The 144,179-nt window shown below is 34.3% G+C and overlaps 1 pseudogene across 1 annotated transcript; it reads left to right on the top strand.

Moving 5' to 3' along the window:
* Positions 1–131,698: 131,698 nt before the first annotated feature.
* On the top strand, positions 131,699–132,564 carry LOC309805417 (poly(A) polymerase alpha-like; annotated as a pseudogene). The gene has a single exon. The product of its transcript is annotated as a poly(A) polymerase alpha-like (transcript).
* Positions 132,565–144,179: the final 11,615 nt, after the last annotated feature.

The raw sequence follows: 144,179 nt of genomic DNA, 5'->3' as shown, positions 1-144,179 counted from the left end.
TTTGTTCAAGCCCATGCCTTCACTCATTCTCCTGGGGTAGTCTTCAAAAATGCTACGTTCTAGTCTACTGTAACTAGCAAATTCCTCTAGCAGTTCAAAATTTTATTTCAGCTTGTAAGTCTAGTTTCCGTGTCCCTCTTTGTTTTTCAATATTTGTTGTTGATCTTATTTTTAATATCAGAAAATGATTAAAATATTTTTGTATAATGTGTTTTTCTACTTATTTTTATGGTGAGAGTTTTTGTTTTGTTTGCTTGGTTTTTGGGTTTTTTTTAGCATACTGTTTCTGTTTTCCAGAAACAGAAATTTCACTATTAATTTTCTACTATAGAATATTGAAATAAATTATAAAATATAAGTAAGGGTCAAAATGTCCTCAAATATTTACTGGAATATATATATAGATAGATAGATATAGATATAGATATAGATAGATATAGATATAGATATATAGTGCCAGAGTTCATCTTATAATGCCTCTGCCAGATAATTTTCTTTCATTTGTTTAGATACCATGAGAGACCTCCTGTCCCATGGCAGAATATAAGTGTTTCAATTGTTTTCCATATATTAAGGCTTAATCTTTGTCCCAGTAAGTTGTTCCTTTGAGCCTTTTACTGTCTGTTTTCATATATATGAAATTCCTTCAAATGTGAAGTCAGCTTTCATGCCCACAATCCTATTCTGGCAAAACAAGTCATAGACATGTATGTGTCTCTTTTCTTGAGTCAGAAACATTAGCAGCAAATCACAAAAATTATGAGGTATTGTTTTGAGTTTATCACCAAATCTTTCTTGGAGACCAGGGACAATGACAAAATTGTTGACTCAAAGAATACTGTAAAAAGCAATGATCAGCATTCTAGAATCATGCTTTAAACATTTTAAAAACACTTTAAAATAGATCTTACGAAATAGTGCCTCTTAAGAAAAACTCAGTTAAAAAGAACACACGAGTCTTGTATATTTTGCTAAGATAAGCAAACCAAGGCTCAGAAGGAGCAATGAGATTGAGGAACTCCTTGATAATGGATGTTCTGCAAGGAAAACTCCTGCAGATAGAAATAAAGAATTGTCAGTAGGAGACTCAAGACTGATCTTAACTGACATTTTAGAGCACAGAAAAAGCTGATTTCTAGAATAACCTTAAGAAAGGCATAGAAACACAAAATAATACATACATGTTTCTATGAACAGAAGAGAATAATAAAAAAAGGCTGTGTCATTTAAACTGTATGTAATATATATATTTAGACATTCATAAAGCAAAATTAGTCCTGCATGTAAAGGGGGGCAAAGATGAAGAAAAAAAAAAAAAAAAAACAAGGAAAATGTTTTAAAAGGTAGAGTTTTCTGTGACTTTAATATTCAGACTCAGCCTTGCCTGTGGATATTTATGGAGTATGTGTTGGCCGTCATTCAAGGTCCTGCTCTTAGTTCCCCTAGGATCAATTCACTTCAAAATAAATTTAAAAGATGGTTCCAACAGTATTTTAAAACATCTATCAATATAGAAGTTGAGGGTTTCCCTGGTGGCGCAGTGGTTGGGAGTCCGCCTGCCGATGCAGGGGACACGGGTTCCCGGTCCGGGAAGATCCCACATGCCACAGAGCGGCTGGGCCTGTGGGCCATGGCCGATGGGCCTGCACATCTGGAGCCTGTGCGCTGCGACGGGAGAGGCCGCAGCAGTGAGAGGCCCGCGTACCGCCAAAAAAAAATATATATATATATATATATATATATATATATATATATATATATATATATATATATCTTATATATATAAGTTGAATTTTTCAGATGTCTTATAAGATGCTGAGTATGGTACAGTACACTTAGAGTGATTTTGTTTTTATCATCTCTTGTACTTATTTTCATTAATTTACAAAAATATTTATATAGAATACATTCTTCAAGCACCAGATGCATACTTAATTTTTCTCTCTCCCCCTCCCACCTATGTAATAAAGATAAGCTATCCTATAAAATGGCAAACATATTTTAAAGCTCATTGTGAGAAAATAAACGCATATACAATTTAATGGATTGATCTGCAGCCATATTCCCAAAGCTTTTTTCTTTTTTAATTCAGCTTGTAATCAAAGAATATATGTCCCTTGAAATTACCTTCTCTTTAATGACATCTGCAATATCTAAAATAATCCTCTAATCCTTTCTGGTTTAAATTGCTGTAAAGGAATATAACATTAAAGATCAGATAAAATCATCAAGGATCAAAATTATGGGTTTCGTATTGAACTATTCATACTATAATGTAAATGAGACTTCATTATTGCTATAGACTTTATCTCCTAGCTACTACATCTCTTTATTCTAATTTTCCTTTTTTAGTCCCTCTAGAAGACAGTATTTCAGCATGGGTTTATACGTCATTAAATGAGCATTTGTGACTGACAGTATCTACTAATTATTTTATTTATCAATTAAAATAAATTAATTAGCAGGTTGTTTTGATAGTCCATGTTCATTTATTAGCCAGTCTATGTTTCCTTGTAAGTTGATATCAAGTGAGAACTTAGTATTAGAGATCCCATGATCATATAAGTTTAGGGAAATTTTCTTTCTTCCTTGGAGATTCATCATGCATTTTTTTTTTTACATTAAGACAATGAGAACCTTTATCATAAAGATATATATATATATATATATATATATATATATATATATATATTTAAAAACTTGTTTAATCCACTGTTTCCTTAATTTATTTGCAATGAAAAACAGATTACTTAGTCCTCTAAAGTTTCCAAACAATCTTGGGAAATGTTGACACATTATAACTAACAAAAACATAAATTTAAGAAACTATTCATTAAATTAATACCTGTATATAATGAATAAAGTGCATATATGTAAATATATATACATTTATAAATATAGATATTTTAATTAGTGTGTTATGAGTTAATTCATATGTATAGTGGATTAAGGCACCAGGAAAGAGAAGTATTTGTACACAGAAGAGAAAGGAAGACAGCAAATATGGATAAATCTGTAAGGTGAAAACTTACTTTAGCTAAAGTTTTTAGGTAATCCATTTTCACATGAAAGACAATGTTCTACGGCTAAAAGTGAAATATTAAATATATATATGTTGAATATATATATATATATATGTATATATGTATATATACAGGGTATAGGGTAACTTGAGTTTATCAAGCTGCATATAATGGAGCTAGTACACAGGTAGAGAGGTGTTGAAGACACCAAAGAAAGGACAATTCTCAGGCAATGTTCTTGGTAAGGAAGGGTGTGATCAGATTTACAATGCAGGTGGAGGTTCTGGGAAGGAAGAATGTAATTGTTAATGTAGATTGATTTATAAAACTGGTGGTGGAAACCTGCAGAAATTTTCATTTGTGCTTCTGTTTTTTTCTATGAGTGGGAGTTAAATTAATTGACTTCATTAAGGGGATTAGGGAAGGTGGAAACTCGTAGAGTTCTGAGGAGACTCTGGTAGATTTTAGATCATTCTTGTATATGATGAAGAAGTAAGTTGTCTAGAGAATAGTGAGCCCATAGAGCAAAAATGGGGTCCCAAGCAAGGTTTCCACCATGAATAATAAAGATTTTAATCGGTTCCCTTGTTTTATTTTTGCTACTGCTCTTTGCAATTTTGGTGAAAGCTTATGCCTCTTTCACTTGAAGGGTGGACTCTTCTGTAAGTGTTTCTGGTTTCTGTTTCTGTTTTACTTATAAGATGCTGATCAAATTTGTCCTTTGAAATGAAATAACTTTATACTTACTTAGAAATTGAGTTGAAGTGGGTTGTTTACCGAATTCTCCCACAGTTTTAAATATCGACTAGGAAAATTTCTATTTTCTGAATAAGCATGTCTATTCATAACGGATATTTATAAATTTAAAAGTTTGTGGGGGCTTCCCTGGTGGCGTAGTGGTTGGGAGTCCGTCTGCCGATGCAGGGGACACGGGTTCATGCCCCGGTCCGGGAGGGTCCCACGTGCCGCGGAGCGGCTGGGCCCGTGAGCCATGGTGGCTGAGCCTGCGCGTCCAGAGCTTCTGCTCCACGACGGGAGGGCCCAAAACAGTGAGAGGCCCGTGTACAGAAAAAAAAAAAAAGTTTGTGGGCTTGAAATTAACTTCACAGGCCAGTTTTATTAACACTTGGTGCAAAAAAGGAATCAGCCACCTCGAAATTGGTAAAAATCTACCTGAGCACGGCCAGAAAGCATTTGAAGAAATAACTATAATTCAAGTATCTTTGAAATTTTTAAGAGTTATTACTGTATTTATGCATTCACATCCACTATAAAGGTAGTCAACTGAAAGGAAGTTTCCTTTAATCTTTAAAATGTGTCAGATAATTTTGAATAGTCTGAACTTAAGCTATTTTGGTAAAAATGGGTTTTGGGTCAAAAACTTTCAGAATTTTCTTGACAGTAACGATTGACCCCAATAATCATGCAAAGTTAATTCCTTGATAAATCTGCTACCAAAGTAGTTTTGCCAGGTAAAATAGAGGATCCACTGCTAAATTTGCATTTCAGATAAGTAATGAATGAAATTTTACTTTTCAGATAAGTAATGAATGCATAAATATGTCTCATACCATATTTGGACCATATTTATACTAAAGCAAGATACACTGTTTACCTGAAATGCAAATTTAACTGAGTATCTTGTATTTTTTTTTTTTTTTTTTTTTTTTTGGGGTATGCGGGCCTCTCACTGTTGTGGCCTCTCCCGTTGCGGAGCACAGGCTCCGGATGCGCAGGCCCAGCGGCCATGGCTCACGGGCCCAGCCGCTCCGCGGCATATGGGATCCTCCCAGACCGGGGCACGAACCCGTATCCCCTGCATCGGCAGGCGGACTCTCAACCACTGCGCCACCAGGGAGGCCCAGTATCTTGTATTTTTATTGTGGTAAATTTGTGAACATTTTCCAGAGCTGTACACATTATACTATAGAAAATTTGTAATTGGATTTCAATAGATAAGCTTACTTGTGCATGCACACGCACACACACACACACACATTGCAACTGTTCTTTTATGTGAATAGTCAATTTACTCACTCTGAGTTCTATGCAGCAAACACTGCCAATACCCCTCCTACACACACCCTCAACATACCCCACTGCATGACAAAAGCTTTTTCCTTCAAGCGCTCAGGATTCTCTGCCAAAGGGCTTTATATATGATCATAGTAAGCTTCTTAGTACAGTGTAAGCCACAGATGTATATATTTGAGTGTGCATGAGAGAGAGTGTTTTTATGTTAGTGATGGCCTTGGGGAGAGTCCTTAATCAATGATGGACAGAGAGTTGGTAGATCAGTAACACAGCCTCCTTGGTCCAGTTGTCCATAGTGGCCACTGCACCCACTATTGTGTTTTTCTCCCCTTCTTTTACTGATCTAACTATTTATCCCCTACCTAAGCGATGTTCTCTGAACTTCCAAGAATGAATAACCTTACTCAAAGGTTTGCTCTCAAATCCTTATCTCAGGATTTTTTCTGTGAAAACCTATACAAAATATTATGTTTTAAAAATCCTTATGGTTAGTTTTGAACTCCGCCACTGAACAGTCTTCCAGAATAATGGCTCCCATCTTGCTTGAGATCCAGTACCTCGGAAACCTGTTAAAGGACAAGATTTCTGTTCTTGTGTTAGATTTGCTGAATTATAACCAATGTAGGTGGGACTCAGAACAGAAACTCATATGCAGGGCTTCCCTGGTGGCGCAGTGGTTAAGAGTCCGCCTGCAGATGCAGGGGACACGGGTTCATGCCCCGGTCTGGGAAGATCCCACATGCCGCGGAGCGGCTGGGCCCATGAGCCATGGCCGCTGAGCCTGCACGTCCGGAGCCTGTGCTCCGCAACGGGAGAGGCCACAACAGTGAGAGGCCCACATACAGAAAAAAAAAAAAAAAAAAAAAGAAAGAAACTCATATGCATAAGATCCCCTCCTGGCTCTAAATAACTACTATGTGGTTAACCCAGCATCAGGATTTATAGCCACTGTTCTAAGACCTGTTGTCATTGGGATGAAAGAGTTTCTATTTATATTTCTGTTAATTAGCTTGTGCAGAATGTAACCTAACAGTGGGAAATCACTGGTCTCAAGAACAGGATTCTAGCTTTGGCTCTGACACTTGCTGTGCAATCTCATGTAAATGTATAAACTCCTTAGGGCTATATTTTCTTATGTATAAAATTTATAGTGTACTCACGCTGTACAATTTCCCTAAGTCACTATTTTATTTAAACTGTCTTTATTCTCAAATTTTCCATTTGTATTATAATCATAGCTGGGTGGGTTTAAGGGACAGAGAAAATGAATAATTAATCATCCCTCCTTTCTGAATAGACAATGTGTGTTCTAAGTATTTTATGTTAATCAGAGATCTAACCTTAGGAAAAATTACCATCCATTTGATTATACTTTCTATTCTGAATTGTTCCTCAATCCTGCCATGATTTTTCTTTTTTCTTAAATATATATGTGTGTGTGTGTAATATGTAGTGTGAGTTGATTACATTATTTAATCTCATCAATTATGGCTAATATTATGCACATAAAATCATCAATAACAATAAGACCTACTGACACCTTGTATTATTTATATTTTGATACTTCTATTTGAAGCTAATCCTTCACAATCACATTTTCATTCTTATTAATATTGATTTACATTCATATGGATATCAAAATAGTTTTTTTCAGTTTGTGTTCATCTGCTTTTCTGATGCTTTTACTTATAAGGTAAGACCAAAGAAAATAGAAGAAGTGTCATATGCCTCTTACGTTTAACAAATTCTAACAGGCACTCCAGTAAATGTAATATGCTCTTTCAGCTTGCAAATTATTTTAGAAAATAATTAAATCTTTAGTGCCAAATTCTTCCCCAGCTGTGCATCATTGAAATTATCATTATCAAGGGAACTCTATGTAATGTGCTTGCTTATTACAGAAGTATGTAAATCAGATTACAGGTAGAAGATTTTAAAATATTTCTATATTATAATTTATTAAATAAATTTTAATTTAATTACAATTTATTTAAATATGACAGAGGCAGTTCTTTACAATATTTCAAGAGCAGTAAAAGAAAACAAATATAACTTTCTTTGTATTTATTGAAAATATTCGAGTTCTTTAAAAATTCAAAATTGTTAAAGGATGTGTCCTTACCATCAATCTGATGTTAAAATTAAAAATGTGTAGAAATTAAATAAATCATTTAAAAGCAGTTTTCTCCCTTTTTTTCAACAGGTCTCTGTAGGGATTTACATTCTGAAAAAACATACTACATTTTGTAAAAAAGAAAATCTGTGACTTAATAAAGCATCAAACAAAATTGTTAGAAAACATGATTCTTAGTAACTCTGAGCTTTATTTCTTTTTTCTCAATTGATTTTGTACATTGCTTTGAAGTGCCATGTAATTGTATGCTAATTTTAGTCATCGTTATTCAGCAGTGTGATTTTTAATTCCCATCGTGCAAAACTGAGAGCAAATTCATATAGGACAAGCATAAGATTACGAGTATCTCAGGATGGCTCTAATATTTTTCACACATGGGAAGAGCAAGTTCAGTTTTATCAACTTTTCTGTGACTTTCTGACCTTAAGCATATCAGGTAAAGCCAGCATCTTCTGATTCATGATTTATTTTGCCATCTGCCAGCCTACGATACCGCTCCCCTCCAGCCCAAAGGAGTATTAAGCATTTCTTTTCTTGAGAAACATGAACTATAAGTCTATTACACAGATGAGAAAAGTAAGGTCTAGGAAAGCTGAGGTGTTTCCTCAGTGTTAAAAAAGAGTATCAATTTACAGAATTAAGGAAAGGATTGGAATTATGTATATCCTTTCTATTATTTTTTCCAGTGTTATCAGTAAAATAGAAGGAGTTTAAGATTTTACAAAGTTCCTTGGGAATAAAGTCTATTTAAGCAGTAATGTGAGTGCATGTTTGTGCTCAGTAATTAAACCCACCGTGAACTTTAGGAAACAGATATTACAGCATCATTTTCCAGGAAGCTGCTTCACAGAGCATAATGGTCCCCGAATCAGAATACAGATAACTTGGGTTCTGTTCTTAACTCCTTTTTTATTAATAAAGTAAGCTTTGTAATTTAATAATGCCCTACCTACACCACAAAGTGGCTTTGCCCGTCAGAACAAATCATATGCTTGGGACTCTATGGAAAGTTTTGAATTATTTATTTAAATTTTTATATTAATTGCACTTTACAATTTTTACTTTGTAGTGTTTTTAGCTTTTTGTTTGTTTCATCTAATTAGATGTTGAGATGATAACAACTAAAAGCTTATTCCAATGCTGAAAGAAATGAGCACTTTTCCAGTTGATACCAGAAGAAGTTCCAGAAACCTCACAGCTCTACAAGAAAACGTTATGCATCTTTCATTTTGTTGTATTGTACATATAAATTAGTCCTTTTCCTGAACAGATTTTAGGGATCATTACTGCATTAATCAGAGGAGGAAGAAGAGAAGAACAAGAAGCAGAAGGATGTGATGGCACATAGGTACATTAGACACTTCAACTCTGAAAACTGTCTTAGTATGTGAACTTGATGTTCCCGAGCATGTGTGAGTAAAGAACGTACAGTGAAGTTCAAAAGCAGAGGACTAGGCGTTTGTTAAAACACTATCCCTGCAAATGTATAGCATTGCCAAAATGTGGAGTATTTTAAATAAAGAGTTTAAGCATTATCCAAAATGAATTTATGAGAGTGACATCATAGAACAGATTATTTGATGTAATGTACATGAGATAATTGTGTTGACTAAAAAGGTGGAAGAAGGAATGGGAAAGAAAGAATTGAATCATCTAACATATACATGAATTCATGAATCAATGTGTGCATAATGGAAGAAAGAAAAAAGTTTCTTTCTTCTAGAGTATTTACTTTCTAGCGTATTACTAATTATCAGGAGAGTTGTAAGCAACACTGAAGACTTTAAATAGACAAGAAACCTGAAAACATTCCCTAACACAGGTTGAGGTGCGTGAGAACACGGTAATGAATTTTAAAAAGTATATAAGCTTTGGCTCTCATGGTCGGCCAGTAACACTCTGATGTAACCCTAGGTTAAATCATACTCTCTCCTGTGGGCTTGAAAGAGTGATGAAAAGAAATAGTTTCACTTCAGCTCTCCAAGAGAAGTGGTTTGCATTTTGCTTCTTTAGTGTATGGTCTAATGATGGGCTGGGAGAACGGAGAGAGCTTTACCGCTAAATCACTTTAGTGAGTTTTGTTTTCTAGCTGCCACAGAATAAATATGAGGAAGAGAGTCATGCTCCAAGCTACTCTATCACAGACTTTCTTGAATTCGCAACAGGCTATAGATTACCTTAATCTCTACTAAACTGGCAGAGAAGCAATATATTATCAATCATATCTTATCAAAGATATTATTATTATTTCTATAAACCTTGCTTTTGTATATATCTTATCCCATTCTTTGAGATAACTAATTGTGTGCAAAACACGTGTTCTTACCAAGTTGATTAAGTGTAGCAATTTATAGCATTGTATTCTAGTTCCTGATCATCTGTAATCCAATTTAACATCACATTTTAAGAAATCGCCTGGGAAAAAATATTTTAATTAGTTCTATGTATGTATGTGTGTTTGTTTGTAAATAAAACTAAAGAAATAGCTCTATCAATATTATACATTCTGTTTGATTAGAAAGGCTTGGACCCATGGTGATTTTTGAAAACTCTGAAATTCTAGGAAAACCAAAGGATTTTTTTCCCCTCACATAGTAATCAATGATATTTTTAATGGATTGTGGTCAATTAGCCTGACTTTATTGCTTTTTATTTAAAATTATCATGGCTCATTACTAGAAGTGGAGACATATAAGGTAATTAAATCAATAAAATTGTATTTAAGTCCTGCCTTTGGAGATAGAGTATTTCTAAACCCGTATAAAATTGTCTTTATTTCAATTTGTCTTAGATGAACTGCTCAGAGGAAATGCTTTGGCCTGAGACTTCAGTTCCAAAATATTGCCCTCATCCATCCATTCCATATTTGTAAAATATGAGATAAGATATCATATCACAAATCCTTTGAAGATTAATTGAGATTATTTACATACAGGAGATGGTGATGATACCCTACATTAAATTCCAATAAATGAATAATTATTGTATGAAATATCTGAATATTAACTCATAAGTGATTGAAGTAAGTGTAGACTTATTCTTACTTTCACATTAAGTTTTATGCAAGTGTTAAAGGTGCTGAAGGACTAAAATGTTTCCACTGACCACAGCAGGATTCTTGGCCCTTAAATCTTCCTTCTTACCACTCTTGCTAAACCAAGTTTGACCAACTAGCTGATGCTAAAACCACAGCCTTGGTCTAGCAGACCCTGTACAAGGAACACCCCAATTCTCTGCTCCTTTTGAAATCTGAACAATTAAAAGTGCATTTTAGCTAAGCTGCCTCAGTCTACCATATATGTGCTTTGGGTTTTCTGAACTATCATTTTGAACTCTTCTTATGCTGTGATATTTCTAACAAAGTTTTGAATGAATCACTTCCACAGATGTTAGAGTCCACTTTTGTCACATTTCCCAGGACAGCATTCTTCTAATTATCTAGTTGTAATTTTTCTGGGGTAACAGACTTGAGAAACTCAAGTAACATCAGAAAGACCCATAACTCCTTTACTATATGGCCAGCCAACCACATACTTCTGAAAAATGTAGTGAGGAAAAGTGAATCTATTATTTTAGATGTTGATAGATTGAAACTCCTTGACTCCTTAGTCATTCTCTGAATGATAGAGATACCCTTCATATATACAGACACTGCTCTATCCCTGGAATAGTGGTTCTCAAATGCTAGCACACATCTAAATCAGCTGGAGTGATTCTCAACATCCCCAGAGCTTGTGGTTCAGCATTTCTAGGGTTGAACCTGAGAATTTACATTCATAACAAGTCACCAAGTGATGTTGAAGCCATTGTTGCAGGGAACATATTCACAACAACTGCCCTCAAGTACATTTTACTCCAGAGGAATGCTGAGCTAAACTAGAGGAATTTTAGAATTTACTCCTTTCTGTATTTTTACTTCACTACATTATTGGGGGTATTATGGACAAACAAAAGCGTGTACATATTTAATGTAAACATCTGGATGAATTTGAAGATAAGTATACACCTTACCATCAACACAATCTACGTCATAAACATCCATCACTTCCAAAAGTTTCTTCCCACCCTCTTTATTTCTTCCTCCTTCTTCTTCTCCTTCTATCCCTCCTCCTCCGCCTTTCTCTTCATTTTTTTTTTTACTGTCAACAACAGAAAACTATATTCAATATCCTGTGATAAACCATAATGGAAAAGAATATAAAAAATAACTTATACATGTGTATAACTTATTTTGCTGTACAGCAGAAAGTAACGCAACATTGTAAGTCAACTGTACTTCAATTTTTTTAAAACGTTAAAAAAGAGTTTATTCTAAGAAAGCTTTAAGATTATATATATATATATATATATATATATATATATGTATGTATAAACATCTTTATTGGAGTATAATTGCTTTACAATGAGTTGTTAGATTCTGCTTTATAACAAAGTGAATCAGTTATACATATACATATGTTCCCATATCTCTTCCCTCTTTTGTCTCCCTCCCTCCCACCCTACTTATCCCACCTCTGTAGGTGGTCACAAAGCACAGAGCTGATCTCCCTGTGCAATGCGGCTGCTTCCCACTAGCTATCTATTTTACGTTGGTTGTATATATATGTCCATGCCACTCTCACTTTGTCACAGCTTACCCTTCCCACTCCCCATATCCTCAAGTCCATTCTGTAGTAGGTCTGTGTCTTTATTCCTGTCTTGCCCCTAGGTTCTTCATGACCTTTTTTGTTTTTAGATTCAATATATATGTGTTAGCATACGGTGGTTATTTTTCTTCTTCTGACTTACTTAACTCTATATGACAAACTCTAGGTCCATCCACCTCACTACAAATAAATCAATTTTGTTTCTTTTCAGGGCTGAGTAATATTCCATTGTATATATGTGTCACATCTTCTTTATCCATTCATCTGTTGATTGTCACTTAGGTTGCTTCCATACCCTGGCTATTGTAAATAGAGATGCAATGAGCATTGTGGTACATGACTCTTTTTGAACTATGTTTTCCTCAGGGTATATTCCCAGTAGTGGGATTGCTGGATCATATGGCAGTTCTATTTTTAGTTTTTTAAGGAACATCCATACTGTTCTCCATAGTCACAGTATCAACTTACATTCCCACCAAGAGTGCAAGAGGGTTCACTTTTCTCCTCACCTCCTCCAGCATTTATTCTTTGTTGATTTTTTGATGATGGCTATTCTAACCGGTGTGACATGATATCTCACTGTAGTTTTGATTTGCATTTCTCTAATGATTAATGATGCTGAGCATTCTTTCCTGTGTTTGTTAGCAATTTGTATAACTTCTTTGGAGAAATGTCTATTTAGGACTTCTGCCCATTTTTGGATTGGGTTGTTTGTTTTTCTGATTTTGAGCTGCATGAGCTGCTTGTAAATTTTGGAGATTAATCCTTTGTCATTTGCTTCATTTGCAAATATTTTCTCCAGTTCTGAAGGTTGTCTTTTGGTCTTGTTTATGGTTTCCTTTGCTGTGCAAAAGTTTTAAGGTTCATTAGATCCCATTTGTTTACCTTCATTTTTATTTCCATTTCTCTAGGAGGTGGGTCCAAAAGAATCTTGCTGTGATTTATGTCATAGAGTGTTCTGCCTATGTTTTCCTCTAAGAGTTTGATAATATCTGGCCTTACATTTAGTTCTTTAATCCATTTTGAGTTTATTTTTGTATATGGTGTTAGGGAGTGTTCTAATTTCATTCTTTTACATGTAGCTGTCCAGTTTTCCCAGCACCACTTATTGAAGTGGCTGTCTTTTCTCCATTGTATATTCTTGCCTCCTTTATCAAAGATAAGGTGACAATATGTGCGTGGGTTTATCTCTGGGCTTTCTATCCTGTTCCATTGATCTATATTTCTGTTTTTGTGCCAGAACCATACTCTCTTGATTACTGTAGCTTTGTAGTATAGTCTGAAGTCAGGGAGCCTGCTTCCTCCAGCTCCGTTTTTCTTTCTCAAGATTGATTTTGCTATTCGGGGTCTTTTGCGTTTCCACACAAATTGTGATTTTTTTTTTTGTTCTAGTTCTGTGAAAAATGCCAGTGGTAGTTTGGTACGGATTGCACTGAATCTGTAGATTGCTTTGGGTAATAGAGTCATTTTCACAATGTTGATTCTTCCAGTCCAAGAACATGGTATATCTCTCCATCTATTTTTGTCATCTTTAATTTCTTTCATCAGTGTCTTATAATTTTCTGCATATAGGTCTTTTGTCTCCTTAGGTAGGTTTATTCCTAGATATTTTATTCATTTTGTTGCAATGATAAATGTGAGTGTTTTCTTGATTTCACTTACAGATTTTTCATCATTAGTGTATATGAAGGTTAGAGATTTTTGTGCATTAATTTTGTATCTAGCTACTTTACAAAATTCATTGATTAGCTCTAGTAATTTTCTGGTAGGATTTTTAGGACTCTATGAATAGTATCATGTCATCTGCAAACAGTGACAGCTTTACTTCTTTTCGGATTTGAATTCATTTATTTCTTTTTCTTCTCTGATTGCTGTGGCTAAAACTTCCAAAATTATGTTGAATAATAGTGCTGAGAGTGGGCAACCTTGTCTTCTTCCTGACCTTAGTGGAAATGCTTTCAGTTTTACACCATTAAGGATGACGTTGGCTGTGGGTTTGTCATATATGGCCTTTATTGTGTTGAGGAAATTTCCCTCTATGACTACATTCTGCAGGGTTTTTAGCATAAATGGATGTTGAATTTCGTCATAAGCTTTCTCTGTGTCGATTGAGATGATCATATGGTTTTTCTCCTTCAATTTGTTAATATGGTAGATCACATTGATTGATTTGCATATATTGAAGAATCCTTGCATTCCTGGGATAAACCCCACTTGATCATGGTGTATGATCCTTTTAATGTGTTGTTGGATTCTGTTTGCTAGTATTCTGTTGAGGGTTTTTGCATCTATGTTCATCAGTGATATTGGCCTGTAGTTTTCTTTCTTTGTGACATCCTTGCCTGGTTTTGGTTTCAGGGTGATTGTGGCCTTGTAGAATGAGTTTGGGAGTATCCCTCACTGTGCTTTATTTTGGAAGAGTTTGAAAAGGATCAGTGTTAGCTCTTCTCTAAATGTTTGATAGAATTCACCTGTGAAGCCATCTGGTCCTGGGCTTTTGTTTATTGGAAGAATTTTAATCACAGTTTCAACTTCAGTGCTTTTGATTGTTCTGTTCATATTTTCTATTTCTTCCTGGTTCAGTCTCAGAAGGTTGTGCATTTGTAAGAATTTGTCCATTTCTTCCAGGTTGTCCATTTTATTGGCATAGAGTTGCTTGTAGTAATCTCTCATGATCCTTTGTATTCCTGCAGTGTCAGTTGTTACTTCTCCTTTATTTCTAATTCTATTGATTTAAGTCTTATCCCTTTTTTTCTTGATGAGTCTGGCTAATGTTTATCAATTTTGTTTATCTTCTCAAAGAACCAGATTTTAGTTTTACTGATCTTTCCTATCATTACCTTCATTTCTTTTTCATTTATTTCTGATCTGATCTTTATGGTTTCTTTCCTTCTGCTAACTTTGGGGTTTTTTTGTTCTTCTCTCTCTATTTGCTTTAGGTGTAAGGTTAGGGTGTTTAGTTGAGATGTTTCTTGTTTCTTAATGTAGGATTATATTTCTATCAACTTCCCCCTTACAACTGCTTTTGCTGCATCCTATAGGTTTTGGGTTGTCGTGTTTTCATTGCCATTTGTTTCTAGGTATTTTTTGTTTTCCTCTTTGATGTCTTCAGTGATCTCTTAGTTATTAAGTAGTGTATTGTTTAGCCTCCATGTGCTTGTACTTTTTACAAATTTTTTTTCCTATAATTGATATCTTATCTCATAGCCTTGTGGTCAGAATAGATGCTTGATATGATGTCAATTTTCTTAAATTTACCAAGGCTTGATTTGTGATCCATGATATGATCTATCCTTGAGAATGTTTGATGAGCATGTGAGAAGAATGTGTATTTTGTTGTTTTTGTATGGAATGTTCTATAAATATTAATTAAGTCCATCTTGTATAATGTCTCATTTAAAGCTTAGTTTCCTTATTTATTTTCATTTTGGATGATCTGTCCATTGGTGAAAGTGGGATGTTAAAGTCCTCTACTATGATTGTGTTACTGTTGATTTCTCCTTTTATGTCTGTTAGTATTTGACTTATGTACTGAGGTGCTCCTATGTTGGGTTCATAAATATTTACAATTTTTATATTTTCTTCTTGGATTGATCCCTTGATCATTATGTAGTGTCCTTCTTTGTCTCTTTTAATGGTCTTTATTTTAAAGTCTATTTTGTCTGATATGAGAATTGCTACTCAAGCTTTTTTTTTATTTCCATTTGCATGCAATATAATTTTCCATCCCTTCACTTTCAGTCTGTATGTGTCCCTAGGTCTGAAGAGGGTCTCTTGTAGACAGCATATACATGGGTTTTGTTTTTGTATCCATTCAGGCAGTCTATGTCTTTTTGTTGGAGCATTTAATGTATTTACATTTAAGGTAATTATCGATATGTATGTTTTTATTCCATTTTCTTAATTGTTTTGGGTTTGTTATTGTAGGTCTTTTCCTTCTGTTGTGTTTCCCGCCTAGAGAAGTTCCTTTAGCATTTGTTGTATAGCTGGTTTGGTGGTGCTGAATTCTCTTAGGTTTTGCTTGTCTGTGAATGTTTTCATTTCTCCATCAAATTTGAATGAGATCCTTGCTCGGTAGAGTAATCTTGGCTATATGTTTTTCTCCTTCATCACTTTAAATATGTCTTGCCACTCCCTTTTGGCTTGCAGAGTTTCTGCTGAAAGATAAGCTGTTAACCTGATGGGATTTCCCTTGTGTGTTTTTGTTGTTTTTCCCTTGCTGCTTTTAATATGTTTTCTTTGTGTTTAATTTTTGACAGTTTGATTAATATATGTCTTGGCGTGTTTCTCCTTGGATTTATCCTGTAGACTCTCTGTGCTTCCTGGACTTGATTAAGTAATTCCTTTCACATATTAGGGAGGTTTTCAACTATAATATCTTCCAATATTTTCTTAGTCCCTATCTTTTTCTCTTCTTCTTCTGAGACCCCTATAATTGAATGTTGGTGTGTTTAATGTTGTCTCAGATGTCTCTGAGACTGTCCTCAGTTCTTTTCATTCTTTTTTCTTTATTCTGCTCTGCAGTAGTTATTTCCACTATTTTATCTTCCAGATCACTTATCCGTTATTCTGCCTAGTGATTCTGCTATTGATCCCTTCTAGAGAATTTTTAATGTTATTTATTGTGTTGTTCATCACTGTTTCTTTGCTCTTTAGTTCTTCTAGGTCCTTGTTAAACATTTATATTCTCTATTCTATTTCCAAGATTTTGGATCATCTTTACTATCATTACTCTGAATTCTTTTTCAGGTAAACTGCCTATTTCCTCTTCATTTGTTAGGTCTGATGTGTTTTTACCTTGCTCCTTCATCTGCTGTGTGTTTTTCTGTCTTTTCATTTTGCTTAACTTACTGTGTTTGGGGTCTCCTTTCTGCAGTCTGCACGTTCTTAGTTCCTGTTGCTTTTGGTGTTTGTCCCCAGTGGCCAAGGTTGGTTCAGTGAGTTGTGTAGGCTTCCTGGTGGAGGGGACTAGTGCCTGTGTTCTGGTGAATGAGGTTGGATCTCGTCTTTCTGGTGGGCAGGACCATATCTGGTGGTGTGTTTTGGGGTGTCTGTGGCCTTATTATGACTTTAGGCAGTCTGTCTACTAATGGATGGGGTTGTGTTCCTGTCTTGGAAAGTTATCTGACCTAGCGTGTCCAGCACTGTAGCTTGCTGGTCGTTGAGTGAAGCTGGGTGTTGATGTTGAGATGGAGATCTCTGGGAGATTTTCACCATTTGATATTACATGCAGCTGGGAGGTCTCTTGTGAACCAGTGTCCTGAATTTGGCTCTCCCACCTCAGAGGCACAGCCCTGATGCCTGGCTGGAGCACCAAGAGCCTTTCATCCACATGGCTCAGAATAAAAGGGAGAAAATATAGAAAGAAAGAAGATAAAATAAAATAAAGTAAAATAAAATAGTTATTAAAATAAAAATTTTAAGAAAATTATTAAGATAAAAATTTTAAAGAGTAAAAAACAAAAGGATGGACAGAACCGAAGGACAAATGGTGAAAGCAAAGCTATACAGACAAAATCACACACAGAAGCATATACATACATGCTGACAAAAAGAGTAAAAGAGAGAAAAAAAAAATATATATATATAGTTGCTCCCAAAGTCCACCTCCTCAGTTTGTGATGATTTGTTGTCTATTCATGTATTCCACAGATGCAGGGTACATCAAGTTGATTGTGGAGATTTATTTCACTGCTCCTGAGGCTGTTGGGAGAGATTTCTCTTTCTCTTCTTTGTTCACACAGCTCCCAGGGGTTTAGCTTTGGATTTGGCCCTGCCTCTGCATGTAAGTCACCGGAGGGCGTCTGTTCTTTGCTCAGACAGGACGGGGTTAAAGGAGCTGCTGCTTCCGGGGCTCTGGCTCACTCAGGCCGGGGGGAGGGAGAGAGGGGTATGGATGCAGGGCGAGCCTGCGGCGGCAGAGGCCGTTGTGACATTGCACGAGCCTGAGGCGCCCCGTGCGTTCTCCCGGGGAAATTGTCCCTGGAGCCCGGGACCCTGGCAGTGGAGGGCTGCAAAGGCTCTCAGAAGCGGGGTGTGGAGAGTGACCTATGCTCGCACACAGGCTTCTTGGTGGTGGCAGCAGCAGCCTTAGCATCTCATGCCCGTCTCTGGGGTCTGCGCTTTCAGCCGCAGCTCGTGCCCGCCTCTGGAGCTCCTTTAAGCAGTGCTCTGAATCCCCTCTCCTCTAGCACCAGGAAACAAAGCGGGAAGCAAAAGTCTCTTGCCCCTTTGGCAGCTCTAGACTTTTTCCCGGACTCCCTCCCGGTCAGCCGTGGTGCACTAACCCCCTGCAGGCTGTGTTCACACCGCCAACCCCAGTCCTCTCCCTGAGATCTGACAGAAACCCGAGCCTCAGCTCCCAGCCCCGCCCACCCCGGAGGGTGAGCAGACAAGCCTCTTGGGTGGGTGAGTGCCGGTTGGCACCGATCCTCTGTGCGGGAATCTCTCAGCTTTGCCCTCCGCACCCCTGTGGCTGTGCTCTCCTCTGTGGATCCGAAGCTTCCCCCCTCCCATGCCCTGTCCCCGCCCACGAAGGGGCTTCTAATGTGTGGAAACCTTTCCTCCTTCACGGCTCCCTCCCACTGGTGCAGGTCCCGTCCCTATTGTTTTGTCTCTGTTTATTCTTTTTTATTTTGCCCTACCCAGGTACGTGGGGAGTTTCTTGAATTTTGGGAGGTCTGAGGTCTTCTGTCAGCGTTTGGTAGGTATTCTATAGAAGTTGTTCCACATGTAGATATATTTCTGATGTATTTGTGGGGAGGAAGGTGATCTCCACGTCTTACTCTTTTGCCACCTTGAAGCTCCTCTCCTTCCTCTCCTTCTTCTTCCACTTAATAAAAGATCCTCTCTCTTAGTAAATTTTTAAGTATACAATATAATAAAATTTAAACTATAGGCATTATGATGCACAGTAGATCTCTAGGACTTATTCTTTCTGCATAAGTGAAACTTTGTACCTTTTTGCTGTTTTTTCAGGAAACTTAGTTCAATGAAAAATGTGCATTATGCTCCCATTCTACATTGAGGCAATAGTTAAAAGAACAATACTTATACAGGTTATCTGTGCATCCCAAGAAGGATGAAACAAATATTTTCAGTAGATTAATTACTTAATTACCTACCTTACTATAAAATCGTGAAGACAGTTTTTAAATTATTTGATAATAATTGTTTTTTGATGTGGTTTTACATAAAAGTGTCTTAATTTTATGTATAAGCTTATTGTTTTGCTAGAAAGCCCACTACATTTTTCAAAATCAAAATCAGGTAAATGCTGGCAGTTTTCAAAATAAACCATGTTATTTTCAGAGAGCAAACTAATGCTGATTTTATCATGTAAAAGTAAAGCATGTTGAATAAATTAGCTTTTTAAAAATAATCAAACCCTAAAATAAGTAAGTAGTATATCAGATGTGGAGTTATTTTCTTGATATTTAAATCATTTCTGGGTCCCTTAAGATAATTTGTGTTATCATGCGTTTTTGTGTACCTGCTCTTTTAAATACCTCTTTGAAAATGAATTTACTTTATTTTATATGCAATATGCAGACACAGCTCTCATTAGCTAATTGAGGCTAAGTTTCTCTCACCTTGAGTATGCAGCTACATATTCTAAGTGAAAAGGTAGTCATGCATTTTGCATGATCTTGAGGAACTGTTGCCAATTCCTTACACAACCTGCTTTATTCTTAAGGATGAATAAATAGCCTTTATTCTCATGAACATTTTATAAGACAAGCATCTACAAGTACATTATTTATTTAAGTTCTCTTGCCCTGTTATACACAATATGAATATTCTATCTCCTAATGGATTTCATCTCAACCTTTCTGTCAGGGTATGCATGGAAGTTCTCAAACTATTCAACAGTGAAAATCAGCACAATACTTTTTTCTCAAAATATTATAAATGGACTGCTCTCCAAGGCCTTCTCATTTTACAGATTAAAAGAAACACACACACACACACACACACACACAATCTGCAGAGAGTTTAAGTTAAGGATTTACTCAAGCACACAGCATTGTAATAGTTATACCAGACCCTAATGCTCCTGCCCCAGGCTTTTTCCCACTTCATTCCACAGTCTACAATGGAACTAATTATTTTTTACCTAAAAAAATACATGTAGTAGTTCTGTTAATTGGCAACAAACAAACAACAAAGCTTGAGCATTTTTTGCCACTCTATCCTGCAGAATGTACTAATACATGTGATGATGTTAATGATGTACAAATTGTCAGCACACAAATTATCACAAAGAGAAGTTGTAAATACATGAAAGTTTGAATAGACCAAGCACAGTACAATTTAAACTTCAAAGAGAACAATCATTGCTCTATATTACAAATATATTTAAAAGAAATTGTGTCATTACTTTACGAGTATATCCAAAGAGAACATTGTATCAATCAGATTCAACAGACTTTTTTTCATGTGATCTATTATTTATTAAGCAAAGATGAAGTTCCTTGTCTCATTTAATTCTTACATCTGTCCTACACAGTATTTACTATTAATACTTTTTCATGTAAGAATAAAGTAAATGTAAGTCTCTCTATACCCCATAGGTAGTAAAGTCTGTAGGTAAAATTGGTACCTAGGTGTGCCTGCCTCAGAGCCACATTTAATTATTGTTGTTGCTATTATTATTATTATTTCAAGCAAGTGTTTCCAGAGTGGGTTTCTGAATTTGTAGAAGTGATTAGAGGAATTAAACTTCAGAATGCAGAGTACATTTAACAACTTCTTCTATCCTGTCAAGACACATTTGTTTTTAAATTTCATTTATTTTTTGGCTGCGTTGGTTCTTCGTTGCTGCATGTGGGTTTTCTCTATTTGCAGTGAGTGGGGGCTACTCTTTCTTGCGATGCATGGACTTCTCATTGTGCTGGTTTCTCTTGTTGCAGAGCACAGGCTCTAGGCATGCAGGCGTCAGTAGTTGCAGCACGTGATGTCAGTAGTTGTGGCACATGGGCTTAGTTGCTCCGTGGCATGTGGGATCTTCCCGGGCCAGGGATAGAACCCGTGTCCCCTGCATTGGCAGGTGGATTTCAAGACACAATCCACCTAGACATGTTTAATATTTGAAAAGCAAATTCATGTCAAAAATTATTTTTGTACATTATGTGTTTTTTCTAGAAGTTCCAATATTCATGTAACCTGGTGTATAAATCTACATTCATTATGGTACATCAGTAGCAATGCCTCTTTTGAATGGCAGGCTTGATGTCTGTTTATCTTTAATATTAAGAATCATTGCAGTTTATCTGGGCAGTGTATGATGGAAATAAATGGAGACAAACCTAGTGAGAACAAGCAAAGTCTATTTGTTCAGAGCTTGCTATAGCAAGGGAGTTGGCCACCACTATTTACATTTGTCAGAGACACAAAATGGGAAGAGGAATTGGAGAATTTTATTGTGGAAAAAAAGGGAAGGCTTCAGGTGTGCCCTGATTGGAGGCTGTTAGCATGGGGAAAAGGGAGGCTTGTTAACTAGAAGTGGGGAAGCTTATGTGATGGGTTGGGGGAACACATTTGGCTTTCTCTGGTTGGTCCTAAATTGCAAGTGGGGGTAGGGAGTAGATTAGAGAGGCTGGCAGTTATTGACCAAGTCTTGAGCATTTGGGGCTGATTGATGCTCATTAGATTTATTTTGAAAATTCAAATTCACCCCTCCATGTCTCTTCAGCTCTCTTTTGTATCTGGTCATCATTTTCTCCTTTTTGTTAACCTCATTCTTTGTAAGTATTTCTAAGTTCCTTTTTCTGGTTCACTAATTCCTTCTCCAGCTCTATCAACCTTGCTGCTTAATCTGCCCATTGAGTTTTCATGTCAATCACTATATTTTTGTATTGGTAAAATTTCTATTTGGCAAGTTTTCTTGTTTTATTTTTTACTTTTCATGGTATTATTCTCTTTCCTCTTAATTTTAATCTTTCTTTTGTCATGTCACACATTTTAACAAACCAACTTATAGTTTATATCAACCTGTTCTAATATCCAAATTCCTAGGTTAGTGAGTCTCTTCTTTTGAACTTTATTATATTTTTCTGGTAGATTATTTCTTTTAAGATTTCATAACTTTTATTATAATCTCCTCATTAGCTAAATTGATTCTGTTTGGTTCCTGCTGGCATTCTCTTTCTGTTTGAAATATGGATATATTCCTGAAGATCAATTTTGGCATTTACTTTGGTTCCAAATGCTTCACTGAACGATGACTAGTTGTATGTCCATTTCTGTTATTGTTAGTTTAATTTCATCTTATACCCAGTGATAAGAAAATATTTCCTATAAATCAACTTTATTTTTCATGGCACAGGCTGGTTTTTGAAGTTTCACAATTAGCCCTTATTTGGAATACCAAGCCCTTCTGGCAATCCAACTTAGGCTAGGCTCTCAATTCCAACTCCCTCCTTGGTGTTGGTAGAAGACCATATCTCCTTTCCTGTGCAGCCATGAAATACAGTTCTGCAGCCTTCAGAGACTATATTTGGCTATGATATCTTCCTGGCTATCTTAATAACTGGATATGTGTTAGGTGGATTTATTGTTCTGCCTGTATATTATTTTCTCCATTTTTATCAGTTATTGGTTGTTTTCCTTATGTTTAGTTTATTTATAATTATGTGTGTGCACATATGTGTGTGATTCACTCAGTTACCACTACAGATATGTCCACATCAATCTGTGACTAATTTCACTTAAATACTTTATCTAAATCCCAGATCCCTTTCTGCACTGACTTTGTGTTTAAGCCTAATTCAGTGTTGAAAGTCATATGTTATATTTCCCTTCCTCTGGTTTGCACTTTGGCTTATATTGTACTTGTGTTTATATTAATTTATTATTTCTTATGAAATAGAGGGCCAGTTCTCATCAAGTATTTGGGCCTTCTTTCCATACTGTAAGTTTCTGCTGGGAATTGGCTGTGTAGGCAATGACTACATTTCCAAAACATCGTGACATATAAGTGAGGTCAAGGGATAGAATATGAGACAATATAATGTGACAGAAATTATGCATTTTTTTCTTGATTGACTAAATAAAATATTCTTTGTAATACTCCATTTATCTCTTCCCTTATTTACTCACTGGATGTAGAGATTTGTTATGATTCAGATAAAAGTAGATTCATAACACAGAAGAACCTGGGTTCCTGAATATTCACATGGAATACTTTGGGTTAGAAACTTCTCCATGAAGCTTTGTGAGAGAAACATATTTGTATATTAAAATATTAAGAATCCAAGGCTTATATTGCAGATTTTTATACAACTTTAAATATTTTAAATTATTTGACCCTGTGATGACAGTTCCAAATTTTTAGTTCTCATGGGATTTTGGAGAATAAACAAGAAGTGTCACATTTCATGTCATTGACTATCTGTATTAATTCTCTAGTTCTATTATCCTGATTCTTCTTTTCCTGTATTTTTGTTAATGTTGATTATTTTCCACCACTGACTTATCTACTTCCTACATAAAGTGTGTCTCAAGACTCAGGGCCTGGGGCTTCCCTGGTGGCGCAGTGGTTGAGAGTCCGCCTGCCGATGCAGGGGACACGGGTTCGTGCCCCGATCCCGGAAGATCCCACATGCCGCGGAGCGGCTGGGCCCGCGAGCCATGGCCGCGGAGCCTGTGTGTCCGGAGCCTGTGCTCCGCAACGGGAGAGGCCACAGCAGTGAGAGGCCCGCGTACAGCAAAAAAAAAAAAAAAAAAAAAAAAAAAAAAAAAAAAAAAAAAAGACTCAGGGCCTTGGCTCTTAGATCATTCTATTACTTTTTCATGAGAGTAACTAGCATTAGAGATGTTGCTTCTAAACTGGTTGTTTCAAAATTTAACTCTCTATTTTCAACTATTAATATTTTCAACTAAATAATTCAATTTGAATGTTGCAAATTTACACAGTTAGAAAACTTTCTTAAAATCAACATTTAGTATTTTACTCACCAAGTCACTTTGCTTTAGAAATCCCCAGTTCTCTCAGGAATACCATAACTATTGTAATAACTCAGGCTAGCAAACTCAAATTTAACATTTAAAAATATTCAATTAGAATATAAAAATATTAATTCCATAATAATACTATGGTTTCAATCTGAGATTCAATCTCCATTATCACTTTAGTGGTTCAAATAAATTCCAAATTCAATACATACAAAGTGAATTCACCCTTTGAATCATTGTTCCTCCCCTCTGTATTCTATTAATATGAATAGAGACATGGTATGACCAGTTTCCAAGTTGGAAGCCAAGGAGTCACAATGAACATTTTTTCGCATTAATATGGAAAATCCAATCAATCATTGGAACTCTACATTCTATTTTTGAGTGTCTTTTGAATCTACCCACTTGACTCCATCCCCATCTGTGCAATGAACTTTATCACTATATTCATCATGCAGTATTGTAACGTTCATTTAATGGGTGAATTCTTTGTGACTGTGTAAGTTTTTTAGGGTAAAGGCCACGACTACTATCAAAAAAATTCTATCACCAGAACTTATCACATTGTCTCAAATACAATAGATCAGTAACTGTTTGTTAAAATAATGCTGTTCACCAGTGCTACGCTTTTTAAGGGCTACCTCTGTTTTGGAGGAGTGTTCTAGGAGATACTAGGGTCTACAGACATCCATTAACACATCCTAGGAAAGCCATATTGGCCATGTAATTTATCAGTGAAATTGAACATGAGTGCCACTGTCACACTCTAACAGAGTCTGTAAGAGGAGTGTGTGACAGAATTTTCTCTCTGTCTCCATATTGGACATGTTCCAGATAGAAGCTGCTTCATCAGCTTGAAAGTGGAGAAAAACAATACGGGGCAGATCCATGGTGAAATGGAGCATGGGAGAAATAAATTGTCATAAGCCATTGTAATTTAGGGGATCCTTTGTAACCTTGCCATGGCTAGTCTAAGCTGACAGACACTGGCTAATCTGTTAACTATTTCTTCTCACTTTGATCTTATTCTATTCCCATTCTAGTTTAATCTCTCTCTCTCTTTCTCTCTCTAAACATACATATATACACACACACAAAGTTTAATGCCTTCTGTTATAGTCTATACACTCTGTATCAGAATAGTGTTTTATCCTATATATTTATAAAATAAAATATATAGGATAAAATGTAACTAATGATATTGATGTACAATTATTAAAATATAAGAAACATTTATTTTATATATTTGTACATTACATATATGTACATATATATAGGCATACATACATATATATACATAATCTATACATGTAATTCTTTGGTGTGACATTGTCACCAACAAGAATGATAAATGTTTCTCTTATATTACTTGCAGATATCATTACATGAAAATTATAGTAGTTATTAGACCTGCCATCAAATCTTATTATTACATACAGATTACCACTAAGGATTTTACCTATGTTCTTACTTAAAAGAAAATGCTATTTCTCAGTTAGAGGTCAGTAAAACCAAGGAAAAGCATTTTTCTCACCCAAGTTTGAAGGAACTTTGAGTTCTATCTATCATACCCAAGCAGATCTGTGACCTAAAAATAAATTACTCATGATATAATAGAAATTACACTATCAAGGAAAGCACAATGTAGAGGCCATAACCATAACTTTGAGATTCTTTTTAGAATAGGAATCCGAAAAGACTGGTTGTGATTTATTTTTCTTTATAATTATGCAGAAATTATAAAATTTCCATTATATAAAACCATTTTTAATAATATTAAAAAGAATAAGGACAAACTATCTTAAAACTCATTAAAACAATTTCTTCAGAACTTTTGAAACATTGCTAAATTAAGATGATAAAGTAGGTTTAATATTTAAAACTTAAGAAAAAAATAAACATAGGGAATGAACATAACATTAATTTTTAAAAGTGGGCATATGTTCCTGAGACAGATTCAGTGCTGAGCTCCTGTCTATTTCACAGCAGCATATTATTCATCAGCTCTTGAAAGCACTAACCCTGCCATGGACTTATCACATCTAATATATTAAGGATATTGAATTGAGTCTGTATTCAGCTTGAGAGCACACAGGTGTACATGCATGGACAGTGGGTAATGTGCAGGAAATAAATTCAAAAATGCTCCCTTTACTATATGTACTTTAAAGTATTAAAATCTCACTCAGTTTTCTTTCACATACATATGGGAATGAAAAGCTTATGTTTCATATACAGTGAAATCTATTATTCTTTGATGATTTATCTTAAAATGGTTTACCATAATCTTCTACCCTGATACATTGTTATTTTCATTTTATATTTCAAAAATTTCCACTGTTCACCATTGAGTATGATGCTAGCTCGAGGTTTGTCATTTATTATGTTGAGGTATGTTCCCTCTATGTCCAATTTCTGGAGAAATTTTATCATTAATGGGTATGGAATTTTTTCAAAAGCTTTTCCTTCATCTATTGAGATGATCATATTTTTTTTACTCTTCAATTTTGCTGATGTGGTGTATCACACTGATTGATTTGAGGATACTGAAAAATCCTTGCATCACTGGGATAAATCTCACTTGATCCTGGTATATGATGCTCAGTGTATTATTGTATTTGGATTGCTAGTATTTTGTTTCAGGATTTTTGAATCTATGTTCATTAGTGATAATGGCAGGTAATTTTCTTTTTTTGTGGTATCTTTGTCTGGCTTTCATATCAAGGAGATGGTGGCCTCATAGAATGAGTCTGGGAGTATTTCTTTCTCTGCAAATTTTTGGAATAGACTCATAAGGATGAATGTTAACTCTTCTCTAAATATTTGATAGATTTCACCTGTGAGACATCTGGTCCTGGACTTTTGTTTGTTGGGAGGTTCTTTTTTTTTTTTTTTCTTATCACACTTTCAATTTCATTAACTGTGATTGGTCTGTTTATATTTTCTATTTCTTCCTGGTTCAGTCTGAAAGGTTGCACCTTTCTAAAAGTTTGTCCATTTCTTCCAGGTTGTCCATTTTCTTGACATATAGTTGCTTGTAGTAGTCTCTTATGATCCTCTGTATTTCTTTTATGTCTGTTGTAACTTTTCTTTTTTCATTTCTAATTTTATTGCTTTGAGCCCTTTCCCGTTTTCTCTCTCTCTCTCTTTTTTTTTTTTTTTACAGTATGCGGGCCTCTCACTGCTGTGGCCTCTCCTGCTGTGGAGCACAGGCTCCGGACATGCAGGCTCAGCGGCCATGGCTTACGGGCCTAGCCGTTCCACAGCATGTAGGATCTTCCCCGACTGGGTCATGAACCTGTGTCCCCTCCATTGGCAGGCAGACTGTCAACCACTGCGCCACCAGGGAAGCTCTCCCTTTTTCTCTTGATGAGTCTGGCTAAAGGTATATCAATTTTTTCTTTTCAAAGAAATAGCTTTTAGTTTCATTGATCTTTTCTATTGTTTTCTTGGACTCTATGCCATTTATTTCTGCTCTGATCTTTATGATTTCTTTCCTTCTGCTAACTTTGGGTTTTGTTTGTTCTTCTTTCTCTAGTTGCTTTAGGTGTAAGGTGAGGTTGTTTATTTGTGATTTTTCTTATTTTCTGAGGTAAGATTGTATTGCTATAAGCTTCCCTCTTAGAACTACTTTTGCTGCATCCCATAGGTTTTGGATCATTTTGCTTTCATTTTCATTTGTCTCTAGGTATTTTTTGATTTCCTCTTTTATTTCTTCAGTGACCCATTCATTTTTAGTAGAAATAAAACCAAAAATAAACAAATGAGACCTAAACTCTAAAGCTTTTGCACAGCAAATGAAATGACAAACAAAATGAAAAGAGAACCCAGATAATGGGGGAAAATATTAGCAAATGATGTGACTAACAAGGGATGTCTCTGAAATTTACAAAAAGCCTCATGCGTCTCAATATCCAAAGAACAAACAATCCAATCAAAAAATGGACAGAAGACCTAAATAGACATTTCTTCAAAGAAGACATACAGATGGCCAAGAGGCACATGAAAAGATGCTCAACATAGCTAATTATTAGAGAAATGCAAATCAAAACTCCAATGAGATAGCACCTCACACCAGTCAGAATGGCCATCATCAAAAAACTTATGAACAATAAATACTGGAGAAGGTTTGGAGAAGGTAGGAACCCTCCTACCCTGTTGGTGGGAATGTAAATTGGTACAGCCACTGTGGAGAACAGTATAGAGGTTCTTTAAAAATCTAAAAATAGTGCTGCCATATGATCCTGCAATCTCACTCTTGGGCATATACATAGAGGAAAACATGGTTCAAAAGGATACATGCACCCCAATGTTCATTGCAGCACTGTTTACAATAGCCAAGACATGGAAGCAACCTAAATGCCCACAGACAGACGAATGGATAAAGAAGATGGGGTACATATATACAATGGAATATTACTCACCCATTAAGAAGAATTAAATAATGTCATTTGTAGCAACATGGGTGGACAAGGAGATTATCATACTAAATGAAGTAAGACATACAGAGATGGACAAATATCATATCACTTATACAGAGAATCTTAAAAAAAAATCATACAAATGAACTCATTTACAAAACAGAAACAGACTCATGGACTTAGAGAATAAACTTATTGTTACCAGTGGGGTAAGGGTGGGAGGGAGGGATAGATTGGAAGTTTGGGATTGACATGTACACACTGATGTATTTAAAATAGATAACAAACAAGGACCTACTGTTAAAAAAGGAATTCCAAAAAGCAAGCATGATAGGAAATTTATTCTTAAATAAACTAAGCCAACTGCAATCTGAGAAACTAAAACTGAATTTAAGTTTGTATATATGTATTTCTAAACACTAAATATATGTATATGTGTATATATATATTTATATGAATATATATGTATATACACATGTATATGTCTACAATGCCAATGCATGATTTTGTATGTTGTATATTATGTATATATATGTATTATATATATTAAATATATATAGTTTTTTTGTGTGTATCTATGTATTAGATTAAAAGTATTTAAGTTTAAGTGGCAACTGTGCTCTTAGAAACAGACTTGAACTTGGAGACTCATTAGGGAGAATGTTGAAGTTCTTCATAATTTTTCCTTGTATTTATTTTACATTTTTTTTACTTTGAATGTCATACTTTACAAAATATGATAGCATCACTGTAAATTGCACCACTTTTTCTTATACCTCTAATGAAGAAAACATATTAACAGTTAAAATATGACACAATGTTTTTCTTCGATTATCTTTCCAGTCCATCATTGTTGCGAATTGCACGGATATGAAAGCTCTTGCAATTTCCTATGCCCTCAGTTGCATTTCACATCATGTGACAAGCAATCCTTTTGTAACCCAGCTTCATTTATATGTTTGTAGTTTCCATTCATAGGTTCCACAAAACACTCAATTTATACTTTGCAGTGAAATAAGAAATTACACTTTCCTCCAACGATAAATATTTTTTCAATATTGTCAAATTTATGCCACTGTTTATTTCCAATGTAATGATCCTCTCTTCTAGTTTCCTTCTAGAGATATATAAAAGTCGCTTTTGTTTTCAAACTATATTGTAATCTTTTGAATACATTTAGAGTTAATTAATTCCAAACATGTAGTGTCAATAATGTAAATGAATTAACTGTAAATACGACTACTTGGACAGCTATGACCCCATCTCTATATGACCAGGAAATGACATGTTTGTCATGATTGCTTCATGGCTAACAGCAAAGATAGTTCCATGAAAGTTCAACTTCCTTAAGAATCTGAGAGCCTACTTTTCTTTTTTTTCTTTTTTTTCTTTTTTTTTTAAAAATTAATTTATTTATTTTTGGCTGTGTTGGGGCTTCGTTTCTGTGTGAGGGCTTTCTCTAGTTGCGGCAAGCGGGGACCACTCTTCATTGCGGTGCGCGGGCCTCTCACTGTGGCGGCCTCTCTTGTTGCGGAGCACAGGCTCCAGACGCGCAGGCTCAGCAGCTGTGGTGCACGGGCTTAGTTGCTCCGCAGCATGTGGGATCTTCCCAGACCAGGGCTCAAACCCGTGTCCCCTGCATTGGCAGGCAGATTGAGAGCCTACTTTTAAAAGAGAAACAAAACATCCTTCTGAGACTATGCCAAACAGAGAGTTAGGGTTATTACCACTTTTAATGTTTCCTTAGTTAGATGCTAAGTTGAAACACAAGTACCCAAATGGGAAAATTGTATATCTGTTTTTAGTACATACCTATTATCCTTTGACAGTAGCACATTTTGGAATAGGAAATTAACAAAACAAATCTATAGAAAATGGCTAAAATGATCCCTCTGACCATTCAGATAGCATTCAAAATATTGCATATCAAAAGCAGTTCCAGTTGCTATAGTTCCTACTGATTATTTAACTACTTAAAGGAGGAATGTTTGAACCAATAATCCTTAAACGAAACAGGAGTGTTAGCTTTTATAGTTGTCTTTTAAAAAGCCTAACAAGAAAATAAATGCATTTAAGAGTTTAAAATAGAATATGTGTGTTCTATAATCTAATTAAGCAGCAACTCTCCACCTTTATTCATTTGGAATTTGTAAGCTGTTTACATCCCCAAAATACTCTAGAAACAGGAAGTTTAGAGCTCAGTAGGGGAAGAATGGATCCCCTGAGGAAAGGATTTCTACCAGAAAGTGTAATGGGGCTATTAAGGCAGAAATAGTAGGTCTCTACTAGACCTTAACAAATACTGCAAAATGTTTACTCAATTCTCTGCTGATGAATAATTTTTATTTTCTTATTTCTTCCTATTATACACAATCATTTTTGGGTACTTGTGGGTTTTTGTTTGTTTGTGCTTTTTTTTTTTTTGTATTATTTCCAAAAGTAAAGTTGCTATGTCAATGAGAGTTAGGGTTTTTTAATGGATTTTTAAGGGTTTTTATGAATATTAGCAAAATTCTTTTCACAAATGGTGAAATATTTTCTCATCATTTCAAAAGTGTGTTCCCATGGGTTATGTTATTTTTATTTGTTAGGGTTCAGTGTAAGATGATATAGTAAAAAGGTTTCAAAATGTCATAGCTTAACTGAGGGTGAGTTATTTTTTTCTCATACGAGAGGTGAACAGAGAGTGCAGGGTTGATGGGGTGGTGCTTTGTTTCCACAAATATGACCTCATCTTCAAGTTTAAGACACTGTTCCATTCCCATCCATTTCCCAGGCATCAGGAAGAAAGAGGAAGTAAACAGGAAAACATAAACCTATGAAATCATGATCCATAGGCATCACTTTTTCTTGCTTTTAATTGTCCAGATATTAGTTATATTGTCACACAGAGCAGTAAGGGGTGCTGTGTCCATGCACTGAGCTAAAACTGATGGGGCATAATCTTAAACACATTCTAATTCAAATGTTTACTATTTCTCATACAGGTTTTAAATAGCTCTTTACTTATAAAAAGTCCTTACCATATATCTTTGGATGAATTGTTTTATAACTTGTTTTATATGGTTTTGTTCATGTATTCTTCCTGCAATGGAAGATTTTGCTGTTAATACTATAATTTAGTTATACATTATATGTATGTATTTATGAATGTATTTAGTCTTTGTGCATGTCTTTAGAATTCATGCTTAGAAATTCTACATCTTCTTCAATGTGCTAAAGATGTTCAATTACTTCCCTTTTAGAATTTCTGTGTGTTGAAACTTTTGCATTTAAATATTTGACTCATAGGATTAGTTTTTATCAATTAAAAAGTTAAAGACATAGTTTTTTTTCTTTTAAAATACTAATCCATTTGACTTAACAAGACACAAAAACTGCCCATGTTGATATAAATTGCTAAATAGATATATCTTAATAGATAGATTGATAGATAGAAGATAGATCAATAGATAGATAAATAATACATAGAGATTAATTTTTAAATCTATTGTTATAACAAAAAGATGTAACACAAATTACCTTTTTAAAATTGAGTTTTTCATATGGTTGTTATTCCACATGAATTTTAGATTCAGATTACTAAATTCAAATTAACAAAAGTACAATTTAGTTTGTGTTTCTGTTTCCTAAGTATACATTTAACATAGGAGGAAGGATGATATTTATTATTAACAGACCTTTCTACTTAGGAAAATACCATGTCCACCATTTATTCTTGGCTTCTTTTATATCTTACAGTAGAACTATTCTTGCAAAGTAAGGCCTCTAAGTTATTAAGTGGGGAATTTTAATATTGAAATAAAAGGAATTCCAGAAAGTGATAGAGTAATATACAAATTGACATTAGTTAATATTATTCTAATCTATGTGTCTACAGATTTAAAAGTGCAATTTTTTCCTATTGTTTCTATGTTGTTATTCTCAGTAAATAATCAACTGATCAAAGCCACTAACAGTATTTCTGTGGAATACATTGGCTTAGGCTCACCAATAGAACAATCTCTATATCTTCTATATTTCTGCTAGTGTGATTCATGTATTCCACTAATATCCAATTTGTGGAGATAACACTTCATCTATGGTTGCAGCCCCCTCATGGACTCATAACTTAAGGTTCTTATACAGATGATTCAGGACAGGAATCCCTTGGAAGGGAGACTCACATACTCTTCTTTGGAGGAAGGAGAAGCCAGCAAATCTAGACACTTACTGACCAGGGCCAGTGATCCTGCCTCAGACCCCCATCTGTCTTGCCAGCCTACCACCATCTGGGAGACTCAGCAAATATCCCCACACAGCTGCCCAGGAATCTAATTGCCTTATATGGGGCTGGTCGATCAGGGTATATTCTGAGTCATGCTGGCAAATAGTAAATTATTCCCAGATAATTAATATGATTCAGGAACTTGAAGGAAATAATACAAAAAACAAAAATATCAGAATATGTGCCTACTTAATTCTTGGGTAGACCTAATGGTGAAAACAAACAGAAGAGAATAAAATACATGTACATAATACACAGTTTAATGCACTTGAAAAATTTAAAGAAGAAATAATATGTGAATAAGAAAAGTGTCATGTAATTAAAATAATCAAAAAAGAGTTAAATATAGGTAGTTTGGCAAGTAGTGAAAAATAGAATAGATACTGCTAAAAAAAAGATTAGTAATCTAGACTATAAATCCTTGGAACTGTATCAGATCTTATGGCAAATGAGCAAAAAATCAAAAATTAAATTATATTGATAAATCTAAGAGACATGGGATATAGGGCCAGGAATTTTAACATTGAAATAAAAGGAATCTTAGAATAAGACAGAGCAGCAGTCAGAGAAGAAACAAATTATAAAAAATGCATTTCTCACAAACGAAGAATGCATGTTTTAAAACTGAATTTACTTACTGAAGGCTGGGTAGAAGCAATGGAAGAAATATAAGGAAGACTGGCTTCTGGCTGCTGTCAAGATGGCAACCAGCACTAGGTGCTAATTTCAACCCTGGGGAAACTACCTAGCCAAGGAAAGTCATTGATCTAAGGAATAAATGAGAAACTATGTTTTGGAAGAAAATAAATGATTAAAAAAAAAATCACCAGTGTATGTGTATACCCTGAAACATACCACATGGCTTGGGAGATCTGAGTTAAGTGAGAAGATCAGCAAGAGAAGTGATTTTATTTTTCACTTTTTCCAATCTATCTTACCTAAAGTTTCTTTCAACAAATAGCTGGACTGAATGGTTTGCCTGAAATACAATGTGTATAATAAATAAATAGAACCTGTGTGGAGCATATAATTTATACCAGAAGGAAAAAAAAAGGAAAAAGAGAGAGAAAAAAATAAGAAAAGCAAAATCACAGCCAAAAGAAAGAAAATCTACACAGAAATAAGCAGGACATATATACAATAAAGAAGAAAGCAACATATAAGATATCTAGATCAAGAGATAAAACAGACACAAGACATGTAAGATATTAGTTAATAAGACATTAGAAAACAGAAAAGAGATGATAGTGATAAATAAAATAAATTCAGTTATGTTAGAAAAAGAAAATAAAAACAGACATGAAAAACATACAGACACATTTAAGGATATATTTAAGGGAAAAAAAGTCAGGAAAAACGATGCAAAGAAGAGCAAAAAACTACAAGCAAAATAGAAAATTAAAAAATGTAGATGGTAGATAAAAGCTAAAAGTATTTCGTATTTCTGTGAAACATAATAGAAGAAATGAAACAAAAATATAGCCCAAGATCTAATAGATGAGAATTTGTTAAAGTAAGACATAAATCAACAAAAAAATACAATGTAGAACCCAGGGAAATTTGCTACCTAACATGCAGAGTCATAACTAAATCTAAGTGTCTATTAAAAAATAATAATGAGAGGGCTTCCCTGGTGGCGCAGTGGGTGAGAGTCTGCCTGCCGATGCAGGGAACATGGGTTTGTGCCTTGGTCCGGGAAGATCCCACATGCTGTGGAGCACCTAGGCCCGTGAACCATGACCACTGAGCCTGCACATCCAGGGCCTGTGCTCTGCAAAGGGAGAGGCCACATACCACAAAATAAATAAATAAATAATTAATAATAATAATAATAATGATGAGAGCCCTGGCAGAGGAGAAATTTTAAAGATTAAAATACACAGTCAATATGTATTGTTAAATAGTGTTTACATACTCAAAAATGTAGCACCCAAAATAATAAATCAAACAATGGATTAATAAAAGAGAATTTCAAGGAAGAACAATAGTAGAGCACTTTATTTTTCTTAACATGACAATCATATAGATGAAGAAATAGGGCCATACATGACCTAAGTAAATTAACTGACAAGACATATTACATAACCATATCCCACAGATATATGTGATATCTCCATATAATTTGGTGAATAAATATATGCACACACATTTCAAAATCTACTCAAAATACTTGTTTCATTTGCATGTGCTTCTGGACAGGGACACAAAACTTAAGTATACTATAAGTAAATCGCAGTAAAAATCTGTAAAATTAAAGGTATATTCATATATGATTATACTCTGATCTCAAACAAATTAGACTTGAAATTAGTAATAGAAACAAATCCTCTCACTTGTAAATAAATAAACATGAATAAAACTCACAACTAATGCTTGAATAAATCAATAATCAAAGAAAATACATTCTAGAATATAGCACTGATGTGAATATTATTCATTAAAGCCAACAGTTTAAACAATACTCTATAAATTTCACAGCATCAACTTCTAATATTATTTTTAAAAAAAGGAACAATTTAAAAAAATGAACCTAAGTATTAAGATTAAAAGACATATTAACCCCTTGTCAGTCTCATCATTTGCAAATAATTTCTCCCATTCCATAGGTGTCTTTTTGTTTTATTCATGGTTTCCTCTGCTGTGCAAAAGCTTTTAAGTTTGATTAGATCTCATTTGTTTATTTTTGCTTCTATTTCTTTTGCTTTGTCTGGAAAAAAAAAAATGGAAACTAGAATTTGAAAAGATACATGCACCCCAACGTTCATAATGGCACTATTTACAATAGTCAAGATATGAAAGCAATCCATGTGCCCATCAATAGACAATGATTACATATATATATATATATATATATATGGAACGGAATTTTACTCAGCCATAAAAGAGAATGAAACTCTGCAATTTGTAGCAATGTCGATGAACCTAGAAAATATTATGCTTAGTGAAGAAAATCAGACAAAGACAAATATTAAATGATAGCACTTATATGTAGAATCTAAAAAGTAATACAAATGAATCTACATACAAAACAGAGACAGACTCACAGACATAGAAAACAAATTTATGGTTATGAAAGGGGAAGGGGGGAAGGATAAATTAGGAGTATGGGATTAACAGATACAAAATATATATAAAATAAATAAGGAATAAGGATATAATATATAGAACAGAGAATTATACTCAATATCTTATGATAACCTATAATGGAATACAATCTGAAAAAACAAAACAAAACAAACAAAAAAACCCTGAATCCTTATGCTGTACACCTGAAGCTAAAACACTATAGTAAATCAACTATCCTTCACCTAAAAAAAGATAAAAAAGAAATAGAACCACAAAATGAATCTAAATGGAAAAAGGGGTTAAAAATAACATCTCTAAGTTGATTAGAACATATACTTAAGTATAGAACTAACCAAAACAAGATCTTGATTTTTGAAAAAAAACAAAAACTAAATCAACAAAATTTAAAAAAAAAGGGGCTTCCCTGGTGGTGCAGTGGTTGAGAGTCCGCCTGTCGATGAAGGGGACACGGGTTCGTGCCCCGGTCTGGGAAGATCCCACATGCCGCGGAGCGACTGGGCCCGTGAGCCATGGCTGCTGAGCCTGTGCGTCTGGAGCCTATGCTCCGCAATGAGAGAGGCCACAACAGTGAGAGACTTGAGTACCACAAAAAAAGAAAAGAAAAAGAAAGAAAAAAAAAACACTAGCCGTTATATTTTGAATTATCCAAAAATAATAACATGATTGGAACTACAATAATAGATACAAAATAAAGTAAAATAAGGAAATACTTTTCTCAATCACATGCAAATAATTTTGACCACCTGGACAAGTTGATTAAATTTTTAAAGAAAGGTTATAAAAGTAATAATAATAACTGTGATTCAGAATTACTACATAGATTTAGTCATGTCAAATCTTGCACAAATGTTGCAGCCTGAGCACCTTCACCTCTTTCATCAAGGGTTCCCACACCTCCCAGGAAGGAGAGTCTGTTTTTGCCAAAGAATGGAGCACCACCTAGCTTCAGCCACTTTAACTCTGAAGGAGTTCTAAAATTGGAACAATCAATTGCCATAGAATAATTGTAAAACAACCTGAAAATTGAAAGAAGAGTGGGTAGAATAACTGCTGACAACTGGATAATAGCCAAAATTTAAAGATATTTTAAAACTTAGAATCATGTAAAAATGTCATGATATTTGTAGTTTAAATCATAGAAAGAAATATCTATACTATATACTTACAATCAATTTTAGGATGCTGACCTGTTGAAGTCCTATCAGTTTTGATAATAGAGATGATAATATCAATTGAAAAGTGTAAATACAATAATTTTCAAAATTATTTTAGAACAGAGTAAATAAAGTTATGATAAAAGTAGCTGTGCATGAATTCATCAGAAATTTGGGTAAATTAAAACATATATCAATATATAGATTTCTCTAGTTCTCTAGATTAGGGATCAGAAACTGTTTAAAGAACTAGATAGTAAATACTTTCAACTTTGTGGGCCATATGATCTGTGTCAGCTTCTTGATTTTGTGTGAAAGCAGCCATAGAAAATTAACAACAACAAACAAATGAGCATGGCTGTGTTCCCATAAACTTCATTTACAAAAACAGTGAGTTAGAGAAGGCTCCTAGGCAGTTTTCTGAACCGTGGTTTAGATCATATATGAGACTGTAGGAGGAAAATGTGCCGATAAAAGAAAAAAAAAACCCTAAAATTCATAAAATTGACCAAAAATATTTAAAGACATTGTTATTTTTTTAACCTGTACTTTGTTTAATACTCAATAACATTTTAAGATGTATATTATAAAATGGAAAAACATTCCATTCCTTTCTATTTTTAGTTTCATTTTACAAATAAAGATCCTTATTGGTTATGGCAATTTCCTCCAGGCCACAGTGTGACAAATGATGAGTCTATATTTGGAATAAAATTGTCTGACTCCATTATAGCAGGTAAATAATGTTAAATAATTAAAACCATTGGACACAACCCCAATTTACCTACGCAGGACAGTTTCAGAAATGAAAAGGAGATAGTGAACTTGACCTCAAAATATGTATCACCACTTAAATGCAAATTTCATTAAAATAAAATTATTCTTGCTAAAATTGTCACTTGATAAAAATATTTAAGAAGAGGAAGTTCATTTTCCCAAGCAATAGATGTTAATAAAAAGCTGATTTTTTTTTCATGTTTGATAAGCTCCTTTAGGATTTTAGGGCTTAGGAAAGATCAAATATTAGGAAACTACCACTGACATAATCTGGAGTTTACATAGCTTTTCTCTCTCAAGAAATACATTCACGAATGTGTATGAAATAAATGAATTTACTAATGATTATTGAAAAAGGGAAAAGTGATTTTCAACAAAGATAAATATTCTCTTTATTTGCTCCATAACACAATTTTAGTCTACGCACATGGAACAAGGTTGATTGCTCTTGAGTTAGACTTCCCTTACAGTTCTAATATGTTATTAAATATTGACAAACTTTAAAGATATTAACTAGTATTGCTTGCCTTGTTTTAGGCTGGATAATTAATGCCTACATTTTATTTCCACTTAAATTTATTAAACACTATTGGTGATGCTCACTTAGCCTATGTGTTATAAAATTGTGCTACTTATAACAGTTAAATAGGAGTTCTAGAAGTCAATAGTTTTATTTTCTCAAAGGGAAATCTGTACAATATGACATACAAGAAGTGCAGGGATGAGGGCAAATCACTGAGTGCTTTAAGCCTGAAGATACATGTAATGTTGAAAATGAAATAACTTCAAGTTTGAAGTTGTTCTTAAAGATTTTCTACTCTAACGACTATTAAGTATTTTTAAAATAGTTTGCCTAAAAGGCATTCAGGTTACCCTAGTATACAACCAGTAAAAGAAAACCATTTCCGTATGAAGTCATGGCATTTTCAGAAAGCTCTCATTTTCCTTATTTTGAGCTGTATTTGTCTTCTAGAAATGTGTTAACTTGTTGCCTTGTCTATCAGTTTAGATTATATAAAATAATTTACTCTTCATATTTTTAAATGCTGTTCACACAAGCTCCTAAATCTTGGTTTCTTGTCAATAATTCAGTGTCCCTTAGTTGTTCCTCATATAGCAAATAGATTTTCCTTAGAAACACTGTAGTTTTTTTCTTTTTTATACTTATCTTTTAAAATAAGTGACCTCTACCCAATTGACCATATTATTTTCAATAGTGCCAAGGTAGCACAAATTAGTTCTCATATCTCTCAAAAACATACAGAAACTAATTACCTTTCCAATTTTTAAAGCTTTCCTCCCATCATGTTTAAAATAATTCATTGGCATTAATGGGCATGATTAATTAAAAAAAGATAACAGGTTTAAAAATTTCTCAATGTCAACAGTAGCCCCAATTTCTGTTAATTTATAAAAAAATAAATTCTGGTACCTGCTCCAATATAGGACTTACAAAAACAATGTTGCTAATCTCTGATTTGACAGGTTAAAGCACTGGAATTTCTTTACAACAAACGGCCCTGAAGCTCAAGCTGTTATGCTTGAGGAACAGCATTGATGCTTGTGTGTGCCATGAAAAAGGTAAGAGTGGAAAATAGGTGAGAAAGCTAGCAGGGAGATATATTTTGAATGACCTATGGGGACTTAAGATTTTGGCCTCTACTACAGTAAAATGGGAAGCTATCAAAGAATTTCAAGCAAGTGAATGACCTAAGTTATTTAAAAGAATCCATCTGGCATTTAAGTGTATCTGGGGTAGAAGACAGAGACCAGTTGAACATGATTACAAAAATCCAGATGACAGAATTTTGTCTCTTGGACTAGGATCAAAGCAGTGGAGAAAATAAACACTTGATAGCTTTTAATATTTGAAATGACAAAATCTATAAAGCTTAAAAGCCTTTTTAAAGGAGTTTACCTTAAAAATGATCTGAGACATGGGGTAGTAGCTATAATATAGAATTAATGTGTTCTGTATTTTTTGGTTAAAATGAGTTATAGTGTAACATGAGTGTATGCAGATGATGATGATGATCAGTAGAAAGGGCAATATTAATGATGTAAAAGAGAAATAGAAAAATTGCTGGAAACAATTTTTCCAGCAATTGTTTCCAGTTGGAAACAATTCCTAACATTGGAAAGGATATTAAGAGCCTACCAGATTCTGGGAAATATTCTAGGCAGTGAAGACATATCAGTGAAAGGACAAAGGTTCCACTCCCCTATAGCTCACATTTTAATGGGATGGCAAACTGGAGAAAATGTTCAGTAAAAATAAACAACTAAACATTATAAATATAAATTATATTGGTTTAAAGCACTAGAAGAAATGTAGAGGAAATAACTTAAAATGGTACAAGGTTGTTAATTTATATAAGGTCCTCAGGAAAGGTATCAGTGCTTAAGTAGAAGAGGAGATAGGATCCAATGGGGGTGTCTTTACATAAGGTATGGGTAGTCCATGCACTGAAACATAAGAAAAAAGACAGAATAAAGGTAAAGACACCAGTGGGCTAGCAGTTTCAATGGTAGGAGTGATATAGAAGTTTTCTTCTAATTGTTTTTGTTATTTTGATAAAATAAGGATCAGTATTAAAAACAGTTTGAGATGTAGAACACTTGTAAGTGGAGAGGAACACAAATCCATCAAGGCTAGGTTAAGCCTTGGGAAGAAAATCTGAGGCCTAAATACAAGAACACATTTGTTCTTTTTCAAAATTGTTCTGACTTTTCTGGGCCTTTGAATTGCATATAAATTTTATAATCATCTTTTAATTTCTACATGCATACACATGGTGCTGGGATTTTTAATGGGATTATACCAATTCTATAGGTTAATCTGGAGAGAATCGACTTAATATTGTCTTCTGAATCATTCACATGGAGTCTCTCCATTTATTTAAACCTTTGGTTACTTTCATTAATTTTTATAGTTTTGATTGTAAAATGCTTGCACTTTCTTTGAGTATTTATTCCTATTTTATTCTTTTTGATGCTGTTGTGAATGCAATCTTTCTTAACTGTATTTTTAGATTATTTAGTGCTAGCATATGGAGATAAAACTGATGTTTTTATATTGACCTTGTATCCCATGATCTTGTAAAACTCATAAGTTTTATATTTTCCTTAGAACTTTCTATATAGATGCTTATAGATCATGTCCTCTGTGAATAGCCAGAGTTTTACTTTCCCCTTGTGATCTGGGTGAGTTTTCTTTCTTTTTATTGACTTATTGCACAGAATAAAGACTCCAGTACAAGGTCTACGTGGAGAAACTAATGATCCTAGCTTTTCTTTCAGTTTTGGTGAGAAAGCATTCAGTAGTCACCATCAAGTATGGTCTTAGGTGCTGCATTTTGTTGATACCATTTATAAGGTAAAATGTGCTCCCTGTTATTTGTACTTTGCTTAGAGATTTCCTAATTAATGAATGTTGAATACTGTCAAATGTATGTTCTTCATGTGTTAAGATGACCATGTGTTTATTTATAATATAGTAATGTTATATGACTTATTCTAAAATGATTAATTACACTGTTTTACTTTCAATTGATAAATCAACTTTGCATTCATTACCTGAATAAACTCCACATGGTCACAATGCATCATCCTTTTTATGTATTGTTGCATATTTTTTATTGGGGTATAGTTGCTTTACAATGTTGGGTTAGTTTCTGCTGTACATCGAAGTGAACCAGCTATATGTATACATACAACCCCTCATTTTTGGATTTCCTTCCCATTTATGTCACCACAGAGCATTGAGTAGAGTTCCCTGTGCTATACAACAGGTTCTCATTAGTTATCTATTTTATACATGTTAGTGGTATTGTTACATTTTATATTCTAAAATTTTCTTAGGGAATTTTGTGTCTATGTTGATTAGGAATATTGGTCCATATTTTCCACGTGAAGACTGGTTTTAGAATCAGTGTAATCTTTGCTTTTTTAATTAAAAAACTGAATATAATAATTTAATTTCTAAATATTGAAAGAAAACTCTTGATGACTTTGTGTGACATAAACCTTCTAGGACAATATTCATACATCTAACAATATAATATGTGTTCCAGATAACTTGGCTCACCATTCACCCCAGCCCATCTCCAGATTAAATATATATATATATATATATATATATATATATATATATATATATATATATATATATATATATATATATATATATATGTATGTATATTGGAGTATAGTTGATTTACAATGTTGTGTTAGTTTCAGGTGTACAGCAAAGTGAATCAGTTATACATATACATTTATCCACTCATTTTTAGATTCTTTTCCCATATAGACCATTACAGAGTATTGAGTGGATTTCCCTGTGCTATGCAGCAGGTTCTTATTAATTATTTTATATATAGTAGTGTGTATAAGTCAATCCTCATCTCCCAATGTATTCTTCCTCTCCTTATCCCCTGGTAACCATAAATTTGTATTCTACTTCTATGACTCCTGTTCTGTAAATAAGTTCATTTGTACCCATTTTTTTGATTCCACATATAAGCAATATCATATGATATTTATCCTTCTGTGTCTGAGTCAGTGTCATCTTGATAGTAGAATTACTTGTAAAGTTTTTCCTCATGTTCCATTTTCAGACCAATTTGTATAAAGTTGTACTTTTTCTTCCTTGAGAATTTTGCAGAATTCATCGGCGAATCCATTTGCAGCTGAAGTTTTTGTTGTTGTAGTTGTTGTTATTGAAAATTTTAAATTATGAAGATGATTAATTGCTATAGGGGAACTCATGTTATCTATTTATTCTTGAATGAAATAAGGTAGTTGTTTGTCTTTCAAGGCATTTATTTTTTCATTTTCTCTATGTTTAAAAATGTATTGGCATACTATTGTTCATAATATACTTACAGTCATTTTGCAATGTGTAGGACATAATGTAATGTTCATTATATTATTCTAGATATTGGTAACTTTTTTATTTTAGTTCCTTACCAGTCTGATTAGAGGTCTATCAATTTTATTGTTCTTCTCAAAGAACAGCTGTTGATTTCTTTAATTTCCTCTATTTTTCCTGTTTTATAATTATTGATGTCTGCTATTATTTCTTTCCATCTGCTTTATTTGAAAATATTCTTCTTTTTTCTAGTTTCTTAAGGTAGAAGGTTTATTTATTCAACACATATCTTATTTTCTAATACAAGCATTTAATACTATAATTCCCCCCCCAGCACTGCTTTAGATGCATTGCAGAAAATTGTATACATTTTGTTTTATTTTATATTTTTATATAAGTTCAAAACATGTTTAATTTATCTTGTAATGTGTTCTTTGAAATCTGTTTTATTTAGAGTGTTTGTTTAAACACATAATATTTGTTGATCCCCCAGATACGTTTCTGTATATACTTTTTCATAATTTTAGTTTTTAAAAATTTACTGAGAGTTGTTTTGTGGCCCACAATATGATGTACTGTTAACTGTTTTGAGTTTTTATAACAAAACTTGTATTCTGTGCTTCTTAGGCAAAATATTGAGTAAAAGTCCAGAAAACCAAGTTGATAGGGTTCAGGTTTCCTATACCTTGCTCATTATCTGTCTACTTGTATATCAGCTACTCAGAATGAGGTATTGAAATTTCCAACTATAATTGTTCATCTATGTCCTTTTTAGTCACTAGCACTTTGCTTCATACTGTGATGTGTGAAATTCAAATTTGTTAAGGATGCCTCATTCTACATTTGCATATGAGTAATTATATAGCTATCTTGTGCTAAAAAGAGGTTAAACATGTGTCTCCACTTTCTTTTCTTGTAAACATTTTTTCTAAAGTATAATTAATACTAAATATATTAATACTACTTAATATTGTGATTATATTACTCCACTACAGTTAAGCATATAGCTAAATTTCTCAAAGGAAAGAAACCATTTGTATACCCTAAATTGTTTTCAAGTTTCAGAGAGTATTTTAAAGTTCTTGAATGTGTTGATAAGATGTTGTGTAATTTATATAATCAATGACACAATGATGTATGTAATGCTGGGTTTAAACATTCAAAGTAAGTCTGACACAACTGCAAGCCAATGGAAAGCAAGGTATGTCAAGAGGAATCCCGACCATCAATTAGCACATGGGGCTGGCCAACTAGATTATGATGAGTATTGACTCCTTACATTTCCCCAAAGCATACCACGGTTTTTTGAAAAGCACATCATATAGACCAGAGGATGATACGTATCTTGCTGAAGATCAGAGCAAAGACATCTGAGAGCAGAGATCATTGCTTGCGTTACTGGGAACAAGACTCCTAAATCCTTCATTAGGATCCCTCAATAGATACCATGTACCTTTCACAGTCTTTTCCTCTTATTTCCTCACAGTTGCCACTTGGCTAGTTAAAGGAAGTGAATAAGTGAAAACTGTTATCATAGTGAAACAAAGACTTTTGTTTCAAAATGTTTATCACTTTTTTGAAAAGGAAACAGTAAAGTTTATATATGTCCAAATCTAAGTAGAAATTCTCATTAGCAAGCATTTCTGTCTATGAAGGAATAACTGGGACTGACTTTACCATCCAAACTTGAAGAGTTACAAACCACCCACCCACACAAACACAGATGTCAAGTCTTTTTCAGATTTAAATAACAAGTAGCAAAGGATAATGATTCCTGGGAGAAGGAAAACACATGGGATGGACTCAAGCAGTACCCAGTTCACTGCCTGCAAAAGTTTTCAGGATGCAATTAATACAGAGGAAGGTTCCCAGTCAGACCAGATGTATTGCTGGGTTGAGGAGGTAGAGTTTGGAGATCAGAGAGGTCAAAGTGGTTAGAATAGTTGGGGAAGATTATTGGAGAAGTGGAAACTGTGTACAGAGAGAGAGAGCATGCTAGAGAGCTACACAGAGATTCCCTATGTCTTTAGCAATGGAGTTAGGTTCAGTGACAGAGGAAAGAAAAGCACCTAAGTTAGATTATACTTTCTTCTAGTTACTGAGTAAAAGAGAGTATCATTAATCAGAAAAATAAATACTGGAAGATGAGTGAATTCAGGAGAGGAGGATGAGTGAAGCAGTGGCTACATCACATAATAACTGAAAATCCTAAGGAACGTGTGGGTTAAAGACAGTGTAGAACGCATGAAAGAGATCTGAATTAGAAAATATGATCATGACAATTTGGAAGCGTATAAGAACTTCAAGGGGCATTAAGTTAGAGTGAGAAGAAGGAAGAAAAGCAAGAAAAATGTACAAGAATAGGGCACTCTGATTGCATCTGTAAAACAAACACCAACCTTTAAAGGTTTTAAATATTTCTTCCTGATTTGCAGACTATCAGGTTTTTAAGAGGAGAAAAAAATAGTTTTCTTCAATAGAGTTTTTCTTCAAAATGATATAAGTTCATTTTAAATAAATCTATAAAATTTGGCAATGTAAAGTCATGATAACTTTCCGGGGATTAAACTGGCCGTTCAGTATTTCTCTTCAGTTTACTCATAAGCTTTAGTGCATTTCCCTTATTAAATATTGCTTTTAAATTTCCCTTTCAAAGTTATTTTTGCATATGCTTGAGTGATGCCAGTTGTATGGCTTTGTATAAGCTACTCTCCTACTCATAGACACAGCCGGAGCATAATTAAAACCTATTAAGTTCTCATATTTAACATGTGTCAAACACAGGTAAACAGTGAGCCTGGAGTGAGGTAGTGGGATGTTAACTTTTCTTAAGAGACTCTCCTTCAGAAGTAGAATTTTTTTAGGAAACACTGCTAGGACAATGTCTGCCTATACGGGGGCCATGCTCATTTCCTTTTAAATTTTAAAATAAAAGAATAGAGCAAAATGGTGGTATAGGAATTTCAGGTGCCCATCCCCTCCCAGAAACATCAATTTGCATAATTAATGGCTTGTGAAGATGTCTTCACAAGATCTAAGGATTCCGGGTGAAGGGTTATAGGACCTGAGTGAAACATAAAAATAAGATGCATTGAGGAAGGTAGGAAAGATAGATTCATATTCCACCTGTCACTCCTAAACCAAGCCCAAGCAGCCTAGCTCTGAGACACCTGCCTAGTGGGAGAAGGAGACTGAAGTGAGAACCCAGCTTCACCGCAGACTCCAACACTTGGCCTACTCCCCCTGCCCTCGGTGGCTCCTGGAGGGTTCCTATGAACTGTGGCCCCCTTCACTCCCAAGTGCTCGCTGGCTCCCAAAGCCCCAGAAAGCTCCTGTGACACGAGGTTCCTGGTGAACTCCAATAAACCCAGCTCCAATGGCACCAGACTCTTGGTTCACCCCAGCACTAGCCAGCTCTCACGGCCCCAGGTGGCACATGGTTCCAGGGTCCTAGCAGGCTCCATGACACCAAGCTCAAAGCCAACAAAAGGCTGACTACCCTACAATCAGGTTTTTCATGTATTTCAGCACCAAGCTGGCTCCTGTGAGCCCAGGTCCCTGGTACATTCCCTGCATCCTCAGCCCCTTGCCTGGATCCCATTGTTTCATCCCACTTCCAGACCCAAACTTGAGTCTGGCCACTGAGGCCCCAATGTACAGGCTGATTCCCACAGCCCCAGTGCAAGGGCACCCCAATGGCCCCAGCCTCGAGGCCAAATCCAGGGAAGCCAGGGTCCAGCCTGCCTCAGTACCAGACCAGTCTCCACAGACCCAAATACCAGGCCCATTCAAGTTATGCATTTTATTGTATAACTTTTGCCCATGCATGTGATCTACTTTGTGCTTATGTTTATAATATTTTTAATATATAAAGAAAACTAAATACTGATTGATATCCAATAAAAGAAGAAACCTAGCTATGTTTATTCTTTGTCCATTTCAGTTTATTTTTTAAAACAACTCTCTTTATGTTTAATTAATATAATAAATATCCTTTGTTTAATACTATGGTTGAGTTTCATGTCTTGACTTTAAATCCTAAAATCCCAGATCCCTTAAAACATTTTTGTACCCTGAGGTTGTTTCAGAATAAATTTCAACATATTTGCAGTGAGTTGAATGATGGCTGCCCAAGAAATATGTTTACATCCTAATACTTGGAGGCTATGAATGTGACCTTGTTTAGATAAATACCTTTTGCAGATATAACTATATTAAGGACCTTGAGATGAATTCATCCTGCATTACATGGGTGGGTCCTATATCCAATGACAAGCATCCTTAAAACAGACAGAAGAGGAAAATATACCAACCACAAAGGAGGAGGCCATGTGAAGATGGAGCCAGAGATTGGAATTACTTAGTCACAATCTAGGGAACACTTCAAACCACCAGATCCTGGGAGAGGTAAGAAATGATCCTGCCTTAGAGCTTTTGGAAGAAATATGACCCTGTCAACACCTTGATTTCAAAGTACTGGCCTCTAGAATATTAAGAGAAAAACATTTATATGGTTTTAAACCACAGTTTGTTGCAAACTGTTACAGCAATCCTAGGAAACCAATACAATATTGAAAAAATAAACGTTTTCATCCTGTCTTTCATGCCTTCTCCTTGATTGAAAATTACCTCAAATTTTTACTTCTGGTAATATTGGATTAGGGAATGCAGAAGAACAAATCTCCTGAGATCAATTTGAAAAGTCATGATGAATTATGGGACCAAGATCTCTTGAGAGAAGGAATTACAAAGAAATTAGCTCAACATTTGGGATAGCTTATCCCAGGGAACATGGGTGGATTAGAGAAAGAAGTACCTGAGAAAGTACATCAATGGGTACAACATTTTAGTGTGTCATATCTAGGGACAAAAAGATTGGAGTTCAGATATTGCCAGATAAGAAAAATCCTAATAAATACCACATATTTTTAAATTGGGACTCTGAATGATACCCTCTAGGATAAGATAATTAGAAATAATAAAGGCTTCATAGGAACTAAAGCCAAGATTCAAAATATCTAAATTGCTCCAATTAGATTGAAGTGATCAGGGATTGCTAAAATCTCTTATCTCCTACCAGAAACAACCATAAATGTTTTCTAGAGAAAATAGCATGATCCTGGGCTAAATTTTTCTTGCATTTTTCATATAATCCATGATAAGTCAAAATGATCAGGAATATGAAAACCTAAGATGATGGAAGAAGAAAACAAACAAAAAAGAGAGTAAAGACTAAAATTGATTTCAAAATAAATTTTGACAATGAAGTTATCTGACTTTTTAAAAACTCTATTGTAGTCCAAAAAATATGATTATCTACACAGTACCCCAATAAAAATTAATTTAAAAAAGAATATCTGCACATAAAATAAGAACCAAAATAAAATTCTAGAATTTTAAAACATAATGATCTAATTAAAAGCCTAATAGATATGTTTAATAATTGACCAATCTCTACATGAACTGTAATTGAGGTCACATTAAAGAGTGACCTAAAGTGGTTTAGGTCACTAAGAGTGGTTACATGAACCGTAATTTAGGTCACATTAAAATATCCGAATGGTCGAAAGTCATTTTATGTATTCCAACTTTCCTTAGATGTGTGAATCATGATAGTTTTCATCACTATCAGGACAGATTCATTTTCTGACCAAGATAAAGTTGGGGGAGTAAACAGGTGGGAAACTAAGGGCTTCAGGAATGTTAGAAATGGTCTATGTGGTCGTTATAGTTTTGTTTTACTAATTCCTTTTATATATCGTTATTTAGCATACTATTCCCCATATGTGTGATGATTCAGTTACAAAATTAAACTAGTCTTTAAAAATTCAACTTCCCTCTTTCCTCTTTCTTTTAATAGCACCATCCACGTTTCCCTGTGCTCTCTAGAAACTCCTCTAAATCTCATGAACCTTACCGCAAACAGGATGGACTATATCAAAATTAAACTAAGTGTTCACGCCTAACTCAGAATGGCTTTGAACCACTTAAACAACCAAGTCCAATGAAATAAATTTGCTGTCACTTCAAGTCACTGACTAATTACTTCAGCTAGACACCACTAATACTTCCATCAGTATTTCCTTTCCTACAAATACAAAAACAAACAAACTCAAAATGTCAAAAGCTGTGAAGACAGTGAGATTATACCCTACTAAAGAGCTAACCAATCAGCTTGGCACCGTTTCATAGATACTGGCAGAAGACATGATAACTCTGGTTCAGAAACAACAGAGTTATTACAGCACAGCTGGCAGCCTGCCATCATGTTTGCATCCCTTTGCTTTATTCCTCAGTTCCCATAGGAATGTTTCCCACAAGCATCCTATGTGGATTTTGCACAAATAGGTTTGAACCACATCTGAGGAATCTTAAGCTCAGAAAAAATAAAAAAAAATAAATAAATATAATAATAATCTTGTAAGAGGGCAATTAGCAAACCTTCTGAACTTTTTCCCTGAAGGTATGTATTATCTTTGTTATCTTGGTCAGAAAGTGAATCTCTCCTCTGCCTTTGAAGGATACCCTACCTCCAGTTTCCAAGGCTGTTTGCTATTCAAATATCCTTGAAAATCTGGAACAAAGGCTCTTAAAAGATGTATAGAAATCACATGGAGTATTATCCTTCAACATAAATACACAGTATTCCTCCTCATCATTTTTTTTCCCTCTTTAGTCTCATTATGCATTCGAGAACAAATCTGACATAAAATTGTTTGCAAATAATATTTAAAAAAATATTTACACAAGCGTATCTTAATTATTTATAAATATAACTTATGAACATAGGTTAAGAATCAGTGTTACATGTCTAAGAAAAAGCAGCTGTCCAAATCTTCTAGGCGTAATATTTACCAACAATTTTTTTAAATTCTTTTTGGCAATTTGGCAAAAATTCTTTTGGCAATCAATATATTCTGTAATTTTAAAAAATTCTTTAATATTAATAATGTATTTAATTAATAATTCAATAATTGAAAGAAATAACTTATTAACTGCCTATTTGTATGATTAAAGATTTAGCTCTTAAGCTTCTTCAATAAACATATTATTTTTAGCTCATCTTCTCTGAATGAGTTGTTTCATAAATTTAGTTAATACAATAGGAATCATTACCAGAAAACAAAAAGCAACAGTGCAGAGCACTGTTCTAAGCATGTTATATCTATAAACTCACTTAATGGTAAAGGTGCTATTAATGTACATATAAAGAAACCAAGACACAGGACTTACAAATTGCAGAGTAGATTCAATCCCAAGTCCTGTAGTTCCATTGCTTGTGCTCATATGTACAGTGATATACTGCCTCTACATAAACATTTGTTCAGTGCTGAGCCAAGTAATACTGTTAACTTTTCTTACTCTTAGACTTAATTTTGCTGAAGTTAATACTTCCCTTGAATTTTCCATTTTGTTAGCATTCTATGTACCTATTCCTATATTAATTTCACATTATGCTCTAATAGATTTCTTGAAAATCTACTTCACGTATTATTATTTTTCTTGTAGACTTCCTTCTCACAGCCCCACCACTCTCTGATTTTATCTGAACTCTTGGCTTCTTGGTAGAGTGTAAATTTAACTTCATAGTAGTTTCCATGACTGCTCTGCTGAGCTAAACTTCTTTATCCTCTTAATTTATCCACCATTACTTTTGTAGTTTCATCATTTTGTGGGAGCACATCCTCAATGCTCTCCCTAAATAAAAATGATATTTGATATTATGAGATATTAGTTTGCTTTATAAATAAGACTTTGTGGAGTATATTTCAAAGATCCCTTATGTATATTTTATGGGGCCAAACCTCTGTTCCCTGATCATATTTAATTTCTATTTTTAGTTTCTAAAAATAAATATAAATCATATATATAGCTTATTATTCTCCACCAAATATTTAACAATTAAGTAAACAAAATTTCACAGGAAAACAGTGTAGATTTGAAATATCTAGATGTTTTTCTGTTGAAGAATTATGAATTAAGGTTTCAGAAGAAATTATGTTTTATTGTATGCTTTTATTTGGATTTTTACCCACTCACTGATTCATCCCTTGTGACAATAGCATCATGGAGTCATAAAAAAATGAGAAAGTACTTAATGCACTTCTGGTACTTTGTAAGAGACATTAAGCCACCAGAGAAATGGCGTTATGTGAAGGTCAGAACAAACATCTTTCAATTTGATAATCTATTAATACTTACAGTGCTGGAAGAAAGCATTAAATAAAGATATGAAAAGTTTTTGAAAATGTCATTTGGTTTAGATGGAATTGCACTGACATATACTTTCAAATGATGCATGGACTCTTCTTCAAAAGATTTTCATGAATGAGTTGTGAAATGTCATCATTTGCACACAAAGTTCTGTGCAATCTTTCAAGTATTCAACTTTTCCATTAAAATTAATTAGAATATGCAGACTTCACTTCCTGTCGTGGCAATATTTGCTGAGTTATAGTTTTTTCACTCACTTCTTAGTTGATAAAAACTGTTATTTGACTTATTTTTATTTTAGTTTCAAACTACTAAGTCAGTTTCAGTATATGGGAATAACATTTGAGAAGTGTTTTTTTTTTTTTTCTTGGTACTTTAGAAAATGATATGTCTATAGCGTAGACATTAAATTTGAATTGTCTTGTAACCAATTAGTTTCTTAGAAAATATAATATATGAAATGTTTTGAATGCCATTAAGTCTGTTTTTATTGAAGGTTTATCTTTCTCTAAAGAGGATATAAAAACAATATTTTTCAGTTTCTTCCTTAAGCAAATGCTTTATAAATATTATAGTTTAATCTTCACTACAACAATTGCCAATACGTATTATTGCCATTATTAAAAATAGAAGAACACTGACATTAAGACAAGATAAGTACTTTATCAAATTCAAAGACCAGGTAAGACAAGGAGGGAAAATTTTAAACATTGTCTCTCTAAATATAAGCCCATGCTGCTTTCACAACTTCACATGATAATAACAGTATGTGCTTTGAATGTCTCAAAAGATTGCATTTTTCAATGTTTAGCACAATGCTGTGACACGGTTTCATTAAATGCACTCTGATTGAATGTCCGTCTTAAGAAGCAATTATTATGAGATCTTAAGTGATTTAATGATATTCAGTACTTATAATCCGGGTACTGTTGTTATTTAATCCTTATTATATTTAATTCTTACATCAACACTTTAAAGTTAGACTTTATTTCTCATTTTACATTTGCATGAAAGAAAGTCTGGAAATTTTAAATATTTTAATTAACTCCATAAACAATATAAGTTCTAGATATTATGCTAAGACCCAGGGATGTATTTGGACAAATAGTATGTTTTCTGCATATGAATCCTTCAGTCAAATGGAGAAGGGCTGTATTTTTAGTTACATGAATAAATTTAAAATGACTTATAGTCCTTTGAAGCAATGTCAAATGTGCTTTGAGCGTTAGTAATAAGAGATCTAACCTAGTTTTGGTATGCCTCACATACTAGAACTTCTGGTGGGTTGGTTTGTGACTTTTTCCTGATTGTCCAACTTCCTTTTCTGGACCTTTTTTCCCCTGGTTCCTTCTCAAAATACGCAATGTCTGATTCATAGAATAAATTGCTTATTCCTTAAAACTGTTTCCCTGATTGTATCCTGATACAAACATGCCACCCAAATATCCCTGAGAGTTACTCTCTAACATCAAAGGAAAAAGTTTACTTCTCTCACTGAAATGATATTGTCAATCATTTCTTTTTTGTTGTTGTTGTTTGTGTTTTCCTTTTTATTTACAAATGATTTTAGACATTCAGAACAGTTGTAAAGATAACATGGAGAACTGTATACTCTTCACCCAGGTTCCCCTAATGTTTACATCTTACATAGCTATATTAAAATGATCAAAATCAGAAAATTAAAATTCATAAAATACAAATAACTGAACTGCAGAAATTATTCAAATATCACTACTTTCCCCCAAAGTCATTTTTTTTTCTGTTCAATAATCCAATCTGGGATCCATTTGGGTGTCCTATCACCTTGGTATCCTCCATTGTGTGATGTCCCTCGCTCTTTCCTTGACTTTTGTGACATTGATACTTTGAAGAGTACTGATGAGTTATCTTGAGAATGTCCTTCAGTTTGGGTTTGCTGATGTTTTCTCGTGTCAATCTCATTTCTTCTTCAGTGTGTCATATTTCTCACTCACTAACTTGGCTACATGGTACTCTCTCCTTCTCTCTGCTCTCTTTCTAAGACCTCAAGTACATTTCTGGCACTGGTATGCTGAAATTACTCTTCTGCCCCCTGGAATATTTCCCTTGAGAGTCTTCAAATATCTGGCTCTTTTCATCTGTCAGGTCTCACTGGAGATGCTGACCTATAAAGAGAGTCTCTCCTTCACTCCTATATCCAACATTTGCCCCCCACCCCCCGTTACTCCACATTACATTGAATGTTCATTTCCATTCACAAACATTACAATTAATGGTCATTCTATTTGGTTATGAAGCATTTCATCTTGTAAAGAAAAAAATTATTCTGACACATTAAAATGATAAGGAAGACTATTCAAGGCTATTACAGAAGATTGTGACAAGAAGAAATCAAAGCAATATCATCTGGCCTTGAAGAAACTAACTTCCATGTTACAAACTATGGAGGACAAAAAAATCTCCAGGGAACCTATAACCTGATAGCATCCCTGGTTTCCTTACAGAAAGTAAGAAAGCAAGGACTTCAGTGCTACAAAAGCAATACCTGAATTCTGTCAATGGTCTAAACGATCCTGGAAGAAAGCCTCAAACCTCAGATGAGAATTAACAACTGAGCTGATATCTTGATTGCAGTCTTGTAAGATCTAAGCTGAGAACCCACAGAAGCTGTGACCAAACTCCTGACCTATGGAAACTGTGAGACAATAAATGGGTATTATTTGAAGTCACTAAATCTGTTTAGTGTGAGTCAGATTCTCATATTCAATCAACTTCGGGGCACTGAAAAAAATTTACTCAATTTTCAAGGCAGAAGGTTTAATCCCATACTGTGTCAAATTGACTAAATTTAATGCTGTCTTGCAAAGCTTCTTCCTGGCCACTTATGTCAGGTGATACCTCCTTCTGGAAAAATACTTGTCTTTCAAAGAGCTGATGACTAAGATTCCTTAGTCATGAGGAATGACTATGGAATGAGACATTCCTATGTCTCATTTAGTTTTGTATTACCGTTTCCCTTAGCAGAGACGAATATTGTTGCATGTAACAAAATCTGTTTGAATTAGTATCTGAACTGATCAATTAGTTTAAATAGTTGAGTATTTTTTAAGAACTAGATTTTAACCAAAAAAAAAAGTCCCATAAGATTGGAATTAGCAAATATATATATTTTACTCAGTAACCATATCTTCACATTTTGATAGGATCTTGGTTCCTGTTAGTTAAGTATCTGAAGAATCGTAGAGTTCTATATGTGTGCCTGAAGATTTTATTTTATTTAAGTACAATATCATTATTGTTAAATACATTTGCTTTGTATTTATTTGTAGAACATATTTTCATGTGTTCTAATCCTAATTTTAAAAGCTTGAAAATATGTGAAATTATCATCTTACCTGATAACAATTATAAAATTTAAAGCCTCCCTACTTGCTGTTATTTTGTATCAGCTACTAAAAATAATGCTGAATTATCCTGTTGAACCAATGGTAACATTAAGATAGAAAATGTTCATTAAGAACTTGCCTTATTTAACTAACCAGGTAGTGTTCTATGTAAAGGACCAGAGATAAATTGATAATTACAGATCCCTTTGAAAATGAGAGAGAGAGAGAGAGAGAGAGAGAGGAATTGTATATGTTTGTGAATGGTGGTAAGCAATATGATGAAACTGAAAAAATAATTGTGGAAATGTGGAGAGAAAAAGCCTGGAGGGTGTGATTTTCAATAGAGAGGTCAGGCACCTCAGTGAGAAGGTGACATCTGAGTAAGGCTTCAAAGAGATGGGGGAGGGGGAAGTGCATCATGTGGATATTTGATGAAGAATATTCCCAGAAAACGGCACAAAAAAGGTAGGTACATATACTGTGACTGATGAGCCAGGTGAAGACTGTGGGAAAGGAGACCCACAGGAGCTAAATGTCACAGGATTTTGTAGGTTATTGAAAACTCAAAGGCATTTTACAATGTGGAGGTGGGAGTCATTGGTTTCCATGGCAGAAATGAATTGACATGACCAAGTTTTAAAGTAAACACTGTGTCTACTCTGTGAAGAATATCCTGGAAGGGATTAGGCATCACCAGGAAAGCTTTTGTAACTACCCTGGAAATCAAGAGATGGTGGTTTTTGAACCAGGACATTTGCATTAAAAGTTTTTGAATTCTGATTATTTCAATGCAGAATCAACAATTTTGCTGATACATTGAATACAGGATAAAAAAAAAAAGAGTGGCTTAGAAATTACTATATTTGATTCTAACTACTGAAAGGATCAGTGTGCTATTTTTCTAAAAATGTGGGAGAACAAGAGTTTGGGGACTGGAGAGATGAAGAATTTAGTTTGGGATATTAAGTTTGAAATAATGGTTATATATCCTCATGAGAATACTAAGAAGGAATTCAGTGGAAAATTGTCAGATAGAAATATGCATAAGAGCGTGGTCAATCTAGAGAAGGCATTTAAATTCAAAGGAATGGATGAAATCAGCTATAGAGGAAGTACAGTATATATGGAAGAGTTGACCCTAGACAGATGCACACATTCTGTGTCCATGGTAACAGGAAGGCTGGCAATTTATGGGCACAGATGTAGCTTATTGAATGGATGGGACAATGACAGGTCTTGTAAGTTCTTTACTAATGCTTCAGTTTACTCAATGAAAATAAAGAAAAGAGGATTAGCTGGGCCTGAGTATGGAGAGAAATTGTTCATATTTGGAGGGGAAAGTAATAGACTAACAGCATGATTAACGAGTCACTTGAAATAAATTGTCATTCAGTGACACCAGCCATTATGGTTGTATGCTTTTCACCGGTCAGATCCCACTATACTTAAGGAAAATTCTGAGAGAATGATTTAGCTAGGATTGGGATTTTGCCATAGGAGTACAATGAAATAAGCAAGAAGCAAATGAGTCGGAACTTTGTGCATTTTTTAATTTAAAAAGTGACTTTGGAATTAGGCTGGCTAAGAATCCTACAAGACAGGTTTCTTAGCAGTTGCCACCTGATAGGCAATGGAGGTTCTTAGCCAATTCCACTATTTTACATAGTATGCAATAAGAAAAAAATCCTTTCATTGGGACTTCCCTGATGGTCCAGTGGTAAAGAATCTGCCTTCCAATGCAGGGGACACAGGTTTGATCCCTTGTCAGGGAACTAAGATCCCACATGTTGCGGGGCAACTAAGCCCACAAGCCACAGTTATTGAGTTCATGTGCCTCAATGAGAGAGCCTGCGTGCCACAACTAGAGAGAGAAAACCTGCACACCACAACTACAGAGAAACCTGAGCGTCTCAGTGAAGAGACCTCATACCATAGTGAAAGATCCCGCATGCCTCAACGAAGATCATGTGTGTCGCAACTAAGACCCGATGCAGCCAAACAAATAAGGAAAAAAAAAAACTTTCATTAAATAAACTTACAAGTTCAGCCAAAAAAGAGAAAACTTGGGGTTTAGACTCATTATAATCAGAAAGACAAAAGCAATGGCCAGAGTGTGCTTATGGACAAACAGCATGGGTTTACATTCCAGAAAAAGGAACCCAGGTTGTGCTTCCTTTCCCTTCTCATAGTTCAAAAACCTAGCGACTTTGTCGGTGTGGACAAATATACCAATGAAGTAACATAAATCTTGATTTAAGTGACAGCTGCCCTGCTTCTGTGAACTTAGGAGCCTGTCTAGGGTTGGATTTAGGTGCATACTGTGGGGAGAAGTAATCACTAGTCATGTGGGAAACTGTTTTTTCGGGGAGAACCAAGGTGCTTCTGCTAGTTGTCCAGGCAACACAGATACATTTTCATGTAACAAAAGTCCTGAACATTATTTAACATGCCTTACAAGGTACTACATGGACTGACCCTTGCTTAATTCTCCAGCCTGACTCTTGTTTCTCTTTACAGCATTCTCAACATTTGGTTGAAAGTTGAGTATATCACCAGGTCATGAGAGATCAAAACATTCATGTACATTGTCAACCTGGAGTTATGGTCACTATCTCCACTGAGTGTCCAAATAAATACGTGCATTGCTGAATTCTTGTCACTTATTCAGAGGCAAAGTAATGTCTAATGAAAATTCTTTGAATAATATGTCTGAGCTATCAGGAACAAGTGAAAAAACAAGCCAGAGGTAATTTGTCAAAGAAGATGTACATATGGTCAATAAATATTTGAAATTATTCTCAACCACCTTAAACATTAAAAATGTAAATTAATACATAGAGAAAACTTTTAAAGTGAAAATACTGGCAAAATTATTCTAAAAAGCTATTAGAATTCACCGTTGGGAAGATATTAGGGGCAGGATTAGAAGTATCCATTATTGCTGATGAGAATATAAATTAATTCCAATTTTGAAAAATAATCGAATTGCATCCTTTAAATGTTAATTACATATTTTTTAGTGTTCAACAATTTCCCTTAGATATATTTATTTGATATAGAATAGAGCATGGGATATATGTATAAATACAGTCAATACAGCATTTCTACAATAGCTAATCTGTGCAAAAAGCTTATGCTATTCAGAAGAGGAATGATTACATAAATCATGTCATATCTACACAATTGAATGTTAGGCAGCCATTGGAATAAAACAAGGTAGCTTATGTTTATTAGCCTAAAAAAGCCTATGATAAATCTGGAGGGAGATAAGGCAAAGTGCCAACCAATATGAATAATGTGATCATATTTTGGTAAGAAAATGTGTAAAACTTCTTGTGAAACATGGTTCACATTTTGCATAGAAGATATTCCTTTGCAAACAAATGTGTGACTTAATAGATAAATAAACATATAAATGAATCAGAGAGAGTGGTTATTAACAGTATGTGACAGTTTACTCTGCAGAGTACATTGGTAGGATTGCTATCTTTTTCTTTTAGCATTTTTGGTCCATATTTTCATAAAAAAAAAAAGATGTCAGAAAGGTGACTTATCCATATGACAGTATCTATCTCTTTTAAGCCCTTGACTTTTAGTGAAGAGAGATGAGGGTAGACCCTGTCCAGAACAAAGTACTCATTCAAGCAGCACTTTTCCAGAAACAACTAGAAAAAAGAGAAGAATGTCATTTTAATTGTAGTCTCTTACCTCATTAATTTTTCCTCCTAGTTCCCTAAATTGTCTTACCCCAATGTCTGGCCAATTGCTTAGAATGTGTAGAATGCAGAGGTCTTCTGGCTCTGTGGACTAAAGCATCTAAGCTTTAAACTTGCTACTACAGCAGGACATTCTCCGCAAACTCTTTGCTAATCACCCTTTTTGACAGATGGAGACTAATTTGCATCCTTTTGAATCTTGGCTAAACTTAGTAACCTGAGTGAATATGACATGACCCCTATGTAGTGTCTCAAGGAATATTTTTTTGCATATTGCTCCATAGCTAAGTAGATGATGGTTTTCTGGGAAGTTTTTCAAACTAACTAACTAGTATTTTATTCTGATTTTCTCCACCTGCCATCTTTTCTAATAATATCGTTAATAACTAAATATTCCAATCTATCTGTCCCTTCAAACATTCTCCCATGAGACCTCACTAAATACAGATTTCTTTCCCATCTGTGGAGTTCTAGTACTAGGATGCATTAACACAATAATAGCACTATTACCTTGTCCCTTGGGTTAATTTCCTTTAAGATTCTGTCATTGATGAACTAACCCTCTTCTTTATTTTCCCACTTTCCCAAACCACAGATTGATTTCAACTAAATAAATTAAGTCTCTATACCCTTAGGAGTTTGAATATGACAGTAATAATGGTACCACATATGCTTAAAGGCCAAGAGTTAACAGATTACATTGTTTTGTAAATTCTGATAATATTTCTCAACATATGTTTAATTGACAAAAATGCTATCCTGAAATTATGGAGGGGGGTGGAGGAGAAAATGCCAAACACACGATGAAATAAAAGAAAATGCAAATAATTCCACTTACTATACCTTTTTTTTTTCCCTTACTATACCTTTTAATGAGGGTTTGTATGAGACTCTAATGAGTCATATGAGCATAAACGAGATCAGACTCATGAGTCAATAGTTTCCTCAGTTGATCTTAACCCTGTGGATGTTTAATAGCTGGGAAAAAATTCTAAATTTGATAGTTAATTCTATTTTTTAAACTTAGTTCTTCCCTCATTCAATATGGCTACTCAACTCAAAATAATAACTTCGTATATTTCTCCAGCACGCACATGAACATACACACACACAACGCACATATACACAATAGCACACAATAGCGTGCTATTTGAACACTACAGAAAAGCTGGATGGATTGGACTTTCTGAATTATTTTAATCTGCCTTGTTCATATTCAAGGACAATTTCTATTATAGGTGATTTTGGCTTCATAAGTTGAATTCTGAAACAAAAGCTCATGTAAGACGCAATCCCCTCATAATTGATTCTCTCATTCACTTTATCTGGTTACATTTAATGCTCATTTTAATTGTAAATGAGAACTGAAATGCAGGGCAGTATTTTCTTGAAAAGTTAACTCCTCAGCAATTGGTCTCCTGTAGAAATGGAAGGTCATATTTTAGTTTAGAGTCAGTTAGTTTCAGATAGAATATATTTCAAATTCCTCCCATCAATTATGAAATATTGCACAGTAGATATTTATCAAATGCTTAAGTGCTCAGTAAATGCCAATTCTTTTATAATGATCATCATAATAATAATTATATAGTTTCTCTTTTAATTAGTTCATAATCATTTAATCCATTCTTTCAATGCCAACCCCTTAGTACTCAGGTCTAGATTTTACATAATATGTCTCATTCAGTTAAATAAATCAATGCTTTTCAAGCAAATATTTTGTTCATCTATTGGGTGGATAATAATTATTTCCTGTGACTATTCAATGAAGGTAAAAGAGTAGCAAAGCAGAAATACATTCCATTGTACTTCTGGGAGAAAGGGCAACTACATTATTAGCCCTAGAAAGATACAAGTAATATTTAGCTAATCAAGCTGTGGGCTAATTTTGAGGAAAATACAACTACAGTAATAAAACATTTTTCAATGGTGCCACTGCAAATCTTTATGTAATATATGGTGATAATTTAATTTTAAAAAGATATGGAACAAATAACAGTTACTAACTGTTCACATTGCAGATAATGTTTACAATGTAATATAAGACCACACACACACACATACACACACACACTATTTAAAGCATACTTTTATATTTATAGTATCAACTAGAACTGAAGAATTATTCCTTGATTTTTTTTTTTCTAGAGACTCTGTTTCTCATACTTTCCCTTATTAACTATATACGCTATTTGCATGCTGTGATTCTTTTTTTTTAAAATTATTACAGCTTGGGCGGAAAGCATCAATATGAGTTAATTAAACAAAAGATGTTCTTGTATTACTTTTAAACTATAAAAATCTTAACTTCAAGTGTGAAGATGTTATTATATCTCTTCTTTGGGTGCATAAATGTACCAGAGATGTGGGTTTTTAAGATGCTTAACAAACTTGACCTTTTGTTCCTATTAACAACTTTGTTTTTATAATTAATATTGACAATTTTGTAACTCTCAACCTAACTTAATTTGGAACTTAATTTAACATTTTTAATAAAAATTGCTCATTTAGATTACCAAAATAACATTTTTTTCAAAACACCAAAAAAAATGTATTAAATTCAGTTAAGCATATGTTATCACCCATTCAAACCTACTGCCCAATTCAACTATATAGAAGTCACTATTTCTTCTTAAATGGCTATTAGAATATTTATTTTAAAAAATAGTTATCAAGACACAAAAACTTAGTGTTTATAGAAAACAGATTAAACAGATTAAAACAGATTTAAAAAGATTATATTATTTAAACACAGTGTACTACTTCTAGAAATTAATAGCTGAAATATCAAAAAAAATACATACTAGGACAAAAAAGTTTAAAATTTGTTAACCAACACTTGGGTCAAGTTGAAAGAATATAGAAAATGCAGAATATCTTAAAAAAATCAACAATGAAATTGGATATAGTTAAAATTTACTCACAAAAGAGTAACCATAAATTTCAAATTTCAATCACAAACTTTAAATATAAAAGCAGAACAAAAGGGACTTCCCTGGTGGCACAGTGGTTAAGAATCTACCTGCTAATGCAGGTGACATGGGTTTGAGCCCTGGTCCAGGAAGACCCCACATGCCACAGAGCAACTAAGCCCAAGTGCCACAACTACTGAGCTTGCGTTCTACAGCCCGCGAGCCACAACTACTGAGCTCGTGTGCCACAACTACTGAAGCCTGCATGCCTAGAGCCCATGCTACACAACAAAGAGAAGCCACCACAATGAGAAACCAGTGTACCACAAAGAAGAGTAGGCCCCCCCTGGCCACAACTAGAGAAAGCCCGCACGCAGCAACGAAAACCCAACACAGTCAAAAATAAATTAATAAATGAATAAATAAATAAATTTATTAAAAAAAGAACAAAAGTACATCGAAGGGAAAAAGAGATTAATATAAATATCAAATTTATATTGCTGTTTATTTTTTAATTCATTTAGATAAGATTTGTTTTATCTAATAAATTTGCAAATGGGAAAGTTTTCCTTGGTATTTTGTTATTATTTGTCAGTTTCATTGCTTTATTGTCAAAGAATAAAATTTAAATTGTTTAAATTGGTGGATTTATGTTATGATCTAATATATACTATTTTGTTAAATTATCAGCTCTTGCTTCAACATCTGTTGATCATTTATTGTATGCTTGAGATATATTTGTAAACATAAGAGAAAGCATATGTTTATACTGTTTGCTTAGTTGAAACTCCTTTGTGGAGAGGTAAGAAATGTATAATACATAATAAGTAGACATATGAATAAGTAAATTATATAGTATGCTAGGAGGTGATAACTACTATGAATTTTTCAAGGAGGAAATTGGATACAAAATGGTTAATTTGCAAATTCATGTAGGATAGTCAAATTGGCTTCCTTAGAAAAGATGATACCTGAGAGAGCTCTTGAATGAGGTGAAAGAAAAAGCCCAGTAGATGTTTGGGGGATAAGTTTCAGGAAGTGGGAACAGCTAGTTTGAAGGCCTTAGAGAGCAGTATTATTGGGAAAAATAAGATGACCATGGTAATTGGGGACAAGTAAGGGATAGGAGATAGTAGGATGTAATTCAGATATAAAAGTGTGGTAATATAGAAAATTTGGAATATTGTAACCCATTGTAAGAAATTTAGTTTTTACTCTGAGTTAAATGAGTAGTTATAGAGGGGTTTTTGAATAGAGAAGTGACATGATACAACTTAGGTTTCCAAGTGATCACTTTTGTAGGGAAAAAGGATGAAAGCTGGGAAACCAGTTAGGAGTCTACTGTAATTATCTAGGTGAGAACTGATGATGCCTTACTTTGGGGTGATCTTATAACAGTGTGGTTAATAAGAAAGGTCAGAATTTTATAATAAAAATAATGTCTATGTACAGAAGTACTTGTCTAGGAGCTAAAAATAACTGAATGGTGTTCTAATCTGCTCAATCTGCTAAACAGGGATGAACTTTGGGCAACTTTCCAGATGAGGTTGAGTCATGACTAGACAATTTCAGTGATCTCATGTACCAGATCCTCAATAAACCTAAAGGAATAGTCTTCTCTGGCCAATGAACAATGGGACTTGTTTGAACTAAGCATGTAGAGACTATGGTCCATTTTCCACCCCATCCAAACTACAAACTTTTCAACTCTAATTAACAGATCCTGAACCTTCATCTTCCTGTTCATGAAATGCTTGGCTTTTCTTCCTTAGTGATACATTCAGTGAATCTCTTTATTATTGTGTTTCCTTGCATGGCAATCAAGTAAAGTCAGTTTTAACTTTTAATTTTTCCATAAATTGATATAATAATTTATTCCTATTTAGCTTTTATGGTTATTTATTTACTGCCATATGAACACATTTTAAAGGTAGTGCTAATAGGATTTCCTGAGAAAATTGGAGGTGGAATGGATAAGACAGAAGGAGGTAAGATTTATAGGTCAGTCCAAGATGCTTGAAACAAAAGCATATTAAATAATTGCTTAGGGACTTCCCTGGTGGTCCAGTGGTTGAGACTTCACCTTCCAATGCAGGGGGTGTGGGTTCAATACATGGTTGGGGAATTAAGATCCCACATGCCTCGGGACCAAAGAAACAAAACATAAAACAGAAGCAATATTGTTACTAATTCAATAAAGACTTTAAAAGTGGTCCACATTAAAAAAAAATTAAATAAAAAAATAATTGTTTAAAATATTTATATTTCAAGAGGGCAGCTAACTCAATTGGATTTAGGACTATATATTAATCAAAATCAGATATAACTCTAATAAAGCAGGTAGAGTTCAGACAAGTGAATATAAATCTTTATTAATCAAGCCCAATAATTAAATGTATTAATCACAAGTTTTATTTTAGGTCACAACAAGGTACTGACTCATCTAAGAACATAAGTGGCATAACATGTTATTTACAAAATATATTATAAATTTATATTTATTACATTTTTATCCTCAGTGAAAAATCACATTAAAATGGCTTGCTCTTCCCATGATAAAATTTTTGTTTTATCCTTGTCAAACTTAAAAATATGTTTTTAATCATTCATTACTTATAGATATATTAAATTAATAATATTGATCACAGCCTCCTGTATAGTTTCAAATTAGTCTTTAGATAAAGACTGAAATATTTGAAATAAATTGAAAACAAAAATGATGCTAAAAATAGAATCCAGGAGATTAAGATAAAATATTATCTCTGAGAATCTGTGTAAAGCTATAACAATCCCTCAGCCTTTCCCACAACACCACAGTGCCCCAAAAAGCCTAAAGTACAAATACAGCAGAAGGATGAAATTAAACCAATTTCAAAAGCACTTTAGAATGCACAGGAATAACTTTGTTTCTATGGGTAATAAGAATCAATTCTATGATTTAGATGATGGAGAATAAAACTTTTCATGGGCTTTGCTAGCAATAGTGAAGTTTTCCACTGTAGAAGTTGAAAAACATAACACATTGATCACAGTTATGCATTCATTTATTTATTCATTAATTTAATAAATATTGAATGAGAATTTCTTATATATAAGACACTAGGAAGGTATATAAATGTATAGAGGTTATAGATCTTGCTCTCTGAGAAACTACAATCCATACAAAACAAACAAGCAAAAAAAATAGTTTACCATTGAAATGTTTTACAACCTACATGTTCTTTTAGAAAAAAATATCTCATTTGTTATAAGGGTACTATCAATGTAGAGGAGTTATTATTCTCCCCCTTGTACATACAGTGAAACCGAGGCTCTTGAAAAAAGGGCCCCATGTATGATTACACAGATAGTGGTAGCGCTGAGAATACCAAAACAATTTTTTAACACCATGACACCATACCATGCAGTTTCACCTAAGCAATGCTTACATTAGGATCTCAATTATTTGCAGAGAGATAAATTCAGCCTCTCGATAATTAAACTGTTTTCACAGGTTCTCTATTAATCAGGCAAGGCAGATTTTGTAGAGAAGAAATATTTTATAATGCCTTTACTGCACACGATCTTGTTTACAATTTCATATTCGATATATTAATTCCTTCATTTTATTGCAATCTATAAATAAGGCCTTAAATAATTAAGTGCAACAATAGCCAGAAATGTAGTTAATATTCACCATATGGATGCCAACTCATTCCTCTTCTTGTCAGCATTGAATTAAACACCAAAGTAATGTATTATTTATAGCCTAAGGGAAAATCCTGTACTGCTGTAACTTTTAGCAGTGTTTCCATTAACCAACCAGGTGCTCTGTGGGATGATATTGTGCACAAACTCAGCACCATCACACCTCCCCCGACACATTTTTTTTTAATGATAATGAGACTGTATGAAGGAAAAAGCAAATATGTCCTAGGAAGGAATTTACTGTTTTTTTCAAGAGCCTAGTGATTGATTTCATAAATTGTTTCTAGCATTAATCCAGAGAATATTCAATGAAAAAAATTTCATTTCAAGAAATTTTCCACTTTATGGAGTTAATTTGCAATAAAATCCTTTTAAATTATTATTACTGACTAATAAATACACAAGACATTTTGTGCACATTAATGTTCCCAATTAGTACAAGAACTACGAAGTGATTCGGGGATAAGTAAAATCATCCCCACTAATAATTCAATGGCTTTATGTACATCCAGAAATAATTAAAATACAGTAACAAAATAGTGTCATAATTTCTGAGGGCCTACACCACCCATCATCCCATGGAGCTTCCAGACCACCCTGTGAAAAACAAAGTAGACACATGATTATGCTCGAAGATTTTCTGAGTAGCATTGTAAACAGCTGTCAGAGGTGTTCCTAATAAGTGGTGACAATAGAGACACAGGAAAGCTTACAAAGTCCTTTCTAGTTATTTTTTCTTCTACTTTTTTGTCCCTTACACCTTATGACCTGCACTTCCTTTGTTTCCCCCATTTTCTTTTTGGGGGGGATTTTTTTTTTTATTGAAGTATAGTTGATTTACAATGTTTCAGGTGTAATGACAAAGTGATTAAGTTATATATATATATATATATATATATGTGTGTGTGCGTGTGTGTGTGTATATGTATATATACATATATATGTATTATTTTTCAAATTCTTTTCCATTATAAGTTATTACAAGATATTGAATATAGTTCCCTGTGCTATCCAGTTGGTCCTTGTTGTTTATTTTATATATAGTAGTGTGTTTCTATTAATCTCTTTTCCTCTTTGGTAACCATAAATTTGTTTTTATGTCTGTGAATCTATTTCTATGTTCATTTTTTATGACTAATATTCCATTGTGTGTGTATATACACATCTTCTGTATCCATTCATCTGTTGATGGACACTTAGGTTACTTCCATGTCTTGGTTATTGTAAATAGTGCTGCTATGAACATTGGTATGCATGTATCTTTTTGTATTAAAGTTTTCATCTTTTCAGATATATGCCCAGGAGTGGGATTGCTGGGTCATATGGTAACTATATTTTTATTTTTTTAAGGAAGATCCATACTATTCTCCATAGTGGCTGCACCAATTTACACTCCCACCGACAATATAGGAGGGTTCCCTTCTCTCCACACCCTCTCCAGAATTTATTATTTGTAGACATTTTGAGGATGGCCATTCTGACTAGTGTGAGGTGATACCTCATTGCAGTTTTGATTTGCATTTCTCTAATAATTAACATTATTGAGCATCTTTTCATGTACCTGTTGGCCATCTGTATGTCTCCTTTGGAGAAATGTCTATTTAGGTATTCTGCCCATTTTTTTTTTATATTGACCTGGATAAGTTGTTTGTATATATTGGAAATTAATCCCTTTAGGACCCCAATTTCTCCTTTCCTCATCCCCAGGGTTTTTCCCTGCAGGCTACTCTATGTAAATTGAAAATTTCAAGCTAGTACCACCCCAAATTTATTTCTATTCATACTACTCCCCTTTTTTTCAAAACATATTTCTACAAATTCAAGTGTCCTGTTAATATTGTAATTTATTGTAATTGTACAAAGCTGTATTGGGTATCTATTTCCAACAAACTGACAAATCACATAGTCTAGGGGTTAAGAAATATTATTAAGCAAATAATTGATCAAATATTCTTGCTTATTTGATATTTTGATATGTTTATAATGGGAAAATCAGAGTCCTATAAACATAAATAAATGAATTAGGTCATTTGATTAAAATAATTTGCCCAAACCAGATTTTGTTAAAATCTTTGTTTGGTGGAATAGGCAGCATCTCTTTCCTTCATCGTAGCCAGCATCTGTAACATCTAATGATTCTTGTTCAGTTATCCATTTACATATTTATCAAGTTTACCATAGGTCAGGCACCGAAGTTCTTGGTTACCACACTTACTAGGAAATAACTGATTTTTACTGTAAAATAAAAATGAAAATGGTGTGATACATATTTTTGTTCTTCTACAGTCATGTTACTTTAAAAAGGTATTCATCCAAAGAGATGATCTCACCATATATGTATTGGTGTAAGAATTCCAAAAATCTTTGGTTTTTTTTTTTTCCTTTTTTTCCTCCATTACATCTATCCAACACAATCAGACCAAAAAAAAAGATTAAAAAAAGCTTATTTATTTATGATATAAATTTTTAAATGCTAATATTGTGATTAATATTTCTATTAAGCAAATACATTAAATATCTTGTCCACTTTCACTTAAATATAACTTACAATTGTTTTCTAGTCAAGATCAGACCATGATGACATTGAATGAAATTTCCCTCACTTGATTTCCTTTATCATATACTCTTTTTTATTGGCTTTTGGGTTCACTCTAGGTACATTCTTTTCTTATGAAATCATGACAATAATAGTAAAGTGTAGTGAAATGATACACACTAATATAAAATAATTATAAGATACAAAAATATTGTGAATTTGAAATACAAAATTGCAGAGGTGTTTTTGCTTTTATGTCCTTTTTCGGTTTTATGATAATTGTGTGTTCTATAAACACCTTTGAATATAAAACATTTTGTTGTGGTGGATGAAATAAAACTATTTGTTTTTCAATAGTTTTCCAGTTAATCCTCAAGTAAATATACAATTCAACAAATTCATTCCTACATTGAATATTTATTTGAGCATTGAGAAGCACTACAAACCATTCTAGATTTAGTGGAATAAAAACATGAATAAAACAGAAAATTAAAAAAACAAAAACAAAAACCTTACTTACCTGCAACATTTATTTCTGGGATGGAAGAATGATATAAAATATTTAAGTATTATATATTATTCCATTCATTGGTAGCTGCTATGAGAACAAAATACAAGAAAAGGAGATGCGGACTGGGGGAAGACTTGCAACTTTCAAATAGAATTTTCAAAGAGAATTTTCAGGGAAAGTATCATTAGCAAAGAAGTAGGAGGTGAGGGAGCCACCCAGTAGCTACTGGATGAGATTATTCTATGAGAAGGGTCCCAGAGAGCAAGTGCAAGGACACAAAAAAGAAATCATGTTGTCATGCCCAAGGCACAACATGGAGATCAGCCTAACTGGATCGGAGCAAGCCACTAGGAAAGTAATAGATTAGTTTAGAGAGGTGATCCTGGGGACACGTCTTTTATGGTTCTTTATGCAATTTGAAGATGTTCATTTTTATTTTGAATGATATAGAATACTACTAGAAGTTTTAAGAAGAGGAGTGATGTTATGGGCCTTAGTTTTTAATCAAAATCATTCTGGATGCTGTAAAGGGAGCCATAGCAGAATGAGACAGACAAGTTAGAAGACTGTTGTCACATTCCAGCTTAAAGAGGGTGGTCACTAAAGAAAGGGTGAGCACTGAGTAGAAACATGTATACATAGGAAAGACCCCAGGATGTGTTGACAGATTGGATGGGCAGAGAGGGGAGTGTAAGAGAATGAGAAGACTCAGGAATGACTCCAATAATTTAGGCCTGAGCAAATGCATGGTTGGAATTAGCATGTCATGAAATGGAGAAATTGTGGGAGAAATAAATGTGGGAGGTATGTGTGAATCAGGAAATCTCGAGTGAACATAGTATTTGTGATGCCTTAGAAATCTTAGTGGTGATGTCTAGAGAGTATGTGCTTATATGGGCCAAGAGTTTAGAGGAGGTGACTAGACTGGTGAAAATTTTGGGAGAGTAGCAAATGTTATTGATGCCTCAGCCATATTGCCTTACATTTATGCTATGCTTGCACACTCACCCAATTTCTGACTGCAGGCAGGTATAATTTTCTACCTTACGTTCTTTGCCTGGTGGCTATAGGGAGAAGACCTGAATGGTAAGAATTGCTGGGGAATGAACATCTTCTTCGAAGAGCCCTCCACCAATGACTGATAAATCAGAATGGGTTAATATTCCTGTGTTTCTCACCCATTTGGTGGAACAACCTAGGCATAAGTTCTTCCCCGATTCTCATGGTTCCCCAGTGGGATTTTAAGCTCTGACTTCTACAGATAACTTGTTTAATAACACATTTATTTGCCTTCATTAGTTTCCTGACTAACTTTCCTATTTGCCTAATGATGTTCTGTAAGATCTTTTTCCAAACAAACTATTTACACTTGAATCCTAATGTCAGGGTCTCTTTCTTGGGGAACTAATACATACAAATAAAGATGGTGTCTAGGGCTTCCCTGGTGGTGCAGTGGTTGAGAGTCCGCCTGCCGATTCAGGGGACACGGGTTCATGCCGCAGTCCGGGAAGATCCCACATGCCGTGGAGCGGCTAAGCCCGTGAGCCATGGCCACTGAGCCTGTGCATCCGGAGCCTGTGCTCCAGAACAGGAGAGGCCACAACAGTGAGAGGCCCGTGTACCGCAAAAAAAAAAAAAAAAAAAAAAAAAAGACGGTGTCTACTATAAAGATAACACTTAATGATAGGAAACTAAATAAAATCACTAAGTAATAAATGTAGACAGAAAAAAATCAGTGTCTGAACTTTGACGGCTCTAGAATTAAATGACTGAAGAAGTTAGAAAGAACCAGCAAAGGAGAGAGAACATTAGTCAGTGATAAAGAAACAGTGTCAGGAAACTGTAATATCCAGGAAGCCAAATAAAGAAAATTCTTCAGGATGAATGGAATGTTCAATTTTGAGAAGTTCTTCTGGATAGTCAAATAAGTTGAGGCCTGTTAGTTATTTAATTTTACACTTGGTCCTTAATGGACATTAATGATCATTTGATTTGTTAGCATGTTAGAGGCAAGAGACAGTAATTAGGAGAATTCTAGAGAAAATAGGAAGAGAGGAATTGGAGACAGTAAATTAAGAGATTACAGTTTGGGGGAGTCTGAATATTAAAGGAAGCAAATAAATGGGTTTTGTTGCTATAAGGGTAGTAGAGACAAGAGAGGTTATTTTTATGGTAAGGCAAAATGTCATAATTTTATGGTGATGTGAATGAATCAGAGGAAAGGAAAATATTTGTAGTGAAATACAGAGCACCTTAGCGGTACTCTCCATCAGTCCAGAAGGCATAAGACCTAGTATATAAAGAAAAGGATCAGCCCTGGATAGGAGGACAACACATTTTTCATACTAATAGAAGATAAAGCAAATTATTTGGATATAGATACCCATGGATGGGTAGACATATGGTGGCAGCTTGAAAAAATTATCTTCTGAACTCACTTATTATTTGGAGAACTCACTTTTAGGCATAGAAGATCATGTCATCTACAAATAAGAACAGTTTAATTTCTTCCTTTCCAAACTACATGTTCTCATTTCCTTTTCTGACCTTATTGCTATAGCTAGAAAATTCCAGTACTATATTGAATAAGAATGGTGAGAGTGAATGTACTTGACTTGTTCCCAATCTTAGGGAGGAAAGTACTTAGTTTTTCAGTATTAAATGCGATGTTAGTGCACTTTCTATTCTCGTGGATACTCTCTACTAATTTGAGTTAGTTCCCCTTTGTTCTTAACGTGCTGAATTTTTTTATGATCAATAGGTGTTGGATTTTGTCAAGGAATTTTCTTCTGAGACAATTGATACAATTGTGTGATCTTTTGTCCTTTAGTTTATCAATATGGTGAATTCCATTGATTTTTCAAATGTTTAACCAGGCTTGCATCCAAGGAATAAATTCTGCCTTGTCATGGTATACAAACTTTTTTTATGTGGTTGAATTCAGTTAGTTAGTTTGTTGAGGATTTTTACATCTATATTCATAAGGATGTTAAGCTCTAATTTTCTTTTCTAGTTTGGCTTGTCTGGTTTTGGTATAAGGGTAATGCTGTCCACATAGAATGAATTGGGAAATGTTCCCTCCTCTTCTGAATTTTGGAAGAGTTTATAAAGAATCGGTATTAATTTTTCTTGACATATGTGCAGAATTCATCAGTAAAGCCATCTGGGCCTGGATTTTCCTCTATTGCAAATTTTCAGGTTATATGTTTTTCCATCTCTAGTACTTATTGATTCATATCATCTGATGTTATTGCTTAAACAACCATTAGCTTTATGGATGTAATTTTCTATTATTTCTTTATGTATCTCTTTAAAAATATTAAAATATTAATCAATAGGCCTTACTAGTTTCTTTTTTTTTTTTTTTTTTTTTTTTTTTTTTTTTTTGCGGTATGCGGGCCTCTCACTGTTGTGGCCTCTCCCGTTGCGGAGCACAGGCTCCGGATGCGCAGGCCCAGCGGCCATGGCTCACGGGCCCAGCCGCTCCGCGGCATATGGGATCCTCCCAGACCGGGGCACGAACCCGTATCCCCTGCATCGGCAGGCGGACTCTCAACCACTGCGTCACCAGGGAGGCCCACTAGTTTCTTTTTAATTAAAATATTTATCAATATTTTGACTTTCTTTGTTTTGTAAATGTCATTTAAGAGCTGTATTTAAGCATGAAGTTTTTTCTTTACTTTCCATATTATGATTGCCTTTAGTAAACTTTATTTTATAATTGATATATAATTTACATATCATAAAATTTACCCTTTTAAAGTGTAAAATTCAGTTATTTTAGTATATTTACAATGTTGTGTATTTGTTTCGACATCTTGGTAATATTGGCCTCATAGAATGACTTTGGAAAATGTTCCTTCCTCATTTTTTAAAGCATTTGTGTAGAATTGGTGTTATTTCTTATTAAAATATTTGGGAGGATTCATCATATATACTTGGGCTTTTTTGTGTGAGAATGAAGCCTATGTGCTATCTACTGTGAAACTTCTTTTTCCTGTACCTAAACCTGCTTTAAAAATAAAATCTGTTAACTTTTTTGAAAGTACGTGATACTTGAGTATATACTAAATTCAAAAATTATGAAAAAGTTTACAATGAAAATTGTAATCTCCTAATCTAGATACTTAGTTCCCCTCTTCAGAGGCAATCATGGGTATTATTCTCTTCTAAACAATTTTGGAGATCTCTGCACATAAAAATATATGCACATGCATATTTTTCCCACAAAATGCTACTCACCAAGCAGTGAAGCTTGCTTTTGTATTTAACTACATGCCTTGAAGGATAGTCCTCATCAGTACATGTAGATCTACCTCTTTATATTCAACAGTGGCATAGCTTTCCATTAAATAGATGTGGCATGATTTATTGAACCAATTGCCTAGGTGGGCATGTGATCATAAACTCAAATATCCATATTTAGATTTACTTTGAAGAATTTTCTTATTTTCACTTGACTACTGCTATTCCAAATAGTTTGTTTGAATTTTTCCTTTTCTTTCTAACCCATGTAGTTGTGTATGGTAATAAGGAGGCTATCCTTTGAAAACAGAATACATGACACTCGCCTCTCTTCAAGAGGCTACTTTTGCCCAACTCAGTCTAAAATAAGCTAGCCCTTTCCTAAGTGCGGATAAGAGGCAGAAACCTAGTATTCATAACCATAGTAGACAAAGATGCTAGAGCTCTCAGTTTATACATCCTCCCTCATGCTCACAGCAACATTTATTGATGATAGTCATTCTGATAGCTGTGAGGTGATATCTTATTGTGGTTTTGATATTCATTACCCTGGTGATTAGTGATGTTGAGCAACTTTTTATGTGTCTGTGGCCATCTGAATGACTTCTTCAAAGAGATGTCTATTCAGGTCCTCTGTCCATTTTTTAATCAGATTGTTTAGTTTTTGATATTGAGTTATATGATTTCTTTATATAATTTGGATATTAACCCCTTTTTGCATATGTAATTTTCAACTATTTCTCCCATTCAGTAAGTTGGTGGTTTCCTTCACTGTGCAAAAGCTTTTCAGTTTGATGTAATCCCATTTGTCTATTTTTGTTTTGATTGCCCTAGCCTGAGGTGAGAGATCCAAAACTTATTGCTAAGACTGATATCAAAGAATGATCTACCTACGATTACTATTGGTGATTTGTATTAAATTTAGTGTTTTTTCCCTCTTGTTGTGATCATAATAGGGGCTATACAGGAGATTAGATCAATTATAAAGAATAAACTTCATGTTCTTCACATCTGAATGTAGTTTGAGTGAATTGTTTAACTTCATTTCACTAGCCAACTAATCAGTTGATTATTAATTGACTAATATAAAATAAAATCTTATTAAAATAAAAACGTGTTTATTCAAAGTGCTTTGGAGATTAAAATCTTAGATAGTTGGAAAATTGTATTAATAAATTACTATTGTTACCAAATTAGTACCATACACTAACCAATGGATCCCATGGAGACAAATGGAAAAAAACTTGCTAATACAATTAATACTAAATAAGGGACCTAAAAGCATTTTGAATTTTATAATAAGATGGCTTGATTAGAGAGAACGAGAACGAATTAGGGTAGACTGGGGCAAAGGTCTCACTCAAAGGATAAAATTGTTCAAGGAAATGAGAGTTTTCAAAGTCCATATGTTTTAACCAATTTACCTTTGATTTAGTCCAAATTAATAGAGCTCTCTTCTTTCTTCACTTGTAATTTCAATATAGAAAAGTGCTACAGTTCTGAACTCCTGGAGATAAAAAAAAAATAATTCAACCTCTAAGACTTATCTGACAGATATATGATCTAGTAGTAATTCTTATTTGTATAGTTATACTTGCCTAACAAGTGTTAAACATTGTAGCAAATATATGACTTCTTAATTATTATTATTGTAGTTTAAAAGTTAAACCTAATATATAAGGAAAATCACTTTGAAGTATTTTTTAATCATTTCATAGGAGTAAAAACTGATTTAGAAAAGAAATATTAGAAAAAGCTAACATTTTCCTTTTTAAAATTCAGTTTAAAGTCATAAGAAATATGTTGGGTTTTAGTATCAAACGTTTGGAAAATTATGTGCAGATAATAATTTTATTTAAGAGGTCAATTATTTTATTAGATTTAAGTCTGAAATGAAAGAGTTCTGAAATATTTCATTTTAGTGTTATCCAGGTGGCAAAATGCTGGATATCAGGATTCTTGCCTTTTTTGGGGGGTTGCTTTTGTAAAGTAAAATATCTATTTACATTCACAAAGAATACAATATTTTATTTAGGGTCATCTTATTGACTAGCATCTTAACTTTATGATTAAGTTAGATGTAGGAGCAATTGGGAGGGATTGAAAGGAAGAAAATAATATATGATTATGTTATTTCCAGTTCACTAAACACATATGTATTCAGGTTGAAATCTGGGGGAAAATTGAAGAGAGTATTTTTTGAGCGGCACATAATAAGTTATTAAAATAATTTCAATTATTCAAATTAATTGTTTTATATAAGTATGTACAAATTTTATTGTATATATTTGCTTTTGAGTTAGTAAAGGAAGACTGAACACAAATGCTTATTCATTCTAAGTCCCTGATAATCAACTAAAATAACAATAAATGAAAATAATTACATACTCACAAGGACAAAAAAACAGAATAAGAGGTTGCAGCAGATGAGATTTAAATATTTATCAGAATTAAAGGTGATGAAAGAGTTAATCAGTGAGAAGAAGGAAGTCACAACAGCAAATATCTGTAGATAGAGATTGTACAGGAAGAAAGTTTAATTCTCCAGAATTCTGGAAATGCTGGAAACTCAACAGAAAAGGCAGAAGATGAAGTTGAAGAATCGCTATGATCACTAAATATTTAAAAGAACCAACATATATTTTCACAATATATTTTTGCATACATGATGTTCTTCTGGCCTGGAATGTTATTCTGAGACAGTCTGCCGTTGGTCAAAATTGGAAATCCTCTTTGTGGTAATCTCTCTCTCTCTCTCTCTAATTGGTGGATTTTTGAAGTATTTAAAAAGGTTAGCTATTTCAAAACCAAGAATAAATGCAGAAGCTTGTGCTGCTTAATTTTTTTCTTTTTTTTTAATGCCTGCCACTGCCTTTCCCCACACTGCCATGTTAATAAAATAATCACACATGGCAAATTGTATCATTAGTAATTTCCACTGAACAAACTCAGCATGCCATTTAGAATAAATTAACTCCTGGATTGCTTGTTTCTGGAGTGAAAGAAAGGTAATTTCTAGAACTCTTTCTATTTTAAATCCATTTGCAAACTTTGAAAAACTTAAAAATAATACAACTGATGGTTCTTTTAAACACCAAGATAATTTTCTAGGAATTGAGCTTTCTTTTGCCAAAAACTTGCACACCTATAGATTTTAGAATATACAGTGACTTCAGTACATGTAATTACATATCATGAGGTTCAAAAATGTTAAAATATAATGTTTCTTGCTTTTTTTTTTTTTTTTGTGTGGTACGCAGGCCTCTCACTGTTGTGGCCTCTCCCGTTGCAGAGCACGGGCTCCAGACGTGCAGGCTCATGGGCCCAGCCGCTCTGCAACATGTTGGATCTTCCCGGACCAGGGTACAAACCTGTGTCCCCTGCATCGGCAGGCGGACTCTCAACCACTGCGCCACCATGGAAGACCTCTTGATCTATTTTTAAAGTAATAATATGATTTTCATAATAAATGAAATCAATTCTGATGTAAATAAGTGTTCCTAATTTTTTTGTTGTTGTGAGAACTTTTCTTCATCTGGTTTTTATTGCAGTTTTTTTTTTGTTTGTTTCGTTATATCATCTAAAATTAAATGATTGTAATAAATATTTCATTAAGCACATCCAGTAGAAAAATCATAATTTTCTTGCATAATAACATCAGACATCCTATAAGATTTAGATTAATTTTCACCCTCTTAATACAAAATAATAATTATCAAAAAATCCAGTCAATCTTCACATGATATACAGTGGTAAATGAGGTGGGTCAATTTTGTTAAGTTCAAATATCTTTACAAAGTAAAATATGTTATTCCACAGCCATTCTACATATATTTAAACTTAATTTAAAATTTGCCATACCTTTGCTGGATAGTCACCAATATATCCTTGACACAGGAAAATAAGGCAATATTTTCTCCTACAGTCGTCTCAAATTCTAATTGAAAGATAAATGTTTTCAGATATGCTGCATTGTTTTTCCAATTATCTCCCTTATTTCATGTTGGGCTAATAAAGTTATTCCCATCTATTTCAAAGATAGCAACTAGAAAATTATGTGCCTATGCTTAAAATGAATGAGAGATGAAATTTATCCCTCAGCTTTTCAAATTTTTGAGAAAATCCCATTTGAAAGGTAGTCACAAGGATACTAGAAAGGAATCACAATTTACATGCCATACTACTTATTTTAACGATGATTTAATCAATTTTAGTCCCCTTTAGAGGTTAAAGTTGATAAGATATTCCCAATGTTCCCCATCTCTCCTCTCTTCTTTCTCTCTCCTTTCCTTCTTCCCTTCTCCAATCTGCCACACTTTAAAAATTAAAAAGGAATGTTGAAAGAAAAATTCATATATTCATATTAATAAATGAATAGTTTTGTAATCTATTATCCCTAATCATTACCTCATATTCTTGAAAAGTATGCAAGTAATTAATGGTGAAATTGAGAAGAAAAAAAATGTATGAAACTGTAAAGATAGCTTCAGTTCCCAAGAAATGGAAAATGCAATGTTTGATTAATAAAACAAGTTCTATGAATTTCATTTTCTGTATTTCTACTAAATTTATAAGAGTATAAAAACCCAAGAGTGAATCTTAGAATAGAAATAAATTAGCAATTTTTGCAGAGAACTTGATCCCACACCAATTAGAAGAATAAGTCTAGGTTTAAGCCATATGAATTTGAATGACTAATGAGGGGTACCTACAGACTGACCTCATATTCCCTTGCTAATGTTGCAACTGTGAAATGCATGTGATTCTAAAGCAACTCAACTAGCTTTTTCTTGGTGTAGGTTAATTTTTTTTTATTATTATCTTCATCCATTTCTATTTTTCTTGTTTTCCTGGAGGTTTGTGAAAATATTAATTCCCTTTTCCTAACTTACTGCATCTATATAGACTATTTTTTGTAGGAAATTTCTTTAGCATAGACTCTAAAATCTACAGATTAGAGATTCAAAAAAAAAAACACACAAAAAAAACATAGTAATCAAAGTATGTACCAATCTTCTATGAGACCATATATATAATGCAAGTAACAAACTTGTTTCTATTAAACTGTCTAATGTGGTAGTATGTAAAATATTATTTACATCATAGTAATTGTTCTTTGTTCTTACCACCCACATAACATTTGTATGTATAAATGTGTAAAAACATTTTCATGGGCACAAATAATATATTGCTTAAAGTCAAGACACCAAAGGAAAAAAACCTCAATAAAATATCTTTATACATATATACATACATACATACATATATTGTATATGACATTCTAATTTTTGGCAGAAAAAAAAAGGCAGCACACCTAAAATCGTAACTTCTTAAGATAGTTTTTTAAGGGACTGTTTATAGACTTATGGACCAAGGATCTTGCATCCTGTGGATAGTGATAGCGGGAAGTCACTAATATAACCAAGTCTGAAGGAGCAAGGGATGCAAGAGGTTACCTGAATCTGGAAAGACCTGTAGCTCTGGAACCTCTGGCCATAGATGAAGGAGCACAGTCACTATGACTGTAATGGCCTGATAGGAGGAAGCATGGAAAACTAATATTCCATTTTCTCTCTCTCTTCTCTGTCTCTTTCTCTGTCTGTCTCTCTCTCATCTTCCAATCACCTGCTAGTTCTTCTCACTGGCCCAATCTAACTGAAAGCTACAGACAGACGTTTGGGTGATACACTCTATAGAAGTCAGTCTACAGGACATTAGACATTGATCAGAATGAACAAGGGTAGAGAGGGGATCTGGAAGAGTAAATAGAGATTATTTAGCACAGTATTGAGTTAAAAACTTGCATGGAGAAGACTGGCTTCTTTTTAAAGAGGTTGTAATGTCATATTTCCTATCAGTAACAGTTGTGTTACCATATATTTTGGGAGATTGCAAATGAACTACAGTTTCAGATTTTTTTTATATATATCAATCAAAAAAGTAAACCTCTTAAGCAGAGTTATTTCTTATGAGATTATTTTATATCAACAATATTTTGACAGAATCAGGATACCCCACAATCTTCACAGCCATAATGAACAACCTGAATTTGACAAGGTGAAATGTAACAGATGTAAATTATGTTGGTCAGATTGAAAAATCTACAAGCTCAAAGCTCAGTATGGCTCTTAGCAGGAATAAAGGTAAAATATTCTCAGTAAGTTCTGCCTGTGGTCAATCAGCAACTCGGGAATCAACAGAACTTTGTGGCTGTTTGATATGGAGATCAAACCTAGAGTTAGAGGTGGTGCCTTGGGATATAGTGTTCCTCTTTATTTTGGTTTCATAGTGATACACTAAACATCCACTCTCCAGGTAATTTAGCTATTGGTAGTTTTATATGATGACTTCTTCCAAATGTTAATTCTGTGAGTTTTAAATGATATGATGAAATAAACTTTAAAATGATAAATTATCTGATTCCACAAGGATTTATTGAACAAGTACCATAAATATGTCACTGTACTAGAGAAAGTGAATATAAAGGTAGATATTTATAACCAATGCCTGTAGGTAAAAGTGCAAACTTAATGACTGACATATGCTAAGAATCTACTCTGAATCAGAGCTATCTTTGGCACATTTTGTGTATTACAAAATTATTATAATGAGTCTACTAAATAGGTATTCTAGCATTCCCAGTCCTCCCACTTCTTTTATTTGGTGAGAGGAGGAAATCCTATACTTTTCCTGGTTGCTCTGATCCCAAATCAGGTCATCGATAATGAAGTAGAAATCAATATCTTCAAATCTGTGTTTTCAGCCCAAAGTTAACTGCTGAGCCTCACATTAAGATGCTCAGGACTCCAGATTTTGATGTCTCAATAATTTTGCATTTTCAACATGCCTGGAACTGAAATACCAGCTAGTTCCTCAAACCTAACCCTAATTCACAACAACAACAACTGCTACTATTAATACTCTTTATGCAACTAATAAAAAGGCATACAGTTAAATTCCATTAAATTAGGACCTGTGTCTATCAATCTCATTTCTTGATTTGTACAGTTCAGCATAGATCCTGAAATATATTCTGTGTGTACTGAAAAAATATTTACTGAATTGCAAATAAAATAATGTATAAAAGATGAAAGAAATAGAATGTATGACAATTATATTGGTGCCTAATATACATTTCATATACCTAATATACATTTTTACCACTCAAGTTTCTTGTTAGCAACCCATAGAAGTCAGCTGAGTATTTTGGTTCATGACACCGGCATTTAATCCACATCTGCTTAAAATACCTGGAGTGGTTTTTGTTTTCCTGGTGTACAATAGACCGATCAGTACCACAGGAAGTGTCCAGAAAAGCCTGGATGAGATGAGGGGCATCTCTGACATCTCTACCTTGACACCTTGTCCACTTTGTCTTCAGTGCCACGAGGAAGCATTGAGATGGTTGGAGACACAAACTGACTGACAACAACAAAATAATGGGGTTCTGTTAGATATATTTAAATACAGAGCTTGTTATATTAGCTAAAACCCAGTTCTTGTCAGTAGCTAAGTTTGTATGAGTTTTTTTTTTTCTGATGATCAGTTGCTTATCAGAGTCCAAGAGCAAGCCAGAAGCAGGTTCTCAAAAGAACAGATGTTGTTTTTACCAGAGACTGTATAGTTTTTCTCCTAAAATATAGGCACCAGAACTGTGACTATTCCATTGCAAGTTATTACAGACTCTGCACTTCATACAACACAACACTTTGCCACAATATGATTTGAGAGGAACTGGATTCATTTGGTCATAAGGGACAGTTGGTGACAAAGTTCTTTGAATTGTACCCTGGACCATTTAAATGTATTTTTCTTACCCTGGGAACTATTCAGACCCTTAAATAGGTCAAAGCTGCACAAGCAAATATCGTGAACATTCCCTTTAAAATTAGTGAGGCCCTCAAAGAATTATTCCTTTTTCTTTGTGGCAAGAGAGTCAGAGTACAAAGTGTAGCACCACGCTTTTGACTTTGGCTTGAGCATGTAGTCTCCAAATTTGTAGCAGGCCCATTAATTTTCTTGGGGCTTATCTCCATTATCTGTCATGCATGTTCCCAACCAAAGCAGTTGGAGAACCTAATATTTTTTGTCTATTACATCCCATAAGCAAGATGTCATCTACAAAGTGAATCCTGTGATGTCCTGGTAAGTCAATCAATCTCTCTCCTTACTAAAGCATGGAGAGTCATATAAAGTCACAGAGCAAAGGAGTACTCTGACTTGTTTGTTTCTTGTGCTCTCTGTTTATTGGTATATAGAAAATATTTGTCAAATCAAGTTGCACACCAAGGGCCAGAAACTATTAATTTGCTTCATTTTAGAGATGACAACAAAAACTCTCTAAGGCAAGATTGTTGGAAGGTTCCAGATCCTGACTTCAGTTGAGAATTGCAGGACTTTTGATACTCATTTTGGGTTTTTTTAGCTGTTCATTGCTATCATGTCTCCTAAACTTCTTCACGTCCACACGTTCTGTTCTGCATAGTGATGAGTGCCATTGGTTCCATAAGACTTGCCTTTCATTCCAACTTTATTTCCAGTGACATTTATTAAATGCTTGGAAACGACCTTCCAGATTTTTATCATTCCAAACTAGCTAAATTTTCAGTATTCTCCTCTTGGCACCAGTCCCAACTCTTCGGGTATAAATTCTAAACAGGTTGCAATTCTTGCTTCCATGTGATTATGACTTAGTTAATTTAATCATAAATGAAATTTATTGACAGGGAATTTGATTGCTCCCAATATGGAAAAGGTGGCTGAAAATCAAGTTCAATAAACATTAAATAAAAATCAAAAACTGCCACGATTAGCCACCTCAGAGCACTGCTGTTGTCCAATTATACCTCACTACCTCTTCCACTGGGACAACTGTGTCTGGACACATGCCACTCTCCTGCTGGGTTCCATTTCCTTTGGACACTTTGTCCTAGGCCATTAGACTCTCCATTCTGTTGATTCTGCTATCAAAAATATCTAAATGTCATTGTGTTTTTGCTTCATTTACTCAAGATACAAAGTCTTCAGTGGTGGGAGAGAGGGGAGATGTGACTAGTGAGCATAGATTACATCCTGCCAAAGGGAAAAGGAAGAGATTATCTATGTGTCTTCATTTTCCATAACATATGGCTTTGTTGGCTTCCACCTATCTTGAGATTTCTCCCAAATCAAAAGGGTAACCAAAACAGGAAAAATATCCAATGAACCTGTTAAATAAAATGTGAAAAATACAGGAGGTAAAAAATGAGAGTGAAACAAAACTAGCAGTAACTCAAATCTTTAGTGAACCAATGTCATCAATATAGTGTGTTTGGTGAATTAATTTTCTTTAGTTTAAATGTAACAATCATTCAAGTTTACTTTTTTTAATGTATGTATGTGGTACATACTAAAAAATGTAAACAGGAGTTATATTTTTCATGACTTTCGGTAAATAATCAAGTAATAAACAAGTAGAAGAAAACCTAGATATAGAATTTATGTAGCATAGAGAATCTAATGAAGCCTTTGTGCAACCAACAGTATAAGACAAGATGTCTTGTTACAATTTAACCAATGAAAAGTTAAGTAAATCTGCATAAACTCACACACTTAGAAGCAGGTAGGCATAGAAACTGATCCTAGTCTTTCAGATCCAAATAAATCATTGCCCTAATGTATATGCATATTTGATGACAATATTCATCTAAACTACTTAATTTTCAATGTTTGGTGTCAGGATTCATGAGACAGAAAGAAAATAATGCTACAACTGGTATTTTTTTTCACATTCCTCCTTTGTGGACTCCAATGAAAGTGGAAACAAAACTAATAAAATGATATGCTGTCTTTAAATACACTGAATAGCAATTTTTACTTTTTAGGAAATATTATAAAATGGATGATTTTAAGGTATTATTATTATGTCTAAAGAACAAAAAGTTAGTGAGAAATCTTCTGGTATAAACATAGTGAAGGATTTTACATCTTTCAACCATTGTGATAAGATCTGTAAATCCACCTGAAGAAAAATCCTATCAACTTTGCCTTTACTTTCTCTGATTTTATGGCATGTAATAAAATTCATCTGAAACAGAAGAATAATTGTGCACAACATAAAAAAAAAAAACAGGTGTGTATTAGGTGTTAAACTGATCGTAGAGAATTGTCATCTAAATATAAATTTTAATAGTTTTATTATTAAAAATGTTTGATTGATGAGATAAACTTGTTTCTCATAGATACATACATCATAATATTTGTAAAACCATCACATTAGAATAACAGAATTTTGAATTAACAAACACAATAATTTAGAAAATGACCAAAATCAACTAGAAATTCAAATTCTAGATAACCAGAACAGTTATCTAAGAAAGGAAAAAGAATAATGACTTGGAAATATTCAGAAATAAATGAATACTTGTTTATTCATTCATTAAAATAAGTATTTCTTGAGTGTTTGTTTTCCGGGAGCTACTACTCTGGATGCTAAAGTTCAGACAAAAACAGTCGTGACCTCAGTGAGCTTACATTCTCTAGCAGAATAAATTAACCACCCAAGTAAACCAAGACATAATTAAGTTAATTTCACATTATGAAAAATATTGAGACATAAATAAAATTGGATATGGTAAGTGGAGTGACTTAAGAGAATTTGTGATGAGGAGTAGCCAGCCATGAGGTGATTTAGAGGCAATGTGTTGCATGCTAGGAAAATGATGGTGATAGTCATGTTACATCCATACTAGGATGCCCAGTAGAATGGGTGTCATGAATGAACGTGAATGGTGGGAGACAAGGTCATTTAGGAAGGAGAGACTATGTGATTGTGTAGGCAGACTGTGGGAAAACATTTCAAACTCGTTCTAATTTTAAAAGGAGATCTTTGGCAAACTTGGTGCAGGGGACTCACCATCTGAAAAAGTCACTCTGGCTGCTCTATAGAGAACTTTGTACTCAAGATGGGCAAAAGAAGAAGCAGGAGGCCAGGAAGGAGGCTACTGTCATGGTCTCCATGTGAGATAATTGTGTTGAGCCAGCATAACAGTAGTAGAGATAGTGGAATGGAGTCAAATGCTGTCAGGCTTGAGAAAAGAGATTTCTGATCATTTATATATGAAAAGGGAGAAGGAAAGAAACACCTATGATTTTGAGCTGAGCTAAAAATACAATGCTTTATTTTAAAATGAGAAATAATGTGAGTAGAACAGGTTTTAGGGTGAAATAAAGATTTGGGGCTCTAATGTTTGGAGCTTCTGAGACAACCAAGTGGACATATTTTTCAGGCATTTGGACATATAAGCCAGGGAAGAGTATGTCACAGACATATATATTCATATTTTTTTCTTAATTTAGGAATTATTACCATATATATGTAGTTAAAGTCATGTAACTAGATGAGATAAAGGTCACATAAATTTATGAGGCACTGAGTTAAAAATCTGTATTATATCTCCAAATAAGTATTATAGTACAGTGCACTATTTTGGACAAGGTAATTACAATTCAGTGATGAGTAAACAAATATATAATGAGTTTTAAAACATATACTGAGAATGAATATAATTACAACAATTTTCTTTTTTTCCTCTCCAAAGTACATATTTAATATAATAGCTTTAGAAATTTATCCTGTATATATATGAAATGTAGGTAGATAAATAATGAAATACAGGTAGATCAATACATAGATAGATTAAAACCCTATTTAGATCAAGGCCAAAATAAATGTCTATAATTATCCAGAGGAAATGTTTTTTTAATTATCACAAATTAAGAGATGCTACAATCTCTACATGATTACTGATGGGACATAGTCTACCCAAACTGTGCATGCGAAGCCTGATTGAAACAATAGGGGAGAACACATACAAATGTAAGTCTTAGTAGCACAAATCATTAGGCTTAGAAAAGATCTAGGAATCATCCGTTCAAAGCACCTCATTATAGAATTGAAGAAATTGAGATCTGGAGAAGAATTAACTTGTTAAAAAATAAATAAATAGGACCTTCTAACTTCCAGTTGCATGAAGAGTATAACTCAGTCTGATTCTTTTCAAGTTAAATATTAACTCTTAAAACTTTGAAAACTTACAAAAGTGAACTTAATCAAATAATAAAATTTTCTCAAGACTTAAAAATATATGAAAAAAAATGTACTTTCAATATCCAAAAAAAAAAAAAAAAAAAGACAGACTTTGGGTGCATTATTTAATGTCTCCGGGCTTGAGTGTCTGTGAAAAGAGGAAATCCGAATCCATCTAACAGTTTGGGGTCTCCTAAGAGATAATGTAGATCTACAGTAGGCATTTAATACAGAGTAACTTGATTGGTGGACAATGATTATAATTCATACAAGTAGTTTCTATGTGTTAGTGGCATTCTGAGTGCTTCAGTTGTGCTAACTCACTTACTGGTCATGTGACCCATATGAGGTAGGCTCTCTTAGAGTCCACATTTTAAAGATGAAGAAACTGAAGCCAGAAATGTTAAGCAAATTGCCCAAAGTCACCTGGCTACTCTGAGGTAGAACTTGTAATCACTCTGTGACACTACTCCCAGATGAGATGAGTGCCTTTCAATGGGTTTGTTTAAGACATCAGACAACATACTTTGTGATGTTGTTTACACAATGTCCACTTCTGAAAAATAAAGTCGTATAAAAACATACAGTTAAACTACTGGTGATAAGTGTTTATATGCATTTTGTTAAAATATAAGGTAACTAAGGGTGAAAGGGATAATTTTATATCTTAAACATAGTGTAAGAATATTACTTGTTATCTTAATACTGTTTTTAGCTTATCAAAGTTTAAGAAAACAGTGATTTCATATTAGTTGAGAAATAGTCAGTTAGCCTGCCTACTTCCGATGTCACCTGAAAGGAAGGAGTATGGTTATTGGGTCACAAGCCAGGACTGAGGGGAGTAGACATCTGCCGGACCTGGAAAGTGGAGGGAGGGACTAGCCTCCACCACAAAGCAGCCCAGGAGTGCAGGATGCGAGATGAGTGTGAGGGGACGGCAAGGTGCAGAATATAAACATGAGTAAAGAATAAGTCTTGCCTGGGATTGCACAAATAAGAGTCAAAGTGGTTAAAAACTAGACCGCGGTGCACTCTGCAGATGTATTTTTAATGTTCTAACAGGTTTGCATCACACTGCTCCCCTGCACTCCCCACAATCTTTAGTGGGGTACAGCCTATCCCCAGTGCCTTTTCAAGCTGCTGGGGTCCTCACGTCAATCTGACAGTCCTTGTAGTCACAACTATGAAATGGACGGCTGTAAACATTGCCAGGACTTCATCTATCTAGACTAAGTGGTGAAACTGGGATTGGAGGACTTTTATTAAGATTATTTTTAGTCATTTAGATCCATAATAATAGACAATTTCCCCCAAATTCCTCAATTGACGTAGTTGCTATCACATTTTATTTATCTTAGATGTCACCAAGAATCTTCAAATGTTTACCTACCAGAGAGAAATTTCAAACACCTCCATCAGCATGTTGGCAAAGAGTAGCTAATTGTCATGCTATACCAGTATAAATTTCTTGGATTTTGATTGACAGGGCCCTTAAACTTCCCACAATGCCCAAATGTCTAGGCAAACACAGTATCTCCTATGATCGAGATTTTCCATCAGGTGTGAACTCTGTAGGACACATCGTCTGGGTAAATGTTCAGAACCATCCTTTAGAACTAGATCAGAGCATAATAGATCCTTTATACAGTGCCTGTTGTGTCTTCTTTATGGGAAATGGAATACTTAAGTCCCACTGTGGCCTCTCTTGTTCCACCTTCTGTACCACACCCATGTGAGATGTAACTTTCAAGTTAAGGAAACAGAAAAAACAAAGACACCTATTCCATCTACACATTGTGCTAAGGGGATGCATATGTCTTTTAATTTAGAAAATTATTCCACTCCAAAATTTCTCACCCAATGGATAATGGATTTTATTAAAATCTTCTACTTATAATTATATGCACTCTTTCTACTTCTTTAACTAATATTTTAGAGCAGACATATGTTAGAAATATAAAAACTAATTACACAAAATGAAGAATTTGATCCATTATGAGGCACAGGTAATTATGAAAAGCAAAGCAAAGATTTTAAAGGTCAAGGAAACAGCCATCTTGTTAACAACCTGACCATCGGTGAAAAGTTTTTCAAGGACAGTTAACAACTCACAAGGCCCTAACTGCCACCCAGAAAGATGTCTTTTATGTTAGTCTGTATCTGCACACAATGTATAAGGCACAGACTGTGTAAGCACTAGTATCATTCATTTTTTAAAATCAATTTAAATTTGACTTGTTAATTAGAAGGAGTACCTAGTTTATTTTAATTAAATTCCTGTGAAGAGGCATTAAAGTTAAGTGAAAATCATATTAATTTGTACATTCACTATGATTAAAAACACTGCTATACTATGTCTGATATTTTTGATTAAATTGGATGTTTTCAAATGTATGCATTTTATTTCTATGTACTACTACCTTTTAATTTTCATTATTAAATTGTATATGAGTACAAGATATTTTAAAATGCATTTAAAGGGAAAACTGAGTTAGTCTGTTAGTCAAATAAAAGAAAAAGTAACCCTCTCATTTATTCTCTCCATTTACATAATCTTCCAGACAAAATAACTGTTTAAACTCTTAAAAAGTATAAATATATGTGTGTGTGTGTGTGTGTGTGTGTGTGTGTGTGTGTTTGGCTGGTATTCTGAATGGCTGGATCTGAAATTAAACATGATTTTGAAACATTTTGAAAACTTTGAGACATTTTAGTAAAAATAAGATTTATTCTTCCGTTTGTACATCTCTACTATTATACCCTTTAATTGCTTAATTCTTCACATTTCCTAAGTTGATTCCCAACACTTATAACTTTTCTTTATCTCCTGAAAATATCATTTTTCTTTCATTGTTTAGCCCAATTATTTATTGATGAGCTATAAGGATATTTATTGTTCATTTGAGAGTGAATTGGTTTAACAAATAAGCTTAATTAATTATTTCACAGTTGTTGTTAGTTCCTAGCTGAATCTTAGATTTTCGAACAACAAAATCACACCTTTTGAAAGTGTCATTCAATGCCAGCAAATTTTAAGCACCAAGTGGGCATTGGATGCAGTCCTGGACGTTAAGGATTCAGGAGTGAACAGACGAGGTTCGTGTTTGCATGGGGCTTGCATTCTAAAGGGAAAATTTAAGAAAGCAATAGAGACTTTTAAGGATAAATAGGGAAAATCCACATTTTTAAAAAATATGAAGATGTATAATCCAATAATAAACCATAAGTTTCTCTTTTCTGTCCTTTTGTATTGGTTTTTCAATTAAGTATAGGCACATATATCTATCTTTTCCTTATGGCTAACTTTGCTATGTCTTGTTAAAGAAATCTTTCAAAACCTTAGAGTATAAAAAAATTACCAATCAGTGTTTCCAAGGTTTTTTCTTTTGTTTGTTGTTTTGTTATTGGTGATGACTTTTGCCTTTAAGAATTTTTCTGGTCTGAAGTTAATCATTGAATACACAGTACCTTGTTGTTTCAAGTCCATCTTCTTTTTTCTGTCATTTGTTTCCAGCTTATTTTTTTGCAACTGTCCCTTCTTTCCTCAATGACCTGACAAGCAATCTCTGTCATCCACCAAAGTTGCCAGTTTACAGGATCTCTGTCCTACTCCATTAATTAATTCTGAGTTAATGCCACAATATCAATACTAACATTTCTTCATAAGTCCTGTTATCATGAATGAACAGTTGTCTCATTGGCCTTTTTCAGAAATGGCCTTGCTATAACAATATTATATAAATTTGAGAATTGTCTCATTAAGCTCCATGAATTACTTTGTTGTGGAACCTACACACTGTATTCACTACATTTAAATTGAGTGAAAATCCACAACTTCAAATTATTTATTCTTCCTATTTATAACATGGTGTATGTCTCTCTTGAGTTATGTCTATTATAATGTCTTTCATTAGAGTTTTATAATTTTATCTGATAAAGTCTTACCATTTGCCTTACAGTTTAAAAAGTAAAATGAAATAACAAGAAATATAGCTCAGAAGCAGTGATTTTATTATATTTTGATTAAATATTTATTACACTGAATTTGTGGAAATCTTTGAATGCTTATGTGGCAGATGGGTAGTAATAAGTAGGCAACTTAAATTTATATTTTATTTTCACCAGTAATTTTTTTTAAGTATTGGCATAAATAGAATTATCCATTTTCTCTTCCACCTAGTTCTATGTGTTCAGAAAATCCAGAAATATTGATTTATGAACTCATTAATTTGTCTTTACATTCATTTACTCATTTATTAAATATTAATTTTCTGAAAAATTCCTATATATTTAACATCATCATAAACATGTGTAATAAATAACAACTATAAGACCTACATACTGTAATACTGGAATCTTATTTCAATTTCTTGCTCTTAAGGTACATATTTATTATACCATTATTTATTTATTTTTCTTTGATGTTGCTTTTTAAAATTGAAGTATAGTTGATGTACAATGTTTTGTTAGTTTCAGGTGTGCAGCAAAATGATTTGGCTGTATATATATATATATATATATATATATATATGTATATATATATATATATATATATTCTTTTTCAGATGTTTTTCCCTTATAGATTGTTACAAAATATTGAGTATAGCTCCCTGTGCAGTAGGGCCTTGTCAGTTATCTATTTCATATACAGTAGTATGTATATGTTAGTCCCAAACTCCTATCTTATCCCTGCACCCCCCTTTCCCCTTTGGTAACCATAAGTTTGTTGTCTATGTCTATGAGTCTTACTTCTGTATGTAAGTTCATGGGTTATCAAATTTTTTTAAATTTCTACATTTAGATGATATTATATGATATTTGTATTTCTCTGTCTGGCTTACTTCACTCAGTATGATAATCTTCAGATCCATCCATTTTGCTGCAAATGGCATTATTACATTATTTTTTATGACTGAGTAAAATTTCATTATATATATATATGTATATATATATATGTGTATATATATATATATATATATATATATATATATATATATATATACACATATATATATACATATCACATATTCTTTAGCCATTCTTCTGTTGATGAAAATTTAGGTTGTTTCCATGCCTTGGCTATTGTAAATAGTGATGCAAAGATCATTGGGGTACATGCACCTTTTCGAATTATGGTTTTCTCTGGGTATATGCCCAAGAGTGGGATTGTAAGATAGTACAGTAGCTCAATTTTTAAGAAACCTTCATACTGTTCTCCAGAGTAGATGTACCAATTTACATTTCCAGCAACAGTGTAGGAGCATTCCCTTTTCTCTATACCCTCTCCAGCATTTATTATCTGTAGAAATTCTGATGATGGCTATTCTGACTGGTGTGAGGTGATACCTCATTGAGTTTTGATTGCGTTTCTCTAATAATTTGCAATGTTGAGCATTTTTTCATGTGCCTTTTGGCCACTTGTATGTCTTCTTTGGAGAAATGTCTGCCCATTTTTTGATTGGGTTGTTTGCTTTTTTGATATTGAGTTGTATGAGCTTTTGCATATTTTGGAGATTAATCCTTGTTGTTTGTATTATTTAATTTAAAAAATCGTAGCTCTGGGTGTAAGCCCATTTAAATATGTAAGGGTAAAGTTTTCTGGTAAAATATTTGTCATCTGTATTTCATGAAGGACATTATATGTGTGTGTATACATTTACATATAAAATTACATATAAGAAAATAATGAGGAACAAAGTTCTTGTAACGAAAAATTATTAGGAAAATGAAAGTCTATTGTCAGTTAAGTGTGGGAAAGTAAGGAGCTAGCCATTTGAGAGAATGCTACTTTAAAAAAAATGAGATGCATCTGGGCATGCTTAGGCATGCATTTATTTATTTTTGCATTATTAATAAATGTATGAGTTTGATGATCAAATATATAAGCATATTGTGAATGATAATGTCAAGGACCTTTGGAAAAAATAAATAAGAACTGACAAAGCATGTTTATGACCTAGAAATGACACTGTCACAGGTGATTAAGACTTACAAGTAAGACCAGCTCCTGCCTATAATTTGAAATTTGCTTGAGCATCAGACACATTTTATGTGTGTAGAATAGCCTGGGAAGCAATTGATTCTACTTTCTACCTGTAGCAAAATCAGTTCAGCATATTGAGATTTCTTCACCCCCCCACCACTTTCCCTAACTGATGTACATTTTCTCTCTACTCAGCTGAGGCAAGTGAAAAAAAAGGCAGATATTTGACTCAGCATTTGTGCTTAGATTCATTAGTGTAATGAACTAAAATGGGGGAAAATTCAAACCTTTTCTCCTCTACTCTGCTTAAAATGCAAACGATATAAAGTAGAAATATTTCCAAAGTATGTTAAAGTACACCAGAAAAAAAAAAGTAGTTTTTATTAAGCTAAATTCTTTCTGGAATTAATGCAGTAGTTTATAACAAGATCCCCTATTTCTCTTAAGATCTTGGTAATATTTGGTGAAATTTTGATTCATCTAGAGAGCATCATAGAAAATACTATTCTTAGGACATGTCCTCAGATATTATATTTTAATTGGTCTTTTATGGGGACTGTACTTCTAAGAACTGCCAATGCATTTCTACTCCATAGCCAAGGATGAGAATCACTGGTTTAACATATTCCCTCACTGCTCTGACTTAATTTTGGAAGTCATTAATTTCCTTAGGCCACTAGGGCATTAAAGTCATCTGTAGGTTATCTAAACCCACACACCTAATCTCGGATAATAAATAAGTAAAAGAATAATTAAAAGTATTTGTCTTTGGATTCAGAATTTAAGGTTCATATTCAAACAGAGACATGATAAGGAACCCTTGTATAAAAGCAATTATATGATTGATTTAACTTCAGTTCTGATTTAGCCCTACTGTCAGAAGTTTGAAACACACTTTGATGAGAAGAGAGAAGAAGTCATAGATCACCTATAAAAATGTTATCGTCCCTATTGAGCCTACTTGCTACCTGATGAGATCCACTTTCCTTCTCATTCTGGGCAAAATGAAGCCTGTGGGAAAAGAGTCACCATTCTACACCCTCTGCAGAAATACAATCTCGCCTCCATTGTCTATATCCTTTAGGCAAAGTCAGTTGACTACAAGGAAAATGTTTAAAAGAACCTCAAATTCTGCACCTCCTAGAAGTAGAAATATTAATAGTCTCCACTGCATTTGCTGAGAAATGACTATGAGAATATGATGAGACAGAAGACGTTTTCTTGTTTAAAATATGAGAAAGGCTTAGAAAACAAAGATGGGGGTATCTTCCTCTAAACATGATGAAAATGATTATAATGGCTGACATTTATTGAATATTTCCATGCTCATGTTGTGATGGACATGTACAGTTTGTTTTCCCAGAGCCCATCTTTAATATACAAATATAATTCAGAGAACACACAAATCTACATTGAAGGAGCTGTCACTCCCTTCTCTCCAGCCACGTTGACTCATCACGGACTGCCAGTCATACTACTATTGTACTCTGGCCACACAGTCTAGGACCCAAACCAATGTGCTTAGAATTCTTTGTGAATTAAGAGTAAGCAGTCAGGCACATGTAGACAGGATATTACTTTATTCCAGGTATTGCTAATCCCTAGGTACACTCTTGCCTATTTTGCAAGTTTCCTTACTAGATATAAAATGTCCACTATTTGCCAATACCAATTTGAGCTGTGATTCTACTACTCGCAACCCCAAAATTCCTGATCACTGTAGTACTAAAAATGCATGATGCCATTTAATTCTTTACTTACATCTTTGATAAAGAGGTTAAGAGAGAGGATCATGGCTTGTCACTTACTATTTAAGGAAGATATTTAATTACTTCTAAGCCTGTATGACTCCATCTCTAAAACAGGTGTTATATCAGCACGTTCCTTATGGTATTATTGTGAGAGTTAGATGGAATTCTGCACATAATGCAAACGGACTGCCATGTAAAAAGATGTAAAAACGTTCGTAATTTTATTATTCACAGATCTTTAATTCAGTAATATAGTTCTGATTTCACACATGAGAAGACAAGCTCAGAGAGGTTAAAATAATTTGTCCAATGTTATTATAATGTATAAGTGCTTAGCAATTAGAACTTTACTTGGTTAGCACAAGTCTAAAGTCCATACTTTTTGTTTGTTTATAATTTGAACGAAAGCATGAATGTAGAGAAACAGATGTAAACACATATAAAGTAATAAATCCTATGTACCATTGTACACCCATAAGTCTACAGTAACAATTTCTAAATGTGTATGTAACTTCTGTCCCTATAAAGAAACAGAACATTTCCAGCACTTCAAAAGTAGCCTTCATGTAGCTTATCAGACATCCTCCCTTGGCATAACCACCATGGCTGAGTTGTACCTGCTGTTGAAATTTATATATTATAAATGAAACCACTCACTATTTATTGTTGTGCATCAGAATATTTTACAAGATTCGTCCATGTTGTAAGTAGGGTAGCTTTGTCCACTTAAAGTGCTATTCAGTATTGTGTTGTACAAATATTCTGAAATGAATTTTTTTTGCTGTTTGTGATGAGTGTGTTTCTCCATCTTCTGGATCCTACAGATAGTGCTTTTTTGAGTATCCCTGTACATATCTCTTGGTCTGCATTTATACGCATTGCTGTTCCTTCTGGAGTGGAATTTCGGAGTCATAGGGTATGCATGTGTTCATCATGGTGGAGATTTTGAACGTCACTTTCTCCACCAATAACGTATCTGCGTTCCAGTTGCTCCATTTCCCCACCAGCACTTGGTATTTTCAACCCCTGCACCCCCACCCTGACCCCACACACATCATGTGTTCATGTTCCGGTGATTGTGCAGTGATACATCATGTTAAGTATTATGTTTCTTCTCACATGTTCATTGACATTTTAGCTATCCTTGTTTGGTGAACTGCTGTTTCAGGACTCTTGGCCATTTATTTTTGTATTTTCAATCTCTTTCTAATTTATTTGAAGACATTCTGCATAACCTTCAATATGATCTGGATATTAGTATTTTGTCAGCCATGTGTATTCCAAGTATTTTCTTTCACTCTGCACTGTTATTTTTGTTTATTTCTTTGTTTGTTTAATTCCCTTAACAGTGTAATTTCATGAACAAAAGTTCTTAATTTTAATACTACTCAATTTTTATCAATCTTTTCTTTTTTGTGCCCTGTTTAAGGAATCTTTGCCATTTCTATGGTCAGAAGATATATGTTTTCTTAAAATATCTGTAATTTATTATGTTATATTTCACATTTTGTCCCATAGTGTACTGGGTTTAATGTTTCTTGTTTATATGTGTGCTGTGGAGTCAAGTACCTTTGCCTTCATATGGATTTATGATTAATATAAATTCACTTATTGATGAGACTATTCTTTCTCACTGTTATGTAGTACCTCCTTTTTTAATAATAAATCAAGGACTTACATAAATATGGGTCTATTTATGGATTAATTAGTCTGACTTTTAAAAATATTTTTATTTATCCTTGTGCCAATATATACTCTCTTAATTACTGCTGATTTATAATGTCTTGATATATATATATATATATATATATATATATATATATATATATATATATATATATATATAGTAAGGTGTATTATCCAGCATGGTTCTTCTTTAAAGACTTAGGTATGATATTATCATAACCAAGCCTCATCTACCTGCGTATGAAACCCTAGATTAAAATATGAAATAGATATTGATTAGACTGATACATTTAATTACCAGAGCCAAAGACCTTCAGCATCATTAAATTCCTACAATAAGTCTGTAACTTCTGAAGCACAAACTGAGGGAAAAAACAAGCAATTTTTGTCTTTAATTGCATTTTCAAAAAGCTGTGTTATTAAAATCAATTTTCTTTATTTTATGACACCATCGGAAATTTAATTTTTGAAAAATGAAAGAAAGCTTTGATTTTGTTACCCACCACCACTTTAACCTATCAGAATTTGATATTTAAAATGTAAATTCAACAAGAGTAGACACATTCTCTACTCCACTGCTGTACCTCCTACAGCTAGAGTAGAAAATATAACAGGTGCTCTATAAATATTTGTTCAAAAATAAACATATACTGGGGCTTCCCTGGTGGTGCAGTGGTTGGGAGTCTGCCTGTCAACACAGGGGACATGGGTTCATGCCCCTGTCTGGGAAGATCCCACATGCCACAGAGCGGCTGGGCCCATGAGCCATGGCCACTGAGCCTGTGCATCCGGAGCCTGTGCTCCACAATGGAAGAGGCCACAACAGTGAGAGGCCCGCGTACCACAAAAAATAAATAAATAAATAAAATAAACATATACTAATTTTTGTTAAAATTACATTCTTTCATTTAACTCCTTAAATGTATAAGAACTTATCAAATGAAAATGCAAAGGTGTTGATTTATTTTATATATGGGCTAGTGTTATTTAATGCCAAGCATTCCCACAGTACATAACTCTTATAGTTATGTAATACAGAGTGTAGACTGAGTGAATGATTTCCCCTGAGGCATATGTAAACATGATCCATACTCTTCAGGATGCTAACTCCTGTGTTCCTAGAGTGGATAATGAAATGTAGAAGACGTAAAATTATAATTTCAACTATATCAACAGATAAGGAATGGGGAGGGGACATGAATTACAGAGTTATGAGAATAAATGAAGCACTCAAATTCATTGTGTTAACCTCAGACTAGGCCACTATTTCTCAGCACATTTTGGTTTTAAAAAGTTTGCATTATGGGTATAAACATGGTAGGCAGAATGGTCCTCCCAGATATGTCCACAACTTAATTTCTGGAATCAGTGACTAGATGACCTCAGGTGGCTAAAGGTACTTTGCATGGACTTAAAAGATAGGGACCATTAACCTGGATTATGCAGTTGGGACCAGTCTAATTAATTACATGATCCCTTAAAAGCAGAGAACTTTCTCCTGCTGGAGACAAAAGTGATGAGGCAGGAAGGGAATTACTTGTTGTTGCTGACTTAGAGGATGAAGGAGGCCATTAACCAGGGAATCAAATGACCTCTAAAAGCTGAAAATGACTCCCAATGGACAGCCAGCAAGGAAACTTGGACCTCAGTCCTACGACCTCTTGGAACTGAATTCTGTCAACAACCTGAATTTCGTTGGAAGCACATTCTTCTTTAGAGTTACCGGGTAAAACCTAACCAGACAATTCCTTGATTTCAATCTTGAGAGACCCTGAGCAGACCCTGAACAGAGAAACCAGTTGAGCCCACTTACTTTTCTGACCTTCAGAACTGTTATAATTCAGTTGTGTGGTTTTAAGCCACTAAATTGGTGTGGATTGGTTACATCAGCATTAGAAAATGAGTAAAATATTCAGCCAAAGTCAAGCTGATTGTAAAATCCAAGAATGTATTATGCTTCCTAATTTCAATAGTTCTAAGGTGTCCTATGGAAAAAGAGATCAATTTACTGCGGAAAACCATGTGGGTAGAAATGGAAAGTTATACTAGCTGACTTCTTGTGCATATTTCTCTGCCATCTCAAACTATATCACCAAGGTCAGGCTTTAGTGGTGGGGGTATCCAGCTACTGTCCTTATTGTGAAGCACATTTGATAGCTTTTGGGAACCCAATAGGATACCCTTATATCACCCTCTGAGTTTTTCCAGTGTGTTGTTGAAAGACATCAGCTTCTCTTAGCCATCTCCCTCACCATGCACTTCATAAAATCTCATCTTTCTACAATATAGTATATGCTTTGACTTGCTACATAGCTCTTATTATCTAATTCCACCCTCTCATCTTCTAACGCTCCTGTTCAAAAAATCTCCAGCCAGAAAATTGGTCAGTCTTTGCAGAATCCCCAACAGTCTGTGGAAATACAATATACAGTATAAACTGACCCCATTTCATGGGTTTTCACATTTTATATCTTTAAAATTAAAATGTCTTAGAATTGATTGCTTGCCAGAATTTAATTCATAGACTTACTTTAATTTCCTTCTTAACAATAAATAAAACAATAGCACAGCCTAAAATCAACGTCATCCTAGATTTGATGCATTGCAGTCTATGCATGAATGTGTTTTAATAGATAGTGAAGACACACATGAAAATACACATAAGCACACACAAATACAGATATGTGTGTCCTTGTGAGAAAAATTTTACTGAAGGTATTTACACAAATTGATAACATAACAGAAACATCTGCTTTCAGTTTCACCCCCAGTACGCCTTTACAAATGGGCTAGAATGATCAGGGTCAAGGTTTTGGTGTCGTGCGTGATAGTTGTTGTTGTTTTTGCTCCAGGAAATGTTTTCTCTAGCTGTCATTGGATTTATTCCTTTCTGAGCAATAGTTGTTCATATATAGAGCATTGGACAATATTCCGAGGTGGAAGGAAAATCTATTCTTCCTATTACTGTAAAATATTGCATCCACAAAGAGACGATGGTTAAACATTTGAGCCCAAACATAGTTTCTGGATGAGGGAGGTGAGGATGCAGGTAATAAAGAATATAACAGAGAACTAAATCTTTAAGGAGGAGTGAGTGAAAGTCAATCAGGAGAAGAGATAGTTACAGTATTTAAAGGAGAAAGTTGTGTAGTACCAGAGAAATTGAAAGAAATAAGAGTTTATAATAAGGCATGTCAATCATAAGTTATATTTAACTTGACTTATTATTAATAATCTCCTTAATGAGAAATCCAATGTCAATCATCAATTTTTATTTTTTTAAGTTAGGCACAAGTGTGTGATAGAATCCTAGAAGTTATTAATGCAAGGAAACAGAACCAATGTACAAAATACATAAAAATCTATGCTTATAGCACTGACTTCTGAACACTGTAGCTCCTGAAACTAAAATTGACAGGTTAAACAAGGAACATCAGCTTCAAGTTTCTAAAATATGTCATTTACAATAGGGAATAGAGTAACCCCAAAATGCTTTAGACAAAGATCTTTAATATAGTAAAATTGTTTAAATATGTCATTCATCCATTAGGCTGTCAGACAACACTCCCACACACAATGAAATGCCTGCTTTGTGATAGTTGGAGCTGTGTGGGAAGATTTCTGCACTACACAAGCTAAAATAAATGCCCTAATATATTGTACAGAGGGTACTTTCAGTTAAGACAAATAATATGGGATTAATGTAAGTAGACTCCACATCTGTATTTGTGAAAAAAAAAAAGAATAAGTGTCTACCCTTAAGCAATGTATGTGTTAGTGAAAGAAAAAAATCTAAATCAGGATTAGATAACAGCAATAGAGTAGAAACTAATACAGTTGAATAAATCCATCGCAAGCAATTCAAATGAAAAGAGAAGCTATGATTTGATTAATTTTTTGACAGAAGGATTATTAAATTTAGAAGCAAACGTATAATTTATTTTGATGTACAGAAACAGACAATTTTTTGGTAATAAAATACAAATTGCTTTTCTTATAAATCTTGTGTACTTCATTCCCAGAACAATTTTACATGATAGTGATGCTGAAAAATATGGCCCACTATTAGAGAGCTAATTTATATAAAAATATATATATATATTTGACCATTTCAAAGGTTAGCCTCTTGGGCTCAAAGTAGCCATGATAAACAAGAGCAACACCACAAAACTATCACTTATATAAGATTTTAGTGACATGGCTCCATTATTATTTACTTCCCATAGAGAGTTGATAAGTCCTGCCACAAATTTGAAAATGAAATGCAGTTATTGTCATTTAACAGATTGAAGGAACTGAGACTCAAAATGTTTAAATGATCTTCCCAAGATCTCATAGTTTAAACAATGATGGTTGTGGAGTTTTAAGTCAGATTCATTTAATTCCATAGCCTGTTATCTTTCCACTTAAAATACATATTTTCTGTCTCTTTAATGCATTATGTAAAATAATACAGACTTGGAACTGAGAATTTGTTTTAGACCTAGTTATGAGATAATTTGGTTATATTAAATATTTTGCCTATTTTCTCCAGGCCTAAGATTTCTCACCTATAAAATAAAGATGTTGGTATAAATTGCCTTCATTTAATTATATTCTACCCTTTTCTCTAAGCTCTAAATTTAATAAACTCTCCATTCTTTCAGTTAATCATTGTTTGAAATATCATGTAATTTTTCATTGTTTTAGGTTCTAAAGATTCATGTTAAAAAAAGATCATCAAAAGCCCAGAGTTTATGAGTCATTCAACTATAAATTGTATGAAATAAATAAATGTACTGCATAATATATTTTTAATATTTATGTGTGTATATACATGGGCATATATGATTGCTATCATATATAGTGATATACCTATCATAATTGTGAGATAAAAAAAAATCAGGTTGTAAAACAGATTGTGATTGATGGGGAATATTTAAAGGTATACTAACAGGGCTTCCCTAAAGTGATATTTGAACAGACTGTTAAGAAATGAGGTGGGTGATACCGTGCAAAAGAAGTGGAGAATGTTGTCAAAGTCAAGGGAACAGCAAAGGGGAAAGCCCTAAGGCAAGAGTGATCTCCTTGTATTTTAGAATCCGTAAGAAAATCTGTATGGCCAGATTGGAATAAACATCTGGAAGACTACCCACTTCTCATCTATTCAACTGCAATCACCCAAGTCTTTATCAATATTTTATTTCCCTTTGATTTTGAAATAGCATCCCCCAGGTTTTCCAGCTTCCATTAGTGCTCCACTTCAGCCAATTCTCTATGGATTAGCAGCAGAGATGTGTTCAACAGTCAAAACCTTTTCATGATCTAAAAACTTCTGGTGGATTATAATCACAATCAGAATAAAGTATAGACTGCTTAAAAGGGCCTAAAAGGCTTTACATGTCTACCCGTTATAGGATTTGCTGATGAGTAGAAAATGGAATGTAAGAAAAAAATGAGTCAGAAAAGGCTCCCAGATTTCGACCTAGCTAAGTAAATGATGAAACCATTAACTGAGGTGTAGAAGATCAAGAGAAACAATGTAGAGGAGAGTATTAGGCACATAATAGCTGGACATATTTTGTAGGAATGCCTAACTGTAATCCAGGTGTGCTGGAGTCATGATGAAAAGACAGAAAATCAAGAGAGCAAATATTTTATGAAATAGAAGAATTCCAGAAATATCATAGATTAATGAAGCAAGAAGAGAGAGTATGCATATAGCCTCATGTATAGTCTTAAAGAGAGTGGAATTACTGAAGATAAATAATGTTCAAGAAGAAGCAATACATTGTAAGAAAATTATACCATCTTCAGCCTCATGAACAATAAAAACACATACACTCAGACACTAATACTTTAAAGAAGGGAAGCATGGTTCTTAGGGAATAACTAGGTTTCAATTAAAGCTAAAGTTAAAGGGGGATTAATAAAAGAGATGGAGATCATTATAAGAATTTTAATTATGACAAAATTTAAGCCCAAGAAACTAGAGGGGCAGTTGTTTGTTTGTTTGTTTGTTTGTTTTATTGGGGGAGTGTGGCAGGGAAGATGGTGTTAGACTGGATCAAACTAAGATACATAACAGCTCTGCAGGGAGGACAGTTTGCATATCTGCTCAGAACTGTGGTAAACGAGTATAAACGTCCTTATGGGCTGAATGTCCAAGGACATATCACAGTAGACTTCTTAGGAAGTTGAGGAGTGGGTTGGCGGAGGGAGTGATAAGCATATGAAGACTAAAATTTATGTCTAATCATTTTTTTTCAGTTGTCCCCATTTCCCTTTCATGGTAGAAAATATAAATTTCTTTACTTCAATTATCTTTCAAGAACCAACAGTATATGGGCTTTTAAGACAAATTAACTAGAAAATGTTGAAGATGGAAATTAAAGTTGACTCCAACATGATATTAGATTTATAAATAGAATAAATACTCCTTTCAGTGTGAATTGAACTTTACATTTTTGTGCTTCCTTCTTTTATGTATTTTCTGTTAATATAGAAACTTCCTTCATGGAACCACGTATCTATTTTAATCTTGTCAAGTCTTTCCTGAGGTAAAAATAATCAACAAGTTTTTAAAAAGAGTCAAAGAAAAAAATTTCGAGCGACAAAGGAAAATCTAATTAAGTAGGTATTCTCTCTCTAGTCACATTGACATGTTATCTTATGCATCTGTTATGTGGAAGCAAACTGAGCACTCAGTATTTCTATATGAAATGAGTATAGTGGTGTTTCTTCCTTTCTCTAAATCATTTGCAACATGAAATTTTCAAAAATTAGTCTAGTGGATGATTGTGTTGTGTGACAACACACTAAAAATGTAAGCATATGTCTTACTTTAGAAAAGTCAGCACTTTAGGATCCAACAAGTTTAACTACCATATGACTCAGCAATCCCACTACTGGGCATATACCCTGAGAAAACCATAATTCAAAAAGAGTCATGTACCACAATGTTCATTGCAGCTCTTTTTACAATAGCCAGGACTTGGAAGCAACCTAAGTGTCCATCACCGGATGAATGGATAAAGAAGATGTGGAACATATATACATTGGAATATTACTCAGCCATAAAAAGAAATTAAATTAAGTTTTTTGTAGTGAGGTGGATGGACCTAGAGACTGTCATACAGAGTGAAGTAAGTCAGAAAGGGAAAAACAAATACCGTATGCTAACACACACACACACACACACACACACACACATATATATATATATATATATATATATATATATATATGGAATCTAAGAAAAAAAAAAGGTCATGAAGAACATAGGGGTAAGACAGGAATAAAGACACAGACCTACTGGAGAACGGACTTGAGGTTTTGGGGAGGGGGAAGGGTAAGCTGTGACAAAGTGAGAGAGTGGCATGGACATATATACACTACAAAACATAAAATAGACAGCTAGTGGGAAGCAGCCACATAGCACAGGGAGAGCAGCTCAAGGTTTTGTGACCACCTAGAGGGGTGGGATAGGGAGGGAGGGAGACACAAGAGGGAAGAAATATGGGAACATGTGTATATGTATAACTGATTCACTTTGTTATAAAGCAGAAACTAACACACCATTGTAAAGCAAATATACTCCAATAAAGATGTTAAAAAAAAAAAAAGTGGAGGTGGAACCTGCCATAACCGATCTCCTTGACTTGCCAACAGTGAGGTCTTGCCCTTTACTTAATCTCTTTCTTCCTCAATGTCTTCATTAGCAAAATGTGTATAGCAGTGATACCTACACTCTAGGCTTAATGTGACAGTTACTAAACAAATCACTTAAAACTTTATTGTAATAATAAGAGCTCAGTAAGAATATTTGCTATTACTACAGATATTATGACCCTGTGTTCCATAAAAAAAAAAAAAAACTACTGTGATAATAGATGATAGATAGGTAGATTTTTATTTTATATCTATATCTATATCTATATATATGTGTGTGTATATATATGTATATATCATAAATATGAATTTGCATATTTTTAAGTTTTTCAGAATTATAGTGGGATAAAAATCCCATATTAAGAATACAGAATAGTGCATCAAAGTCTGAAGAGAACCCAAAAATACATGGCATTGAATCATGTTCTGAATGAAAAGATAAGGAGTGTGTAGCAGACCACTTATTTTTAAATTGTCAAATGACAGCAAATTGAATATTCTTAGTAATACACTGGCAGACACATCATTACCATTAAGAAGGAATCTAAAATTGATGAGCTGTCAAAGGCTGAATGAAGTTCTGAAGGAACAATTTTAAAAATAATGAATTCTGCTAGAAGTAAGTAACATAAAGAAAATGAGAGGGAGAAAAAGCAGCCTCCAAAAGCTTATAAATAACTACAAAGTGGTAGTGAATCTTCAACTAGAGTTATTAATGTGGGGCAATGTGCTTTATCCACATTTTTCAGAAATTTTCTAAAGTAAAAGAAACATTAAACATATAGTTATCCCTTTACTTAGCAAGCCTTCACGATGCTTGAACATTTTACAGTCTAAGCTTGGGGAAGAAAAGTAAGAATGGGAAGGTTCATGTGACGACAAAAAACTCTAGCAACCATATAACTCACTGGCTGATATGTTGTAAGTGTGATAGGTCCACATGGGAAATGTTTTCACTGCAAGATTAGATCTTTGATTTCTTTACCTGGGTTTTCTAAAACCATTGAACAAATACCAATATGCACTCAGTAGTAAAACAGAAAAGCTGTTTGCAATGCAATATGTTAGGAATACAAAATTAAAGGACTTATGAGAAAATGTTATTCATTTTTAATTTTCCTATTTGAAGATGAGGATGAAAAGGATGAAATACTCCTTCTCTGATGGAAACACAGTCACTGAGTTTGTTTTCTGTTGTTCACTGCTTTTTTCCCAGCACCTGGAACAGTGATGACATATAATATAAATGTTGGCTTAATAAAATTTCTTGAAAGAAAGCAATAAAATAATTAAAATTTCAAAAGAAAAAGAGAAAAAATATATAAGGGAAGGAAGGAGGGAAGGAAGGAAGGGAGTGAGAGAAGGAGGGAGGGAAGAAAGAAAATGAACAGGTTTCTTCTTCACAACAGAACACACACAATTTTTCTGACTTTCATGGAGTTTGAGTACTGTATTTAGCGTGACAGCTTTTGAATCCAACCAAAGACCTAGGCAACATACTTGTCATGAAATCCTGGACAAATAACTTTGCTACACTCAATTTCCTCATCCCTAAAATGTAAATAATATAAATACATAAATAATAATAGCAAAGCAATGTTTCTTGGATTAAGTGAGATAATACCCTCAAAGAGTGAGCACATAGTCAAATTGCAGTAGGAAGCTTGTAACAAAAGCTATAATTACAATAAAATCATAGGCCAAGTAAGCAAAAATCAAATGATTATAAAAAAGGTATCGGTGAAGGGAGAATAATTCTTCCAGAGAACTTAGCCTGAGAAGAGTATCTAGAAATGAGCAGAGATCTTCCTGTGGGGTTTCTTGACAGCTAAGATAAGTACATAAACATGATGAGAATTCTGTGAAAGGATGCTTACCAAACCATTAGGGAAAAACAGAGTTTTTCAAAGAGTAATACAGTCTGAGTAAAGTTTTTATATAGGGACCTGAAACAACAAAATTGGTAGTGTCTTCAAAAATACCTAGACGTACATAGAGAAAATAGTCACATGGCTATTTCTCAACGTTAAGCAAAGACCATGATGCTAAAACTAGTTTGTCTAAATTGTTATTATAAGTTACAGTATTGTCATTATGAAACATTCTAGTGAAAAGTATGTCAAGTCTAACATCCCAAACATGGACTAGGGTAGAGAGATTTCAGTGGTTGTCATATAGAGAACTAAAACTCCATTTGCTCTCTGTATCTACGACTTGCCAAAGAGGAGAGCAGTGGGGAGATGAGTGAAATAGGTGAGGGAGAATAAGAGATACAAATTTCCAGTTACAAAATACGTGAGTCATAGGGCTGAAATGTACAGTGTAGGGACTATAGTCAAGAATAATGTAACATCTTTGTAGGGTAACTAGAACTTATCATGGTGATCATTTTATAATGTATAAAAATATCAAATCATTATGTTCTGCAATAGGGACTAACATAGTGTTGTAGGTCAATTATACTTCAAACACAAACTCACTCACAGAAAAAAAGGTCAGATTTGTGGTTACCAAAGGTGGAGGGTATGGGACGGGGGAATTGGATGAAAGTGGTCACAAAGCACAAAGTTACAAGGTAAATAAGTATTAGGCATGTCATGTACAACCTGATGATTATAATTAACACTGCTGATGTTATATATGGAAGTTAAGTGAGTAAATCTTAAGAGTTCTCATTGCAAAGATAAGTATTTTGCTGGGCTTCCCTGGTGGCGCAGTGGTTGAGAGTCCGCCTGCCGATGCAGGGGGCACAGTTTCGTGCTCTGGTCTGGGAGGACCCCACATGCTGCAGAGTGGCTGGGCCCATGAGCCATGGCCAATGAACCTGCGCGTCTGGAGCCTGTGCTCCACAACGGGAGAGGCCACAACAGTGAGAGGCCTGCGTACTGAAAAAAATAAATAAATAAAATAAAATTAATGATCATTGAGTCCACCCATTGCCCAGTTGTCACCCATATGCATTTTTAAACCATATTTAATCACCAAATAAAGACAACAGGGCTTCCCTGGTGGCAAAGTGGTTGAGAGCCCGACTGCCAATGCAGGGCACACGGGTTCGTGCCCCAGTCCGGGAAGATCCCGTATGCCACGGAGCAGCTGGGCCCGTGAACCATGGCCGCTGAGCCTGCACGCCGGATCCTGTGCTCCACAACAGGAGACAACAGTGAGAGGTCCGCATAGCGCAAAAAAAAAAAAAAAAAAAAAAAAAAGGATAAATATTTTTCTTTTTCTTTTATTTTGTATCTATATGAGATGATGGATGTTCACCAAACTTATTGTGGTCAGCATTTCATGATATATGTAAGTCAGATCCTTATGCTGTACACCTGAAACTTATACAGTCTGTGTGTCAATTATATCTCAGTAAAGATGGAAAGAAAAATTATTAAATTTAGTTATGTTTTTGCATTTTAAATGCTCTTTCAAAACAAGAGAAATATATATTTAACATATTTTTATATTGCCCTGTACAAAACTATATGCTGCTTGTCTTTTTCATTGATTATATACTGCTATTTTGTAATTTCTCTGTTTAATGATAGATTTTGCTTTTTCAGGTGTGATATAGAGACACAAGGAAATCAATCCAGTAGCTGCCCCATCTCTGCTTTGTCCATTAATATGAATATAACTCCCAGTTTTGCCCCGACAAGCATCTATATGGGGATGTGGGGGCTGGAGGAAAGTGATATTCAACATTAAATAAAGATCTGTGTCATCACATTAATACAAATAGCGAATGTGCTGTGTTCTGGGCTTTGCGTTTGACACATAATTGCCGTAAGGCAGCTCTGTGAGAATTCTATTATAATTCATTCTTTGCACATAGCAAATCCTGGAATGTTTCCATAAGCAGGAAAAGTTTTGTATTGATGACTTTGCAATTGGTGATTCTTCTTTGTCTTTAGATGGATGAGAGAGTGATAATACGTGATCAGTGATGCAACCATGAGGACAAATCAGCTTAATACAACTTACAAAGGTATATTTTATTATAAGCTTCAGGTTCCTGGCTTTCTATAATCACTCAAGTCAATTCCACTGAGCATATGAAATACTATTTCTGCAGCATTTACATGTCTTAAAACACAAGTTTCCAGCCAGCACCCTTTATTTAAAGGATTTCTGGAATGTTAAATTTGTTCTGGTTTATCACAAAGTAAATGGGAATTATGCTTGAACAAGGTACAGGGAAATGATAACATTCTAAGGTTTACAGAACCCATACAGTACATGAACAAGAAAAAAGAGTATTTATTATTCAGAAAGTGGAGTATCATTGTTCTAGTTTCTGAATGAACACATCCATATAACACTTAAAATTCGCAATATTCAACTTTGAATGTAAATAAATATGAGATGGCATTAGAAGATTATTGTTGTTTTATACTGACAAATGGACACTTTGTGAAATATGGTCCAATCAGATTGTATTGATATAGTGAATTATATGTTCTTTTTTCCCCCATTATTTATTTCTGTAGAAATATAAATATACATATTTCTTCTTGTTAACTTCTAGGGTTTAAATAGTAAGAGAAGCAAGTTTTCTGGTCATTAATGATATCTATTTAGGGATTGTTAAACAAACAAAAATTTTGAGATGCAAATAAACAAAAATCTAATATAAAATATCTTAAACAATCAAATATTTAATACAAGGAAAAGTTCTGGCTACTGGATTGACCAATTAACATTTAAATGTTGTAAACACTTTTTTGTAAATTTGATTAAAATATTTTTAACAACCACTTTTTTCTTTTTCTGTCTTATGCTTAGCACTCCTCAGTTTCTTGGATTTATCCTGTTACCTGACTTCATGATCATTAGATCACAATGGAAATTGCAGCCTTATTCATAATAGCCAAGATATGAAAACAACCTAAATACCCATTAAGGGATGAATGAATAAAGAAGATGTCTCTCTCTCTCTCCCTCCCTCTCTCTCTCTCTCTCTCTCTCTCTCTCTCACACACACACACACACACACACACACACACACAGCCATGAAAGAGAAGGAAATCTTGCCGTTTGTGACAACTTGGATGAAACTTGAAGACATTATGTTAAGTGAGATAAGTCAGGCAGAGAAGGACGAATACAGTGTGATATCACTTTTATGAAGAATTCACAAAAGGCAAACTAATAAAAACAACAGAGTAGAACGGTGGTTACCTGGTGCTGAGAGGCTGGGGGATTGGGAAGATGTTGCAGTCAGAAGATGAATGAGTTCTGGGGATCTGATACACAACATTGTGATTATAGTTGATTCTGTATTATATACTTGAAAGTTACTAGGAGACTAGATCTTAAGTGTTCTCATCACAAAAAAAAATGATAATTATGTGATGTGATACAGGTATTGGTTACTGCTACATTTGTAATCGCATGGCAATGCAGAAGTGTATCAAATCAACATGTTGTAACCTTAAGTTTCCACAATGTTGTATGCCAATTGTATCTCAGTAAGAAAAAAGAATGGAAAAAAATTAAATAAAATATTTCAGAACCAACTTCTGAAAGATTGTATCATGTTGATTTGGCCAATTTTCTATCCTTCATATTAACTATGACTATCATTAAGAATATTTAAAAAAAACGATAGCAGTTGAGACATGAAGTAGAGGATTTCCCACCAACATAGTAGGGAGCATATGAGGCTGAGAGCAAACAAAAGAAAAATGAATTGCAAATACTCAGGTAGAGGCTAGCATTTGACAGTCTGAGAGCCAAGTGGTGGTAGAGGCAACATGCATAAATCTCCCAAATTTTATTACAAGACCCCCTGCCAAAATTCAAAGACTAAGCTAGCTGCTCCTTCCATTACTGCTTCCTTTCTAAACATCAGTAGCTCATCAACTGTATTCACAATATTAAGGATATTTGTCCTACCATTTTTCACGCAATAACCCAGGGTTACTTTATTGTCAAGTAGAAGAGATTTGTATTCTGAAAAACTAACACACTGGTGATGGCTAATTCATACCTCCACCTGCACATGTAACTGATGCAAGCAGAATTAAACATTCTGGAGACTTTCTGAACTGAGACAATAGTTGATGACACCCCCATCAGGGCTAAATATTAATTTATGCTCCATCTGTTCTGAAAAATTCAAAGAAACTTCAAAAATTAATATAATTAGCATGATAAAATTAAACAAGAATTATGTGCAGAAATTGGAGAGAGAAGAATTGAGTCTGAAAAACAATTAAGGTGGAGCCAAGAAAGAGAAACATGCACAAAATGAATGAATATGTGAATAATAAAAAAATATTCAAAAGAGCATATGAACTGTGGTGAGGCTACCCTTTACAAAGTATCTCTGGCTTTTTGTATGTGTACATGTTAAGAAAGAAAATGTTGAATTATTATTAAAATCTGGAGACTTACAGTTATACTTTTTACTCTTAACAAAGGGGTCTACTTGATTGAACATTTTTATACCCTTTTATCTTTTGAATAATGAGTGTTCAGACATAATAAAGTCACTGTGTAAAACTTGTTTCTAATAATAAATTCTCCTTCTACACATCAAGAAACAAATGTCAGAAGGTGTGTTTTGCTAAGGTACGAAATTATTCATCACCTATGTGGTCTCAAAACTCTAATGTGTGTAAAAAGTTGTGAATTTTTTACCTATTTTATTTCTAGCTCTTCTCTTGCATTTTCTTTATGAAATACTTTGCCTCCACATTTCCTGTTTTTCCAGTAAGATGTTTATCTAATTTAAATTGTTTTGTCTGAAATCAGTGTTATTTTAATAATTATTATAAAATTATATAAAACAACCACCTTCCACCTGCATGTTTTTCATCAAAAACAGCGCTCAGCGTGAGGTAAGCATTTGCTGCTTTAAAAGAAACCATATATAAAGTAAAAGAGATAAAAATTATAATAGTGCTGGAATATAAATCTGCATTAACTTAGTTTCATATCCAATGAAAAAACTATACACAATATATGTATTATATTATTATTTAAAAAGCTTAATTTGGAATCATTTAAATATTCATTCAAATGAATTATGGTATAGTTTTAAGGTAGAATTTTATGAAGTCATTTGTGAGACATTGTTAAGGTGGCTGTGAGTGAGAGTTCTGGAGTAAAATAACATGGACTGAAATCTGGGATTTGCTACTTATATATGACCTTGACAAACTGCATATCCCTTTTATGCCTCAATCTCTTTGTCCTAAAATGAAAAGTACGCACTGTCACAGATGCTGGTAGAGGTAGTAGTACAGTAGTAGTACTAGCAGCAGTGGTAGTGGTAGTTAGTAGTAGTGCTGGTGTTAATACTAGTAGTAGTACTAGCAGCAGTGGTGGTGGTAGTTAGTAGTAGTGGTGGTGTTAATGCTAGGAGTAGTACTAGCAGCAGTGGTGGTGGTAGTTAGTAGTAGTGCTGGTGTTAATACTAGGAGTAGTACTAGCAGCAGTGGTGGTGGTAGTTAGTAGTAGTGCTGGTGTTAATACTAGGAGTAGTACTAGCAGCAGTGGTGGTGGTAGTTAGTAGTAGTGCTGGTGTTAATACTAGGAGTAGTACTAGCAGCAGTGGTGGTGGTAGTTAGTAGTAGTGCTGGTGTTAATACTAGGAGTAGTACTAGCAGCAGTGGTGGTGGTAGTTAGTAGTAGTGCTGGTGTTAATACTAGTAGTAGTACTAGCAGCAGTGGTGGTGGTAGTTAGTAGTAGTGGTGGTGTTAATACTAGTAGTAGTACTAGCAGCGGTGGTGGTGGTAGTTAGTAGTAGTGCTGGTGTTAATACTAGGAGTAGTACTAGCAGCAGTGGTGGTGGTAGTTAGTAGTAGTGCTGGTGTTAATACTAGGAGTAGTACTAGCAGCAGTGGTGGTGGTAGTTAGTAGTAGTGGTGGTGTTAATATTAGTAGTAGTACTAGCAGCAGTGGTGGTGGTAGTTAGTAGTAGTGCTGGTGTTAATACTAGGAGTAGTACTAGCAGCGGTGGTGGTGGTAGTTAGTAGTAGTGCTGGTGTTAATACTAGGAGTAGTACTAGCAGCGGTGGTGGTGGTAGTTAGTAGTAGTGCTGGTGTTAATGCTAGGAGTAGTACTAGCAGCGGTGGTGGTGGTAGTTAGTAGTAGTGCTGGTGTTAATACTAGGAGTAGTACTAGCAGCAGTGGTGTAGTAGGAGGAGGAGCAGTAGTAGTGTTAGTCATAAAGATCAAGTTGTCAGAGATTACTTAATGACAAAAGAAAGTGCTCATGACATAATGTTAAATGAAAAGAACAGATCGGGATCTTGTCAAATTTCAATAAGACTTACTCCTTTAAGCCAGAATACACTTCTCTGTATATGCTTCTTTAAAACATAATATAGGTATATACTAATATAAAATACAAATGTAAATATATATATATATATTTAAACATAATAATGGGAACATAATTCAGAAAACAGAAACCAAGCCCACTTCAAGGGTCTTTTTTTTTTTTACATCTTTATTGGAGTATAATTGCTTTACAATGGTGTGTTAGTTTCCGCTTTATAACAAAGTGCTTCAAGGGTTTTGTGTGTATTACCCAACATGTAGACATCATAGTTCTTTCAGCCATCAGTTAAAGATAGAATTTGGTCACATGTCCAAGCAATACAGTGCAACAAAGTATAGCTGTTTTTTTTTTTTTCCTAAAGGATTTCCTAGGGACCCATAGTCAAGCTTTTTGCTCACTAACAGGTGTTTTTTTATAAATGGTGTTTTGAGACCGTTTATTATCTCCAACGGAGCATAAGCAGTGGAACATGGAGCCACCCAAAATCATAACTCTATTATACCTCTTGAGGCAAGTTCAATGGACAGATCACACTATATTCCCCAGCATAAATGGTAAATAATAAGAATGCAGAATTTCGGGAAAAAAAGTGGAATTTCACAGGTATTGTGTAAACACTTCATGATATCTACCCTTCTTAAATATGTACATTCTTCATGTAATTTGGGTAATAGTCACAGTTTTAAAAACATGTTTTGCACCCGCCCACCCCCAAATTAAATACCTGGTAAGTCTCAGGGAAGCTTCAGGGAGTTTTGACTGAGGTTCCACTGGGACCTCATAGTCTATATATGTAAAGAAAGAGACAGAAATACACTCAGGAATGTGGCATTTTTGTGAGAGATACAAGCCTGGATATTTGGCTCAACTTAAACCTTTCATATTTCAAGCCTTATCTTAATAAAGTCTGTCAGATATTCCCCTATTTCAACTTAAGTAGTGGTATCACATGGCAGCAGTATAAAAACATTCTGTAATTTGTTGAGCCTGACAACTTCAAAATTAATTAATTTTTGACAAAATTTTAATCTGGGGATTCACATTACTTGGAATTTTATGCCTGGCGATATGATTAATATTTTATAATATACTGATGAAAATTGGCATCCATCAATTTCTTGTAAAATGCACCTGGCACTGAATGTGAACTTGACCAAAAGGGAAAACAGCAACCATGTTTACAATGGTTGTATCTGGAAGATAACATTAAACATGGCCTCTAATTTTCATATAGCTGTTTTATTTTCTTGGAGGGGACTAGTATTTTCAAATTAACTATGTAAATTAGACTTTTCATTAAATGTTGGCTAAATAGAAAGATAAAACTAATGTAATTTGAGAGTAGTCTAACTTAAATATTCTGTATACTATAATCTGTGAAATACTCACAGCTACACACACAGAATCCAATAAGTAATGAAAGATAAGTCACTTCTCAATGATGATTTTTGGAAATGTTTATCACTATACAGTTAAGATATTTAGTACTTTACTGTTAAACATTATGATCGTTAACACATCTTGTCTGTCTCTGAAATAATTTTCCCTACATCCAATTCCACAAACACTGCCCAGTTTCCAAAATAAACAAGTTATACCTATAAATAATACTTCTAGTGTGGGTGTCAATGGTAGTTACATGCTCCATCCTGAAAATTTTAGGACACTTGCTTCCTTTATTTCTTTTGCAATGATGTCATATTCCTCATAGAGGTGTTCAAATTGTGCAAATTGCTGTGTGTTTTTACATCAGAGCATAAAAGTTATACTTGGGCACACATAACTATACACTCACAGACACTCAGTCCAAGTACCCTGGGGAAACTATCAAGCACAGTGTATTACAACATTGTAATTAGTACTAATATTTTTTTAACTTGAACAAAATTAGAGAAGCATTCCAGACACTCATAAATTCCTAGACCAAGACAAGTTTCTCCCTTCGAGTTCCTCCTATCTGAAAACCTACACACCTACCCTACTTTCTCATAGTCCTATGCTGGATCCAATATCTATTCTGGATTAAATAACTGCTATTTTCTTCTTCAGTAATTAGGAAACCCACCTTCACTATCCATTATATATCTTTTTTTTCCCACTTTTCCCAGAGGAAGCTCCATCTCATGGGATCTCGGAAGTTCTACTGGGACTGGCAAGGGAGTCCTGAGATGAGAAACGCCTGGGTGTCCTTGGTACTGGAGGTGCCTCATCCCAGACTCTAGCCCATAGAAAGCATGGCTCACACCACCTATCACACAAATCTATTGCAGTTCTTTGGAAGCCCTGTCCCACCCCAATCCTGCCCCACATTCATAGTGCAGTGGTGCCTCGCTCCAGAGGCTGGACCAGGTGCAGAAAGACAGGCACTGGCTTTACAGGCTGTGCCCAAGAGCAACCACTTCAATCCAGAATGCGGGAGTAAACTGCACATGCGTGAGCTTCCAATCTATAATCTTCCCGGAGCCAGAAGGGCCAGGGGGCCTGAACTGGCCTTCTGGCGCTGAACCTGGGGACCCAATGTGACATCTGCCAAAGTCCAAGCCCATAGCAACCCCACGTGCTGTTACATTCTGATATATAGCATACACAGCACATATATGTTTCTTCATATACTTCAACTATAACATTTTGCTACAGATTGAATGCAGAAGCAAGAATGACAATGCAGCAATATTCTGTTAAGCTAGGAATTAAAAAGAAATGCAAAAAAATTATTTTGTTTGTTTTGGAAAACATACTTATTTTTCACACACAAAAATAATCCAAGATGACACCTGTTTATCATCAATTCTTTAAAAGTAGATAATCATTACATTGAATAGGAGGTATACACCTAAGGAAACAAACAGAAAAGGCTTTATTCTCCCTGATGAAAATAAGATACTCCCTCTATTTTCTCAGATGATTTGATTTAGAAAGTTCTTTCTCTGTCTCTTTGAAATGTATGTAAACCTTTAAAAAAAACTATATAAATGTCTTGCCAGATTTAGAACCCAAAAATATCTTTTGCAGGAATCCTGGAACCATCTCTTTGAAATGTAATCTTCAAGGTAGATAGAGCCTCAGTCTCCCAGTTCCTATGGGAGGGGAGAAGCCTAGCTACTGTGGGAGCCTCACTCCAAGTCTCAATACTATATTTTGTCAATTTTTTTTCCACTTCATGAAGCTAATTAGTCAATACAGACAACTACTTCAGATTACCAGGTGAATCTAAGATGACCTATCGGTGACAAAATGTGCTGTCAAGTCCTTTTACTTTAAAAGAAGTTATTTCTCATTTTGGGGACGTTATATTATGAGTTGTAACTGCTTGGCAACATAAAAGGTGAGATTTCCTACTGCATTTCCAGTCTCTTAGTGGATTGCCTGTGATGCGCATCACATTCTAGTTTAGTGATTATTTAATAATGAAATTATTTTATTTCTCTTCTACCTTTGGAGAGGTTTCTGGTTTGGGAGGAGATTTTGTTTTAGTTACATTTCTCTAACAAAGGAAATCTGTATACTCTCTAACTACAATCCTTTTTGGTTGTTTATTTGACATGAAATTAGCATGCCCAAATTTTAGAAGGAAATATGTTGCAGTGGGGGAGGTGGGAGCAGGTAGGAAAAGACTCATTTTGCAATGCTGGAGTTTCTTCTGTTGATTTCATCAATACTCAAATGTATAACTTAGTGGAATGGGGGAATGCTTTTCTACAGCTCCCTCATTTTCATCTGGAAGTTCAATTTCCTTTGCCCTTAGAGTCCCTGCTCCTGTTGACACTATTTTATCTGTCTTTCTGACAGTATGGGATTGTCTTAAGTTTGTTTGGCTGTTGAATTTACTACATCCCCAAGTTTCCTTTGTACTCACCCTTGGATTGGAGTATGCAAAACCCCTCACCCTATCAGAGGCTGATCATAAATTGGTCACTCCCACTTTCCAGTGAGTATCTCTTAGCCCTATGGTATTTTTCCATTCATAGGTGAATAAGTGGACCATTTGCTTAGGTCTGCTTTCTTTTGCACAGATGCTTGGTGGTTATATGCATATGTCAATGAGTTATTTTGTTTTTTGGAATTATCTTATTTACTCTGTTTTTAGTGGGGAAATCAGAGATATCAAAAGATTAAAAATCTAGGCTGACACCAGTATCATCTGCCCTGTATCCTCAAGTTCTTAGTTTTATTGAAGAACCTGGTGTCGTTTTCTTCTGGAACTTAATAATTTCTCCATATTTATATCTCTTTCTTAACTTCTCTTTTACTTTTTTTTTGACAGGGATTTTTCTTTATTTTTTGGTGAAATATCAGACGACTCTGAATTTTTTCCACAGATTTCTAAAATAGCTTAAAAACAGTGAATAAGAGAGACCATAAAGAATGGTACAATGTATAGAACATTCAATAAACTTTTGCTCATTTTGAAGTTTTTCACAATTTGGAAAAAGTCAAGTACTTGTTAATATTTTCTGCTTCGTGAAATAATGGTTGCTCTAAACACTTTTCTTACATATTTTCTTGGTTATTATTCCGCCTCCTTTTTCTTCTCTTAAACATATATGGTACACTCTGTGCAGATTAAGATAGGATAATATTAAATAATGGCATCCTTCCTCCATATTTCACATTAGTTATTCAAATAGTCTACATTATTTTAACTATTTTATAGTCATTTCACTTTACTAGGTGTCAGAGAGAGACACAGAGGAGAAGAAACACCTTTCCACTTCTCCATCTTTTAAATTTTGTTTAACTTGTTAAACAGTTGTACAGTGTAAAGACAGCAGCCAATACAGGAATTTATCTTATATTTAATGTTTTTACAAAGCTCACTTTACCTCTAGCTTCTTAGATATTAACCTTTGGAAGAAGAGGGTATTTATTTAATATATAACCATGGCTCCTTTGTACCAGAAAATTTCTATTTTGTCAGAAACAATGGAATTTACACAAAGATACTATTACATTTCAGAACTTCATATAAGCAACAGCTTTTAATTTAAAACTAGCAATTATCTTCTTTTTTGTTTTGTTTTTTGTTTTGTTTTGTTTTTTGTGGTACACAGACCTCTCACTGTTGTGGCTTCTCCTGCCGCAGAGCACAGGCTCCAGACGCGCAGGCTCAGCAGCCATGGCTCATGGGCCCAGCTGCTCCATGGCATGTGGGATCCTCCTGAACCGGGACAAGAAACCGTGTCCCCTGCATCGGCAGGCAGACTCTCAATCATTGCGCCACCAGGGAAGCCCAGCAATTACCTTCTTAAGTGACAGGTCTTTGGGACTAATGGCTCTGATTACTCCTGAAGAGGAAGAGTCTCCCTGTGTTATTTGAAGTGAAGGGAATCATTCAAATACTGAGGCCAGGTAGTTCCTAGTTCTTTAGCTGCAGAATAAGTGTAAGGAGGGCAGCCTGTGATTTTGTAGACAGTGTAGAAATAAATACAATGGACCACCTTCTATTGTAGACATCTACATAATTATCTTCTCTTTTCCTAGCCACACCAACCTAAACTTCAGTTCAGTGCAAGACTAGAAATCTATTTACAGGCACACATTCTCCAGGTAAAACAAATTTATTCAATTGCACTGCACATTTAGTATATGCTGTACCAGTATTTATACTCTACATGAGAAAAAATACTCATAGGAGTTGTTTAAACAGTTTTGAATCATGAAGTTTCAAAACATTTGGTTTATGTGGATTAAAAAGAATTATAAATTTAATGAAACAAAATCCCCAAAGCCACTTTTCCTACCCTATGTAAATGTTTTTCAAAATTCTTAAATATTTTGTAAAAAAAAAAAAAATGATGTTAATATAACTCCTTTTACTATGGAGGAGAACCTGCTAAATTTTTCCAGGAAGGAAGGAAGGAAGTACTCAGGGTAATTTCAGACCATGTAGTAGCACATGAATGTCAATAAAATATCTCCTGTTTAAGATCAAATGGGAAAACTGATTCACACACTCACGCACATATACACCAAAGAATGTTTGAAAAATTCTTATATAATCCAATTGATTATTTCATAAGATGGTTGTCAAAGCAGATACATATTTTCAAGCATATATCTTTACACTGTTCTTTTATACATAAAATAGTTGGAGTTAATGATCTAAAGCTATAAATAGATTCTTAAAATATTTCTTTTACATTTCAATTTGATTAATCATTTGAATAAAATACATTGACATATTAACAATACATCTTGACATAGGTAAAATATTAATCATATACAAAGGTACAGATAAAGGTCAGTAAAATATACTCACATGCACACACTCTCATAATCACACTTATCTGATCTGCCTCCTGTTCCACTACACAGCAGCAACAAAAATTGAAAAGGTCACCCATAATTGTAATGAACACTTTATAGAAATAAGCTCTTCAGAACAGCATATGGAACTTTGATTCAAATTCACAGCAGGATAAGGAAAGTACTTCACAATGTAGTATAATGGAAAATAAAGAGGTATCTAGTTTTTTTTTTTAACATCTTTATTGGAATATAATTGCTTTACAGTGCTGTGTTGGTTTCTGCTGTACAGCAAAGTGAATCAGTTTTATGCATGCATATATCCTCATATCTCCTCCCTCTTGCTTCTCCCTCCCACCCTCCCTATCCCACCCCTCTAGGTGGTCACAAAGCATCAAGCTGATCTCCCTGCGCTATGCGGTTGCTTCTCACCAGCTACCTATTTTACATTTGGTAGTGTATATATGTCCATGCCACTCTCTCACTTCGTCCCAGTTTACACTTCCCCCTCCCCGTGGCTTCAAGTCCGCTCTCTACCTCTGTGTCTTTATTCCTGTCCTGCCCCTAGGTTCTTCAGAATCTTTTTTTTTTTTTTTTAGATTCCATTATATATGTGTTAGTATATGGTATTTGATTTTCTCTTTCTGACTTACTTCACTCTGTATGACAGACTCTAGGCCCATCCACCTCACTACAAATAACTCAGTTTCATTTCTTTTATGGCTGAGTAATATTCCATTGTATACATGCATATAGGGGATTTTAAGGCTAAGAAAAGACTTTTGGGTAAGAAGATAAAGCTACACTTAAACACAGAAGGCACACTACATATATTTTCCCCCTTGAGGAAGAAAATTCTAGGGATATTTTAGTTTCACATTTATACATTTAGCTGTGTTTCCTTTCCTCACCATTCTTTTTTTTTAACTTTTATTCTTTCTCTTTAGTTTATGTTTTCACTGGGCATACTTCTAGGTGCTAGGGATATAGCAACACCTACCCTCAGGTGGTGTTTATTCTGTCAACCAATAACCAAGATTTGTGTGAATTCAGTAATTTAAGATATAAGCCACAGTAACATAAGGTGGTTTTGGTTTAACAATATATTTTTTTCTGTCATAAAAATTGTAAGTGAAGTTATAACTATGTTATTTAAAGTTTCTATAATTTTTTTAATAAGGAAAATGAGGTTGGCCCCTGCCCTACCAACCTGGCAGTGTTGCTATCAGTTTGGCTTCAGAAAAACATCATTCTATACAAACATATTTTGGGTAATATTAAGTATAATATATAGGTGATGAGTTTTAATTGTAAATAGCCGTACAGCTTGACATACCTCCTAGGTATTGTGCTAAAACTCATCTGGAAATGCAAACTAAAGATGAATATTTTCAATCTCATCAGGAAAAAAATATAACCATAAAAAGTTGAGAACTGTCACAAAACCGCATAGAAAAACATACATTAGATCTAAGTTTTTTTATGAGAAACTTTATTACCTGTATTAAAATCATCTGTTTTCCTGGTTAAAATGTAGGTTCCTAGGCAATTCTAGATTTATGAGTCAACATTTCTAACAAGATTATTAATAGCCTTAAGTATTAAGAACCACTTAGCTAAATTCTGGGAGTTTCTTAACTGCCCTAGGAGCTCTCATTGTAGAAAGCAGACCTATGAACGATCTGTGAGGACTCACTCAAACTCCCCCGTGTTCAATGTCCTCAGTGTACATGCTGACTCTCCAGGAAGTTCCTTCCCTTTCAATGGTTGCTAAGGCCTCACCTGGACTCATTGCTCCAACCAGATAGGAAAGGCCAGGCCTTGCTGGCCCTGGTGTTCTGGAGGTCGACCTTCTCTTATGTTATGTTCATTTTACCACCCCCTTTTCTCTCTTGCTCTAAGTGAACACCTCTGTTCAGCCCTTCAACTGCACCCATCTACATAGATTGTGGAGCCAACTTTTCTCCCTCTGCTCCTTCAGTCAATTTATTGACATTTTTAAAGGAAACGTCTTCTGAATAACCACAGTACAATGGCCACCCTAAGGAAACTAATATTTATAATACTATATAATAAATAATATAATACTTGTTAATATATCATATTTATAGTATTTATACAATACTACAAACTACTATGCAATCTGTACTAAGAGTTATCCAACTATCCCAATAATGAACTTTGTAGGCATGGCTTATTGTTTGATCCAGGATCCAAGCAAGGGTGGCACATTATTTTTATTTGTCATGTCTCTTTATTCTCGTTGAATAGAGATCAGTTCCTCAGCCTCTTTTCCTTTTTTCTTTTATGACACTGACATTTTTTTGTAGTGTCTAGGTTCATTGTTCTGCCAATGTGACTGAATTGTTTGTTTAAAGTGCAGCTTGTCAGATGTGTGTAATTCCTTCAGCAGTGCCCTGAAGTGCATTGGAGCAGAGAGGCTGAACAGGATTCCTGGACAGTTAGATTTAAGCAAGACTGTGATTTTATCAACTGCATATTATTGGGAAAATAAGGAAAAGGCAGTTGGGGTCATTGTAGGTTTCCTTAAGATTCAGCATAGAATGTAAGCTGATAAGGAGGAAAACGAGAACACAGGGGAGTGGTGGATAGTGCTAAATTGCTAGAAGAGTTTCCTGGCATTTTTCAGCAAATGAAAGAATTTAACATAAATTCCTTTTGTGCTTGGGGAATTCCAAAACATTTCTGGTAACCTGATATTTTATGGTTTCTTCTATATCAATCATCTATCACCTATCTATACACTTAAATAATATCATATGTATATACATACCTATATATAAGCCTTACAGTTTAAATGTGGTTTTTAGATAGGTGTATATATATATATATATATATATGTGTGTGTGTGTGTGTGTGTGTGTGTGTGTGTGTGTGTGTGTGTGTGTGTATACAGTGATAATTGTACTGGATACATTAGGAGTAGTATTCTATTATTACAATGATGTCTGACTATTTCAATCATTTGACATTCCAAAGAAAGTGTTGCAGCCCTCATAGCCCATTTGGGAACTATGTGGACTTTTTTTCCTTTCATAGCCCATTTGGGAACTATGTGGAATTTTTTTCCTTTCATTGGGTTAATAAAATATCAAATCTCTACAACTAAATCAGAAAAACAGTAATCAGGTTGGTAACAATATTTACCTTGTAACATGTGAGCTTACATAGAAAACTGAGGTTAGAACATACACTGTCTGGTCTTCTGGCTATGTATTCTCCAGAACATGTTTTTAATTCTACTAGTCTTAACATTCATCCTTGATCAGGGAGCTGACCTTCAAATATCTTTGAGAAAAGGATAATAGTGTTTAAGATTTTGCTAAACAAGTAAGCAGTATTGAAATATCAACCTGTGCCCAATCTGGTAACTTCATCAGTTGGTTTGTCTCTTTAAGATATTTGCATAAAAGGTAAATATTTCCATATCATTAGGTGTTTGAGCACCTGATAATACTGGTTTTCAAATCAGTTGTCAGTAGTTAACTCTCTTATTTCTGGAGCTTCAGAAAAAACAATAAGTGTTCTCTCTGACTTTAGTTGCTGTTGACCATGGCATTTCCAGAAATAATGTGTCAAAAAGCTTTAAAGAGCTATTAATTATGGTTTTCTTATTAACTGAAAAAGAGAGAGATGCTAGCAAGCACAGTTGAATGCAATCATCATAATTTCTGCAAACTGACATTATCTCTACCACTGGAATTTATCCTTGGTAGCTAAAGTCATGCAGATATGTTCTTAGAGAGCAGAAACTAGGGAATGTGCTGAAGCAGCCTTTCTACATGGTCATAGCCATGTAGAAGACATGGTAATTAAGTGATCTTCTTTAACCTAGTTTACATGTTCTATACATGTGATTCCAGAAAATCAAAAAAGTACCTCATTTTTTCTCTTTTCCCCTGGACAGCACTACATCTGATTTACTACAAAATTGTCTCCTAGCATCTCATGATATTCAATCCTACTTTGAATGGCTGTATGACATTGTTTCTTATATCATGAAGACGAAGAACCAACAAGGCCAAATGCTTGGTATACTCAGGAATGGAGTGGACGGAAGGCATGGCTAGCACTCTCCAATGTCCTTTACTTGATGTAGGTGACAAACGCGTTTGGGAGCCTTGATAAATATTCCTGTGAAAGCAGAGTAGAGGTTCTTTGGAAATTCTGAGGCCATTATACAACAATCTCTTTCCAATATCAATCTCCAGTTTTTCTACCACCTTCATGAAGAATCATAATAATGACCTTGGCTTTGAAGGTTTACCTGGCTTCCATTCCACATAGTTAAATCCAACGTAGAATTTTAGAAAAATAAAGTTATTTCAGACAGGAGTGATGTTTTTATTTGTAATGAGATTAGCTATTCAGATATCAAGTGACTTTCTGAGTTAGACTAAATTTGCATCATGAGCTTTATATTGCAACTGTGACAGACTTTAGGAAGAAAGGTACAAGGGGAAGGAGGTGGGGAGGAGGAGAAGGAGGAGAGGGGAAGTTGCTGTTTTATTTTAGGTTAACCCTTTCTCTTCTCTGCCAGAAATCCTCTTAGGTGAATACAAAAGTGATAAAAGACAGAAACACTTTCTCTGCTTCAGCCTCTCTTCTAGTGGAGAGAAATTAACCAATTTAAATTAAAAAATAAGGTGTTAATAGTTTGTGATGTGTGCTACAAAGAATACAAAACAGAAACATTACAGAGAGTAACTTTTAAAGGAAAGCTTCTTAAATAGGTGGTCAGGGTAGAGAACACCTAGTTAAGAAGATGACCTCTAAGCAGGGACATGACGAATGAGAAGGGGCCAGATGGGTGAATTTGGGAGGAAGAGTCCATTAAGCCTCACGTTTTATGTGAGGCTTATTGATCAAGAATTGAGCATGATATTGTGGAAGATAGAAGACTAGGACAGAGGAGAAGAGGAGATGTGAGAGGTAGGCAGGCATCAGTTCACTGAGAGCTGGGAAAGCCATGTAGCACAATGAGTTTGACACACTTGAGTTATCCTAAGTACAATGGGGGCACATTTGATCATGGTTTTGGTTTCTTCTTTTATCAAAGGGCTAATAACATAGGATTTCTCTTTCAAAGAGACCAATATTACTACTCTTAAGAAGGGGAAGAATATTGTGGGAATCTTTTCACTATGTTTTAACAAAGTAAGATCTGGAGCTGTGTTGTTAGCTGGTAAAAGTGGAACTGACCATAAGAAAACTATTTCAAAATATATTTTGGAGTTTTAAGTCAAAGGTATTTTTTACTGTATTAGATATGGGTCTTAGAATGGTTGAGGAGACGGAGAAAACAAGAATGAATTTCAGATTCTAAGTAGAAAGCAGCTGAATATAGAAACTTGCTATCAAAGAGGCAGGAAATACTGGGGGTTGTGAGAGTGATTTGGAGAAAGGAACCATACACCTGAGATCTGACATCTCAGAAAAGACATCAGTGGGAAATTAAGGAATAGTCTGGCAGATGGGTGTATTAAACTAAGAGTCATTAGAATGCTTGCTCATAATATTTGAATATAACTTTAGATTTCATTATGCAAATTTATCTAGGAAAATTAAATATAATATCAGTCTTGATATTATTTCTTATATTTTAATAATATTAGCATTGATAATATTTCTAGAATGTGCAACTAGTTATATTCCTTAAATATACCACTTACCTTCCATTATGGATTCTGGAAATGTTAATAAGACTAGTTACCAATGTGTTTGAATTTCTATGATGCAGTCTGTTTTGAACATTATTTGAGAAGAGAAAAAAGTATTTGGAGAGCACTTGGGGGGAGAAAGATGTGAACATTAATTTACTGTGATCATTTACCATGAAAAAAGATGCTGAAATATTAAAAGGTTAAAATATTGCAAAAATAAGAATCAGATTATTTATGGTAATAAGGTATTTACTTACCTAATTTAGAAGTAATAATTCCATTATATGAAATTTAAAAACATAAAAATGATATCCAAATAACAACAAATATTCTACAAAATCATAGATGCCTATAATATTTATTAATAATATATTAATATTTTGGTATATTTCTAAAATGAAAGTCACACACTATATTCAGGTTTTAACAGACTCTTTCCTAGGATCACATTACAGACATTTACATATGCTTCCAGAATATGCATTTTAATCATTGTATAATATTCCATCCTTTATATTTATCATATCTTATTTAAATTATTTATCTTGACTCTCTATACATCTGTTTCTGATGTTTTCCTCCTATTACAGAAATTACATTATAATCATAATTATAAAATATTTTGCATACTTTTTAGATTAAATCATTTGAATAAATTATTGCAGCTATTCCCAAACTCCCCCTCAGAGAATGGAGCAACATATAAGAAAATCTGAGAAACATCAGAGTTTCTTACAAAAGCTAAATTATAAACAAAGAAAAATAATTAGCCAAATTTAGTTTTAGTGTATTCTCTATACACTAAAGAGGTATGATTTGTTATTTTAAAGTAATTTATTTAATCATATTTATTGAATGATATCTTAATCTGAGTTTCCCAGAACATGAAATCTGAGGCAGAGATCTTTGTTGCCATTACCTCACTATCATATAATCCCAGAGAACATGAGGAGGGAACCTCAGTATGAAAGGAGGGTGGCCCAATAAAAGAAGGCTTGATCAAGGTGGATGCCCCATAAATGAGCAATTGTCTGAAACACAGGTACATACTGTATTAACCATATAAAGTGCATCTCAGGAACATCAATCATGGAGAGAAAAGGGAGGAGTATTTATCCACTGGTTCTGCTCCTCCATTGGTAAAAGACATATCTTTTGCTTTCAACTCCTCCAACCTCCCAGGTAGCATGAGTGGATACATAGGGGTTCCCATAATGAAATCAAGAGTGTCATCTAAGAAATCCGTTGAGAGGCATGCTGAACTGGCAGGAAGTCAGGTGTAGTCAGGTGGTACCTGTGTCCACCAAGAGCTAATAAGTGCAGCTGGAGAAAGAGATAGGTGAGGCAAAGTAGATATAAAATGCTGTATTTGAGGTGTCTGATGCAGTTTACCCCCTGAAACACTAGGTTCCACTCATTTCCTTTATTACAGTAAGCTGCCATGATGTGATACATGGACACCATTTTTGTGATTGTAAGAGGTCTTCACTTATTTTAAAAGAGTGGAAGTAAAAGTTCAATGAACCACAGCATTCCCTTCAAGGTGATACCATATACAATAACTGAATGACACTCAGCAAGCTCTGTACTCCATCATTAGAGCTGATTACAGGCTATAATTAATATCCATCATCTTCCTTCTCCATCACATGTTCAAGATTACCCTCAGCTTTATCCCCTGGGCTGATTACTTCCCATTAGGTATATATAGACCTTAATCCCCCAAATGGCAAAAATATTCATTTCCTTGAACTTAAATGTGTATATTTGGAACACTCTCTTGAGTGTTCAAGGGATACTTGTAGTTTAAGATTTTCAGGTTTGTCATCCATATTCCCCTTTCTAGTTTTGCCTCACTAATTTCTTTTCCAGAGCTCCCTGACTTTGACATAAGAGATCTATCAAAACTTCACAGGTCAGCCACCTTTATATTTTGAACCTGGACCTGATTTTAGCACAGATTTCTCTGTAGCTCTAGAAGATGAGGAGCTGTTTTAAAGTTACCTTAGAGTTCCTATGTCTTTCTCATTTATTTAAATTGTGCTGGTCTTAGCTTAGCATATTTATTTTTAAGACTTTCAATCAGTTAACCAAACAAGTTTGCCATCTTTATACTTATTTCTCCCATACTGGTCAAGTGAGCAGCAAATGGACATCACAGTGGTTCACCTTCCTACTTCAGTGATCCTACTTGGGCACAGGTGAAAACCACAATATTTCTGATGCCACTGAATGCCAGAGTAATCCCCACATACTTCCTTCTTTCACTGAGATCCTGATTGCTCTTCTGCTTGTTAGTAATTCTGGAGTAAACTCTCTTCCAGGGGATTTTCAAGGTTCGTTTCTGACACTCACTGTCTCTGTATAAGTTACTACAAAGTAGAAAAATAAAAGGAATACAAACTGGAAAATAAGAAGCAAAACTATCACTGTTTGCAGATGACATGATACTATACATAGAAAATCCTAAAGATGCCACCAGAAAAATACTAGAAATAGTCAATGAATTTGCTAAGGTTGTAGGACACAAAATTCTTGCACAGAAATCTCTGACATTCCTATACACCAAAAACAAAAAATCAGAAATAGGAATTAAGTAAAACATTCCCATTTACCATTACAAAACCAAACAAAAAATACCTAGATATAAACCTGTCTAAGGAGGCGAAAGACTTGTACTCAGAAAACTATAAAACACTGATGAAAGAAATCAAAGATGACATAAACAGATGGAGAAATATACCATGTTCTTGGATTGGAAGAATCAATATTGTGAAAATGACTATACTACACAGAGCAATCTACAGATTCAGTGCAATCCCTATCAAACTACCAATGGCATTCTTCACAGAATTAGAACAAAAAATCTTACAATTCATATAGAAACACAAAAGACCCTAAATAGCCAAAGCAATCTTGAGAAAGAAAAATGGAGTTGGAGGAATCAGGCTCCTCGACTTGAAATTATACCACAAAGCTACAGTAATCAAAACAGTATGGTACAGGCACAAAGACCAAAATATAGATCAATGCTACAGGATAGAAAGCCCAGAGATAAACCCATGCACATATGGTCATGTAATTGATGACAAAGGAGGCAAGATCATACAATGGAGAAAAGATAGCCTCTTCAATAAATGGTGCTGGGAAAACTGGACAGCTACAAATAAAAGAATGAAATTAGAACACCACTTAACACCATACACAAACATAAGATATAAATGGATTAAAGACTTAACTGTAAGACCAGACACTATAAAACTCTAACAGTAAAACATAGGAAAAACACTCTTTGACATTAACCACAGCAAGATCGTTTTTAACCCACCTTCTAGAGTAAGGGAAGTAAAAGCAAAATTAAACAAATGGGACTTAATTAAACTTAGAAGCTTTTGCACAGCAAAGGAAACCATAAACAAGACAAAAAGACAACCCTCAGAATGGGAGAGAATATTTGCAAATGAAACAACACACAAAGGATTAATCTCCAAAATATACACACAGCTCATGGAGCTCAATATCAAAAAAAAAAAAAAATCAAATTACAAAATGAGTGGAAGACCTAAACATTTCAGCAAAGAAGACATACAGATGGTCAGGAGGCACATGAAAAGATGCTCAAAGTCACTAAAATTAGAGAAATGCAAATCAGAACTAAAATGAGCTATCACTTCACACTGGTCAGAATGGTCATTATCAAAAAAGCTAGAAAAAATAAATGTTGGGAAGGGTGTGGTGAAAAGGGAACCCTTCTGCACTGCTGGTGGAAATGTAAATTGATACAACCACTATGGAAAACAGTATGGAGGTTCCTTAAAAAACTAAAAATAGAGCCACCATATGACACAGCAATCCCACTACTGGGCGTATACCCTGAGAAAACCATAATTCAAAAAGAGACATGTACCACAATGTTCATTGAAGCACGGTTTACAATAGCCAGGACATGGAACCAAACTAAATGTCCATCAACAGATGAATGGATAAAGAAGATGTGGCACATATATACAATGGCATACTCTTCAGCCATAAAAAGAAATGAATTGAGTTATTTGTAGTGAGGTGGACGGACCTAGAGTCTGTCATACAGAGTGAAGTAAGTCAGAAATAGAAAAACAAATATAGTATGTTAACACACATATATGGAATGCAAAAAAAAAATGGTACTAAGAACATAGTTGCAGGGAGGGAATAAAGATGTAGACATAGAGAATGGACTTGAGGACACAGGGTGGGACAAGGAAGCTGGGGCAAATAAGAGTAGCATTGACATAAATACACTATTGAATAGAAAATCGTTGGCTGGTGGGAAACAGCAGCATGGAACAGGGAGATCGGCTCTGTGTTTTGCAATGACCTAGAGGGGTAGGATAGGGAGGTGGGTAGGGAGGCTCACGAGGGAAAGTATATGGAGACATATGTATACATAGGGCTGATTCACTTTGGTGTACAACAGAAAGTAACACAGTATTGTGAAGCAATTATACTCCAATAAGTATCTATTAAAAAATAAATATATAAAAAATAAAGGGCATATGTGCTACTAATTTACTAGGAAATATAATTCCAAGGAGGAGTAAGGGTCAATGATACAATTTTGAATAGTCCACAGTGTTACTCAGTCACAATGAAACTGCATAAAATACACCCTGGGACTCTCAACTGGAGAAAAGAGATGGGAGGAAATTTTCCTTTGGCTCCCATTTTCCATCCTTGCAAGTTTCAACCCGCATGGCATTAAGATCTCAGGTTGTGTGTGCATGCACAGTAAGCAGGTTCTCACAATGATGTCAAAAGTCACTCTGGAACAAGAAGCACATGACAAAGGAGGGCAGTGAAGGATGTCAGTTGGTGACTTGAGAACTGTTCCCCACCCAGCTGAACAAAAGGGATGGGTGAGGAAGGGCAGGTCAGAAATAGTGCAAGAGAAGTCACATACAAGTGACTTTTAAGTTGTGGAGTTCTATACTGTAGAAACAATAACTGAGTTTGACCTCTAGGAAGCTGAATATCATCAAAGTGTACCACTTTTTTTTAAACATCTTTATTGGAGTATACTTGCTTTACAATGGTGTGTTAGTTTCTGCTTTATAACAAAGTGAATCAGCTATACATATACATATATCCCAATATCCCTTCCCTCTTGTCTCTCCCTCCCACCCTCCCTATCCCACCCCTCTAGGTGGTCACAAAGCACCAAGCTGATCTTCCTGTGCTATGCGGCTGCTTCCCACTAACTATTTTACATTTGGTAGTGTACAAATGTCCGTGACACTATCTCACTTCTTCCCAGCTTACCCTTCCCCCTCCCCATGACCTCAAGTCCACTCTACATCTGCGTCTTTATTCCTGTCCTGCCACTAGGTTCTTCAGAACCTTTTTTTTTTTTTTTGATTCCATATATATGTGTTATCATATGGTATTTCTTTTTCTCATTCTGAATTACTTCACTCTGTATAACAGAGTCTAGGTCCATCCACCTCACTACAAGTAACACAATTTCATTTTTTATGGCTAATATTCCATTGTATATATGTGCCACATCTTCTTTATTCATTCATCTGTCGATGGATGTTTCTGTTGCTTCCATGTCCTGGCTATTGTAAATAGAGCTGCAATGAACATTGTGGTACATGACTGTTTTTGAGTTATGGTTTTCTCAGTGTATACGCCCAGTAGTGGGATTGCTGTGTCATATGATAGTTCTATTTTTAGTTTTTAAGGAACCTCCATATTGTTCTCCATAGTGTTGTATCAATTTACATTTCCACCAGCAGTGCAGAAGGTTTCTCTTTTCTCCACACCCTCTCCAGCATTTATTGTTTGTAGGTTTTTTTTTTTTTTTTTTTTTTTTTGCAGTACATGGGCCTCTCACTGTTGTGGCCTCTCCCGTTGCGGAGCACAGGCTCCAGACACGCAGGCTCAGCGGCCATGGCTCACAGGCCTAGCCATTCCGCAGCATGTGGGATCTTCCCGGACCGGGGCACGAACCCATGTCCCCTGCATTGGCAGGCGGACTCTCAACCACTGTGCTACCAGGGAAGCCCTAGATTTTTTGATGTTGGTCATTGTGACCAGTGTGAGGTGACTCCTCACTGCAGTTTTGATTTGCATTTCTCTAATGATTAGTGATGTTGAGCATCCTTTCATGCGTTTGTTGGCTATCTGTATATCTTCTTTGGAGAAATGTATATTTAGGTCTTCTGCCCATTTTTAGATTAGGTTGTTTGTTTTTTGTTTGTCTGTTTTGTTTTTTATGAAATACTATGTCTTTTTTCATTAAGTTTTTTTGTTACTACTATAAGATGTCTGTATTTTTTTTTTTTTTGGTATTGAGCTGCATGAGTTGCTTGTATATCTTGGAAATTAATCCTTTGTCAGTTGCTTCATTTGTGAATATATGTTCCCATTCTGAGGGTTCTCTTTTTCTCTTGTTTATGGTTTCCTTTGCTGTGCAAAAGCTATTAAGTTTCATTAGGTCCCATTTGTTTATTTTTGTTTTTATTTCCATTTCTCTAGGAGTTGAGTCAAAAAGGATCTTGCTGAGATTTATGTCATAGAGTGTTCTGCCTATGCTTTCCTCTAAGAGTTTTACAGTGTCTGGCATTACATTTAGGTCTTTAATCTATTCTAAGTTTATTTTTTTGTGTGGTGTTAGGGAGTGTTCTAATTTCATTCTTTTACATGTAGCTGTCCAGTTTTCCCAGTGCCACTTATTGAAGAGGCTGTCTTTTCTCCATTGTATATTCTTGCCTCCTTGATCAAAGATAAGGTGACCACATGTGCATTGGTTTATCTCTGGGCTTTCTATCCTGTTCCATTGATCTATATTTCTGTTTTTGTTCCAGTAGCATAGTGTCTTAATTACTGTAGCTTTGTGATATAGTCTAAAGTCAGGGAGCCTGGTTCCTCTAGCTCTGTTTATCTTGCTCAAGATTGCTTTGGCTATTCAGGGTCTTCTGTGTTTCCATACAAATTGTGATTTTTTTTGTTCTAATTCTGTAAAAAATGTCATTAGTAGTTTGATAGGGATTGCATTGAATCTGTCGATTGCTTTGGATAGTAGAGTCATTTTCACAATGTTGATTCTTCCAATCCAAAAACATGGTATATCTCTTCATCTATTTGTATCATCTTTAGTTTCTTTCAACAGTGTCTTATAGTTTTCTGTGTACAGGTCTTTTGTCTCTTTAGGTAGATTTATTCCTAGGTATTTTATTCTTTTTGTTGCAATGGTAAATGGGATGGTTTCTTTAATTTCTCTTTCAGATTTTTCATCACTAGTGTATAGAAATGCAAGAGATTTCTGTACATTAATTTTGTATCCTGCTACTTTACCAAATTCATTGATTAACTCTAGTAGTTTTCTGGTAGCATCTTTAGGATTTTCTGTGTATAGTATCATGTCATCTTCAAACAGTGACAGTTTTACTTCTTTTCTGATTTGGATTCCTTTTGTTTCTTATTTGTCTCTGATTGCTGTGGCTAAAACTTCAGAAACTATGTTGAATAATAATGGTGAGAGTAGGCAACCTTGTCTTGTTCCTAATCTTAGTGGAAATGGTTTCAGTTTTTCACCATTGAGAACGATGTTGGGTGTGGGTTTGTCATATATGGCCTTTATCATGTTGAGGTAAGTTCCCTCTCTACCTACTTTCTGGAGAGTTTTTATCATAAATGGTTGTTGAATTTTGTCCAAAGCTTTTTCTGCATCTATTGAGATTATCATATGGCTTTTATCTTTCAATTTGTTAATATGGTGTATCACATTGATTGATTACCATACATTGAAGAATCCTTGCATTTCTGAGATAAGCCTCATTTTTTCATGGTGTATGACTCTTTTAACCTGCTGTTGGATTCTGTTTGTTAGTATTTTGTTGAGGATTTTTGCATCTATATTCATCAGTGATGTTAGCCTGTAGTTTTCTTTTTTTGGGGTATCTTTGTCTGATTTTGTCATCAGGGTGATGTTGGCCTCATAGAATGAGTTTGGGAGTTTTCCTCCCTCTGCTATATTTTGGTTTGGAGTTTGAGAAAGATAGGTGTTGGCTCTTCTCTAAATGTTTGATAGGATTTGCCTGTGGAGCCATCTGGTCCTGGGGTTTTGTTTGTTGGAAGATTTTTAACCACAGTTTCAATTTCAGTGTTTGTGATTGGGCTGTTTTTATTTTCTATTTCTTCCTGGTTCAGTCTTGGAAGTTTGTGTTTTTCTAAGAATTTGTCTGTTTCTTCCAGGTTGTCCATTTTATTGGCATAGAATTTCTTGTAGTAATCTCTCATGATGCTTTGTATTTCTGTAGTGTCTGTTGTTACTTCTACTTTTTCATTTCTAATTCTGTTGATTTGAGCCTTCTCCCTTTTTTTCTTGGTGAGTCTGGCTAATGGTTTATCAATTTTGTTTATCTCCTCAAAGCACCATCTTTTAGTTTTATTGATCTTTGTTGTCATGTCCTTCATTTCTTCCTCATTTATTTCTGATCTGCTCTTTATGATTTATTTCCTTCTACTAACTTTGGGGTTTCTTTGTTCTTCTTTCTCTAATTGCTTTAGGTAATAAGCTTAAGTTGTTTATTTCAGATTTTTCTTGTTTCTAGAGGTAAGATTGTATTGATATATACTTGCCTTTTAGAACTTCTCTTGCTACATCTCATAGGTTTTGGGCCATCATGTTTTCATTGCCATTTTTTTCTAGGTATTTTTAATTTCCTTTTTATTTCTTCAGTGATCTCTTGGTTATTTAGTACCATAATGTATAGCCTCCACGTGTTTATATTTTTACAGGTTTGGTTTCCTGTAATTGAAATCTAGTCTCATAGAGTTGTGGTCGGAAAAGATACTTGATATGATTTCATGTTTCTTAAATTTACCAAGGCTTGGTATGTGACCCAAATATGATCTATCCTGGAGAATGTTCCATGAGCACTTCAGAAGAAAGTGTATTCTGTTGTTTTTGGATGGAATGTCCTATAAATATCAATTAATTCCATCTTGTTTAATGTGTCATTTAAAGCTTGTGTTTCCATATTTATTTTCATTTTGTATGATCTGTCCATTGGTGAAAGTAGGGTGTTAATTTCCCTACTATTATTGTGTTACTGTCTATTTCCCCTTTTATAGCTTTTAGCATTTGCTTTATGTATTGAGGTGCTCCTATGTTGGGTGCATATATATTTACAATTGTTATATCTTCCTCTTTGATTGATCCCTTGATCATTATGTAGTGTCCTTCTTTGTGTCTTGTAAAAGTCTTTATTTTAAAGTCTATTTTTTTCTGATATGAGAATTGCTACTCCAGTTTTCTTCTTATTTCCTTTTGCATGGAATATATTTTTCCATCCCCTCACTTTTAGTCTGTACGTGTCCCTAGGTCTGAAGTGTGTCTCTTGTACACAGCATATATATGGGTCTTGTTTTTGTATCCATTCAACCAGTCTATGTCTTTTGGTTGGAGCATTTAATCCATTTACATTTAAGGTAATTATCAATATGTATGTTTTTATTACCATATTCTTCATTGTTTTGTTTTTGTTTTTGTAGGTCTTTTCCTTCTCTTGTGTTTCCTGCCTAGAGAAGTTCCTTTAGCATTTATTGTAATGCTGGTTTGGCTGTGCTGAATTCTCTTAACTTTTGCTTGTCTGTTAAGGTTTTAATTTCTCTGTTGAATCTGAATTAGATCCTTACTGGATAGAGTAATCTTGGTTGTAGGCTTTCCCCTTTCATCACTTTAAATATGTCCTCCACTCCTTGGAACATTTATATAAATGTATCATTAAAAAACTCTCTTAGAGTGATTTTCAAAATATTTGTAGATAAAAGTGGAGAATAATGGCTGCATTGAAGGTTTTGGTTAAAAAAGTACGGCTTCTACAAACATGAAAAAGTGATCTACTTTAAAAAATGAGAAGTAAAATGAGAACAAAAGAAGAACCTTAGCAGGAAAGCCTGGAAAATGTCAAAAAAATGTTTAAGCGTAAGGTATATTCTTAAACAGTGTTATTTTAAAAAGTTGAATAGTCCAGCCAATTTACATGCAAATTTTTATTTTGTAAGTGAATAATGTTAAGCAAAAGAGTTAAATATCTCTATACTCAGAGGGCTAAAGGACAAAATTAGATCTTAGAACTGGTGGAACAGGATGTGTTTAAATTTAATCAGTACAAAATCACAGGCAGAAGAGAATGCCTAGAAAAGGAGCAGTGTCTCATCAGCAGCAGCACCCTTGATGCATTTGTTCCTAAACTAAAATAATCTATTTATCCTGTTTTTAAAGCAAAACATTATATGATTAAATACCAAAAGTAATCTGTTCTCTAAAAAATCCTGTTATACCATGATTTATAACTTACCATTAAATTTTCAAATTTTTTTATTTTTGAGAAGATTGAGACAGACCTCATTTGGTCCTTTAGTATCTAACTATTGTATATAGTTCAAACTAAGAAGAGAATGTATCCAGCTCTGTCAGAACCATGAGAAAAATCTGCCTCCAATGTGTTTATAATGAGGGTAGAGTCGGAACCTTCTTTATTGTTCACTGTAGGTCAAACACAATCATCGGTTGGAATTTGAATATTATTTGATGTAAGGTTTTCCTAATTAAATGTAAATTCCTGTGCAGGTATATGATTATCACTTTTACTATTTTATTCCCTTTAAATACTAAGATTCCTTGCTATAAAACCTTTCTAAGTATAGGCTCTCATAGCTCATCACCAGTTTAGTCAAGAATTGGTGTTGGACCCAGGGCTGAGGTAGGCCCTCGCCTCTCTCCTGCCTCAGTGGATCATGCCCAGGGTGGTGACAGGGTTGCAGGGTGGTAGAGTTTCCAGGCCAGTTTCAATGCAGGGATCACAACAAACACAGCAGCTGCAGAAGCACTAAGACATTACCTCTCCCATCAGCTTAGCAGCCTCCAAGGGGACTGACTGCCTACTTACACAGAAACTAATTAAGACTGAAGCCCTTTGGGGGTTTTGAAGAGGAAGAGGAATTACAGCACAGGATTTAAATTTTGGGAAAATTAAATAACCTGGTAAAAGAGTGGATACAAGAAATCAGTGAAAGCAAGTATCTTCCACAATCTGTAATTGAAAATGTTGGAGGAAAAATTTTTATATTTGGAACTTATAAATTAGGAATACATAAAAAAGGTACCAATCTTGATGTGTTGTGTGTTACTCCAAGACATGGTGATCGAAGTGACTTTTTCACTTCATTCTATGATGAATTGAAATTACAGGAAGAAATCAATTTAAGAGCTGTTAGAGAGGCATTTGTACCAGTTATCAAACAGTGTTCTGGGATAGAGATTTCTATTTTGTTTGCAAGATTAGGACTTGCAGACTATTCCAGAAGACCTGGACTTTAGAGATGATAATCTGCTTAAAAATGTACATATAAGATGCAGGGTACCCAATGAAATTTTACATCGAGTATCAAACATTGACAGCTTCAGGTTAATCCTGCAAACTATCAAACTGTGGGCCAAACACCACAACATCTATTCCAATATATTAGTTTTCTTCTGTGGTGTTTCATGGCCTATGCTAGTAGCAAGAACTTGCCAGTTTTATCCAAATGCAATAGCATCCACACTTATACGTAAATTTTTCTTTGTATTTTCTAAATGGTATGTGTTTAGATTATGTTAAAATTAAATTGATTGAAAAAAAGAAGTCAAATGACTTAACTTGTCAGCCTTCTATCCCATAACCCACATACATTCCATCTAGAATGTAGAGTGTAGAATGCCACCATTAATGATTTAGGTGATGTATTAATACAAAGAGCAGTAACATATTGACATTAGAAGAAGAAACATGTCATTGAGAGAAAGCACTAATGAGGCTGTTGGCTGAGTGCATGGGAGACAGAGAAGGAAGGAAGAAAAGATAGAAAATAGTGTAGCTGAGAAGAATAAGAAGTAACAGGAGTCAAGAGAGCAACTAAGGTAAGTGGGACAGAAACACTTGGACTCTCTCCTCTGAACATTATTGTCATATATTAAAATAAACATTTTTGAACAAATGCATTTCACTTGACAATTATCATGTGTTTCCAATCATTTTTGTTCTGTTTCCTCTCTCTCCTTCAAAGTGTTAGATTTCTTAATCATTCACTGTTCTAAAACTCACTTCTTCTCACATTATACATTAGAAACTTCTCAACTACTTTCCTTCAGTCCTATTTTCTTTTTTATTATTATTAATTAATTAATTTATTTTATTTTATTTTATTTTTTGGCTGTGTTGGGTCTTCGTTTCTGTGCGAGGGCTTTCTCTAATTGTGGCAAGCGGGGTCCACTCTTCATCATGGTGCACGGGCCTCTCACTATCGTGGCCTCTCTTGCTGTGGAGCACAGGCTCCAGACACGCAGGCTCAGTAGTTGTGGCTCACGTGCCCAGTTGCTCCGTGGCATGTGGGATCTTCCCAGACCAGGGCTCGAACCCGTGTCCCCTGCATTGGCAGGCAGATTCTCAACCACTGCGCCACCAGGGAAGCCCCCCATTCAGTCCTATTTTATTTCTCAAGAGTGATATCGTGGGCATAGAAATAGCGTAACTTTTTGCCCAGTTTGGTGCAGTTTCATATGTCAGTGCCCTCCAAGGCCCCTGACTGAGGAGGATTAAGAACTTCTTTGTATCACCCAGGTTAATATGTGTGGCTTTCCACTCAATCCACACTGCCTTGTCTCTCCAGTTGAATGACCATGCACACAGCCCAGGCACATTGGGAGAAAGATGAGCACCTGTCAGGGATGGTCACCCACCCCATGCTGTGGTTTCAAGGAGAAAATATTCCATTCCTATTGTAATGTAGATCAGAGCAGGTTCCAGCTAGAAGTATTAATGCTTGAGATGCCTGAAAACGGGATACGGTCTTTTTCTGTGGAGAGGGCTGGGATTTAAGAGAAGAGAAGGTAGTTGCACAGAAGAAAAGGTAAAATACATCAGTGAAGATTGCTGGAACCCCTATGATTTTTGATACTGTTAGACACTGGCTAATGAGGACTATGGGAAAGAGCCCCACTACAGGCATCACAGGGACCTACTGTATAGCACAGGGAACTATATTCAATATCTTGTAATAACCTACAGTGGAAAAGGCTATGAAAATAGAAATCTGTGTGTGTTTACTTGAATCACTTAGCTGTACACCTGAAACATTGTCAATAAACTATACTTCAATTAACAAAAAAAAAGGAAAAACATTTAGACAGGTGTGTGCAGGAGGGTCTGAATGGGTTTTCATCCACTGATGCCTTTAGGGAGAAAGTACAAGACGGAGGAAACCAGAGTGGATGTACACGATGACTATAAACAGCTCGGGAACTCTCAGAAAAATTCTTCCTGATTAGGCTGACATGAAAACTTCCTGTCTTTAATGGTAAAGTGATTCCATGATCATTACACACCATTGCTGCAAAAGGGATCTTGGGTGAAATACATTTCTTAGGTTTTTACACCCCATATATTACCATAGCTTGATAAGTTATATCAGATATTTGCAATATGATGTCTAAGTGAAATTTAACTCACTTCTACTGGTTATAGAGGAATTGGATTGATTAGAAATTTTTACAAATGACCAGGATGATTTTGAATCTATTATAATATTTTGAATCTATTCCCGTTAACATAATATTTTAGCCAATATAATCAAGTCCTAAACAATTGACTTACATATATCTATTGTTCATTCAAAATCTCAAATACTTGGATAATAGTGCGCTGCAAAGAAAAATAAATATTTGTAAAACAGTGTTCTTCTCCTTTCTAAAATGTATCAAATTCTTACCAGTATTACCCAATTTTCATTCATTGAAAGAATTATCCACATCTTAATTTTAAGTAATGCTTCATCTATTTATGAGAAAACTTACTAATTGAATAACATGTATTCCTACACTCTCCTTGAGCTATATTTTGATTCAAACTGTGTGCATCAATTTTTATCATAAAATTATTATAACCTGCACTCCTTTTTTTAAACTTATTAAATTAGTATGTCAAAGTAGACTGATCCATTGTTAAAGTATATGAAAAACTGTATATGTTTTGTGTTATATTCTTGAATAGAAATAACTACATCAGAACAGTGACCTCTTATTCTGATATTGGATTATACAAATAAATTCCATCAAAACAAAGAGCAAATTATCCCTTCCCTTTACAGTAAGGCATCTACTGGGAAGAGTTTTATCAAGCTGCCTAATTATGTGCTCATCCCTGAATTCGTCACAGAGGTGGGGGATGGGGCAATGGCATTGACACCTTGAAGAAATGTTTACGAGAAGAATGTCCTATTAAATGAAGATCTCCAATAAATAGATGGTGACATTATGCCTGCAGGGATATGAGAGGTAAAGTGTTGGGCAGCCAAACAATGGCGGTTGTGTTTAGTCAAGTGACTTAATTTTTTCGTCTCCAAGCCAATAATCTATCTACACACAGTTCGCCAAGAATGTAGACTGTCAACCACCACTATTAATGACTGAAGTAGTGGATTACCTTAAATAATAAATACTACATTACAAATTAGAAAAAGAAACATTTCACAGAGACAAAACACTGCTGCCTCAGATAAGCACAGAAAATGCATATTCATCTTGAGACTATTCTCTTTAATAATAGGGAAGAATTCAAATAGAATGCAGAGGTGGAACCAGATAGAAATGGCAGGGAAGAGCTGTACTCAGAGCATGACTGGAATAGAATTAATTGTTCCAGAGAAACTAAGATTAAGAACTCCACGACTACATGAATCTAAATGAGTATATAGTTAACATATTTTATGATAGAATAACAGCTCAATTTTAACTGTAGATAGGATAATTTAAATAGGACAGTAAAAGAATTACATTTCCTCAGTCATTTAAAGTGCTTTCTGAATCACCAGGCAGCACAGCACTTTGTATTTCCTAGAGGACAGCGCATATATGTGATAGAGGATCTTTCAGCCACGAATCAATTGGCAAAGTTAATATTCTGGCTTCAGAAAGAGAATCCGGAGATAGTCTATCAAATTGGATGAGTAGATGGGGCCACCCACTCAGTAATTCATTTGCACCACCCAATTCAGTGACTTTTTCTCTCTAGTAGATAGTGGGAATGTATAGCTGAGGCCAAAAGACCTTCTTTATTTAAACTTTATTTTTAATTGAAGTATAGTTGATTCACAATGTTGTGTTAATTTGTGCTGTACAGCAAAGTGATTCAGTTATATGTATACATTCTTTTTAAAATTATTTTCCATTATGGTTTATCTCAGGGTATTAAATATTGTTCCCTATCCTATACAGTAGGACCTTGTTGTTTATTCACTCCATATGTAATAGTTTGCACCTGCTAACCCCAAACTCCCACTCCATCCCTCCCCCTACCTCCCCACCCCTACCCCTCAGCAACCACAAGTCTGTGCTCTATCTCTGTGAGTCTGTTTCTGTTCTGGAGATAGGTCATTTGTGTCATACTTTATTCCACATATAAGTGATATCATATAGTATTTGTTTTCCTCTTTCTGACTTACTTCACTTAGTATGATAATCTCTAGTTGCATCTATGTTGCTGCAGATGGCATTATTTCATTCTTTTTCATGTCCAAGTAGAAATACCTTCTTTTTAACATCAAAAATATACTGTGCATAAAGTGGATTATGCACATTAAATTATACATTTCTATGCCTCTTAGTTTTAAGACTAGTCTTCTTTTGCTCTATTTGACCTTACATCTCGTAGTCACAGCATTGCCATAACTAGCAAATGGTCCTTCTTTATTTCTATAATCACTGAGGCTATGCCATATGTTTTCTAAAGGATGAACATAAAAAGAGTAAAACTAATCATTTAAATTAGTTTCAGGGATACTGTTCTTGGCACAGAATAGACTTTATGAATCTTTTGCAGCTATTTCAACTTACAATATACCAGCTTCTGTAGATTTAACTCTCAACCTATCCTATATTTTCTTGACCTTGAACACTTATTAACATTTTATGATTCTAGAATAGTACTTACTCCACAATGACGATACTCTTTTATGATATATTACAATAATAGGTTGCATAATTATTTTATAGGATAATATGTTCAAATCCTCTGAATTTTAAAAACGCCTTTGAGCAAAATGTGAAGAGGTCTAACAAGGTAAAAGAAATGACCTAGTTGCATTTGCTTAATCTCTGACTTGTCTCTACAAAAGGAAAACCTGACTCAGCAAAATCCATTACTAAGATCAAAACCTCTCCTCCCCAGACTACAAATGCCTACCCTTTACCTTCAGGCTGATAAGAGGAAGTAGTGTCTCTGTTTCTACAAATACAGAAATATTCATTATCTCTATTCTAATAATTAACACACAGATATAACACAAATATTACATTTCTTTCATTTTAAATATAAAATTCCTTTCAGAGTAGGCACCAAAGCCTCATAACTATACTTCGCCATTTTATATTATATACCGCTTCTATCATTGAATTTCAGTAATCTCTTTGAAATGAGCATAAATCTTAGAAGTCAGATAAGATTCCTTTTAGCTTCATGGTTAGATTTCAAGAGAGTGAAATGAAGTAGGTTCTAAGCCCTCTCTGGAGAAAATGGAGAAATACAGCTGTTAATCATGTTTGTGGCAAGCAGAAATGCAAAGCCTCTAAAATAATCAGGAGACTTACATCTAAATGAGCATAGAGATGAAATAGATAGAGGTGCATAAATATTCCAGGGACTTTTTACTATTATATTCATTAAAGTCCCAGCTTAATGTATGCTTTATTGCCCAGAAATTCATTTCATTTGCATTTTAACTGGGTTTTAGTCCAGTTAATCCTTTTTCTTCCCTTGCTAAGAAACTATTCAGCAACTACAGCAAAATACTGAAAGAAGAGAAATAAATTGAAATAGTCTACTTATACTAAAACTTAAATTTGTCATAGTTCACTAAAGAAAAATGATGTCTATATGAAGTTCACTAGATAACATTATGTTAACCCCAAAAAGTGTCTGTGTATTACAAAGTAAACTCTATTAGATAACAAAAACAACAACAAAAAATATTCATTTATGCTAAAGATTTAATATCAAGCAACATTCAGTAAAACTCAACATTTTATTTTCACAGAAGTAAAAATTATAATCACCCATTTAGAAACAAGCAATTAATTTTCACAAGAAACTCCAATATGTAATACCATACATCATTCAATCAGTTGTGTAAAAGAAGAACAGCTTAAGTTGTATTTTGAAAGTGCAAGCATTAAGTTGAGAAGTATGTTAGCTTAACAGAGAAAGCTTTTTTTTTTTTTTTGTAATGAAAAAAAGTAACTTCATATCCTAAATCCTAATGACTGTAAGGTCCACATGGAAACGATAGAGTTGGGACTTCTATGGTGGCACCGTGGTCAGGATCTGCAGGCCAGTGCAGGGGACATGATTTTGAGCCCTGGTCTGGGAAGATCCCACATGCCGTGATGCAGCTAAGCCCGTGAGCCACAACTATTAAGCCTGCGCTCTAGAGTCTGTGAGCCAAAACTACTGAACCCTCATTCCACAACTACTGAAGCCTGCGTGCCTAGAGCCAGTGCTCTGCAACAAGAGAAGCCACTGTAGTTAGAAGCCTGTGCACCACATGAAGAGTAGTTCCTGCTCGCCACAACTAGAGGAAGCCTGTGCACAGCAACAAAGACCCAGGGCAGCCAAAAATAAATAACTTAATTAATTAAAAACAAACAGGGCTTCCCTGGTGGTGCAGTGATTGAGAGTCTGCCTGCAAATGCAGGGGACACGGGTTCGAGCCCTGGTCTAGGAGGATCCCACATGCCGTGGAGCGACTGGGCCCGTGAGCCACACCTACTGAGCCTGCGCGTCTGGAGCCTGTGCTCTGCAACAAGAGAGACCACGACAGTGAGAGGCCCGTGCACCACGATGAAGAGTGACCCCCGCTCGCCACAACTAGAGAAAGCCCTCGCACAGAAATGAAGACCCAACACAGCCAAATAAATAAATAAATAAATTTATATAAAAACAAGCAAACAATAGAGTTTTGTCTATGTGACAATATATTACAAACACAAACTGCTTATAACCCCTTAGTAAAATGGTCCCTTCAGGCAAACAGACATCCTAGCAAATCTCAAAGAAAAAGATAAATGAAACTAAGGAAAGCCAAAAAAATGGGGACAAATGAAGTCTTCAGATGAAAGGAAACTTTCTTCATGATTCATTTTGAAATATTTAACATTCATATGTTTAAGATAAAATATAGTATTTTGAGCATAATCATCCCATATCTATTGAGAACCATCTCTAAATATTCTTTTAATAAAATTTTATTTTAAAGTTTGTGCTCTCTCTCAGGAAAACCTGAACACTTATTTTTGCCTCACTAACATTTGAGAGTTCAAGTGCCCTTATTGCTCTAGTTTACTCACCTTACCTTAAGCCATGTTTCAAGTCTGAGATGACTTATGATGTTCGTTGACAGTGGATGGTCTGTTTGGAAGATTCCAGCTGTAAACTATTATTTTTTTTAAAGTGTTTTGAGTTGTCAATTATTTGAAGTATTTATCGATAAAGGTAGATTGAGTGAAAACCCTACATTTGTTTCAGGTCTATCATTGTCTTAAGAAAATTGAGCAAAATGATTTGGAATAACTAGCAGAAATTAAACAGAAAGCCATGTTTTTTACCCATCTTCACTGCCACTGATTAATGCTAGACACAAATACAGGGAATTTAAAACAAAGCCCATCCACTAAGAGTTAGATGATCTTTATGATACAATTAATTTCTAGCACATTCCTGCTCAAAAAGAGAGACACAGTCCTTATTCTAGTTCTAGCTCTATTTCTACTGAGAAGCTGATTAAACATCCATGTACCGAAATGAAAGTATCCCCAGTTTAATGGATGAAAGCATAATCTTCTGTAGATTAATAATAAAATTTATGTTTTAAAAATCCATTTCCCTTTGCTGCTGTTTTTATGATACAGGAGTGAGTTCCATGTAAAAGCTGCATAATTGTCTTAGTCAGTAAATGTATATTATCAAGATAAGTATTATAAAATTTTGATTGAAAACACGATGTACTCTAGTGATCAACTCAAGTTGATTACATTTTTCGATATTTTATCTATACAGTCAGTCCTCCATATACACGGGTCTCACATCTGTGATTCAACCAACTGTGAATCAAAAATATTTGGAAAAAAAAATCCAGAAAGTTACAAAAAGAAAAATTTGAATTTGCTGCACACTGATGACAACTATTTATATAGCATTTACATTGTATTAGGTATTCTAAGTAATCTAGAGATGATTTAATGTGTACTGGGGGATGCGTATAGGTTATATGCAAACACTATGCCATTTTATGTAAGAAACTTGAGCATCTATGGATTTTGGTATTTGTGGTGACGGTACAGGGAGGGGTCCTGAAAAAAATACCCCGTGGATACCAAGGGACAACTGTATTTATCCGTCTGTCTTCTATGCATCTATCTATTTATAGGGTTAACAATTTATGAGATTTGCATACATATTTTATTATCAAATTTTGCTTGACTTTAATCCTATTGTCTCAAAAGTTTCTACAAAATAAAAATATGTTTGCTAATATTATTCTCATATATTTTTTAATATAAGAAATTGATGTACATTTTGTAAGCTAAGCATACTTCTTATGATATCAGAGACACAGAGAGAGACAGAGAATAAAGCTACACAGAATAAGTCAGGAATAAAAAAGAAAATACAAGCAATTCATGCCAGCATTTGACAACCTAGATATAATAGACACATATTTATAAAAGTTAATCTTCAAAAGCGTTTGAAAGAAGAAATAGAAAACATGATTATGGTATGCTTATTACAAAGAAATTGCATTAGGAATCAAAATAATCAAATGCACACACATAGACACAGCTTACATAATCTCACTACTAAGTTTTATCAACTATTTAAGGTGCAAGTAACTCCAATATTTTATAAATCATTCTAGATAGATGCAAAAGAGAAATCATGAAATGATTTTATAAAACTAGCATAAACCTTTATGTCAGAGACTGAAAAGACAGGTAAAAATAAGGAAAGTACAGTATAATAACACTCAAGAGAAAATGTGAAAATAAACTCTTAAAATATTAGCAAACCAAATCCAACAAAGTAATCTAAGTATAGTACATTATGACCCAGTTTGATTAAACATCCATAATATTTGGTTTAACAATAAAAATGTACTGATATAATTGATATAACTTGTGAAAAACATGTAAATTATGTTTCAGGTTTGTTTTTTTTTTTACCTTTGGGAAAGGTATTTACATACTTGCTCATTGATATTTGTGGTAAGTATTCTGATTCTTAAAACACTTATGCTTAAATAAGCTGGTATAAAGAAATATCATAGAAATGAAATATATTAAGTTAAATATTTGATGGTTTCAAACTATTTGTATAGGGAAGTATGGGCATTAAATCCTAGTTTTTAGAATTTCATAATATTTAATAATCATTGTTTCACTTCTGTTTCAGTGAACATAACACATGCAATGTAAAATGAACCTCTAAAATTGTAAAATCCTTCTGTAAAGTCTGAGATCTGTGTGAGAAGTTTATGTTTCTTTATATTCTAAAATCTGCTATTAGAAAAAAAATCATCCTATAATCATTACCAAATACAAATTCAAAAATGTATTTGTATTTTGAAGTCAAAATACAATTCAAATAATATTTTTAAAAATGATATTACTAAAATTAATAATTAATATTAACATATCTGAAAGAAGTTTCTATAATTCAAGCATAAATCTCAGTTTTTCAAGGAAAAGACATTATCCAAATTTAAAATGAATAAAGATATTTCCCAAGTCCATAGCAAAGCATGATCTTTATTGCTATTTAGATTGCATTGGAGGGAGATAATTAAGTTTACTAATACTAATCTTCTGCTCCTGGTTTTAAGCAGATTTGAAAAACCACAATGGAATACTATTCAGTCATCTAAAAGAATGAAACTTTGTCAGTTGTGATGTGACAACATAGATTAACCTATAGGATAGTATGTTAAGTAAAAAAAGCCAAAGAGTGAAAGACAAATACTTTATAATTTCACTTACATGTGGGATCTAAAATACAAGACAAAGGAGCAAACATAACAAAATAGAAATAGACTCACAGATACAGAGAACTTGTGGTTATCAGAGGGGAGGATGGTGGGGGATTGATGAAGTAGGTGAAGTGGATTAAGAGGTACAAATTTCCATTAAAAAATAAATAAATAATGGAGACGTAGTCTCCAGCATAGGGAAGATAGTCAATAATATTGTAATAACTTTGTATGGTTACAAATGGTAATGGTTTATTGTGGTAACCATTTGTCACATATTGAATATATAAATGTTGAGACACTATGTTGAACACCACTAACAAATAAAATATTGTAAGTCAGTTATACTTTAATAAAAGCAAACTTGACTAGGAACTATGTATATATATCTTTATGGAGTCCATAGTTAATGTCTGAAACTGAGAATTCCAGAATTGCTTTTAACAGGCTTTGTTTTGATAGCAGGAGTGAGGAGAGAAATATACTGCAGAGAGAAATGACACTTGCCTCAGACAGGTTCTAAATCTTGTTCATCACTGCTTCTTCATTATATGCCTAATTCTGTCCATCTCTGGGCAATCCACTGGTGAGAAATACAGTGTCGAAATATGGGTTCTGTAGAAATGAAACAAAAGATGCCTTGACATCTAGATAGTATTTAGTATAATATGTATAATCTGATGATTTTCTTATATAAATAAGTTAATTTCACTAAACTTAGTAACTAAGAATTCAATGTGTATATCAACCAGGGAATAACCCAGACCCTAGTATGATTGACTCAAAATGTTTTATAATAAAAAATATACAGTAGAAATGTGAAAGCAAAAATAATGATAATTTAGACAGAATTTATATGATATGACCAACAAGACCTCTTGTAGAAAGCTGTCTCATATTCTTGTCCAGGTGTGTTGCAGATATTTCTAGTCTTCAATTCTCTGTGCACCTAGGTGGCTTATATTACTCAGCCCTCTTGTAGTTAATGGGGCACTTGCCCAGTACTCACCAACAGGGTGCAAGCAAAAGTGACCTGTCTCATTTTTATGAAGAGGTATTTGAGAAGAGGTGTAAGCTCTCTGTGTTCTCTCTTAGGGCTTAGTGGGGTCGCAGAGTCTGTATTTTGATTGGAGAAACAACACAGTGGAAGCAGCTGAATTCCTGAGGCACTGCATGGAAGACTGCTATCCAAAAATTTAGGAAACTCAAACTGTATTTGATATGAGCAAGAAATACACCTATGCTGAATTCAGTCACTGATATTTGTTTTTGCAGTAGAACCTGGTCAATCCTGACTAATCAACTGGGTCATTTCCAGAAGATTTATTTGAGCCCTACAGTTTGTTGTGCACATTCATGGGCCCCCAATTTGTTGAGCTTTAATATATGGAGTGAAGTATTAGTGCTGTTACCAAAAGTATATTCTGCAAAGCACAGCTATCACAAAGGCCACTCTTTATAAGGACAATGTTTATGATGGAACATGTAGAACAAATTATGGTCATGACACGTAGTTGTTTTCAGGTCTGTGGCCATTTTGGTACTTACTGAGCGATGGTATATTCCACAACATTGAAAAGAATATCCTTCTCTATTCTTATATTTACTAGCATGGTTTCTGGTCATTAATCATAAAAGGTTTCTATGATAGAAGCAGGCTACTATGATGATTTTAGTGATCCATAGTACCCAAATGACACGGAATGTTCAATAGATAAACTATCTAAAGGATCTGTCTGTTACAGCTTTTGCATCTATCAATCTCCTCTCCGTGTTATTTGCTCAGCTCTTGAAATCTTCTCATCCATTACTTGAAGCACACCTGCCTTCATAGGCAGAAGCACTTCTAGACCTAGTACCCCTTGTTTAGTCTCTTAAGCACAGGCTTCCTGAATTTTATCCATTAGTGTAAAAACACACAAATCTGACTTGACAGTAACAAGTATGCTTCTGGCAAGGCTAGTTTCTCTCTGAAAATTCAGTAAGTTTGATATAGAATTTTAAAGGTGACTAAATGGTGGAACTATTTGGTGGTGAGAACATTTCCAAATTTCCTGTGTAATATACAGACAGCTTCTACAGAAGCAGAACTGTCACTGGACAAATGTGCTTCTTTTACAGGAAAGCCAAGCAGAACTTGGACCAGAACATTACAGTGAAGGTT

The sequence above is a fragment of the Mesoplodon mirus genome (genome assembly GCF_964341445.2).
Source record: "Mesoplodon mirus genome assembly, chromosome: 5".
NCBI classification, from domain to species: Eukaryota; Metazoa; Chordata; class Mammalia; order Artiodactyla; family Ziphiidae; genus Mesoplodon; species Mesoplodon mirus.
The sequence above is the reverse complement of the archived record's forward strand: the minus strand, read 5'-3'. Positions and strand labels throughout refer to the sequence as shown.